At 41.7% G+C, this 144,179-nt stretch overlaps 1 protein-coding gene across 6 annotated transcripts; it reads left to right on the top strand.

The window, feature by feature from the left end:
- Positions 1-38,532: 38,532 nt before the first annotated feature.
- Positions 38,533-40,588, top strand: LOC147420031 (uncharacterized). 6 transcript variants are annotated; one of them, XM_086503973.1, is made up of 2 exons: positions 38,533-39,292; positions 40,308-40,588. In XM_086503973.1, exon 1 carries the CDS (start codon positions 38,662-38,664, stop codon positions 39,289-39,291), a length of 630 nt encoding a protein of 209 aa, XP_086360099.1. In that variant the 5' UTR covers positions 38,533-38,661; the 3' UTR covers position 39,292; positions 40,308-40,588. The 6 variants fall into 6 exon arrangements, with proteins under 6 accessions (XP_086360099.1, XP_086360098.1, XP_086360100.1 ...); XM_086503972.1 differs by having other exon boundaries at positions 38,533-39,297; XM_086503974.1 differs by lacking the exon at positions 40,308-40,588 and adding an exon at positions 39,391-39,664.
- The last annotated feature ends 103,591 nt before the right edge of the window (positions 40,589-144,179 follow it).

Raw genomic sequence — 144,179 nt, 5'->3', positions numbered from 1 at the left:
TTTGACAAAGTTATGCTTATTTTTCATTTTATGGTCAAGTTTGCAACTTTTTGACAGTTCTCATCAATGGCTAAAACCTATTTTTAATGCTAAAATTGACCACATGATGCCTCGTAGGAAAGCACAAAGGGAGTGAAATGCTGCACCTTATGAGATAATAGATATCTCCTCAAATGAGAAGGCTCATATCACAGAACAGGTACTTGACATTGATGCTCACTAGAGCAAATCAAGCTCCAGTTTCAATGCCAAAGGGCTCTTTACAACCTGCACGGGCTGGAATTGGAAGATACTAAAAGAGACGCGTCTAAGGCAGTTGCAGATGCTCTGCAGCTAAAGCAAAGAATAGAGGCATTAGAGAAATCACAGCTCCAAGCCCAATCTGAGTTGCAAAGGGAACAAGAAAATGCAACCTACTATTACAAGGAGGTGCAACAGTTTAACGAGGCAAACTCCGCAGTGCAAGTCGAGAAGCAACACCTCAAGGAGGAACTAACCAAAGAAAGGGAACATAATGAAAAGCTGCAAGAGTCATACACTGTGGTTAGCAAGACTTAGACTCAGCTCTTAGCCATACGGAAGACTCCCACCTCCTCAATTGTGGCTACAAGATCAACCTCCTTGAATCAAGAAGTTAAAGATCTAAAAGAGGCCCTGGCTCAGGAGAAATATGATAGACAAATCATGACAGCAGGACATAGGGCCCTACAACAAGCCAAGGACGAAGAAATTGAAGAATTGAGGAAGGAGTTGGCTGAGGCACGGGGGACTTGGAGAATCTGAGGGCCAATCAGGCAAAGCATCAACAAACAGCCCCAGTAGACTTTGAGCAAGAAGGAGGTTTTGAGCAGTCCACATTTGAGGCTCACCAAACAGAGGTGTCAACTACAAGCATCGGAAAAGTAATGCAGGAATCTGCAGATCCAGCCACGACATCCACTTCGGATTCGGCCAAGGACAAAATTCAGCGCTAGATCTCAGAAGTCAAGGATCCCTCGCATAAAGCATATATGTAGTATGAATTGAAAGTGCTGGAATCGACTGCCCTCCACATGATTACTCCAGATGAGGTGGTAAAGAACCTCGGGCATGAGATGATCGCCTTGCCCACTGATGCGGTAGGAGGCTAGATTATGGCAACAAAGAATGCTACCAGAACTTGAACCAAACAGCTGAGGGCATTACAGGGACGTTCCTGTCACTACAATTCAGATTCAAATCATCATTGACAATCAATTCCTCTGGCGAAAGAAATGGTTTGAGCAAAGACCAATAGATGGAACTTATTACAGGAATGCTCCCTAGCACCTTAGGATCAACCCAACTTACTGTCCCATCAACAGAAGGCGATCCTGGGATAGATTTTACTCTTGGCAAAGCAAAAGGCCGGTGGTGCTAAACTACCCACCAGTTATCACAAATCCAATCAATAACAACCAACCGTCTGAGAAGTACATGGTTCAGACTCTCAAAGGGTGATGTCATTAACATGACGAAGGAGATCTTGATCTCGCATGCCAGATGCTTGTGAAGATTGCCAAGATGCTAATCACCTGCATAACACCTTTCAATGATATAGAAGTAGTAGAGCATCCCTGGCAAATCTTTATGGAAGGCAAAAGAGGGCTTTGTTGGAATATGGAGATAGAAATCCCCAACAAGAATGTCATCATGGGATTGTATGCAAGAGTGTGCGCTCCTTGCCGCACTGTCGAAGCAAGGGACTTGCCGATACACCATGTGCGAGCCACAAATGGCTCCAAGCACACAACAAGACTAATCTAGCAAGCTCAAAAGAGGGCAATGGTGTGTCACTCACCGCTCTATGCTCCTGCTGTGGAGGATTCCTCGCCGCGATGAAGAAGAAGCTGCAGTCGTGCCGTGCTCAACCGCTTCGCCGCCGTCGTGCCTTCGTAATGCTCGATCGCACACACACTCTCCCTCCCTCTCTCTCTCTCTCTCTCACATGCACACGCACACGAGGAGGTGAAGAAGAAGAAGATGGAGATGGAGATGGAGCAAGAGCACTCTTCTATTGCACAAATGAGAGAATGAGTGAATTTTAGGTTTAGTTGGATTTTATACGAGCTCACCCCATTCACACTTGGGCGCTCATGCTTAGCCAACTAATCCCTTGAATGTCCCAGTTAGAGTGCGCCTCTCATCGGCGATCACTCTTACCCTTTTCCTATTGGTCCGACAAGCCTGGTACCTGACTCTACCAAATACATAACACACGTCCGTCGTAGGTGATGGGGTGTCCGTGAGACGTGAGGGTTAACATGCCCCCCTTCCTGATGTAGATTCTGTCCTCGGAAGCTATTGAGTTGAAGCTCGTTCGTCAAGGTGGAAGAGCATTTGAGATGAATGTCCTTAGCCTTCTTCAGTCACTGCAAAATCAAACAACATTGGCACAATAATTGCATTCTCATAAGTGATTAAAAAGCATATGCAGTTTTAGGTAGACAAATTGATTGGTAAAAGAATTTCAAACAATTTGTCAGCAATGAACATTAAATTGCAATGTAATCAAATGCATAAACAGATGTAAAGGTAAAAAAATTAAACAAGTCTGGGGTCGCTAATTTGACGGTCGAAAGGCACTAGAGATCGAATATTAATACCATGGGTAAGCTTCTTAATTTTCTGTGGTCAATTAAGTTGTTTAATCGCGAGAGCCAAGTATTCATGTTCGAGGGCTGACTAGAGGCTATATCTAGAAGACCTTGTAGTTAAGCTACCATAAAAGGAATTTCTCATGAAATCATCGCCTGACTGATTAATTTTTCTTTAAACCCCCAAAGTCTTTTCACAGTGATTCATTTTTGATGTGTGTGCTTATTTTGTATGCCTTGGGTTTTTTGCTTTTCAAGTAAAAGCGCCCATACTGGGAACCTCTAGGGCTCTAGTACCATAGGCAATACATGTGAGTGAAGTACCAAATCAAGCTGAGATTTCTCTTCCAGCTTAAGATTTTACAGTGTGGCACTTTAATTTTTTGTTTGTTCATTTTCAGCATTTTAATTTTGTAACTTTGGGGGGTCATATAACATTGATACACCTCCCCAGGCTCATCACACTAGTAAACTCCCTTTATAATACTTAAGCTAAAGGTCAATAGGGTCAAGCCCACTAGAAAGCCCTAGTACATTTCACACAATGCTGCCTAAATCGGATTAAGAACCTAAGTAACCATTAATTATTAGGAAGGCATTCCCCATGGTATTAAGAGAAGATTTCTAACACCTAACTTGGTCAAACTAGTTTGTCGGACTGCTTGATTTTTAAACCTAAACAAGTGATTATGACAAAAAATTACATTGAATTAAATGTTTGATACTAAGCAAATGCGGTGAATATTAGGCTACCAATCACAATTAAAGCTGACAATCATAGATGCAAAAAAGATAAGGGGCAATGCTAATGGACAAGAAACACCTGTTTGTGTCGATGGTCGCGCTTTATTTGAAGAGTGAGTTGAGATAAAGATTCCATGTAGGTCCAAATCCTACCAATAGCAACACGCTCCTGTACACACTAGGAAACAAAAGGAATACCTCCAGGAGGCACATTAGTGGAAAAAGGTACCAACACTTATTGAACACAACAAAAAACATAAGGAACCCTAACCTAATTATTTGTACTCCCCCTAGAGAGTCAAGGGAATAGGATATTGTAGAGGTTGGGGGGAAACCCTAAGGCTAAACCCCTATCCTCGTCGTCGAGATAAACAAAGTCATCATCCATGAGACCATATGTGCCATCCGTGTAGTCGTGTAAATTTTCTTCTTCATCATAGGTGCCCATGTTTACTAAGAAGGTCACTAGACATCTATAGTCATCTTGGTCAAAAGGGTAGGCTTGTGCAATGGGAGAAACGCTCTCTACTAAGTATGGATCAGACGTGATCAAGAGACGTATCAGCCATTCTAACTCCTCAAAATTCCTCTCACATGCTAGCGTACCTATCAAATCCCATTCACATGCAAGCACTGGAAGGACCATGTGAAATATTTGTGAAAAGTAACGAGGGTACCTCTCACCCAAGGCAGGAGTGGATGACTCTAGCGTACTAGCCATATCTGTACACGCAAATAGATGATGGTTAGAGTGCAAATATTACAAGGTTCGTGTTCTTGAGCATAATTTGTTTCTATGATTTGTGTTATGGCTCTTGCTCTTTTACTTTTTTATCTTGTTTTTGTGAGTATAAGGCTTTATATATACATTCCCTAAGATCGGAGATTAAGAGGTCAGGGAGAAAGGTTGAGAGGGAAGCAAGTGAATGATGGATGTCCACAAACACTCCCCCCTTCCTTGGGTAGATCATACCCTTTGAAATGATATCGTCACCCTTTGAAACCAATTGTTCCAGTTGGTAATAGGTGAGGATTTTTGCCAGTAGTTTTCTATTACCCTAGGTGCCTCGTCAAGTTGCAAGGGTGGTAAGGTACTCTCCCAGGATCGAACTTGAAGTGGTTCATCAGGTGATTCTTGAACACTGGGAGGTGTGGATTCTTTTGTAGCTTCATGGAGGTCCATTACTATAGATGGAGGCTGTGTAGAAGCTTTTACCTCTATGGATGTATTACATGAGGAGCTAGAAGCTTCATGGAACTCCCCCCTTCCTGAGCTAGGTGGAATAAATTGGTTTTGCCTTGGAGCCCAAACTAGCTCTGGACTAGGTGTGTAGCATTATGTGATCTTTCCCTTCCCACGGTCTGCCATTGGCTTTAGCGTTACAGTGTTTGACTCATATGGGTTTGTTGTCGATAGGGAAGGACACATTTTACGTTTAGGTACCCAAATTTGCTCATTTCCATCATAGTAGCCTTGGGCTTCTAATAGTTGTTTTGGAATCCATCGTGATTTGGTCTTGACTCTCCTAGGGCGCGCTCTTGGTTTTCCCAGGAAATTTTTTCTTGGAATGGATGGGAGGGTTGAGGTAGTTGGAAGTAAGGCCTTGGGGACCCATATATATGTACTCTTAGGTCGTGCAGGTTGAGTACTTGCAATATTATTGCTTGCTGCAACTACAAGTGTTGAAGTGCTAGGTTCATGGATAGCTGGCAAAGACGAGTTAACCACCTTGGCTTGTGAATGTTGGCTATCCTTCAACTTTGCTAGAGTTTGCAATGTAGGTGACTTTGCTTGAATGATAGGGGTAAGAGTCGGTGGTCGCGTCGTGACACTACCAGTTTCCCAATCAATAGTGCATTTGGTTGCCAACATCCACGTGCGTCTTAGGTTTACGTTGCCTTCCATAGCTCCCGCGGGCATGACTAGAAACCTCTGCACTATGCTTCCATTGTCATAGACAACAAGGGTCTGAAGGACTCCAAGAATAGCAGTTTTCTTTTTATTAATGTCCTTGACTTGCATCGTACTCGGGGATAGGGTCGGTTTCCCTAATTCACACCAAACTCCATAGGATAACAAATTGTGTTTAGCTCCCGTATCTAATAAGGCATTGTATAGTACTTTCCCATAGGGGCTATTTAGCTCAATTGGGTATCGTAGGGGTGGCTCAGATTCTAATGAGTCGTCATCTGTGTCCTTGAAAAATGCTTGCGTGATTCCCAGATTAGCCTCTCGTTGGTGTCTAAGACGTTGTTGTCGTTCTCGAGCCTCAACTCTTGCTTGGATTTTTTAAAGCTCTGCTTGTTCCTTGGCAGCCTTCTTTTGATGGATGGCTTGCAACTCTTCCTGGCATAGAGGATCATAATATCTTTTGAATTTACACCCATTAAGGAATCCAATGGTTTCAACTCCATCTAGAGTCTCCACACGAATGGTACCTTGCGGAGTAATTTCACACACTCGATATGGTCCCTTACTAGTGTATTTCAATTTCTTCTTTTCATTACGTACCCCGTACATAAGAACTTTATCACCAACCTTGATGTCTTTATCCTTTAAATGGCTATCAAACCACTTCTTTCTCCTATCCTTCTCCACTAGAGCATTCCGCACAGCTAATTGTCTCTCTTCATCTAGCCTTTCCAGGATATATAATCGCTCCACTAAGGGGTTACCATCCCAACCTTCTTGAGAAGATACTCGAAGACTAGGAATGACAAACTCCCATGGCATAACTGCTTCTTGGCCATACACCATCTTAAACGGTGTGCAATTAATAGCATCTTTATACGCAGTACGATAAGCCCATAAAGCTGATGTAAGCTTTAGGTCCCAATCAGTGCGATGAGCCTCAACTGTCTTTGTCAAAATGGAGATGAGAGTTTTGTTGGTACTCTCAACTTGGCCATTTGCTTGGGGATAATAGGGTGTAGACTTGTGGTGAGATATCATGAAGTTTGATGTGAGTTCTTTTATTACTCCATTTATAAAATGAGTTCCATTGTCACTCACAAGTTCAAAGGGGCATCCAAAACGTGTGATAATGTTCTCAAAGAGGAACTTAGCTGTTGTTTTTGCATCCGCCTTTCGTGTTGCTTTTGCTTCAGCCCATTTGGTTACATAGTCGGTAGCCACAATGATATATCGTGATTGCGTGTTACGTGCAGCCGGACTAATCGGTCCTACAAAGTCTAAGCCCCACTTTTCAAATGGTTGGGTTACCTTGATGGGATGTAGAGGCATCCTATCCCTTCTTTGTGGCTTGTTGAAGCGTTGGCATTCATCACATCCCTTTGCAAAAAGTGATGTATCCTTAAACAGAGTGGGCCACCAATAGCCTGACTGTAAGATCTTTCGGGCAGTCAAGTTTCCTAAAAAGTGACCACCAGCTACGCCCATGTGTGCCTCTTGTAGAATATATAAATACTCATCCTCGCGGGCACAGCGTCTAAGAACATCATCTTTTCCTCTCTTATAGAGAGTTCCAGCCAGTAAGCAATAGGGTTCGCATTCCTTGATTAATTTTCGAGCTATATCTTTTCACAGTTCTTTGGGTGGAAAACCATTAACTAAGAAGTTAACAATCTTTTCACTCCATTCAGGCATTGTCTCAACAATGAACAAAGGAGTATCAGGCAATTCATCGTCAACCCCCGTAGGAGCTTCGCCATTAGGGATACGAGATAAATGATCCTCCATGACATGTTTCCTCCCAGGCCTCACAACAACGGTGAAGTCAAACTCAAGAAGAATTAACAACCATCGTGTAATTCGACCTGTGGAACACGGCTTGTTTACCAAATATAGCAATGCTTGATGATCAACATAAAACACAAATTTGGTAGCAAGAAGGTAATAGCGAAATTTCTTTACTGCGTAAATCATAGCTAGACCTTCGCGCATTGTAGTAGTGTAGTTCATCTCGGCATCATTTAATTGGCGACTTGCAAAGCTAATAGGGTAGTCCAATTTATGTTCTCCTAGTTGAGTTAGAACACACCCAATAGCAAAATTTGATGCATCAATATGCACATGAAAAGGTACATTCCAATCAGGTGTTCGCAGGATTGGAGCACTTGTTAGGGCCTTCTTTAATAACACATAAGATTGATGACATTCTTCCGTCCAGTGAAACTCGATAAGAAGCTTGTACAATGGACGCGCTATCTCGGCAAAGTTTAAAATAAATCTTCGATAATAACCAACATGGCCCATAAATCTTTGAACTCCTTTATAGTTCGTAGGTGGTGGAAAATCGGCAATGGATTTAATCTTACTCTCATCTGTGGATATCCCGTTCTTGGACACTATATGCCCTAGAATGACTCCATGCTTAACCCAAAATTGGCATTTGAAAGGGTTCAATGAGATGCGATAAAATCTGCACCTTTCAAATATTTTTCGTAGATATAACAAATGCTTCCCCCAAGAAGAATAAACACAAAGGTCGTCCAGGAAAGCTTCACAAAACTCCCTTAGAAATTCTTTAAACACAGTGTTTATTAATCGTTGGAATGTAGCAGGGGCATTCGTTAAGCCAAAAGCCATAACACGAAATGCAAACACTCCAAACTCTGTGATAAAAGCAGTTTTAGCTTGGTCCTCTAATGCAATTGTGATTTGATTGTAACCAGAGTACCCATCTAAAAACCTATAAGCTTCCTTGCCCGCAACTCTTTCAAGCACATGTTCTGAATATGGCAAGGGATAATGATCTCTCCTAGTAGCTGCATTAACTTTCTTGAGGTCCACGCATACTCTTAGTTTCCCATTCTTTTTTGGCACAATGACTATTGGAGAAACCCATTCTGAGTGCTCAATAGGGTATATGAATCCACATTAGATAAGTTTTTCAATCTCCTCTTGTACAATTTTGGCGTACTTAGGATTCATTGGATAGGGTCGTTGCTGGGCGGGTTTAGCAGTGTTGATCATGGGAATTGTATGTTGCACCACAGAAGGTGGAACGCCCTTCATGTCATGATATGTCCAAGCAAAGATATCCTTGTATTCCTTGAGGAGCTCCTTAAGTACAGCCTCTTCAGTTTCGGTAAGGTCTTGAGCAATAAAGACTGGTTTAGACTCCTCACCTGGTTCTGCTAATTCTATCTCTTTAACTACCGCTGGACCATCATAGACTCCACTGCTTTCATTGGTAGGTATTCGTTGGGCCTTGGCATACACAACCTTTCGCTCCCCCCTGGTATAAGATTTAAAATGTTCACGAGCCGTATGTAAGTCAGCAGGCTCTTGTCCTGACGGAGACCTTTCTTTTAGTTCTGCCTCCTTTTGTTGTTGTGCTAACTCTCGGTTTTGACGTCTTCTTATAGTTCGACTCAATTTCGGCTCTGTAACCTCCAATTGAGCGAGGTCAATGGGTCGCGGGCTGCACCACATGACACTCTGGAGATGTTCACCCCAATTGTCTACTAGCTTTCGATGAGCATCACATGCCCCTAGATAGCTAACCCATTCTGCAGTAGATCTTTCCTTGTTTATCCTAGCTCTCACATTTGCTCGATATCGTCGTCTCTTATATGACCTTTGTTTCTTGTTAAGGTTTTGATTTTGGTAAATGTTTGAACTCGACTCGCTTGATAGGTCTTCGCTTGTATCTTCTTCACTCTCATATAAATTACCATAGATGGTCATACTAGACCTTGAGTGTTCAGTTTTTATACTTGGCTCACTCGATGTTTCCTCAGGTTCTGAATCCATTTCTCCCTGAGATTCCATTTCTGATGTGTATTGGCTTGAAGCCTTTGAGGAATCATCGGTTTCACTCTCAAGTAGGTGTGCCTCTTTCTTATCATCGTTTGTTACATGCGCTACACCTAACATGTCTACTGGTGCAATGTGTGGTATCTCTTCCCCATCTGGTGTTACCCAGGTTGTTCCTCTAGCTCCCCATGTATCTATAGTTGCCACTAGGTGTACCCAATCGACATTGTCTGACTCAGCCATTCCGGGTAGGATATCCATATAAGGAGAGTTCTCCCCAATATCGTGTCTTCGTTACACGTGTAACAATACTGTAATGGAGCTGAGTGAATTGTTGTGTCTGATCGATTATCAATGATGAATTTATTTCCTAGAGGATGCGTTCGACCACTTAAAAGATCAACTCGAATGACAGAGTCTTGGAACTGTAAGTAGACGAGGTTTTTGGACCAGTCATGCATAATTTTTGCTTCCCTCATGAATGGACGCCCTAAGATCATCTCAAATGACATAGGATGCTTGGAAAAATCCATAACAATGAAAGTCTGCCTTACCTTGTGTCCCAAGACCTTGATCCTGAGATCCTTAAGCATTCCAATAGGCGTAACAATAGATCCATTAGCCATTTTTACCACTACGCTTGTGGCTTCAAGGTGAGGTCGCCCCATAGACTCCCAACAACTCTTTGTCACCATGCTGACTCCCGCACCACTGTCAAGGACTCGCTTTACAGTTAATCCTTTAGTAGTGATTGGCAGAGTAGCATTAGATTCATCACCTTCAAAGTATTGCCCCAACTTGTTATCAATTACAGATTCATGTCCCGCTAGGTCACATGGTGGTGCTAAATGTTCCTCATCGTTCATTACCGAGTCAGGTTTGTTCATATGTGCAAACTGTGGTAATCCGGCTTGTAATTCTCCATTGAGGAAGGCTCGAAGAGCTGAGACTAGCTCGGGGTCTTTATATAGTTTGGACATGATGGTGGTTCTAACTTCTGAAGACATGAAATCCATCAATTTGGCAACATTTAATGGCATCTTGTGGGACGTAGGACCCTGACAAGAGAATGGTGAAGATGGAATCTCCACTTCCTCAAGGGGGTCGGGTATTCCCTCACCAAACATTCTCTCTAGTAGGAAAGGTGTGTGTCCACTTTCAGATGTCCTACCCTCACTCTCTTCCCGAATGATACTGGGTATAGCTAACGGCCTGTAGTTCTTGTGAGGTTGAACTTGTGTGGGAAACACTGTGTCCGACATCTGGATATGTTTGGGTTCAAGTTCTAATGTTCGTTGAGTTTCTTCCACCAAACCCCTCAGTTGTTGGACTCGTTCAATTTCCACTGTTGGGTTTGGATAGGTTCCAATCTTTCTCTTGCAATCCTCATTTTTCGTCTCTCGTGGCTTATCTTGGGGGTTCGCAACTGGGTGGTTTAACTTTGAATACTCTTTTGGTGCTCGTCGTAATTCCCTCTCGTGATCCTCCTCACTGGCTTTTTCCTTTGTAGTAATAGTTTTGGTCTCCGTGGTCTCTATCGAATCTGAGTCATCCTCAGGGTCATTCATATACACGGATCCTCTCCTGTCCCTATGTTAGTCTTTGAACTAGGTTTTGAGCTAGAAGCATTAAGGGATTTCTTTCTTCGTGTTTTCTTCTTTCTCGCTCGGCCAATGGATGCAGCATATCTCTCTTCGAGGATGTAATTTTGCTTTTGGAGCATCGACCGTGTGAGTGCATTCACTGGTGCTATGTTTATAGTTGGTGGTGTCCCATCAACAATCTCTATTATGTTCAATGGTGTGATTTTCGGTGCGTTTGGATTGTTAGGACACTGTGCGATCAAATGATCTTTGCCACAACGATTACAAGTGAGTATTGGCATTGCCAATGCACTCCCTTGACTTGTTTGCATTAGTGCGGCATTCTTTTGCATTCTAATGGGGCACTCAGCTACTCGATGTGGTCCACCACATTCGTAGCACTGAAGAGGTGGTCTCTTGGTAAAACTATTAATGTTTTGGCCTCTTGCTGCTAGCGCAGTAGCTTGATATACCAGTTTGATTTGTCCCCAATGGTCTTCCATATAGTACATGGGACACTCCTCAAGCATGTCGACTCCATAGGTGATACTAGAGTCTATGTCCTCTTCGCAATCTACATAAGTATTAGATGACTCGCAACCTATTTGGTTCATAGGTGTAACTCTTGGATGAGGGGGTTGCGGTCCTAGCACTGGAGGTGGCAACGGTGTGGTTTGGACCACATTTTGGGTTCTAGGGACCATGTGTTGTAATGGCAACTGTTGCTCCATGGGTGGGGTAGGCATCAATGCAGGAACTCGAGGTGAGTCTGCCCAAGCTATAGGCGGTCTATTTTCCATGATGCATTTAAGCATTAGGCAATCCTTCGCTTGATGGCCATACCTACCACACGCGTTACAAGTCCCGTTAAACTTTACTCTGAAAGTAGGGCATTCACTCGTAGTATGTGGGCCCAAGCAAATTGAGCACCATTGTTGCTCCCTTCTTGGATACATATGAGTGTTTTGTGGAGCACGATTACCCCTAAGGCTTTCTTGGATGGCCTTGGTGAGATCTGCCAAAGTCATCTCAGATATCGTTTGCTCTTTCACGATTGGCTTTATCTTCATTGGCTCATGCCCTGATGCTTGCGAGCTACTTGACTTCGGCTCGACAGACACTCTTTCTCCTGCTGATAGCCGTTTTTCGGCTCTTTGTAATTGACACAGTGAGTTACCTCACCCTACCAAAATCACCCAAACACTGTGGCTATCCCTACCATTTCACTGTACATAGGCGTGCGTGAGTTAGGGGGCTTTTCCCATATCTTCTTAAAAACCCTCAGCTAGCTAGTCACTGGGCTAGTTGAGCCAAAAAAAATAAAAAAATAAAAAAATAAAAGTATATTATGGCCTCTTTGTGTGTAAATATTTCATTGTATATATGGCTTAAATATAGGGATTTTTTCATAATTATTTTGGTATTTATTAAAATATTTCTACCTAGGTGTGTGTTACTTATGCTCTGTACATTGCCTCACCATTACCACAATTTTTCTTACCATTTTTCATACTCTTTATTCCATATAGAAATATTTTCATGTAAGCTTCTCTTATATTTGGTGTAACTCCACCCCAACAAAAATCCAAAAAAAACTAGTTTTATTTATGTGTATATTTTTTCACTATTGTGATTTTTCCCTTCCTACATCTATTTTGTTTTTTTTCTAAAAAATTAGAACACCAAAAATATTTATCTTTTTATGGTAGCCTCATAATGAGAGAGATTTCTTTTGACCGCTTTATATTTTTTCCACTTATATTATTTATATTTGACATGTACATATTTTTTAGACCCCTCAATATTTGATTTTCTTAGTTGTACTATTCACTTATATCATGATCTCAACAATATCTTCAATTATAGACCTACCAAATAAGGTCAAGGGTAGGTGGCATGCATACATGCACTATGGAGGGCTCACTCTTGGAGGTATTCAAAAGAATCATCCAAAGAAGGACCCCACAAGGACCTTGTGCAGTGGAAAAAAACGATCGGTTTTGCTGAATTTTTAAAGTTCACTTGCTCTCCGAATTTGAAAAGGTGATACAAACAAAAGTTGTAGCTCGTGGGATGAACTTTTGCCTCAAATTTTTTCATATTTTTTTGAGCTACGAGCTATGAGCTATGATTTTAATAGTGGACCCCAGTTTTCCCATGCTATGCAGCCACACTCTCTCTTCCACTTTATCATTTTCCTCTTTCACACACACTTCTCCACTCATCATCCCCACCTCTCTCACCACTCCTCTCTGCACCCTACTCACCTTCTCCTCAACCTTCAAGAATAAGAGAAACCATGGTGAACTCATACCTCCCACACACAATTCCATTCCAAAATTGACCACCTAGTCTCATTTTTCCTCCTCCAAATTACCCATATCTATCAAAAAAACCACAAAATTCAGCCTCTTCTCTTAAAAGACAGCATCATGGTGGTTGATTACTCAGCTTCAATTACCTTGTCTCTCAAGGAAGGTCAAGAGTGGAGAAAAAATGTACCGTCAAAGCTAGTGGACCGTCAACAAGCGTCAAAATTGGCCCTACTCAAGACACTTGGAGCATCAACCTTGTAAGAAATCCACCTTTTCTTACCTCTTAAGAGTTTTTCTTCCTTATTTGTATCCTACATGGATACTCCCATTGTAAATATCCAATTCCATTTGTAAATTAATACTAACTCTACTAACACTAACCCACTATGAAAAGTCCTATCACCTCCATTTCTCTCCTCTCTCTTTCCCCACCAACTTCTTGATAATTCCAAGCAAAAGAAATTAGATAAATTGCTGAAAATCTAACCCAACCATGGTTAGAGGAGTAACCCTAGCCTTCAAAATTGCTATAAAAGGAGGGTGTAGCTAGCACAAAAAGGAGGAGCCATAAGCAAGAGCACTATGCTATAGCTTGAGAAGCCAAGCTCAACCTCTCTAGAAGGAGCTCTTGAGTGGAAGCTCATTGTCTTATGCATGTGCATGTGTTGTAATAGGGGATTAGCAAGGGAACTCTATGCCATTGTAAGAGAGAGAGTGATCATTCAATTGAGAGTAGGAAATCTATCATTTCTCCTACTAGTGTAAGCCCAACATTTGCTGAATCAAGGAGGGTGGATTTGGACTTAGCTTGGATACTTTGTCTCCCTTCCAACGTGAAGTAATGGACAACAATGATGCGTAAGTGTCCTGGTGTTATTTGTTAAGTTCTTGATAGCTTGTCTCTGGTGTTGTCATGAATCTAGCCATAAATCCCACATACTGTAAGAGGGCGACAGGGTGGAGAGGACTCCCCTGGCCTTAAGACAGTGATTGGGGTGGCTTTTCTTGTGATGTGTTGTGGTGAAATTTACGCAAGCTATGTTGAACAAATACTAATCTCACTTTGATTTGTCATGACAGATTTGTAAGAAGGTATTAATGCAACAAGCACCCCCTCCCCCTTTCTCTCTCTTTCTTACATATATATATTTATGTTTGCTTGATCATTAACGATACACTTCAAAGCAGCCCGAGCACCATCTCTCTCTCTCTCTCTCTCTCTCTCTCTCTCTCTCTCTCTCTCTCTCTCTCTCTCTCTCTCTCTCTCTCTCTCTCTCTCTCTCTCTCGTGTTTTAGTGTGTGAGAGTGTTCCATTGGTGTTAGGGTTAGTGTAAATTCCTTGCTTGTTTGTGGGTTGCTCTAACGATTCTCCTCTTTTGCGTCCTAGTTCGCTCTTAAACTAGGTGGTGCCCCTTGTGTAGTTGGGATTTGGTTGGGGGTTTGTTGTTTGGTTTGTGTTGTGTTGTGCCCCAGCCCCATTGAGCAGCACGGGAGCCTTGAAGGGTGTCTAGAGGTTGCTCTTCTTGTTGCCCGCCCCGGACCGCCTCACTGCAATCATTAAATTATCCTCCAATTGGATTGCATTCATGGTGACTGCTTCCCAAGTAGTGATACCTCTAATGACTAGGCGATTATAGATACTTTCATGTCGTAGTCCCCTAATGAATCTATCGAGCAATTGGTTGTTGTTGAATCGCTCGTTTGGATTGCATCGAGAATTCAAATTCTTTAGGCGACTAATGAAGTCTCTCACGGATTCACCTTCTTCTCGTTGGGCTTTCTGGAGCTGAGAGGCTACACCCCAAAGTACTCCCTCTCGTATGTATTCTTTTAAGAACAGTCTCCTAAGAGTAGAGTAGATCGTTTTCTCTTCTACTCTTAAGGTTCTATACCAATCTCCAGCCTTTCCGCTTAGGGTCAAACTCAAAGCCTTACACTTATGTAGCTCATTGTGCTCTTCCAAGGAATCGCACACATGTTCAAAGACTTCCATATGCTTTCTAGCATCTCCGTCTCCACTGAATTTCTGTGTGAGCTTAGCTACTTGAACTGCCTTGCTCCTAGGCTCTCTATCAGGTGCACTACGCATGTTTTCCGCAATAGAGCGACCGATAGTTTGAGCAAATGCTGCCAAATCTCCTATTTGAGCAGGTATAATGGGTGTATGTGCTCCTGGAACCACATGTGAGATGGGAGTTGGCCTTGGCCTTGGCATACGCGCAGCTCTTGGGTCCCAAATTTTGTATGGTGGTGTACCAGACAGTAGTCCAAAGTTTACAGGCGTGGCCCTAGGCATAGGGGGTACCTGATATGGCATGTTATTATTAAATGGCATGGCTCCACTTGTATAAGAGCTTGGATAATTCCATTGTGGATTGTAAGCTCTTGGAATAATCGGAGGTGTAGGAGCTACATGAGGCTAAGGTACGACATGTGCACATGATTGATACATACATGTAGGTATAGTTGGGGGCACTGTGCTACTAAGCATCGGCGCAGTATTAACAAATGAACTCCATGGTGTACTTCTTGTCATGCTCACCACTAGGATATGCATGGTAGCCATAGTGTCATTAAGAGAAAGATGAGCTAGATCTGGGAAGGTAAAGCTGCCACTTGTGGGCTCAGATTGTACTGAGGCTCCTGGCGAAACAACATATGGAGGATCAATGGGGCTCACTGAGGGAGTCTCCATTTGTGATAGGGTTGGTTGGTTGGCCTTTCCCGTATCCAAGAATCTCATTAGGCCTGTTGAAGGCATGTTGATCCCTGTGTTCTGTCTTTCTAACTCGACAATCCTATGGAGGATATCACAGACTTTCTGTTGTTGCTCATCTATGCTAGTAGCACCCAATGTGGATTGTAGAACATCTAACCAACCCACATGATAGGTGTGTCCTGTGTACCGATCAGTTAAAGCTTCTGCTTGTAGGTCATACTCCCAATTTTCGTTTAGGAATATCCCATCTAGGCCCAGCGTGCTGGAGGTTTCCCTTGAAGTGGAAGCATTATTGCTCCCCATAGCTTGCCCCTCCGTGACTGCTACCTTGGGAGCACTCGGTTGCTCGGCTGGCATGATTGTTGTCATAGGAGCCTTTGCTTTCAGGGCTCGACTTTGTTCTAGCCTTCGTAGGTTCTCAATTTCCCTCTCCCTTGTTGCTTGCATATAGCGTTCAATCTCTTGTACTTCGGCAAGACTCCTACCATCGGGTAGTAAAACCTCAGAGGGAGATAGTCCTAAAGGATCAGGAGATGTAGTGGATGGAACATTCACATGCACACTCTCAAGAAGCATAGGGTCCATTTTAGGCATGAATGACGAATTTACTTCCCCACTCCCTTCATTTATTTCATTAACCGCATGTTCGGAGCGAGTAGCTCTACTAAGGGTCTCTTTTAAGCGGCTAAACACGCTGGACCCGGGCCATGGGCCCATGGCATGCATGTCTTGACTTAAACTATCAAGGTTTGGTGTAGGATACCCCTCCATGACTTCGTAGTCAGAGGAAGAATCACTAGACGTGATATGAGGATCTTGGGTCGCGCTACCTTGAGTCCCGGCCGAAGGTCCAGAACCTAGGGTGGAGGAATAATGGGTGCCCGCATAAATGGAGGCACTACCAATATGCTCGTGCTCTAACACTCGTCCAGAGCATAGGTTCATATGACTTAGATCCCCTAGAAGTGTCAGTGAGGGCCCGTGAAGGCTGCTCACCTAGTAATTTTGGGTGTTTTGCAACCCAAGTCTTTTCTTATTTTTTGATTTTTTGGTCCTTTTTTTCTGACCCAGCTATAGAATAGAACGTATGATAGCTCAAAACGAGCGTCTCGGTCAGAGGGACGTGCCGTGCTTTATAGCCCTCCGTTTGGTCACTTTATGCCCTCGGAATCCCTAAAACCGTCAATTTCTAGTAGGAAACTAGGCCCGAATTTGAAAGTCTAAGGGTGCAAGTGGGAAGAGAAGGGAGGAGAGTGGAGGACTTGCCCCACATGCTCTTATTCCCTCTTGAGGGGGTAGGGTATATATATAAGAGTGAGTCTAGTATATATCATAAGACTGAGGATTGAGGCCTGGGCTTGGGCTTGGGCTTGGGCTTGGGCTTGGGGAAACGATCCCGATCAAAATTTTAGTGTAGCCCCCCAGTCACTCAAGCTTAAATATTTTTGGTTTTTTTTTTTTTGGCGACGACCGCACGCGGTTTTGGTGACCCTTTCTTGGCCACACACACTGTCACCTACCTAACCTCCCAGTCAACAGCTCACTACCTTATCTACTTACTAACAGTGCTGCTAACCACTAACTAATCTGTTAACTGCTTGCTGACAGTGAGCTAACTGTCCACCTACTTCCTCTCTCACTACCTTACTATGCAAAGACTGTGTGCAGGCAAACCTTGACAGACACTATGTGCAGACTGTGTGCAAGCAGAAATTGCTAACTGCTTTCCTACTTATTCATTCACTGCAAACAAGCTAACGACTACTAATTGTGCAAAGACTGTGTGCAAACAGAAAACACAACATTATGCAGAAATCACAAAACTTGCAGACAACATAGAAATTAACAACTTACAGAAAAACAATTCATTCCTCTTCCTCTTGCTCTTGCTCTTCTTTCCTACTACAAACAACTCATAGGAGAAGCACAAAGTGCCTCTTGGGCTTAGTGCAGGGCGATTCCCCGACAGCGGCGCCAAAAATGTGCGCTCCTTGCCGCACTGTCGAAGCAAGGGACTTGCCGATACACCGTGTGCGAGCCACAAATGGCTCCAAGCACACAACAAGACTAATCTAGCAAGCTCAAAAGAGGGCAATGGTGTGTCACTCACCGCTCTATGCTCCTGTCGTGGAGGATTCCTCACCGCGATGAAGAAGAAGCTGCAGTCGTGCCGCGCTCAACCGCTTCGTCGCCGTCGTGCCTTCGTAATGCTCGATCGCACACACACTCTCCCTCCCTCTCTCTCTCTCACATGCACACACACACGAGGAGGTGAAGAAGAAGAAGATGGAGATGGAGATGGAGAAAGAGCACTCTTCTATTGCACAAATGAGAGAATGAGTGAATTTTAGGTTTAGTTGGCCTTTATACGAGCTCACCCCATTCACACTTGGGCGCCCATGCTTAGCCAACTAATCTCTTGAATGTCCTAGTTAGAGTGCGCCTCTCATCGGCGATCACTCTTACCCTTTTCCTATTGGTCCGACAAGCCCGGTACCTGACTCTACCAAATACATAATACACGTCTGTCGTAGGTGATGGGGTGTCCGTGAGCCGTGAGGGTTAACAAAGAGTCATGTTCTTGCCCTCTCACTACATGTAGACTTTTGAGGAGGCATTCATGACCGGCTTCTTCAAAGTGGAGTCCTCCATATTCAATCCCATGATGAAAGATCTGCCAGCCCGCCATTAGCGTATCAACGTACTCTTAGCAACAACACTTTCAGAGAGCTAGCCACAAAAGTAGATATTGAGGCAAGGGTGCAGAAGTTCAGGCACCTCACTACAATGCTCAAGACAAGACAGTAGACTACACTCAGAGACAGATTGCACAAGGACGTGCAATGAATAGGAAGGGGGGAATGTTTAGTGGATTCGGCGATTTTACACATGACAGGCGGATGCACACCAAACCCTGTAACACTCGCACAATTTTTTGAAAGAAGCGGTGTAATTTAGCTAATGATGATTTGTAATTGTAATATATTTTGACATATCCTCTCAGTCTCTCTGAGTCTACACCCTTGTAAGTGGCCAAATGGCCGTGGAAAAGCTCTCTTAGCCTTTAGGTCAAAACCCTTAGTTTTAGAAAAATGAGATATCATTAGCTAAAGGGAGTTTTGAACATGCACTGTGAGAGCTTTTTGCTGCTACAAATTGTAATCCTCTTTTCTCCTAGACTGGTAATCAAAATTCATTTCCGAATAGCACATTGTGTTCCTTATCTCCTGCTCTATAATCTAAGTATAACCATTCTCAATTCTGTTGTGGTTCGCAACGCGTTGCTTATGAGCTAAATGCATTGATTTGAAGGTTAAAATGGTTGTTTTTTTATGTTTTGACCATGGATAAGTGTTTCTATGCTTAAGGGGGACCTTTCCGAGTAGTTCTGTTTCAGTTTTTTGCACATTTTTTGTGATGGATCTTGATTTATGTACCTTCCCATATGGCTGCAGAACTTGGTAGGATTGTGCCCTTAGGTGTTGTAATACTTCTCCTTAAGTTTCGTTGCATTCCAAATTCGTTTGGATGCCGAAAAGGCGTGATGACCTAGAGCGGTGAGATTGGACGCATACTCATTTTTTGATTAGGAAGTGGTTGATTTGCTTTTGTCGTAGAATGAGTAGCCCTTTGAGTTCACTTTGGTGAAATTGACACTCTCATTAAGTCTCCGTGCCCCATCCCGAGTCGCTTCCTTGCATATTGACATTATCTTAGTACAAAAAGCTATGCTGTAGACATCCATCACGGCGACCCGCTAACAATGTGTAGGTGATCGTCGATGAGAGGCACACCACTTATCTTAATTTTACAGTAGTTTTACAATGACCGGTCACTGTGGACGCCCATGTGTGAATGGGCCAAACTCTTATAAAAGGTCCATTTGACCTAAAAATCCTCATTCTGTGAGGTGTAAGCTATGAAGTGCTCTTGCTCCATCTCTGTCTCCTTCTCCTTCCTATGCTCACAGGTGTGTGTGTGTGTGTGTGTGCTTGAGAGAGAGAGAGAGAGAGAGAGAGAGAGAGAGAGAGTGTGTGATCGAGCATTGCGACGGCATCGTCGGTGGCAAGGCGGTTGAGTGCAGCATCGATGGCAGCTCCTTCTTCTTCGCAGCACAGGATCCTTCACGATGGAAGCATTGAGTGGTGAGTGACACACCCCTGCCCCTTTGAACTTGCTAAGCTCTTTTAGTTGTGTGTTTGCAGCCTTTCGAGGCTCGCACATAGTGCACAGGCAAGTTCCCAGCTTCGACACGTATGGCAAAGCGTATAGTCTGCACAAGGGAACTGTCAGAAATGACTTTGCTTGTAAAAATAAGTTGCCCATTCATATCCTTGACACCAGCAAGGAAAGTGTCCATCTCATCTTCCTCATGAATATTCTTCGACTCCAGCTCTCTACGCATCGATGCAATTTTAGCCTCATTGTGACTTGCATAAAGACCAGCCAAAATATCCCAAGCCTGTTTTGCAGATTTTGCTGAACGAATTTGAGGAGTGATAGTGCACTTCATAGACAATTCAATCAATGCGTGATCTTGCACATATTTTACATCCCAATGAACTTGCTCAGTCGTAGGCAAAACATCTCTGACAGCAGTAATCCTGCCACCAAAACCTGCAACATCCTCAACATCGCCTACATCCTCAAAACCAAGACGTACATCAATGTCCTTCACAATATTCCAAACGCCCTTTGACACAAGGACATGTTGCATCATATAAGCCCACATAGGGTAATTGTCCCCATCCAATTTGTCCTCAGCAACCTAGTGAGAGGGAAAATGCCCCAACGGTCCTAAGTGTGGTCACACACATCACTACCACATGTATATAGTAACAATTTTTGGGTCTCTTTTAAAATTTAAAAAAAAAGATTTCTAATATATATTACTTTAATTTTTGGCTTTGAATACTTAATGTGCACTTGGTTCAGTTTTGGAAAATTTTCCGTTCTCTTGCTTTTTGTGCTTTTTTGTGAAAGCAAGGCAGGATCCTTATTCTACGAGTTCCAAAGAAGTTAGGGTTCAATTTTATAAAAATATGCTTTTTGAGTGCTTCTCGTGCTTTTTGGCGCTTTTTGTGGAAAGCGGGTTCATTTTTGTAGGGACACGGCATGCTATGGAGGATTCCAATGTAGCAAACCCGTGAGAGACAATAAAAGAACAAGAACAGAGAGATAATCGATGAGAAAAAGCACAAATTCACACGCTATATTGATAATTGAACCCCTTACATATATATAGAAATTGGAATAACTAGGCTATCCACCCCTTTCCATGCATGTACAAAAAAAGGGTGGTGTCTATTAGTTTAGCACAAAGGTACGAAAGAGTTCATAGACTACCTCAAACAATGACGAGAAGACCCTCCTAAAGACAACAACATCAGGGTGTGTGTACTTCCCTTGGACAATTATAAAAGTGAGGACAATAAGAAACTCAACAACAAGACAATTATCAAAGTGGGGACAACAAGAACTCAACCAAACTAACAAATGGGAGGTCTTACCCCTTTGTTTGTGTGACAATATTGATACCCATACAATTCTGACACAACAACAAAATTGACACTTGAAAATTTTAAAAAAAGCTATGGCAGCATAAAGAAACTAGAATGAAGAGAGCGGACATCAAGGTAAAGATCAAGTACTTTTCTGAGTTCTTAGAGCTCGGTTTTGGTGGCCATCTATTGTGTGAGGTGTGCACTATTGGTGCAAGCCATGCCATGAGTGCCAAACCATGTGTGAAAGACATATGGTAGCAGATTCGTAGGGGGTTATCATAGCCCATTTGTCCACACCCTAAGTCCTCAAGCAGTAAGAAGTACATCTTGGTGGCCATTAAGTATCTTACCAGGTGGCCAATGCCAAGGCCGTAAAAGAGTTGAATGCTCATATAGTGGCTCCATTTGTTTTTGAATGTATCTGTTGTCATTTTGTAGTACCTTGGGTGTCGATTTCTGATAGAGGCCAAGGGTTTTGAAGCAAACTGGTACATGCATTGGTCGAGAAGTTGGGCATTCAGCACCGGGTTTCATCACCTTATTATCCCCAATGCAATGGTCTAGTGGAGAGTGCCAATCGGCAGATCATTAAAATGCTTACAAAGTATGTGTACAAGTAGGTGATGGAAAGCTAACTTGGAGAAGTGTTTGTGGGCATACAAGACATTCTACAAGGTAGCCACAAACTTTACCCCATTCGATATGGTTCATGGTAAAGAGGTGGTGTTGCTGATACATTCCTCACAGAAGAGAAAGAAGCCATGTAAGGGGTCCTGCCCATGGTGCTAGCCATTGACCGCAGAGAAGATAACCAAGCCATTCAAAAATTCCACACCCTCATGCATCCCCTCTATCCTCCATGTCCAAGTTGTAGCCACTCACCCTTATTTCTTTCCTCCTTCCTCAAGGCAAGAGAGTGAGAGAGAGGGGGGGGGGGGGGGGGGGGGGGGAGATCCCTAAGTTCTGATAACAATGAAAGACTAGAGTTTACTACATGCTCATCTCCACCCATTTGTACTCCTTTATAGGCCACCTGACCCCTTTTTAGAAGACCTCTTGACAATGCATGCATAGTTGGAACCTTGTGAGGGCCATGCCCTCTTGGTCCTACCCTTGTTTTGACATATTAGCTGGATTCTAGCCACATATGGGCTTAGAGATCATTTACTTTTTACCTAAAACCTTTTTTCTAAGGTATAAAAGCTAGTTTTTGTAAAAATTTGTTTTGGATATGAATTATATGTCATTGTCTCTAGGCACTATGTACTCCTCCTCTACGTTATGATGCTTGTATCTCCCTCATGGATTGTCCGCTTTGAGTGTTGTCTACTTCTACGCATTCACAAGTGAAAACTCTACGCAACAACGTAAGTCTCTTGTGATGGTTTTGTGAGTTTCCAGATCCAAATACAATGGATTTGTGGATCCATATGACCACTTAGCGAGATTCAGACAAGTGCTATGAGTTGAAAGAATATTTTATTTCCATACTCAATTTGAGGGATTTTGGAATGACCTTAGAGGATAAGTATTTGACTTGGTTTCAAACCATATCTCCCAGAATAATTTCATATTTAACAACATTGGCTAAGAGATTTGTTGCTCCTTGTTCAAAACTGGAAATCAAGCATAGCACGGTACCACAATCTATAGCTTTAAACAAAAACAAGGAGGATATATAGATAGATGGGTAGCAATATCGCCTTTCATGTATGATCCACAGTACATTTGTATCTCGGGGGGTTCACCTCTTAAACATGTAAGTTACCACGTGAGTTCAAATGAATAGGTTTTTTAATTGCCAAAATTTCACAATTTTAACAGGATTATATTAACAAAAAGGGGTTTTTAATTTGATTTTAGAGGAAAACCCTTAAGTTTTTGAAGAAAAAAGGGGTCATTTTATTATCTTCAGTATGTAAGTAAAGGGTTTCTTTTAATACCTTTTGAACGCACATTATATGAATAGTTTCTTAAAGGTGCACCCCCAAAGATTTGTATATGATTGTGAATATAAAGATTTGTCTTAAGCAATGTAAAAATGATTATGCGCATGCAAACATTGCAAGTTATCACAATTTGTGAATCAAAAGAAGAGGATGAAGATTCTCAAGTCTTGTTTTGGAGGAGTCTCAATGCTCCCATGAAACAGTGTGGACAAGAGCTATCTAACTTTACAAGGTTCATGTCAGATGAGCCACAAGAAAATTGGCTAGAAATAAAGACAGTGTACAATGGAGGCCCACCAAATGTAATGGAAGTGTTGGAAGATTCCAACCGTATAGATGCTTGCTTCAGAAAGAAGATGCTTGAGAGGTCTTTTGAGCCCTTGTAATAAAAAGTAATTGTAATTTTCCTGCCAAAAAAAAAAAATAGATCTTTGTTCACTTTGTATTTATGCGAAATCTGGGACTAGAAGATGCTTGAGAGGTTTTTTGAGCCCTAGAAAGTAAGTGTAATTTTCCCGCCAAAAATAAACATCAGCTTTGTATTTATGCTTGCGGAATCTGGGGCTACGAGCTTCCAAGTTGTATCATAAATTAGACAAATTTTCTAGATAAGTCACTTATTTTTGCAGTAGTTTTAGACTTTGTACATATAAGACCCTTAGCCAGGGTATAAAAGGAAACTTTTTAAGGTTTTGAAGAGGACAATTCTATTATCGCTAATAATAGATAAGGTTTCTTCGTACGTCATGAGAACTCTCTTGCTATGAAGATTTCATCTCTTTGCACCACACCACATGGTAATCGTATCGACAAGCCAAGAGCATCAATGTGTTTTTCTCAAGGAGATCTTCACATGGATATCTACACATTGCAAGCATCTTGCGAGATTCGAGCGTCGACACCCACGACCTTCCAGGTGACATATCTCACTATCTGAGCGTCGTTTTGAGATTTTGTCAGTTGCATTAGAATCCCAACGCTTAGGAGCACCTAGTTGGTGTATTCAGCATCAAATTCAGTGACCTAAAATTTTGTTGTTGGAGAAAATTGCGATCCGAGGGAGCAAGTAACTAATTACATTTTAGTTACCTTAGATGGACTAGTTAGATAGAGTAGGATGGGAGTAGAGATCGAGACATCCTTGGTCTTTGCATTTTCCGTGGTGAGTTTCTTGCCATAAGAGTAGGATAGAGTAAAGTGTTGAGAATAGGTTTAGAGCTTGGTGTGTGGCTTTGTGGGCTATTAGAGCAATGAATTTTGCATTAGGTTGAAAAACACAAGAAAAACGAAGATTACAGAGTTTTTGTAGTGAGTTGTTATTTTTTAGTGTTCTTTGCATATCCTTTAGCACAAGATTACATGTGTAATCTACCTATCTTCTTTGGATAAATGACAGTACTGAGGTGTGTTTCATCATCGGTTGCAAATAGTCTTCCCAAATGACTAGTAAATAGGGATCACAGTGTCTTACAACATTGATGAGGAATCAACAATGTTATAAATAACCATCTTGGTTAACTTGAAAGATCCACAAGCATCCAAACCAAGACATGATCTCTATTGGTGATTATTATGTATATGTCATGAATGTGCATACCGCTCTAAATCAGCGTTTGCTAAACACTAGGGTCCATAGCATGTAGTGTGCATGCATTGAGCAAAAACACATCCAAACTTGCATATCCATGACCATACTTGCCAATACTTATGGTGAATATGATACTCATAGCACACATGAAAGAGGAGTCTAAATAGTTCTAAAAAGAAACTAAATACGTTCTATTGCAGTCATTTACAAGCCTTGTTGAAACGTTTGAACCATAATAGAAGGTGAAACATAAGTCATTTCTAGATACAAACAATGAAACATTTTCATGAACAATACATAGCCTTGCTATATGCATAAACAACCATCCGTTAATGTTGTTTAGCAGCACGTGTAACCTTAACAAGTCGTTTTAAATATCTAACAATTTTTTGCCATTTAAATTGTTCCTGATACAATGTGCTCAAAATGGTCTAGCAAACGGATTTGACCAGCACATAAGGATCCAAAGACTCATATTCTTCACATGTGGAATATGTCTCAAAAAAGGATATCTGGAAAAAGAACATCCTTCAAGTATGAGATGTACATGTGTGTGGAGGTAATACAAACAATTAGCAATATGAGTGAGAGGGACCGGTATTAACCTTGCTCCACAGTGGCTAAACCAAACTCCTTGAGTTCCTAGACCATGTTTTATCACATGTGACAACATGTGCCAAAGAAAATCCTACATATAGGTCCTTAACTGCATCATGCAAAAATGTATTTGGGACATTGCGGCCCAAAATTCTTTGCTCTTACGTGACCTTGTCATGTTTCTGAGGAGCAAAATTGATGAAAGCATTCAATCTTATTCATTGAACTTGAAAAATTCAAGCAAAGCATATACAAAAAGGGAATAAAACCAAATCATATGCATATCTAGAGGTTGAACATAACGTTCACGTACTCATAGTCACGTGCATGTTGCAAACCTAAAAGATACAATTGGAAAGATGCCTTACCATAAAACCAGTATATTGGTGACATGTTGAACACTAAATGAAATGTAAGTGGGGAAAAAAATAGTAAAAACCAGTAACCCTGATGTTGCCTTTGCAATCCAAACACCTTGGTTAGCTTTGTTACACTAAATGAAATGTAAGTGGGGAAAAAAACAGTAAAAACCGGTAACCCTAGATGTTGCCTTTGCAATGTCAAACCGCTTTGTTGGACTTTGCATGAAAACTCAGCCTAGTAGCCAACGATGACAAACACAGTCTATCATGTTCAAAAGTGTTTGGATTCAACTGAGAAAGTTGAATTTTTTTACTACCCCCTGGTAGATTGCAGACGTCTTTCCTTGAAAATACAATTGTGCTTAGCTCAAATCATGACTCTCATCACCTATGGAGTGACTGTGTATTAGATGGGTCATACCTCTAAAAATACCACTCCTAGACATAATCAATGCTACAACTAAGCAACATATCCTCTGCAGTTGGAATCTTATTCACAACTAAGTCATGCAAGAATCTTCTTCTTCCATGAACATAGGAGAAAGATGTCAAATACCCCCAAAGAAAATAGTCATACTAGATTTTCTCAGGTGTTTACACAAGAGATTACTTGCATGGAGGCTCTCTTAATTTATTCATGTCTTCCCATGAATCAATTGCTTGATAGCTAGGCCATGCCTACTTGCTACCCATAGAAACTGCCCTTGGGATTGGATGCACTTTGTGCATAGAGCCAGTGATGTAAAGTGCTCACCATTGTATACATATACAATGATCAAAAGCCCATATACCAACCTCAATTCTTCTTGGACAAAGTAGCTGATGTTATTGCATAAGTGTATACAATGATGTGGTGGCTCACTTCCATCTTACAAGTACGCCATGCATACATATCAAAAAATAGAATAATAAGCCCTTAGCTTCAATGATAGCCTCAATCGTGTAAGCCCCTGATATACGTGCCTTGCACGATTACATTGGCATGGATACATCATATATAGGCATTGTTGTCAAACTCAAATTGTGTGCTTATATCCACTTAGTGCCAAATATGTGTGCCATTATCCTTGATTTGAAGTCAATTGATAGTACCTTGGCACATAAGAGAAGCCTTGCTTCACATAAGCTCATAAAAAAGGACACAGTATGAGTGCTCATAGCTAACAGGTACTCCTGGTGTCACACATATGTCAAAGCAAAAAAGAGCTGACCTTGTACTTAAGCTTTCATAAAGAAAATTGGCCTTGCCGAAGCGTGCATCTTATGGAGAATCCTTAGATTTATCAATCTTGAGATAGATAGCTCAGGAAGCTTAGCTATCAAATTTCATCTTACTGCCAATCTCTACCCTATCGAAGCAATGTTTGCTTGTCAAGTTGGCATTGTATAAAATCTTGCAAAATCGAATAAGTTCAAAATTGAAACTTAAAGGTAACATACTTACCAATTTCTGTAACAATTGTCCTTGGCATCAGAAGTCAGAACATCTGGTGACTTGATTGTGCTTTGAATGTACTTCACGTACCTATTTGCCTGCACACTGGCAAGCTACAATGGCTTTGAAGTGATTATGCATACAATGCATGGAGCCATGCTCCTAGAAGCCTTACTTTCCCCCTCCTCTAGGTAGCACAAGGAGGCGATATCAAAAATATAATAGCCAACATAATCTCGACGTAATACACGAGCCAATTGTTAAGAATCCCTGTATGGAGCCTTGCTCCCTAGTTAAGCTGACGTACCATGGTGCATCTTATGGCATTATCTTACTAAACATAGTTAAAAAGAAATTAACCTTGCCAATTGGAGACCTTGTCGAGTAATTTATCGAACTAAAAACTTAAAAACATCTACAGTAATTGTAGAAACAAAGCGTACCTGGGTTTGCCCAATACTACTGGCATGTATCCTTGAAGTCTCGTTGGGTTTTTCTTTGCCCAATACTACCTGGGTTTGCCCAATACTACTGGCATGTATCCTTGAAATCTCGTTGGATTTGTGTTGCCGATACTAGGTTGATTGTGACTGCTTTGGGTTTGGAAACCTTTCCTGGGATCCATTCCCCTGCAAACCCAAACTCCAACTATAGAGAAAAGTGTGTGCTAGCTTTTTTAATAGCAATAAATAGTCGACCTTGCCGATACTAGGTTGATTGTGACTGCATTGGGTTTGGAAACTTTTCCTGGGAGCCATGCCCCTCCAAACCCAAACTCCAACTATAGAAAAAAGTGTATGCCATCTTTTTTAATAGCAATAAATAGTCAGCCTTGCCAAGTGCCTCTATCTTATAAGCCATAGGGTTACTTTACAAGCCGTAAGCCTTGCTTGTACTTGCAGTTCTGCAATTGGATAACTTACCAATTGTTACTTTTGCCTCTTTATCACTTTGGAGAAAGAGCCTTTGCTTGATTGTGGTCTTTAACCTCATATTTGTTCTTTGCTGACACTATTTTTGTCATAAATTTGTGGTTCACAGTCACTTTCACAAGCCTTGCTTGTACTATGATGTCTTAAATTGCACAAGTATGTTAAAAAATTCACGGTAGCACACATACCCATTGCATATCATAGCCGTTGAGCATATTCTTGAAAAATGTGTCAACAAAATCAAAATCTATTGTGTACCTTATGCTCCATTGGTAGCAGGCTTTCATGTTTACATCGGGCTTAATGAAGCCTTGCTTCTTCTTGTACTTCTGATTGGATCCATCTGGAATCCATTGCCAAGACGAATCCTATAGATCAACAAATCTTTGTATAGCAATGGTTGTCCACGACCGCACCATGTCATGCATGGATTCTATAGGAGTTTGTATCTTCCCGCTGTTGATAAGTTTGTGGTCTTGTCAGGAAAGCACCGGCCTCTTGTTGTGATAATTTGTGAGGTACCTCCAAAAACTATATGAAGGAGTTATGCCATAGATGCCATGAAGTCTAGAGTTTGGTAGGGAGTGCAATCAAAGAAGCCCCACTCTCTCTCTCTCTCTCTCTCTCTCTCTCTCTCTCTCTCTCTCTCTCTCTCTCTCTCTCTCTCTCTCTCTCTCTCGCACTCACACGAACAAAGAAAGAACACAAAAGAGAAATCAAAACAACACAATGTCAAGGCTTTGGTCATATCTTATCATGGGTAGAACGAATGGCATTCAACCTTTGCCGACTAAACAAGCTACAATTGTTCTTTGGAATTGTAATTTTGTGCTTACTATGATGTATATGTTTTGTCTAGTGATTGGGATTAATTGTGTGTACAAATCCTCTTAGTTCATAGCAAAATAACTACACTTATATCAAAAGAAAATTTATTGTCTAGAAGGTGTAGTGTGATGCGATCTAGTGAAAGAAGTATTTCATTGAGCCTTTCTGGGCCAAATAGAAACACTATACGTTTTTGGAAGTGTATTTTACGGCTAATCCATACGTTAATTGTAATAGATTGCACAGAGTGGAAGCAATAGAAAATCACATCGTGTGGATTATTCATCTAGGAGATTTCTAGTATGTGAAAAATGTAGATGTGAAAGAAATGAAGAGAAGAGAATGTTCCCTCCCAAGCCCTATTCTCGTATGCAATAAGGATACTACGGGGAGAGATGTACCTATAGGAGAACCTAGAGTTCGTAGAGAGAATGAGCTTCTAATAGTGAGAGAGATTTGTGAGAGTGTAAAGGTATGGGTTGAGACTTGTTCTGAAAAATGGTCATTGTTGAGGTTGATCATGGTCCAATCTGTTGTGCCTTTGGAGGGTCGTGGTGAGGTTTTATTGAGCTGGGGGTTTCTCGAGTGTTGAGTTCCCTTTGATGATATAGTTTTGCTAGAGCACCCCTTTTTTGAGGCCTCGCCATAGGTTATGTATAGAGAGGACTAGATGATTTGGATGTCCCATCGGTGATCTATTTGGGTATGTTCAGTTCAGTTTATGCACACAGCTAGTCGGTCATACTCTTTATGCATTAGTCTTTGATTTTGAGATCATTCTTTCTGGATTGATGTTCTTGTCTAATGAGACTCTACTCTCAGTCTCTCTCTCTCTGACCTAGCCTTCGAGTTACGAAGGTACCAAGTCTTAAAAGCATGAAAGCAAAAACAAATTGAGTGTTTGCACAAACCCAACATGTCATGTTTACGCTTTCTCCAAAAATTTCAAAAATGATTTTCAACTTGTCCAAGAATAGTTGAACTCCTTTGAATCTTGTGTTCTTGTCTAGAACCTGTGTGAAATCTATGTATACTTTTAAAAAATAAAAAATGCTAAGCCAATTTGCAAAATCATCTCTTCTTTTAAGTTGCAGTTGTCAGCTCTTGAATGGTATATTTTCAGGTAGTTGTTGTGATTCGAAACCCCCTACTTTTCTTGGTTCCTAAGGTCTTATCTCAGGTATCCCAAGTGATCAGGATAAAAAAATTTCAAAACTATGTCCAAAACTTTGACCGAACTGCCAAAAATCTAGTTTCAGACACCCCTGAATGAAAGTGGATTTTTGAGGCCTTAAACGATGGTTTTCACACCCTTGAACGAAAGGCTTGTCCTAGGCATGCCTTTAAGTAAAGTGTTTTTGTAAGATCTGTAGAGCCGCTTCCAAGCTACATTTTGATTAAAAGAGTTTTCAAATCGGAGTCCGTATGTAAAAGTTATGGCCTTTTTAATGAAAATTAGTTTTCACTTACAGCACAAAACTACTTGTAACTTGAGCTCCTCCTTATAGAGTTTCTCAAGCTCAACAAGAGGAGATTATGAGGCAAGTGCATGAGGTGGTCTACAAGGGGATGGTGAGGCCTAGCTCCTCTCCCTTTTGTTCTCCATTCCTTTTAGTACAAAAGAAAGATGGCAAATACGGCATGTGTGTGGTCTATCGAGCACTAAATTGTATCACTATCAAAAACAGATTTCCCATACGGTGGGTAGAAGACCTGTTTGACAAGCTACAAGGTTTGATCTACTTCAGTAGGATTGACCTTAAAAGTGGCTATCATCAAATAAGGATAGTGAATGAAGATATCGTAAAGACCACCTTCCGTACAATGTTTGGTCTTTATGAATATCTTGTCATGCCTTTTGGTTTGACAAATGCTCCAGCCACTTTCAACCGCCTAATGAAGAGAATCTTTAGACCTCGCAAGTTCACTGGAGTGTTCTTCGATGACATTATCATCTACTCCAAATCCTTGGAGGAGCATAAGCTGTGTTGCATTTATATGCCCGTACCAAAAAATTATACGTATTATACGTTGAAATCCTTTATAATCACCATATAATCGCGTATAGGATGTTCGGGCCATAGGATGTACATATACCCGCCGTGAAACACCAATAGCTAGCACCCTATGGCCCCAAGGCCATAGGGTGCACATATCCCCGCCATGAAACACCTATATAGCTAGCATCCTATGGCCCCAAGGCCATGGGATGTATATATACCCGCTGTGAAACACCTATAGCTAGCACCCTGTGGCCCCAAGTCCATAGGATGTACATATACCCATCGTGAATCACCTACAGCTAGCATCCTATGGCCACAAGAACATAGGATGTACATATACCCGCCATGAAATAGCACCCTATGTCCCAAGTCCATATGATGTACATATCCCTACGATGAAACAGGTATAGCTAGCACCCCATGGCCCAAAGGCCATAGCATGTACATATACCTCCCACGAAACACCTATTGCTAGCACCTTCTAGCCCCAAGGCCATAGGATGTACTCAGTACAAATATCTACATACGGCATCCTATGGCCATAGGTTGTATGCATACTCATCATGAAACATCCACATCTAGTACCCTAAGGCCATAAGTCCATAGGATATAAACATACTCATCATCATGAAACATCGACATATAGCATCCTATGGCCCTGAGGCATAGGATGTATACATATTCATCACAAAATACCTACATAGCATCATGTGGCCCTAAGGCCATAGGATGTATCATGAAACACCTACATATAGTACCCTAAGGCCATAGGATATATCATGGAACACCTACATATAGTACCCTATGGCCCTAAGGCCATAGGATGTATACATATTCATCACAAAATACCTACATAGCATCATGTGGCCCTAAGGCCATAGTATGTATCATGAAACACCTACATATAATACCCTAAGGCCATAGGATGTATCATAAAACACCTACATATAGTACCCTATGGCCCAAAGGCCATAGGTTGTGTCATGAAACACCTACATATAGTACCCTATGTCCCTAAGGTCATAGGATGTGTCATGAAACACCTACATATAGTACCCTACGGACCCAAGGCCATAGGTTGTATATATACTCATCATGAAAACCATACATGTGTACTCATCATGAGGTGACCTTGAATTCTATAATGTACTCTGAATGAAACACCTACAAAAATCAATCTATGACCCTTAGGCCATAAGCTGTTTTTTTGTGATGCTTCTTGGTCTTTAAGGTATCCTTCCATGCATTGAAATAGACCTATTTGGCTACGTGGGGCTCTTCTCACACCTAGATATAGAACCCTTTGCCCTTAGGGCCATAGAATGCACACAAGTTTCTTTGAGTTTCTTCTTTAGTGACATAAACAACAAAGCAACCTATGGCCATAAATAAGATGGTCAATGTAAAATTACATGTAAATTCCCATATACTTGTGCTGGTTTGTTTAACAAATATTTGTGTGAACCTTCTTGCAAGTATGGTTTATAAAAACGGTGATAGAGTGTGCATGTTTGTAGCCACACAAAAGGTTGTCATTAGTGTATGTGAAGTAGACCCAAGTGCATATTTTTCTAGCTTGCTTATTGGGGAAGACAATGTATCAGTGTCAGTTGATTTTTGTTTTGAAAAGAAAGAACTCATTCCATTTCCAACAATGAATGCATTGACAATGGGAGATGCTTTTCACAGTATTGTGAAATAGAGTATAGAGTTGTTGCAGCATATGAATGAAATGCAGTACCAAGGGGTTCCTATGCATGATGTTGACAAACCAATGGGAGCATTGGAGGCACAATATGATGGAATGAGCTATATGGAGGTTTGGAAGGATAAGAGGGTTCAACTGTGGGATGAAAGCAAAACACATGTAGTAGCCGAAGGGGTTGTCATGTATGTCTATCCATTTCACTCTATAAACTTTGGCGACCTAGGTGAAGATAACATCGGTATTGGTATTGAAACATCCTATGCTGGTGAGGCTACTATTTTTGCTAAATCTGATGTATGTAGCATCGATCTAGTCTGTTGGCCTATCAATAGAGTGACAACTATGGATGGAAAAGAATTGTTACGATGTAAGGATTTACATGTTATGGATGAGTTGGAAGATACATGCATTGAAGCAGCTCGTTTGGTAGATCCTATTTCAAAAAAGCAAAAGTATTGCTTTATAAATAGGAAGCCAAAAATATATGTGAAACCTTCTAAGAAATCCAACCAAGCATCCTTACCATTTGTCCAGCTCGTTTCAACCATAGATTGTTGCTCTAGAAGGTGTTTTCAATATGCCAACCGAGATAAGGTCATGTCTATGCACAATGAATTTTGGGGACAGAGTTTGCAAAATAGAACCAACTATGTGTATGATACAGTGTTGACTGCTTCTCGTGAGAACAAAACAACTACAAAGAGCTACTATGTATTTTCTTTTAATGGAAATAAGGCTCTCAATATATCTTGGTACGAAATTCATGGCATTCCAAAAACTTCTTTTTATTGTTATCGTGAACAATTCGAGAATGGGGTTTGACGCTCAGTGCATGGTAATGATGATGTCGTAAGAAAAGGAAGAGACCATACAGAAATGGGAAGGGCATTGATACACTCTTTTGTTGAGGAAAACTCAGAGAGAATACCACATAACAGTAGAGCTATGGAAGATGGTATTAGGGAAACCTTGCTTGCAATACCGAACACGTACAAGCAAATAGACAGTTTACATGATTTCAGTAAAACATGAGTCTCAAGCCAATGTGTAGCACTACATTCAATAGGGTTTAGAATACAGACTTTGCTAATGTGACCTTGTAAAAAACAAGTGAGTTCTCCAAATGTGTTGTGTGTAGTCGGATAAAGTCTCAACTAGAGTCAACAAAGGATGATGAGCTGATTGCACGTTTGAAGGATGAACGTAGAATTCACATGATGCAACAACAAAGTTGTAGGAATGTGTATTACACATGGCGTAAGTTGTCGCAATTGCAAAAGGATAAGTATTTATGCATTATACATGATAAAAGGGCACATGGACATGGTCATGGGATGTATGATCATTTCTCGCTTAATGGCCTATGGTCTTCAGATCCCAATGCTAAAATTAGGTCCCTTGATTTATGCTTACAAAATTTGGAAAGAACAGATAACCATGGACTAGGAGATTTATGCCATGACGGTATGCCACACAACAATGTAACATTATTCAATGCATTGAACTCAAGGACGGCTCTAGACCACCAAAACAGGATCAGGCAAGAGCGGGAGAGGAATGCATCAACAATAACACCATCGTTGACCATTGAAGGATGTAATGAAGAGATTGCTAACTTGAAATCATCCTCCTCTCAATTTGTTATGGATACCATTGTTGGGTTCAAGCCCTTTTCGGTACCCGTGGGAATCGCCTCATAAGGCATGCAGTTAGGAAAACAGTTTGCATGGAAAGTTTTTAGCTTTATATGTATCAAGGATTTTTTAACTCAAATATAGCGTTATTTTTTGCAAGCCGTGTCGACTCTCCTCTCTCGCTCGTTCTCTGCTTCTGTCTGCTTCCTCGCCATGGCTGCACGCCATCACCCCCCATAGCCTCGCCACCTAACACCTGATATAAGAGCTGCAAGCGAGGAGATCCGACAACATCTCAAGATGCTCAGTGGCTGTAGTGGCTTCCCTAGGCAAGGTGGACCTCATCCTCGCAGGCAGACAGAGCCACAACCAAGCTAGCATCTCACAACGCTGCGGTTTTAGGCGTTGTTGAGCTTGGTGCTCTTGGCGCTGGGTAACTATGGTGCTCTTGGCACTGGGTAACTATAAGCAACATCTCTAGGTAATTTTTCAAGCTATGAGGGAGAATAAACTTTTCATTAACCAAAAGAAGAGTGAATTTTTCCTCCAAGGGATTCAATACTTAGGTCATATTATCTCTTAAGATGGTATCCGTATGGATCTAGCCAAGTAATAAAAGGATGGCCTAATCCAAGGAATCTACATGAGCTATGAAGCTTTGTTGGTATGTGTGCATACTATAGACGCTTCATAGCTAAATTCTCCCAAATAGCAGGACCACTACATGACTTGACCAAGCAAAATAATAAATACATATGGACTGCTAAAGAGCAAAGTGCTTTTGAAAAACTTAAAGAAAAGCTTACTTCTCAACTCGTGCTTACACTTTCGGATCTCTCAAAACCATTTGAGGTCAAATATGATGCTTGTGGAGATTGCCTTGGAGCAGTTTTGCTTCAAGAAGGGCATTCCATAGCATATGAGAGTCATAGACTCAATTCTGACAAGGGGTAGCGACTACCTGCTAATTTGGGACTGACCAAATTAAACTGTCTTAGGTAGGCTCCTTATACCCTAGACCACATACTTAGTCTTTACCAAGCATGTTGACAAATTCAAAAGCGCTTCCTATATTTTAGGAGAATTTCCTATAATTTAGGAAATGTTAAATTATAGCTCACGATGTTCCCTGACTTCTTATCTAATGGTCCTAGCCTTAAGGACTTGAAACGCTTACCTTTGGAGGCTTTAATGCAGCAACTCGTCAGGTCCTTGAGCTCCATTACATGAGCATTGCTCTTTGGTCGACAGTCTCCAATTGGACCTTCAGAGAGATTCTTACATATTTCTCTTCTTGATCCCGTGCTGAGATAAGACTAGCACAGTCTAATATTCCAACCCTTGTTCCCTTTATCCTCCCCGTATTAAATGATCATTTTAATAAGAGAGAATCATTTGGAATTGTTAGATATTAGTTTTTATGACAATACTACCACGGGGAAGGCACCTTTTGAAATCATTGAAGGAAAACCTAAAAGTCCCTTGCTACTTAAGGTACATTGGAAGATCTTCGCTGTCGATGAGTATAGCCGAGACCTACAAGAATCTTTTCAAAAGATTAAGGAGGCTATATCCATCTCGCAACAAAGGCAAAAGGTTGTTGCTAACAAACACAGAAGGGCCTTAGCTTTCAAGGAAAATCATTGGGTCCTACTCAAATTTCCCAAGGCTCGATTGAGGCAGACTACAGGCAAAAATCCTACCGGCCACCAAAAGTATTATGCTAAATTAGCAAAAAGATACTATGGTCCTTTCCAAATTCTAAAACCAATCAATCAGATGGCTTATCAACTCAAGTTGCCCAACCATTGGCTCATTCACAATGCTTTCCATGTGAGCCTACTTAAGCCTTACAAAGGAGAGCCACCACAAGAACCAATCATTGAGGACCCGCCCGAGATCGAAGATCAAGAAGAGGTGCTTCAACCCGAATTGATTCTTCGACATGAAGACAAGGTACTAAGGCATGGTAAGATTATCTGATGGTATCTTATTAAGTTAAAAATTATCCTTTTGAAGATGCTAAATGGATGCAAGGAACACATCTTAAGGATAGTATGAACCTTTTCAATACTTACAATGCTACATTAGAGTAAGCAAATGTAAACGTTTCTTTTAAATTATCAATGTTTTTGTCTTATAAGACTAGTTCTCTATTTATTGTGCACAAATTTAAGTAGTATGCATGCTTAGAATCATGTTTGTGATGATGACGTCTCTCAAAAACCAAGTAGAATTTGTCACTCTACTTTGGGAGAATGAAATGGACTTAAGAGCAGACATGCTTGCGGCAACCAAGTCTCCCAAGCCCCAAATGGATTAGTCATCCATCTTGGAATGATGTCGTAGGGTAAAATGGGATCCTCTACTTGCTAAGAAACATAGACTAATGACTAAGGCTTTATCTCCACTATCTCATAGTCAAGGACGACCATGATTTCAAGATAGAGGTAATGTCATAAAATCTAATATCTTACTAACCCAAATGATTTTCTCATATTAAACTGATCATTTAATGTGGGAGAATAAATAGGAACAAGAGTTAGAATATAGACATGTGCTTATGGATCTATCTCAACACGGGACCAAAGTCAATGGATCCAATGAGAGACGATATGTCAAAGAGCAATGCTAGCCAATGGAGCTTGACAGACCTTAGGGTTAGCCTCATTAAAGACCTCCAAAGGTTAGTGTGCTAAAAGTCCTTAGACCTAGGACCTTAGGCAAGTTAGGACTGAGCTTGAGGTGGGAACCCGGCCCAAGCTTGAGGTGCTTGTCGTGCTTGCTAACTAAGGTGCTTGTCATGCTTTATGACTAAGGTGCTTGTCATGCTTGATGATTAAGGTGCTTGAAATGCTTAAGGTACTTGGGGGCCAAGATGCTTGAGGTACTTGAAGTCAAAGCAAGGCCTACAAAGGAGGGGTGAGCCCCAAGAGTAGGGGGTGGGGTTGAATGATCTTTCCCTCACTCAAGGGACACCCCTTGCTCAAAGAGGCAAATATGACACATATCAAGGCCCTATTTAGGTTTCCCCCATAGTGTGCCTAAAGCCTACTGGATGCCTTTGAGAGAGGTCCAATAAGAATTTAGTTGAATTACTTAATTGTTTAAGCTTTATTCAATTCCTCTCTCCCAAATGGGTAAGGAGAACACTCGTCCTAATGCTACCCTTGTTGCTTGTTATACACAAAGCTTGTGATTGACCAGGCTTGAGGAGGTCTATTCGTCTCCAAGCTAGAGCTAGAAGAGGGGGTCAACCCAAGCAAGGAGGGGGTGTGCTTAACCATATACCCTCTCTCATTCACTCACACACACTCTCATTCTCATAATGTGTTGTGCAAGAACACCATCTCCTTCTCCAAGCTTGAGAAGTTGAGAGCCTACACCAACAACTCTTGGCTATGGAATGCAAATCCAACCAAGAGCCATGATTCAATGCTATACTTACCATCTTCTTCATCTCCATTACTATACTACTATGGCTATGCTAAGCTCTATAAGTAATGGTATGAGAGGACACTACTTCTTTCTCATAAGAATACTTCTTCTTCCTCTTTCCTTCCCTCATTCCTTGCTAGCTCTCTCCACCTTCAAAGGTGTTTGAGGTCTTGGGACTGAGGCCGGGGACAAGTTAATGCTTTCATTTAGATAAGTTACAGACATAATCGTGGTGCATGAAGCTCTCTATCTTCATTGCACCATCAAGGTCTCAAGGAACACAAAGCTTGTATTGTACCAAGTCTCTCTTTATGGGAGAAACTATAATACAAAAGCCTTTTGGAGGGGGGACCAGTTCCACATAAATTCGGTCCTCAATTGTTGTCAAGTTCTCTAATCCTCTCTCTTCCAAAGTATTGTTCATGCCAAGTTAATTAAAGAAGTATAATGGTTATGTTGCTACCTCTTATCAAGTTCACCTTCTATTTTCTCAAAGTATTCTCATAAAAATGCTCACTACAGTTTCCTTAATTCCGCTATTGTCAATGTTCATAGTCCATTTCCATTACACTTCCTAGGTGCTCTCTCATCCAAGTGTGGCTTGGCAGTTCGTGTCGCAAGTCTTGTGTTCAAGGCACATCGGAGGTCTCTTGGGCTTTCTCCTATGATGTCATTAAAAATCCTTTTCTTCTTCGTCCGCGTGGATCCCATTGTCTCAAACGTAGTTATGAGGTTGATTCCATATGTTTGCACACATTTTCTCCTCTTGCCATGGCTCAAGATGTCCCTTCGATTTTTAGTGTCAAGGAGAGAGTAGCGGGTAGAGTTCCACACATTTCCATATTGCCATGGACCCTTCGTCCTTTCGTGTGCACAGCCCCTTGAACACCCTCTTCTGGGGTTTTATGGAGAACCCTAACTAGGTATATTCTGTGTGAAAGAACATCTGTCCAGCTCCTGCTCGCTTGTTGCTCTCTCGTAGACTATGGCCATAGCGGCATCGAAGGCAAGCTCTGCCTTGAAGGGCACTAGGTTCCTGAGATCCTCACTGCGACAAATCTGTTGCAGGGAATGGAGTGCCTCACCTTTAATGGCGAAGACAAAGGAAGCGGGGGAAGGCATCTCCTCTATGACACCTTCCTCTCACTCGCTAAAGTCTCCCGCTATCGCTAACTTCTACAGAAGCTATCGTCGGGAGCCTATCCCCAATATTTCAGAGCTGGATTTGGAGGAGGAAGTCAGTCGAATTGACATGGACCCTAAGAAGATGATGCAGGAAGGGGATCCATTGGCCATTAAAGCTGTTATCAAGGATGTTATGCCTGTAGGGTACTTCGTCAGCTTGCCCTCAGGCAGAGATGGCTACCTTCCCGCAGATGACCTTGGATTTACAGGGGGGCTTGCAATTCTACAGCGGTTGTTCAAAGAAGGTCAAGAGATATATGTGCGAATTGTGTGTCGTGGAGGGGCGGGCCGTGAGATTGTCTCCATCAAAAAGCCCGAGTTTGCTCCTCCTAGTGAACAGAAGACTATTGAGAGCTTGCGCCTTCATTTTGAACAGGAGAAGAAGAACCGGATGAATCCCCGCAATCGCAGGCACCAGAACTACTACTGAGGTCTAGTAAGGCTGCATTCTCTTCTCTAAAGTAGTCTAGCTTACCATGGTATAGGTATGTCTATGTAGGGTACTCAATATGTGTGTGATGTGGATTAGGGTATGCCGTATTGAGCTCAATGTGGCGATACTGGAGGGTGGCCTAGACAGGAGGTAGATTGTGTTTGAGATTTGAGGACTTTGGCATGCCTTGTTGGTCTTCCACTCTTGCAGACATAACTCTCATTATGGGTACATGGGGTCGTGCATCATTTTGGATTGAAAGCAGGAACTTGTAAAGGAGGCAGGACTGCTACTGTATGTGTGATCTTGAATGGTTGCGATTAGGACCTTTTGTCCCTTTTCAATATGCGTGACTACGGGCTTTCATTCATTTTTTTTCTATTGTTTCTTTGGGTTGATGGTATTGTTGAACTTGTGCTCTGTTAGTTTCATAAGAGTGCTTCTTTCATGGCAGTTATGTCTACCATGTTTCTACTTGCTCGGAACACTACTTTGTTTCAATGCGTTTGCATTGTGTGGTACTAAATTACGTACACAGGTTTCTGTATGTTTTTCTGATGTAGAATATTATAAGAGTGCTTCTTTCATGGCAGTTATGTCTACCATGTTTCTACTTGCTCAGAACATTATTTTGTTTTAATGCGTTTGCATTGTGTGGCACTAAATTACGTACACAGGTTTTTCTATGTTTTTCTGATGTAGAATACTATAGAAGTGCTTCACTTAAGAGGTTCTCTGTTAGTTTCATAAGAGTTATGTCTACCATGTTTCTACTTGCTGAGAACATTACTTTGTTTCAATGCGTTTGCATTGTGTGGCACTAAATTACGTACACAGGTTTTTCTATGTTTTTCTGATGTAGAATATTATAGACACTGAAGAGGTTTTGGCCATTTGAATCGTGAATGAAATTCTCAAATTGTGAATGCAATTCTCTTTGGGTTTTCGGTTTTTCTTGCAATTTGCCATCATGGCTGTAGCTCTTGACAGATGTAGTTTTCTTGTGTAGGAAGTTCATCCAGGTTCTGTGAAGAGGCAATTGATTTCGTTACCTTCGCAACTCTGTGTGCTCAGATTAGTGCCTTCACATGTGAAAAGCTTTGTCTGACTTGGACTCCATCCAGGCATACATGAGAGTTGATACTGAGTAGAGGAAGAGCTGCTGTGGCAAGTCTTTTATAGTCTAAAGTCATTAAGTCTTTTCAATCTTTCTCAGAGCTTCTGTAGGCTGTATTGAAAAAACTGTTTGTCTAATTTGACTTTGACCTTTAGTAAATAAATTGTATTTGCTTTACTCGCTACTGCATTCGTTGGTGATCTTTCCCTGCATTTGAAATCAAACAGTAATGTTCGGTATGTTGGTTAAATCTAACAAGGCAAGTACAAGGATTATTCGGGTTCTTGGAACTTACAAGGGTTTCTTATCTGTTGCAAAACTACCAGGTTTATGTGAAGAGGCTACACTCAGAAAACCTGAGGGTTGTTGGTCTTTGAATTTTGCAATAGCATTCACATTATGCCCTTGATTGCTGTATGAAGCAAAATGGTGTGGTTGGTCTATGATTGCAAAAGTTTGTGATCTAGAGGAAAATATTTTACTGCTGGTCTGGTGGATCTACACTGGAGATGTGGCAGTTACATCCGCTGGGCCCTGTACTACCCGAAATGCGATCACTCTGCAGATTGTTGGCAAGGTGATTATCCCTTGCAGGCAATTCCTGCTATGCGTATCGTAAGTGAGTTGTGTCACGCCTGAGCTTCTGCTAGTGCTTGGCAGCTCCATCATGGCCGTCGATTTTCCCATTTCTGGTGCCATAGTGCGAGTATCTGCTTGAGAGTTGTGACTTGGGGCAAAAATATCTTACTGCTCGTCGGCTGGACAACGCTGAATTGGACCTCCTCCCCTTGCGAAGTTGGTGACTCTGCCCCTGAATTTGACCTTGGGGGTGCTCTTCCATCATGGAATGCACCACTGTTAGCTTGGCATTTAGTGCTCACCATACCCACCTGTTGTTGGTTTGGAAGTTAGTGTTAGCACCTTGGTAAGTTCGTCAAGCATTTCTGAAAAATTTCGTTAGAGTTGGGTATGAAAACCGTCTTGAGGAATATTTACAGAAGGTGGTGAGGACACTGGTGCAAGACTATAGCCTCAAACCCCTAGGCAACAAAACATGCATCACATGCTGTTTTTGATTGCAGTGATGTCAGCCTCATTAAGTAGCTCTGCAAGTACTACTTGAATCATAATAACCTCACAAATTGTTTGTAAGGTGGTCACTCTAAGCAGACATTTCCTGATTTACGTATCCTAGCTGTATTGTGTCATGCCTGTGCTTGTGCCCAGCAGCCTATTGCGAGCTTCTGCCTGCCACTACATGCATCTCATGTATGCTATATGGCCCTGCTGATGCTTGCTTGAAAGTACAAGAAAGATTGTTGATTTTGGTAACTCGTCACTTAATTCATCATGCGTAAATAACTTCTATCTCTGTTCCTGGTGAAGCTTGCATCTGGCGAATTTTCTCCTTGCGGGAAAGTTTTGACCCTGTCAATTGTAAATAAAATTGTATTGTTTGCTGGTTTTTTATTCTGGGTTTGTTCATCTAAGCCCAATGGGCGTAATCCTTGCTAGTGTCTACTCGGTGGGTGGTATCTCTTACTTGGTGCAAGTCTGGTGCTGTTTGGTTGGTGCAAATTGCCCAGCTTCATGTGAGGCTGATGTCTGCCAGGAGTCCATGCTAGGGGCTGGGGTGTGAGTTGAGATAGGTGTTAGAACTTGCACTCTGTGGGACATAATTGCAAAAGGGAATTAATCTTCTCTGAAAATTTGAATGTATTCCCTATTATGAGAGTATGGTAAGAGGCTATCTTTTGATCTACTTGCTCTTCTTGAGAGTTTTCTTCTTGATGGTTTCCGTAGGGCCTGTTTTTCGCACTCTTTTCCATTTCGTTCTAAGCAGGAATACCTAAAAACCGTGCGCTGAGACATGCTAAAGTGTCCATACCTAATATGCCTTACTCACATGATAGTGAAGGCGGCGAGTGGGAGGCCTGGAGCCATAGGGGAGCAGGCATTGCAGGGAATGGTCACCGCGGGACCATTCCTGGCCGCCAAGGTCAGGGGAGAGGGGGTGGGGCCATGCATGGAAGCACCTGCAGCACATGTCAGTAGTGGGAATCTTGCCAGGCTGAGGTTGCAGCAGTGTCCTCTGACATTGAAGGACATCCGTTAGAGATTCCAGATTCCGGGAGCTGAGGTGGCAGGTTGTGAGCATCTCAGGCTGCAGAATTCTGCCAGCTGAGGTGTCAGCAGTTCTTTCTTTGTGCTGACATGCTGGCTCCTCATTGGATGCATCGTACATCTAACGGTGCAAGCATGGATTCTGCTGTAGGACATGTAGCAGATTGATGGCTGGGAGGGGCTGCCCATCGACGGCGTAGATGCATATGCTATCATTGTTCCAACCAACTTGAAGAGCTATCATTTTCCCAGATTTTTTCAATCTTCAATGAGGTGTTGTTGAAGCCTTTATCTGTTATTGGTAGATTTGCTCAAAGAGAGCATCTTCTCTTCTCTTTTGGGCTCCATTGTCTTCAATTTTGGCTGGAGTAATGCTGTCAATAGAGTGGAAACGTAGATGCGAGAAAGTCCTCTACCTCTACTGCCATCAGCATAGCTGGCAGTTTATTTCTAATGAGCTTGCTTCTTTCTAGGATCTTGCTCATGGTGTCAATATTTCAAAGAGCAGGTGGCAAGATTCTTAACAATGCTCGTATTGAATGGAAGCAGGATAGCTCTTGCCTATGCAGCTTCCTCTATCTTCAGAGGAATGATCTCTTCTTCCATAATTGAAGTTGTCAGCTTCATGAGTGTAATAACCATCACTGCGATTGGGATAATATTTATCCTACCTAATTCTTCTTGAGAAGGGAATTATATGCTTTACTCTCAAGCTTGTCTCCATCCTGAATGTCTTAACTTTTATTGATTGCATTGACAAAGGACCTCGAAGTTATGAAGTCTTGGCCCAGCCTTTCTTAACCACCATGTTGATGGTGAAGACTGTAGACATGTTATTGGGTGCAAAATTTCACAATGATCTCTCCTCGATTTCCTCATAATTAGATCTTAAGAAAGTTTTAACACTAATGTGCTCATGCAATGTCAGTTGGACTCTACAAACGTTTTTAGTGATGATGCTATCGCCCATGTCCAAATGCATCTAATGAACAGCGTGCACTCAATTGACTATTTACATTGTCATGGAGTAGTCATAATATCCTTGTTAAAATCCTTGTTTTGACAGAACTTTTGCAGTAATAGTCAATTGGACTCTTAAAGAGCTTTAGGTAGTATAAGCATTGCAATTTGTGAGGCATAGGTGATCATAGGTGTGATGAAGGTACTCAATAGCTTTTGGATGTCTGGACATCGTACGGGAAACCGTGAGAATACTGGATACCTTGTAAATCTGTAAACACACTTAAGATTATGCATTATATATTTAAAGCAAAAGTGTGGCTATATAGTGCTTGAGCTTCTTTATATTCATGTGCCTAATTTGTCAGAAACTATGCCACTTTTAGTACTCTAATAGAGTACTTTCCTAATCACTAATGCTTGTGTGAGTATGTTGCCTATATCGTTGTGTTCTGAGTATATAAATTTGTGCGTGCTTGCATGATTGTATTTTAGTATATTAGTTTGCTTGCTATGCATGATTACACCACTCCCTCTCCAAGCATGTAAGCTTGAGTAGAGTAGACTAATGGTGTGTACAAGTTTTAGTGCATGCCATCGTCTTCTATTCCATGTTTAATCATTGAAGAGGATTGGCTACAATGAGTAGATTATACAATGCATATATTGCTATGAGTGTGTCAACTCTAGGAATAGGAAATCTATTCTTGATGGTGATCTTACTTAAAGCTCTGTAGTCAATATACATACAAAAGGTTCTATTTTTCTTCTTAACAAGAAGTAGTGGAACTTTGTATGGTGTACTAAAAGGGGCTATATAGGTCCTCGATTAAGTAAGTCAGTGATTAGGTTTTGTATTTTCTTGTGTGCAGTTGGGTTTACACGATAAGGTACTTTGTAGGGAGGTCACTACTCTGAGATAATATCAATTTTATGGTCCTCAAGGTGTGAAGGTGGAATTCCAAGAGTCAAATCATGCATGAAATAATCCTTAAATTGTGAGAGGAAGTCATCATGTGAAGAGTGATGTGGAGTTTCAGTTTTAGTAGAGAGTTGATTTACAAGCACTAGGTATGTTTTCCTCCCTCGCTTTCTAATGGCTCGTTTGGCTTGAGTGTGAGAAAGAAGTCAACTTTTTTTATGTTTGAGTGTTGCTTGGATGGAGTAGGTTTTGTTTTCATGGGAGAGAATCAATATGCATGTTTTGTAGTTGATTGGGGAGTCAAATTCTTGTCACAAAAGCATTACCAAAATCATATCAATACCATGCAGTGGTGCGACTAACAATGTAGGTGTATGTAAAAATTCACCAGTGCAAACTTTCACGGTGACTTGAGTCTTACAATTGAGAGAGAGAGACACACAGAGAGAGAGAGAGAGAGAGAGAGAGAGCTATTGTGTCAATTGTGCAAGAATGAAATCATGACTACTGTCATTGCCTAAGAGAATTGTGACAATTTCACCCTTAACTCTGTCCTTCACATTAAGTAAAGTGTGTGGAGATATAAGAATACTTGGAGAAGGGTTGTCATTGCCATCATATTTGGGATTGTAGCCCTCATTGTAATTGGCTTCAACTTCATTGTCATCAGGGACGTCATCTTTGATGAGGTTCACTATTACACCATTTGGTCGGTTGTTGAAGGGTCTTTAGTTGGGGTTATGTGTGACTCCGTTGGGTTTGGCCATTGAAATAACTATTGTTCTTAGTAGTGTGACTCCATGGGTTGGCCATTGAAATGACCATTGTTCGTAGTAGTGTTTGTTTTGACACTTATCTGCATAGTGATCAAACTAAAAATATTTAAAGCATTTCATCATTTTGTTATCATTGAAAGGTTGAGTAGGACATTGATTAATTGAAGGATTTTGATTACCTTGTGTTACATATTGCTGTTGTTGCCATGTGATTGAGAAGGTGTTGCAGAGGGGTCAAATCTGCATCTCTTGAAGGAAGTACGGCTTTCTGTTCTTGTAAAAGTTAGGAGAGAAAGGATTAGTAGGTTGATTAGTGTGGAATTGATGTCCACCTTTCTTGTTCTCCGCATTATGAGCCAAGTTTGTCATAAAATCTAATATCTAACTAACCCAAATGATTTTCTCATATTAAGCTAATCATTTAATGTGGGAGAATAAACAAGAACCAGGGGTTAGAATAGAGACGTGAACTTACAGATCTATCTCACCATGGGGCCAATGGTAAAGGGGTCCAAATGAGAGAGTCTGTCAAAGAGCAAGGCTAACCAATGGAGCTTAAAAGACCTTAGGGTTAACTTCCTTAAAGACCTCCAAAGGTTAGTGTTAAAAAGTCCTTCGACCTTAGGTATGCTAGGACCGAGCTTGAGGTGGGAACATGGTCCAAGCTTGAGGTGCTTGTCGTGCTTGATGACTAAGATGCTTGAGGTGCTTATCGTGCTTGCCGACTAGGGAGCCTGAGGTATTTGTGGAAATACTACCCACGCTTGAGGTGCTTTTTCATGCTTGCTGGCTAAGATGCTTGGAGGTAAGGTGTCCAAAAAGTCAAATCCCATCCCTACTACAAGAGAGGGGGCGAACCCTAAAGCTAGGGGGATGAGAGAGAACACACACCCTCACACAAGGCAAGCTTGGTACAAAGAAACTAAAAGGGACACTTGTCAAGCTTCTCCTCATGTTGTGCTTAAAGCCTATTGGTTGGCCTCCCAAGGGGTTCAATAACAAATTAGTTAATTTAATTAATTGTTTTTATATTTATCAAGTCCTCTCTCTCAAAGGGGAAAGGGGGACACTTGTGCCCAAGACTAGCATGCTTACTTGATATGCCTCTTGCTTGTGATTGGCTAGGCTTGGAGGGGTCCAATGATCTTCAAACATGAGCTACAAGGGGGGGTCGACCAAAGCAAGCTAGGGGATTGCTTGAGGGGTATACTCTTGCACACACACACACGCACACACTCTCATTGTGTGAAGTGCAAAGTGCAAGAGCTCCATCTTCTTTTCCAAGCCAGTAGAGAAGTAGAGAGCCTACACCAACACTCTTGGCTATGGAGTGCAAATCCAACCAAGGGCTATGCTTCAATGCTTAAGCTTGCAATCTTCTCCATCTCCATTACTATGCTATTATGTATGCTAGGAAGAAGAGTGATGATAAGTGAGGAACTAATTTTTCATCCTATGAAATGTTTCTTCTTCCTCTTCCCTACCCTCATTCCCTGCTAGCTCTTTCCACCTTCGAAGGTGTTTGAGGCCTTGGGACTGAGGCTTGGGATAGTTAATGCTTTCCACAAAGTTTATGTCATGCTCGTGATGCACGAAGCTTTTTATCTTCATTGCATCATCTAGGTCACAAGGAACACAAAGATTGTATTGTACCAAGTCTCTCTTGATGGGAGAAACTATAATACAAATGCCAATTGGAGAGGGGACCGGCTCCACATAAATCCGGTCCTCAATTGTTGTCATGTTCTCTAAAACTCTCTCTCTTGCAAAAGGATTGTTCATGCCAAGTTAACTAAATGCTATGTTATGTTGCTACCATCAATTAAGTTCACCCTCTATGCTCACAAAGTAATTCCACAAAAGTGCTTCTTCTACTTTTCGCTACTCTCAAAGTTCATAGGCCATTTCCATTACATTAGTATCAGAGCATTTGGTTTCTCTTTTCTTGCTTAAGAAGAGGTCTCCTTAAGTAGCCTATAAATAATTGATTTTGTTAATTATATTAGGATAAGTGAGACTAGGATCTATTATCGGTTTTTTTGAGTCCACTATGTAGTATATGGTGTACATCTCGGGAGCTTAATGGGGTATTTTAAGACTTGCCTACGGCTTTACTATTATTGATCCGTAAGAAGTCGGAAAGCAGCTAGCCCTTGGCAATTCTGCAATATTAGACCCACTCCACTACTCTCCATAATTAACCACTTCGAGCCGTGGGTAGAGATACTTAAGTGCCGATTTTCAAAGGCTAAGAGGAGTGACAACTAAGGTTTTGAATTGCCAAAGCATACACTAAGTAAATACACAAATTTTGTTAATGCGGCTGACAATAACCAAGAAAGTAGAATGAACATTGATAACTTTGATTTCGCACATGACGGTGCTAATGATGATGCCCCCATGTTTGCCAATTATCTTGTTAGTAGGTTGCAGCAAGCTATGAGCAATCCTGCTTTTTACAAGCCAAAGTTACTCAACAACTTCGCGCTTATGGGATTTCCCTTCCAAGAGGAGAGAGAGCTTAGGAGGCCTCTTGAAGAGACCCCTAAAAGAAGACTCTCTTCCATACGAGAGGAGGAATCCAAAGAGCAAGAAAGTAATGAAACCTTAAGTTCCTCTAAAGATGTGGCTCCACAAAGACAGCGCGTTCAACCCATAGTCCTTCTTCTCATCACTCCGAAAGGGAAGAGAGGAAACAAAGGAAGAAAAGGGCTAGAAAGAGGTCACCCTCTTCTCCTTCTTCTTCACCTTCCTCCTCTTCCGACGAAAGCTATGGTTATTCTCCTAGAGAATACAAGAGGAGAGGACACCACAAATCATACCCTGCATGGCGAATGTCACAAAAGTTGAAGAAGTTCAAAGGGGGAGGAAAGAGTATCTCTTTTCTCACCTATGATGGCAACTTTGGTGCCACCGACAAAGTATTGGCCTTCATTTAGTAATTTGATGCGGCCTTTGGAGATGAGGGCTTCAGGGAGTTCTCCAAGCTACGCCATGTAGCTATGTACTTCCAAAAATCTGTTCGTCAATGGTGGGATAGCCTTCGTGGCAAGGCCGAAGCCCCAAAGACATGGAAAACTCTACGAGTTTCCATCACGAAGCAATTCCTTGCAAGCGATGCAAAGGACAAAGTGCTCACCGAATGACGCAGTTTGAAGCTTCTCTCCCATGAGTCTATTCACAAATATATGGACAAGTTTTGGGACTTACATCTCAAAGCTACTGCCTTCCAAAAGATAGACTTTGTCGAGTAAAAGCAACAGTTTTGTGCGGGATTACCTGAAGAGATGGCCGAGTATGTCAATTCCCAATGGCCTGGTTCTATTACCGAAGTAATCCACCACACCATGGATTCTTCGTGCATCAATTTCCAACAAGGGGCTAGACGAAATGTCAAGCCCATGGAAAACAAAGACAAAAATGATGCAAAGGGAAAAAACAATGTCCAAAATTCTTTTCAAGGCAATTCCAACAATAACAACAACAATCGGTCCAAGGAGAAGGGAGTTTACAAAGGTAAAGACAAACTCTTTCCTGAAGAGCTTGAAGCTTTTCGCAAGGACCATAAATGTTTTAAGTGTGGAGAGCAAGGACATGGCTATAGGTCTTGCCCCAAGAAAAATGCTCACAATGAGACTCCTAGAGCTTCCACTAGCGAAGCTCCAAAAGAGGATGCTCGTTGTAAAGGTGCACCTCTCTCCTATGCTTGGGAAAAGGTAAGGGAGCATGATGCCTTCATCTTGTTTGACCCTGGCTCTACTCACAACTTCCTATCAATGGAGTTGGACACCAAGTTGGGCATTCAAGCCTTCGAGATAGGAGACGTTGTAACGGCCGACATTGCTTTCAAGGGACAACAAGCCTCCGTTACTCCCTTGATTGGGAAGTTGAGGCTCCATGTCCAAAGCTATGTCGACAAAGAAGACTTTTTCATCTCTCCTTTCCAACATGAGGATGCTATCCTAGGGGCACCATGGTTCAACCGCATGGTTGCCAACATGAAGTTCCCTGAAAGGAGAATCTACTTCACCTATAGGGGAAAGAACATGTATATAGATGCTAGTGAGTTTGGTTGTACTATACCACTTGTAAATACTCCTGCTTTTGATAAATCAATGAGAGCTCAGTTTCTGCATACATGATTTTTGTCAAAGAGTCCCTAAAAGATCCTAATGTTTCATCAAATGTAAATGGTAGGAATCAAGAAGAGTTAGACTTGTCTAATTTTCGAAAAGGATTCCAAGATGTGTTCATTAATGATATCCCTATGGACTTACCTCCAAAACGAGGCGATGATGACCATCGCATTGAGCTCCTTTCAGGAAGCTCACCGCGCCTAACAAGCCTCCTTATCGAGTTTCTCAAGCTCAACAAGAGGAGATCATGAGGCAACTACAAGGATTGGTTGACAAAGGGATGATGAGGCCTAGCTCCTCTCCCTTTTGTTCTCCAGTCCTTTTAGTGCAAAAGAAAGATGGTACATACCGTATGTGTGTGGACTATCGAGCACTAACTCATATCACTATCAAAAACAGATTTTGCGTGTCTTGGGTAGAAGATTTGTTTCATAACCTACAAGGCTCTACCTACTTCAGTAGGATTGACCTTAAAAGTCGCTATCATTAGATAAGGATAGTGGATGAAGATATTCTAAAGACCGCGTTTCGTACAACGTTTGGCCTTTATGAATATCTAGTCATGCTGTTTGGCTTGACTAATGCACTAGCCACGTTCAATCGTCTAATGGAAAAAATATTTAGACCCAACTAGCCCCTTCGTGTCGAAGGTTCCGGTTGCTGTTCCTCCGCCTGTTCTGGTGAGGAAGAAATATCGATGTAGCCAAAGTCCTGAAAATCTTGCCGATGAGCCCGATATACCTCCGCCAACAGCTGTGGATCTATCTGAGGTTGCTCCAGAATATGAGTATCCGTGATCCTATTTGTCGGCAAAGGGACTGACTCGTCCCGCTCACCCTCAGCTACCGCAATATCAACTTCCATCTTAGTCATTACTTTGGACTTTTGACTTAGCAAAGCATTATGAAAATTCAGGACGAATTTCAGTAAATGAACCCAAAGATACTTGTAATGGCGAATCGAGAACCTCTTTCCAAACTGAATCCCAATTATCCTCTTCCATAGTATCCACCTTATTTCTGACTTTCCCCTCTTGAGTTGCCCAATCCGGCACCTTATCATCAGCTGTTGGAACCACATTTTTACCAAAACGCATAATTAGCGAAACCACCGGGTCTGATTCCTCCAGCCCCTCAATCCGAACCATAGCCACACTCGGGTGCTTTCCAACAGCAGGTTCCTGTTTCTTCCGATCATATTCCATAGCTTCTGAACACTCAGACCGCCAATGCCCATCCCCTAAACTAGAAGAGACAGGTCTTCGGTTGATTAGGATATCGGCCACCTCTTCCTCGACCGCGACCCCCTCCTTGATCTGATCCACCTGCTTGTCCTTGAAAGGGCACCTCTGATGTATGAGCGTGAACCATCGCCACCAGGCTCTTGTCCCTGCCCTGACTGTGGTGGGTGCCATGTAGAAGAATCCCGACTCCTACGACCCCAACCATTGTAATAACATTCCACTGTATATGAGTATTGTCTGTGCAAATCGCACACCATTTTTGATTCATTGCACACTCTTGAGCGGCATGTCCCGGATTTCAGCATTGAGTACAGCATAGTTCCTTCAGATTTTTAGCCACTGCAAAAGGTTCTGACGATCCGGATGGAACACCTTTTCCTTGACGCTGGGATTTTCTCCGAGGTTCTTCCTCCGATTCTTTCACCGAGCCACTGCTACCTGAATGTGAGGAATCTGAGTCTGCAGTCTCTGACTCCGAACTATCACTGCCACTTCCCTGAGACTTACGATGAGATTTCTTGCGATCCTTTTTCTTTGATTTCTTTGGGGATTCCGTATCCTCTAAAGCTTCTCATGCTACAACATCAATTACATTATCCAATGGAATGGTTACCTTATTGCCATAGCAGTTCTGAGATCCTTATTGAGTCCTTTCAGAAAATAATCATTTAACACCTCGACTGCTAGCCATCGTGCTTGCAAAAGCATCTGAAATTTTGCACCATAATCCTCCACTGGCAATGACTTTTGGTGTAGCGTCCGAAGCTTTTCCAAATGTTGAGGGACCGTCTTTTCCATTCTAAATCATCGCAAGAACGCTCTAGACCCTTCGACATATGTCTGAAAGTGATCGTCAGGATACTATGACAGCCATTTGGCAGCTTCCCCTGAAAGTGTAGATTCAAACACTGATTGTTGATTAAGAGGAATCACCACTCCAGGATGATTCAATCCATACACTTTATTAAATTGTTGCAAATGTGCATTAGGGTCTTCCTTTGAAAGACCTCGAAAGCGGCTATACTAAATCTGATCACCCCACTGGCTGTGCCATAGTCCCTTGACCAACTGTACCCCCTCCTCGAAAAAGTTGTCGAACACTAGGAGGTGGGGACAATGGCGGTGAAACCCCAGGACTGCTTACCGGAGACGGTGGTGGAGCAACATGAGTGGGTGAGGGTGAGCGCACGGCAGGAGGATATGACTGATTACGTGGAGTACGCCGCGCACGCCGAATACGCCTACCATGTACCATGCACCGGACTTGGCGATGGAGACACATGCTCCTCAGCCTATGGTGTAGAAAAAACGAATTCATCCGAACCACCTCTCCTCCGTCGTCTCCCCACAATTGGAACCATAGGGTCAGGAGGACCCTGCGACCTAGTGCGCATGCATGTTCACAGCACGTCGCCCATCGCGCATCGTGGTCGCCAGATGTAATGTCTATTGCCCGCAATGGAGCAATAAGCATTACGGGAATGAGTACCCTCACACTACCTTACATTATATCAACATCAAAGCACACGAAGGCAGAATAGAAGACACTACACAGGACCAAAACACCATCTTCTTCATTGATATGTAACAAAACACAGAGTTACAAGAGAGAAATATATTGATGGCATGAGATAGAGATATCCACAAAGACTGGTATGCCCCCAATATACACCCGCTGCTCCAGCGCAGATTGGGAACGGTGCAAAACCCCGTCCTATCCCATGATATCCCATGAAGAACTGCCCCAAAACCGCATGACTCCTAGTCTGCAGTGTCCAGACATCCGCAAGACCGCATTGTGCGGCTTATGCCTTAACACTAAGAAAGATACCAGTAAGATGCACATTGAGCTTAATTGAAGCTTACCTGATTAATGAACAATGTTCAAGGCTTGCTAACAAGCTAGTTTTATGGTTAATATATGCCAGATGCGGCTTTAAAGGGCCAACAGATACCTTAATGATGCTAAAAAGAAGTATGCTTGAAGTGATTACAGATGGGAGATTATGGTCTTGAATTGTAGTGCTTGAAGTGCTCTACTAGCCTCTCTTTACGGGGAAGAAGTTATGTCGGTTTGAAGTTTAAGTTGATGTAAATCCATAACGGATTGGGCAACTCCAACTAAGAGGTTTGAGATGAAGTGAATGCATGGGCTTGAAGTGCTCACTTTGCGGTCTTTTCGGATCAACAATCGGAGATCTGGTCGCTAGATTAAATTTCCTCGGGGTTCAATTCCTTGCCAGGTCGGTCGCCTCAGTCAGTGTGCCATCGGGGAATTTTATAGGCTCAGCAGGGTTTGTATGCGTTCTATGCATCTTGAGAAGTCTATAGGAATTTACAGCTTGCCAATCGAGGTCCGAGAGCTGTACGGTATTAATGCTTGAAGTTGGTGACAACGACCAATGATGAGGTACTAGATGACTTTTGGCAGGTTTAGAAACCTCAGTTAGTGGGGCCACAAAGTTTGGGAAATGGCTTCCAAAAGAAGATGATGGCTCAGTCATCAAATTGGTGGGCCACAGATGGTAGTGGCAAGAAGAATTTAAAACGGTGTCTCTTGGAGCACATTGGTTGCAGGAAATTCAAGATGATATTGTCAAATCAAGGGTAACGAAAAATGAACATGCCTTGGTCGATGAGCATGCCAAGTGTGGTGCCGATTGGGTGGTTAATTGGTCACCAAGAGCCATTGAGGGCATGGCCGCCCATTGGGGCTAGTGGCCGCCCACCCATGACCTCAAAGGGTGTGACCACCCAAGAGAAAGGCCACCCAATGTAAGTTGGCGGGGGGGGGGGGGGGGGGGGGGGATTTTTAATGTGAAAAGGAAGGGAAAAAGAAAGAAAAGCATGACAATGGCATGAGGCAGCGAGCAGCAAGAGCTGGGAAGGGAGAAGGGTTCGTAGCGCGCTATAGGCAGCTCGGATGAGCTCCGCCATAAGGCAAAATTTGCTCAGGAGGCTGGGGCGAAAAAGATTGGTGCCATTGCCAGCCGGTTTCATGCTGCTCGCCTTACCCACTGCCACATCATCAAGGGATGTTTTCTATGCTCCCTAGCAACAACGGCACTGTCGTTGCTAAGGGAGAAGGGGAAGCTATTAATAAATGAGGGAAGTACATGCAAAAGGGGATTATTGAGGAGGAGAAGGATAGAGCAAGCCGTGCTGAATTGGTTTAGCTCAAAGAGCGCTTCACAAGCCTAACATCGCGAGCTCTCTCATGCTTGAGCAAGGAAGGGAACTCTCTCTCTCTTTATCTCTTTCTCGTGCTTGAGCAAGGAAGGGAACTCTCTCTCTCTCTCTCTCTCTCTCTCTCTCTCTCTCGGACAAGCAAAGGGACTCGTTCTCGGACAAGCAAGGAGAGGAGCAAGAAGACACGCTCTCTCTCGCTCTCGGACATAAGCAAGGAGTCGGAGAAGAGGGGGCAAAGGGGATACTCTTTCTGTCGTTTTTAAAATTAAGCAAGGAATTCTCTCTCTCTCTCTCTCTCTCTCTCTCTCTCTCTCTCTCTCTCGATCTTGCTTTCGGATCTACGCAAGGAAAGAGTTAAAGAAGCAAATTGAAGGGAGCTGGGTAAGCCACGGCTCAAGAAGATCGGACGAAATTAAGCGGGCTGAACCTGGAAGCCCAACATAGAAGAAATTTTGATCATCGACATCAACTTAGGTTTAATTAATCCATTTTGATGAATCACGGAGCCTTTAACGGCTCGGGGGAAATTGTAAGGGGAGTTTAAACTCCTAAACCGTCATTTGAATTAAGTAATATGTGTCGTTAACATCACTGCCTCAATAATTGTGCATCAGTTTTGTCAGTGTTATCAGTTTTCAAGCGGTTTTTGTGCGTCGTTAGCGTTACCAAGTAAGTTATGACTACCATATTGTGAGGTGCGGCAATTCTTGGCTCTCAATTTTCCCATAGCTAGCAGCCCAACACTGACCTGGATCACGTTTCGAACCCATATCCCCCGAAAACCTGGTGAACCTACCGCGAAACTGAGCCAGGATGGGAAATAGTCAAAGACTATGTTAGACCGTAAGAGGCAGCCATGCAGCAAATGATGTAGCATTTTGTAGCGTACATGAAGCAGCAACAAGCTGCCCAACAACAACATAATCTGCAAGAGTGGATTTGTAAAGCTCAACAAACTGTCACAGATAAGTTACAGCGGTTTGAAGGCCTATATATTTTCAAAATTTTGCAATCTTTATGAGCAGTCTATGGAAGATAATGGAATTGAAGACTAGAACTCAGTGGAAGGGTTTCATATGATTGCAGTGCCGGAACTTAGGACCCGGATTAAAGAAATTCAGGCGGCTCAAGGAACAAATTGGCAGGACTTTAAGAAGATGCTACAAGAGGATATTTCCTTGAAGATTCTCAGAGGGTGACCAGACAGAGTTTTATGAAGTGGGTGCAGAAGAAAGGTAAAAATTTATCTGCATGAGAATTTGAAAAAAAGTTTGATCAATTGTCATCAACAAAACAACGTTCCTTGAAGGATCAGAAGGTGGAATTGTTTATTCAAGCTGCTGATCCATGACTTCCGAAGAATTTGGTGCAATTATTGGAGGACCCGACAGGAGAACTAGGATTGACATCTGATTGAAAAATAGTTGCTGAAGCGGTGAATATGATTGTAAAATGACAGAAGCGAGTTGACAAGCAGATCATGGTCGAGGCATTAGATGACACTGAAGATGAGATTAAAGAGAAATCACCCTTCAAGGTGGAGGGGCCTGTTCTCGACGATCTGGTAAAAGGTATTCAAGAGCTAAATTTAAATTTCCAAACTGTTAAATTTCAAGGGTTAGCTACAAAGGTGTCTGCTTCCGTACCTAAGCAACAACAACCACCACATAAAAATTGGGATAATTGATGCATGTGGTGCGATAGTGAAGATCGTAGGTATGTGAAAGAGTGTGATGAGTTTGATGAAAGCTTACAAGAAGAATGTGGTTTTCTAGAAAGGTAGGAAGATTCATCTCAAGGCAACATGAGTGATGCTCCGTTTAAACTTTGGCAGGGGCGGCATAAAGAAGCTAGTGGAAGAAATACATCATAATGTTGCTCTTGTGGAAGCAGCTACATATGGGCTACAGGTTTGTGGTAAGGAGATGATGAAGGTACAGGTGCAAGGGGCCAATTGTGGCTGTATAATTTAAAGACAACAGAAGCAGGTAAGGTAATGTATGGGAAGTTACGATAGGTAGAGAATTCAATTTGAGAAACTACTGGGTGGACCGATCTAGTAGATTCTCTCTCAGTATATGAATTTATTGCTAAGGCTCAAGCCAATGAAGCTATAGTGGAAGAGAAGCAGAAAAGAGATGAAGACGTTCCTGGGACATCAAAAAGGCCAACGATATCCAACAGCAAGAAAGAGGAAGGGCCTACTCCTAAGCCGGCTCCCAAAGTGGTTATGGCGGAGGCACCAAAGGACAAAAAGCAAGGCAAGCCTAAGGGACCCTCGTATTAGCTTAAATCTGATATTGAATTGGCTACAAATCTAAGAAGGTTTTTGAAGAGCATATCCTGAATAGTAAAGTGGAGCTCACATTGGGGGATATTCTCGGAATTGCCAAGTGCAAGTTGCATGAGGAGATCATCGATATTATAAAAAGGAAGCGTCAGAGATCGAGTGAGCAAGAGCCAAAATCAGTTAAGAGCCAAGTGGTTTGACACATTGAAGCAATTTTGGATGATTAAGAAGAATATTTGGCAGATCTTGAAGAACAAGAGTCGAAGTTTGTGGTGGTTTCAAACTCGATTGTACCTAATATAAGAAACGTGCATTTTAATGACGGGGAAGATGAAGAAACTATACCCAAGAGTCACTTTTCAAGGACTCATTGGGCAAGAGTAACGACTGAAACTGTGGTAAAGCTTTGCGACATTGAGGAGCCGGTCTTTTAGTGGCCTATTGATGTGGACCACCGGTGGCAGATTTGAGCTGCCAACCAAACATTAAGATAAATATTGGGGATGTCTGTGATTAGAAAAACTTCTTATATATAGGAGCATTCCTCCTACCCATTGATTTTGGGACAGCCCTACATTACGGTTGTGCAAATAGAAACCAAGGTGCTAGATGATGGCGGACCCGAGATGGTAAGAAAGCGGTTCGATTTTTAAATGTATGTGTTGACCATGCCAGGAACAAAGACAATTTACGTGATCGTCCAATGCCAAAGATACGCAGGGAGTTCAAAGAGCACATATTTGCTGAGGATTTTCTTGGGATGCCACTATAAAGTGGGACTATGGTGGCACAAGTGAGGAGAAGTTATCGCAAAGAGAAACCTTCTCTTCAAGATTTTTGGGATTGACATCTGAGGATACAATATCTTACAGAAAATTTAATGATTTACCTAAGTGGGAGAAACAATACGTGTCAAGTATTCAAAGTACAAGACTGTTGCAAAGAAAGTGAGACCAATGGCTACACCTCTACCAGAAGGAAGTGATGGGGTGATCAAATAAAATTCTTGATAGCCTATGCTCAAGAATCCAAAGAACATTGGGCATAAATTTACCAAGGAGACATTGCAATAGCTGAAGGTTGGAGAAGATGGTTTTCTCAACAAAGAAGAAATCAAGTACTTTCAAGGCATGCTCAAAAAACACGGTAAAGATTTTGCTTTTGAGCCAAATGAGATTGGGTGTGTGGATCCAAGTGTTGTTTCACCTATGGTTATATTCACTGTTCCTCACATGCCATGGAGCTTACATCCCATTCCCGTTCCTAAAGCTCACTTTCCAAAGCTTATCAATTTGCGTAATGAGAAGATACAAATGGAAATTTTGGAGCCATCATGTGCGCCATACTCCAATCAATGGTTCACTGTTCCAAATAAAAATGGTACTTTAAGGTTCATACAGGACATGTAGCCGATTAACAAGGTAATAATCCGCAATGTCAGTACTGGCCCAATTGTGAATGAATTTTCTGAGGCCTTTGCAGGTAGTTCAATTTACTCTATGGGTGATCTTTACGCTGGATATGATCAATTTGAGTTAGCTTTGGAGAGTAGGGATCTTACTACAATGCATACACCTCTTGGGTTGGTAAGGATCTGCACTCTGCCACAGGGTGCTACTAATTCTCTGTAGCTCATATGATGAACAACACGAATCAGATATTAAGGGACTTTATCCCTCATGTTACTATGCATCTTATTGATGATCTACCAATTAAAGGATGTGAGAAAGGCTCAAAAGATGAGGTAAAAGATGAGAGGGGCTGCTGCCAGTTTGTTGCTCAACATATTGCTGACCGTGACACTATTTTGTCTAGGCTTGAAGAAGTTAACTTAACACTTTCAAGGCAAAAATCAACTTTTGGTGCTAAAGAGGTTCTAATTGTGGGGCATATGTGCACTCCAAAAGGTAGAAAACAAGTCTAGCTAAAGTTGAAGCTATCCAAAAGATAAAGGAAACGTGCTCTTCAGCAAATTGAAGTTCGTCGGTTTCTGGGTGCATGTGTATTATATCTTATTTGGTTGCCATATTTTGCTCATGTTGTAGAAGTACTTTATCAACTGCTGTGAAAAGGTGAAAGATTTTTTTGGGAAGAAGTTACAACATGAGCTATTAGGAAATTAAAGAAGATGCTTCTCAAGGCCCCTATCTTGAGAAAAGTCGACTACAAATGAGGAAGGTCAATAATTTTAATAGTTGACACTAACCCGATAGGTATTGGGTGGAATGTGGGTCAAGATGATGATGAAGGACATAGGTATGCAGTTTGATTTGGAGCAAAGGTGCTCAATGCTCGTCATCAATGAGGTTAGCCACAGGTTAAGAGAGAACTTTGGGGTGTTGCTACTGCTTTAAGGTCTCATAAAGAATATTCTATTGGAGCTTCAATCGTGGTAGAGACAGATTGCTTGCCATCGATAGGGATGATTGCAAACTACTCTACTCTAAATATTGCCATGCTATGATGGATATCCTATATTAAGTCTCTTAACCCTCAATTTTGTCATATTGTAGGTAGAGATAATCGTGTTGCAGATATGTTATCAAGAGCTAGGTTTGAAGATGAAGAAGAGATGCTGGCCACAAGTGATGATGTTAGCTTGAAGTTCTACACGTCTTCTTATCTACATGCAAATTGTGGTAATATTGCTCATATTTTTGAGGTATTTTTTGAGGAGTTCTATGATGGAGAGTGGCTTTTGATCGGTCGCTACCTTAGTACTCTTACTAAGCATGAAGGGTGGGTGGATCAAGAGTATAAAAGGAACAGAAAGAAGGCTTACGGCTATTTCCTGAAGGATGGACATTTATGGAAGCAACCAAAGCGCCCTGGAGAGATACCGCAATGGGTTGTTTGCGATAAAGAGACGCAACAACAGGTTATCAAATAATTTCATGAAAGTTTATGGGCTAGACACAGAGGAGTCTGGGCAACTTTTGGCAAGATTAAGAATCGTTACTGGTGGAAAGGTATGTATAAAGATGTGGCTTAGTTTGTGGAGACATGCTTAGTATGCCAACAATATTCTAATGTGCGTCATCGAGATGGATTGCATCCCACCTATTCACTGGCTATGCACTACAAGTGGGTGGTGGACCTGATTACCATGCCGATAGGTGTTTGGCAGATGCGGTACATTGTTCTTGCCAGAGAAGATCTTACTAATCAGGTGGAAGGCAAAGCTTTGTGTACCAAAACTACCAATTCTATATGCAAGTTCTTGCTTGAGGATGTTATTTCTAGGTATGGATGTGATGGTAGAATTACTGCTGAAGGAGGAGGGCTGGATGCAGATGAAGCTCGAGATTTCTTTGCTCGCTTGGGCATTAAATTGGCTCTCACTATAGCATACAATCCAGAGGGTAATGGTAAAAGTGAAAGAGGGCATTCGCCTATTATAAAAGCTTTAGCAAAGGCATGCTAGGGACATATTGGTGATTAGCCTAAACTCCTACCATTTGCATAGTTCTGTTACAGGTTTTATGCCATTTGAGCTAATGTATGGGAAAAAACCCATTATGCCTACCGAGGAAGCAGTTATTTCTTGGACCATAATGCCATGGGAAGAAGGTATGTCTACATAAGATTTGGTTGCTTTGAGCATTCACCAACTTGAAAGGCGTCAAGAAGATATTGAACAGGCTAAAGTGAAGCTTAAGGAAGAAAGGTTAAAGAATAAAACAACATTTGATGGTAAGCACAAACTACGACCTCATGCTATTAAAGATGGGGATTGGGTCCTTGTATATTATAGTAGCCTGGAGAACTAGTACAATGCTATGTGAAAGATGGTTAAATGATGGTTTGGACCATATGTAGTACTTCATGTTTATGATAATGCGACATATAAGCTATGTGAGCTGGATGGCATTGAGCTCAAGGTGCCTATATTGCAGGAAAAAGAGTTAAGTTGTTTAAGCAACAAGAAGGTGAGATTAATATTGAAGATTTCAACACAAATCAACCTCCTGAAGATAATGCTATGTATGCAACAAACGATGAGTCTGATGATGCTTCTTAAGTGCAGTTGGCACAGACTGGAGGCTGTGCAGGTTCAGAGGGGGTGGATGTTGTGCAGCTCCGCTCCCATACTAAGAAAGATACTAGGAAGATGCACATTGAGCTTAATTGAAGCTTACCTGATTACTAACAAGCTAGTTTTACGGTTAATCTATACCAAATGTGGCTTTAAAGGGCCAACAAATGCCTTAATGATGCTAAAAAGGAGTATTCTTGAAGTGATTACATATCAAAAATTATGTTCTTGAACTGTAGTGCTTAAAGTGCTCTACCGGCATGTCTTTATGGCTTCTCGATTGGAGCTACGGTGAGGAAGTTTAAGTTGATGTCAGTTTGAAGTTTAAGTTGATGCAGATCCGTACCGGATTGGGCAACTGCAGCTGAGAGGTTTGAGATGAAGTGAATGTATGGGCCTAAAGTTCTCACTTTGTGGAGCACGTTGGTCTTTTTAGATCAGCCAATCAAAGATCTGGTTGCCAAGTTATCGCCATATTAAATTTCCCTGGGGGCCAGTTTCATGCCAGGTTGGTCGCCTCAATCGGTGTGCCATCTGGGAGTTTTACAGCCTCAGTAGGGTTTGTATGCGTTCTATGCAGCTTGAAAATTCTATAGGAATTTATAGCTTGCGAATTGAAGTCCAGAGCTGTAAGATATTAATGCTTGAAGTTGGTGACAATGACAAACGATGAGGTACCAAATGACTTTTGGTAGGTTTGGCAACCTTAGTTAGTGGGCCCATAAAGTTCGGGACGGTGGCTTCATGATGGCTCAATCATCAAATTGGTGGGCCACAGATGGTAATGGCAAGAAGAATTTAAAACGGTGTCTCTTGGAGCACATTGATTGCGGGAAATTCACGATGATATTGTCAAATCAAGGGTTACGAAAAAATGAACATGCCTTGGTCGATGAGCATGTCAAGTGTGGTGCCCAATTGGGTGGTTAATTGGCCACCAAGAGCCATTGAGGGCATGGCCACCCATTGGGGTGTGGCTGCCCAATGTCAGTAAGTTGGGGGGGGGGGGGGGGATGATTTTTAATGTGAAAAGGAAGGGAAAAAGAAAGAAAAGCATGGCGATGGGGTGAGGCGGCAAGCAATGAGAGCAGGGAAGGGAGAAGGGCTTGTAGCGTGTTGTAGGCAGCCTCTAGGCAGCTCGGATGAGCTCCGCCATGAAGTGAAATTTTCTCAGGAGGCTGGGGCAAAAAAGTTTGGTGCCATTGCCGACAGATTTCATGCTCCTCGCCTTACCCGCTGCCACATCAACAAGGGATTTTTTCTATGCTCCCTAGCAACGATGGCGCCGTCGTTGCTAAGGGAGAAGGGGAAGCTATTAATAGAGGAGGGAAGTACATGCAAAAGGGGATTATTGAGGAGGAGAAGGACGGAGCAGGCCGTGCTGAATTGGTTTAGCTCAAAGAGCACTTCACAAGCCTAACATTGCAAGCTCTCTCATGCTTGAGCAAGGAAGGGAACTCTCTCTCTCTCTCTCTCTCTCTCTCTCTCACATGCTTCAGGAAGAAAGGTATCTCTCTCTCTCTCTCTCTCTCTCTCTCTCTCTCTCTCTCTCTCTCTCTCTCTCTCTCTCTCTCACGTTCTCATGCGGACAAGAAAAGGGACTTGTTAACGGACAAACAAGGAGAGGAGCAAGAAGCCTCTCTCTCTCTCTCTCTCTCTCTCTCTCTCTCTCTCTCTCTCTCTCTCTCTCTCTCTCTCTCTCTCTGTGTGTGACATAAGGAAGGAGTCGGAGAAGAGGGGGCAAAGGGGAGACTCTTTCTCTCGTTCTCAAAATTAAGAAGGAAATTCTCTCTCTCTCTCTCTCTCTCTCTCTCTCTCTCTCTCTCTCTCTCTCTCTCTCTCTCTCTCTCTCTCTCTCTCTCTCTCTCTCTCTCTCTCTCTCTCTCTCTCTCTCTCTCTCTCGGATCTAAGCAAGGAAAGAGTTAAAGAAGCAAATTGAAGGGAGCTCGCTAAGCCAGGGCTCAAGAAGACCGGATGAAGTTAAGCGGACTGAATCTGAAAGCCCAACATAGAAGAAATTTTGATCATCGACGTCAACTTAGGTTTAACTAATTCCTTTTGATGAATCACGGAGCTGTTAACGGCCCCGAGGAAAATTGTAAGGGGAGTTTAAACTCATAAATCATCATTTGAATTAAGTAACAGGTGTTGTTAACGGCACTGCCTCAATAATTGTGCATCAATTTGGTCAATGTTATCAATTTTTAAGCGGTTTTTGTGTGTCGTTAGCATTACCAAGTAAGCTATAACTACCATATTGTGCAGTGCGGCAATTCTTGGCTCTCAATTTTTCCTCAGCCACCAGCAGCCCGACGCTGGCTCATGTTTCGAACCCATATCCCGCCACAATGTATGGATCCATCGAAGTTAGAGGTAATAAAGGCATGGCCTAATCCACGGAATCTACATGAGCTAAGAAACTTTATTAGTATGTGTGCATACTATAGACGCTTCATAGCTAAATTTTCTCAAATAGCAGGACCATTACATGACTTAACAAAGAAGAACGTTAAGTATTCACAGACTGCTAACGAGAAAAATGCTTTTGACAATCTCAAAGAGAAGCTTACCTCCCAACCAGTCCTCATGCTTCCGGATCTCTCAAAGCCATTTGAGGTCCAATGTGATGCTTGTGGTGATTGTGTTGGAGCGGTCTTGCTTCAAGAAGGGCATGCCATATCATACGAGAGCTGAAGGCTCAACACAGATGAGCGTGTCTTAAGCATTTATGAGAAAGAGGTTTTAGCTGTTCTACATACCCTAGATACATGGAAGCACCAAAGTCTCAAGTACTTCATGATGCAAACCAAGCTTTTCGACAAACAAATGAGGTGGGAAAATTTTCTTTTGCAATTTATTTTCATATTGCTCACATTGTGGATAAGCACAATCAAGTGGTCGATGCACTTTCATGACACCCAAAAGTTAATGCGGTGTCTATAGCTACTCACAATGATCTATCTTCTGTGATAGATGAGTATGCTACTGACCCTGACTATAGAGATCTAATGTCAGCCCTTGCTTTGGGGAAGAGAGAGGAACCCTTCACCTTGCAGGATGGTTATCTTCTTCATGGAAATAGGATATGTGCTACCCACTCCCTTCATGAGAAAGTCATGTATGAATCCCATAGAGGCATTCAACCTACTCTCCGAGAGTAGAGTGTGCACTTTGCCGCACATGTCAGAGGCTGGGAACTTGCTTGTGCACTATGTGCAAGCCTTGAAAGGCTGCAAGCACACAACTAGAAGATCCTAGCAAGCTCAAAGAGGTAGGGGTGTGTCACTCACCGCTCAAATGAGTCCGTCGTGAAGGATCCTGTGCCGCCAAGAAGTAGGAGTTGTAGCCGCTGCCGCGCTCAACTGCCTCGCCCCGCCACCAATGCCGCCACAATGGTCGATCACACACACACACACATTCTCTCTCTCTCTCTCTCTCTCTCTCTCTCTCTCTCTCTCTTTCAAGCACGCACACGCGCGCGCACACACACACACACACACACACACACACACACACACACACACACACACACACACACACACACACACACACACACACACACACATGAGCACACGAAGGAGAAGTAGACAGAGATGGAGCAAGAGCACTTCTTATCTTGCAACTCAAAGAATAAGGATTTTTAGGTCAAATGGACCTTTTATAAGAGTTTGACCCATTTACACATGGCACCTATAGTGGCTGGTCATTGCAAAACTACTGTAAAAATAAGATAAGTGGTGCACCTCTCATCGGCAATCACCTACACACCTATTGGACCAACAAGCCCGGTCCATGACTCAATCAAATAAATAATAAGGCGTCCATCAAAGGTGATAGGGTGTCCGTGAGGGTTATCATGTCCCCCTTCCCGATGTAGATTCCGTCCTCGAAAGCTATTAAGATGAACCCCGTTTGTCGAGGTGGAAGAGCATCCGAGATTGAATGTCCTTAGCCTTCTTCAATCACTACAAATCAACCAAAATTGGCACAGTAATTTCATTCTGATATATAATTAAAAAGCATATGCATTTGTAGGCACACAAATTGATTGGTAACAGAATATTAAAACATTTGTCAGCAGAAGTAAACATTAAACTCTAATATAATCAAATGCATAAGCAATTGTAAAGGTAAAAACTAAACAAGTATGGGATCACTAATTTAACGATTGAAAGGCACTAGAGGTCAATTATTAATACCATGGGCAAGCTGCTCAATTCTCTCTGGTCAATTAAGCTGTTTAATCGTGAGAGCAAAGTATTTCATGTTTGAGGGTTGAATAGAGGGTATACCTAGAAGACCTTGTAGTTAAGCTACGATAAAAGGAATTGCTCATGAAATCATCACCAATTTTGATGTGTGTGCTTGTTTTGTATGCCTTGGGATTTTTGCTTTTCAAGGAAAAGCGCCCACACTAGGAACCTCTACGGCTCTAGTACCATAGGCAATACATGTGAGTGAAGTACCAAATCAAGCTGGGATTTCTCTTCCAGCTTAAGATTTTACATTGTGGCACTTTTGATTATTTTTGTTTGTGATTGCATTTCAATTTTGACCTTTGGGGGGTCAGATGACAGCGTTTCCCTCCCCAGGCTCATCACACTACTAAACTCCCTTTATAATACTTAAGCTAAAGGTCAATAGGCACTAAGTCCACTAGAAAGCCCTAGTACATTGCACACAATGCTGCCTAAATCGGATTAAGAACCTAAAGTAACCATTGATGATTAAGAAGGCATTCCCCATGGTATTAAGAGAAGATCTCTAACGCCTTTCTTGGTCAAACTAGCTTAGTCCGACTGCTTGATTCTTAAACCTAGACAAGGGATTATGACAAAAAATTATATAGAATCTAATGTTTAACCTTAAGCAAATGTGATGAATATTGTGCTACCAATCATAGTTAAAGCAGACAAACATAGATGCTAAAACAAACAAGAGGCAATGCTAATGGATAAGAAACATCTGTTTGTGTTGATGATCGCGCTTGATTCGAAGAGTGAACTAGACAAAGACTCAAAATCCCAACAACTACAATGTATTCCTACACACACTAGAAAACACAAGGAATACCTCTAGGAGGCACATCAATGGGAAGAGGCGGCAACCTTTATTGAACACAATCAAGAAACATAAGAAACCCTAACCTAAGTATTGGCACCTCCCTAGAGGGTCAAGGGAGCATGATATTGAATAGATGGGCGGATACCCCTATGTCTAAACCCCTATCCTTGTTATCACAAAGAAAAACAAAGTCATCATCTGTGAGACCATATGTGCCATCCGTGTAATCATGTAAATCTTCTTCATCAGTAGTGGCACAAATGTTCACTAAGAAGGTCACTAGACATCTATAGTCATCTTGGTCAAAAGGGTAGGCTTGTGCAATGGGAGAGATGCTCTCTACTAAGTAGGGATCAGTCGTGGTCAAGAGACATATCATCCATTCTATTTCCTCAAAATTCTTCTCACCCACTAGCGTATCTACCAAATCCCATCACAGGCAAGCATCAGGTAGACTATGTAAAACACTCTATGAAAAGTAAAGAGGGTACCTCTCACCCAAGGTAGGAGTGGATGACTCTAGCGTACTAGCCATATCTGTACACACAGATAGATGATGGTTAGAGTGAAAATATTATAAGGGTCATGCTAAAGGGTCGTGTCCTTGTGCATAATGTGTTTTTATGATTTTGGGTCATGTACTAGAACTTGTAGGTTTCCAACTTTTTGTTTGGTGGCTCTTGCTCTTTTACTTTTTTACTTTTTGTTTCCTTGAGTATGGCTATATATATACACTCTCTAAGATTGGAAGGTTGAGAGGTCAAGAAGGAAGATTAAGAGGGGAGCAAGTGAATGATGGATGTCAGCAAACACTCCCCCCTTCCTTGGGTATATCATACCTTTTGGAACGATGTCATCACCTTTTGAAACCAATTGTTCCAAGTTGTTATGGGTGAAACTTTGACCAATAGTTTTCATCCACTCTAGGCATTTCATCTAGTTGCAAGGGTGGTAAGGTACTCTCCTATGAATTTATTTGCAACATTGTTGTAGGCGGTGAACTTACAATGGGAGGTGCAAATTATTTCTTGTTTGTATGGATATGTACAATGGTAGGTGAAGGTTGTGTCGAAGCTTTTATTTTTGTATATGAACTACATGAAGAGAAAAAAGCTTCATTTGTTTTTTCTATGTTTGAGCTAAGCGAAACAAGCCTTTCTCCCTTGGGTACCCAAACTAGCTCCAGATGAGGTGTATAGTGTTCTGTGATCTTTCCCTTCCCACGATCTTCAATCGACTTTATTGTTACAGGATTTGACTCACATGGGTGAGGTGACAGGTAAGAACACAATTTACGTTTTGGCACCCAAATTTGATCATTTCCTTCACAGTAGCCTTGGCTTCCAATAATCGTTTAGGAATCCAACGCAATGTTTTCTTACCTTTTTGGGAGCAAGTGGGGCGTCTCTTACCAGGATCCTGTTTTTAGCATCATCAATGATCGCTAAAGAAGCTTTAGGGACCCACTTGTATGTTTTCTTTGTTATATTAGGATGGGTCTTGTGTGTCTCAAGCTTTGTTTTAGCTACAAAAGTTGAAGCTCTAGAGAGTTGGACTATAGGGACATATGGTTCAACCTCCTGGACATGCACTGTTTTGGATTGTATTTTCTCAAGAGGTGATATTTCAGGGACTTTTGCTTGAGTGGAAGGGCTAAGAGTTGGTTTCTGTGTTGTAACACTCCCAGTCCCCCAATCAATAGTGCATTTGGTCTCTATCATCCACGTGCGTCCTAGGTTTATACCACCTTAAAAAGTTCCAGCAGGCATGACCAAAACATTTTGAGCTATAACCCTGTTGTCAAAACTAACAGAAGTGCGCCAGATTCCAAAAACCATAATTTTTTTCTTATTGACACCCTTGACTTGGAAAGTACTTTCAGATAGAGATGGCTTTCCTAATTGACACCACACCCCATATGATAGCAGATTATATTTAGCACCCGTGTCCAATAAGGCATTATATAACACTTTCCCATAGGCTCTATTTAACTCAATAGGGTCTCGTAGAGGTGTGTCAGAGTCCAACCAATCATCCTCTGTTTCAACGTGATATGCATGTGTAACTCGAAGGTTGGCCTCTCGTTGGCGTCTTATACATTGTTGTTGCTCCTTAGCCTCAGCTTGAGCTTGTATCTTTTTCAATTCTTCTTGTGCCTCAATTTCCTTTTTGTGATAAATGGCACAAAGCTCCTCTTGGCTTAAAGGATCATAATTGACACCACACCCCATATGATAGCAGATTATATTTAGCACCCGTGTCCAATAAGGCATTATATAACACTTTCCCATAGGCTCTATTTAACTCAATAGGGTCTCGTAGAGGTGTGTCAGAGTCCAACCAATCATCCTCTGTTTCAACGTGATATGCATGTGTAACTCGAAGGTTGGCCTCTCGTTGGCGTCTTATACGTTGTTGTTGCTCCTTAGCCTCAGCTTGAGCTTGTATCTTTTTCAATTCTTCTTGTGCCTCAATTTCCTTTTTGTGATAAATGGCACAAAGCTCCTCTTGGCTTAAAGGATCATAGTATCTTTAAATTTACTCCCATTGAAGAATCCAATGGTTTCAACTCCATCAAGAGTTTCCACACAAATGGTACCTTGTGGAGTGATATTGCATACTCTATATGGTCCTTTTTCCGCATATTTCAACTTTTCCTTCTTGTTTTACACTCCATACATAAGGAATTTATCCCCAACCTTGATATCTTTGTTCTTTAGATGATGGTCAAACCATTTCTTTCTCCACAAGTGCATTTTGCATAGAAAATTTCCTTTCTTCATCTAAACTCTCAAGGATATATAAACACTTAACTAAAGGGTTACCATCCCAATCTTCTTGAGAAGCTACCCGCAGATTAGGAATTACAAACTCCCATGGCATAACTACTTCTTGGACATATACCATCTTGAATGGTGTACAATTAATAGCCACTTTGTAAGAAATACGATAAGCCTATAGAGCTGATGTCAGCTTCAAATCCCAATCTGTGTGATGAGCTTCCACTGTTTTGGTCAAGATAGAAATTAAGGTTTTGTTAGTGCTCTGAGCTTGGCCATTTGCTTGTGGATAATAAGGCATGAACTTATGGTGGGCTATCATGAAGTTTGTCATGAGTTCCTTTATCACTCCATTTATAAAATGAGTACCATTGTCACTCACAATCTCAAAGGGACAACCAAATTGCATAATAATGTTCTCAAAGAGAAACTTGGCCGTTGACCTTGCATCAGCCTTGCGTGTCACCCTTGCTTCTGCTCACTTTGTCACATAGTCAGTGGCAACAATAATATATCGAGATTGAGTGTTACGGGCTGTCGAACTAATTGAGCCTACAAAGTCTAAACCCCATTTTTCAAATGGTTGAGTCACCTTGATAGGATGTAAGGGCATCTTATCCTTTCATTATGTGATCTTGTAATGTTGGCATTCATCACACCCTTTGGCAAAAGTGATGCATATTTGAATAAGGTAGGCCACCAATAGCCCGATTGGAACACCTTTCTAGTAGTTAGTTCCCCTGCAAAATGTCCTCCGGTTATACCCATGTGGGCTTCTTCCAGTACATATAAATACTCATCCTCACACAGGCACACCGTCTAATAATATCGTCCTTTCCTAGCTTGTAGAGAGCTCCTGCAATTAGAGAATAAAGTTCACATTCTTTTAACAGTCTTCGAGCTATATCCTTACAAATATTTTTGGGTGGAAAACCAATAACTAGAAAGTTCACATTCTTCTCACTCCATTCAGGCATGGTCTCAACTAGGAACAGGGAAGTATCAGGCAATTCATCATCAATTATAGTAGGGGATTCACCATTGGGTATGCGAGATAAATGATCCGCCATGACATGTCTTTTACTGAGTCTCACCACAACAATAAAATCAAACTCAAGAAGAATTAACAACCTTCGTTTTTTCTCGTTGCCATGCAGCTCTGCTTCCATGATGGGAAAAAGAGCAAAGAAATGCAAGCTAAGCTACTTTGAATCCTACTTATTTATTGAGCAGTGATCAGGGCTTGTTAACATGCCAAGTTTAATGAATAATGTATGCCAGATGCGACTTTAAAGGTCCAACACATGCCTTCATGATGATAAAAAAGAGTATGCTAGAAGTGATCACAAATGGGAGTTTATGATCTAAAACTGTAGTGCTTGAAGTGCTTTACCAGCTTGTCTTTACGGCTCATCGATTGGAGCTACGGTGAGGAAGTTATGGTAGGTTGAAGTTTGAGTCAATTGCAGACCCGTACCGGATTGGGCAACTGCAGCTGAGGGGACAAAAATGAAGTGAATCCATCAGCCTGAAGTGCTCACTTTGTGGAGCACATTGGTCTTTTCAGATCAGAATCGGAGATTTGGTCACCATGTTATCGCCAGTTTAAGTTTCCCTGGGGACCAGTTTCGTGCCAGGTTGATAACCTCAACCGGTGTGCCATCTGGTGTTTTTGGAGCTTGACACGATTTGAGAGAGTAGTACTTAGTATATGGGGTTAGCAAGAAGTAATCGTGTATCAATTGGAACCCAGGTCAAAAAGATATAAGTTTAAGTGTGTGCCAGTTGTCGACTGCGTGCTAGCATATGATTTTGTGTCAATCGGTTGCTCGTCGTTCCAGTCCATGCTGGGCCATTCCTCAAATGCAATCACTTATACTTGCATCATGAAGGCAAGTGGCACCGTATCTGAGAAATTGAATGGGCAACAAAATTTACGATGATATTGCTGCAAGTAAATGATGTGTGAGTCAATGCTTTGTCAGTGTGTATGCCACGTGGGGCAATGCCTGAGCCGATATGCATGTAAGATGAAGTGCCTTTATGAAAGCACAAAAATCACAAAAGGTTCTTGATGAGCTCTTTGTCCAAAATGTCGTATCCTAGAGCGTGTTGATTGCATGATTTACCCAACATAACTGTGGGTGAGAGATTTCATGATGAGGTTGCTCAATAGGGGCAGCTGGAGAAAGATGTTGTGTTTGGCAATGCTTTGGTAGAGATGCATGCCAAATGTGGTGCCCTTATGAATCAAATACCAAATGGCCACCCGCCCAATGACCAAATGGCCACCCAAGGAAGCTATTTAAGCCAATGGCCGCCCATTTGGAATAAAAAAGAGGGCGCCCATTGTGGCCTTAAGTGGGGAAACTAAAGAAAATGAAAAAAGGGGGGGATGGCATGGACAAGCAATGAGTAGAGAACTGTGCAGGGAAAGAATGGTTCGTAGTGGCTAGGGGAAAGCTCGTATGAGCGCACAAAAGAAGAGAAATTTGCTCAGCTTACTAAGGCGACCATGTTCGGTTCCAAGCTCGCAGGATTTCTTGCTGCTCAACCCCGCCGATTGCCTTGCAGATTCTTGCCGAGCAAGGAAGGTGGGACATGTGACCCGAGTGGATGTCAGTGTATAGATGTGTACTGCTCAATTTACGGAGCCTACCCATCTTTTCAGATTGCAAATCAGAGCTATGGATTGTAGTTCATGGCCATTTGAAATTTTACTGGGGCCTAGGTTGGTTCCCACCTAACCGCATGGGGTGTCGTGCCATATGGAATTTTTGGGCCTCGACCAGGTTCAAGAAGGTAGAATGCGAATATATGTGGAGCCGGCAAGAAGTGACTGTGCATTAACAGTAATCCGGAGCATAAAGTTATGTCCAATCAAAGTCGGCAATTGGCAATGAGAGTGGGGTGTCTGATGATTTTTTTGGCTTTTTGCACGCATTGTTCGAAGGCACACCAAGGCGGAGATGTGATGAGGTTCATGTGGTACACACCCTTGCTCTCGTGAGCTTGCTAGATTAATCTGGTTGTGTGCTTGTATCCATTTGTGGCTCGCACACAGTGTACATGCTCCACAACCACAACACCCAAGCTCTTATACCCATGGGACCATACTAGCTAGCATTAGCATGTTACATCCGATGCCTGCTATGCCTAGGGCCACACATATGAACTTTGGGCCACCACATGTCACAACATCATACCAAACTTGGAACCCAAGGGCTTCCTATATGCCAAGCCCAATGCCAATACCTACTCCACATGTAGTTCCAGGAGTGCCTGCACCTACGGCCACTATACTTGCTCACTTGGGTGACTTGGCAACATTTGCTCAAGCTATTGGTTGATCTATTGCTGAGAATATGCGTAACACGCCTGATAGAGAGTCTAGAAGTAAGGAAGTACTAATAGCCAAGCTCACACAAAAATTTAGTGGAGACGGGGATGTGAGAAAGCATATCGAAGTGTTTGAACAAATATGTGATTCTCTAGGAGAACACAATGACCTACATAAGAGTAATGATTTAAGCCTAACCTTAACTGAGAAGGCTGGGGATTGGTATAGAACCCTAAGGGTGGAAGAAAAAAAGATTTACCCTACTCTTAGGAGACTGTTCTTAAAAGAATACATACGAGAGGGAGTGCTTTGGGGTGTAGCCTCTCAACTCCAGACGAGAGGAAGGAGAGTCGGTGAGAGACTTTATTAGTCCCTTGAAGCATTTGAATTCTTGTTGTAACCTAAATGAGTACTTCAATAATAATCAATTGCTTGATAGATTCATTAGGGCAATACGACATGAGGATATCTACAATGGCCTAGTCATTAGAGGTATCACCACTTGGGAAGTATTCACCACCAATGCGATCCAATTGGAGGATAATTTAATGATTCAAGGAGAAAGAGTGTCTGTTGAGCCTAAATCTACTAGGTAGCAAGCATCGGAGCATCGGCCATTGACCCTAAAGCCTATTGCTAAGGAGACAAAGATATCTGAGATGACTTTAGTAATCTCACCAAGGCCATTCAAGAGAGACTTAGAGACAATCGTGCTCCACAAAAAAATCATATGTATCCAAGAAGGGAGCAACAATGATGCTCAGTATGCTATGGTCCGCATAGTACTAGTGAATGCCCTACTTTTAGGGTAAAACTCAATGGGAATTGCAATGCTTGTGGGAGGTGTGGTCATCAAGCTAAGGATTGCAAAGTATTTAAGCGTGCACTGGCCAATAGACCAACCTTAGCATGGACAGAAACACCGCGAGTACCTGCATTGATGCCAGCCCCACCTCTTGAACAAACGTCACAACACATGGTCCCTAGGGCCCAAAATGTTGTTCAAAAAACACCCTTACTACCTCCAGTGCTAGGACCCTAATCACCACATCCAAGAATCACTTCTGTGAATCAAGCGGGTTGTGAGTCATCTATTGCTTGTTTGGAAGGTTGTGAGGAAGATATAGACCCTAATATTGACTATGGGATTGATGCTCTTGAAGAAAGTCCACAATACTACATAGAGGAATATTGGGGAAGTCAAACCTATCTATCAAGTAGCTGCTCTTGTTGCAAGAGGCCAAAATATCAATTACACTGCCAAGAGACCACCTCTTCAATGCTATGAGTGTGGAGGTCCACATCATGTGGCCGAGTGTCCTATTAGGCTACAAGAGAATGCCACACTAATGCAAACCAATCAAGCAAGCACGTCTACAATGCCGATACTCATGTGTAATCGATGTGGCATAGATCATTTGATTGCCCAATGTCCGAATAATCTAAATGCGCCAAAGATCATGCCATTAAATGTAATTGAGGTTATCGAGGAGCCATCACAAAGTAAACCTGTGGTACCAAAAAATGTACTCACACGATCGATGCTCCAAAAAAAAAAAATATTCTTGAAGAAAGAGACATGGCATCAATTGCCCAATCTCAGAAGAAGAAGAAAACATGAAGGAAGAGATCGCAAAAAAGCAGCGAAGTCAAACCTAGTTCAAAGACCAACATAGGGACTGGTGATGAACCTGTATATATGAACGACGCTGAAGAGGATTCTGATTCAGGTGAAACCATGGGGACCAAAACAACCACTAAGAAAGAAACCGACAAGGAAGATCATCATGAGCCACAATGGCCAAGATCCAAGAAGAAGATAGGAACTTATCCAAACCCTACAGAGGAGATCAAGCAAGTCAAGCAATTAAGGAGTTTGGTAGAAGATACCCAAAGGGATCTAGAGCCAGCACCTAGGCAAATCCAGATTACAGACACAGTGTTCCCTATGCAACAACAACCTCACAAAGTCCATAGACCCCTATCCATATCTAGTGTCATCCAAGAAGAAAGTGACTTAAAGTCATGGGAAAGTGGGCGTACTCACTTCTGAAAGAATGTCTACAGAGGGACTACCTGACCTTATCAAAGAATTGGAGATCCCATCTTCCCCACGTCAAGGGACTGAAGCCCAAAAGGTGTCGTTAAATATTTCCAAATTGATGGATTTCATGGCTTCAGAAGTTAGAACCAACATCACGTCCAAACTATATGGAGACCCTGAGCTATTCTTAGCTCTTCAAGCTTTCCTCAATGGAGAACTGAAAGTCGGGCTACGACAATTTGCACAAATGGATGGAGCTAGGGAGATGCCAATAGAGGAAGAACACTTAGATCCACAACCCAACCTAGATGAGAACCTTGTTGTAGAAATACCTGTTAACAAGTTGGGACAATACTTTTAGGGCGATGAATCCAATGCAACCATAACAATCCCTACCAAGGGATTAACTATGAAGGGAATCCTTGATGGTGGCATTGGGGTTAGCATTGTGATTAAAAATTACTGGGAAACTATGGGAAGACCTCACCTTAGGACCACAACCATAGTAGTAAAGATGGCCAGCGGGTCTATTGTTAAACCTATTGGGATGCTAGAAGATCTCAAGAGCAAGGTCTTTAGACATAAAATAAGAAATACCTTCATTCTTATGGATTTTCCAAGCACACTATGGCATCTGAGATGATCTTAGGAGGTCCCTTCATGAGGGAAGCAAAAATGGTGCATGGCTGGTCTAAAAACCATGTCTACTTGTAGTTCCAAGATTCTATCATTCGAGTGGATCTTGTAACTAGTCAAGCACATCCTCTAGGAAACAAGTTTATAATTGATCATAGATCTGACACCACAGTTCACTTGGCCCCATTGCAGTATTGTTACACATGTAAAGTGGACATTGATGTTGGGAAAGATTCTGCTTATATGGATGTACTACCTGGGATGACTGAGTCGGACAATGTGGATTGGGTCCACTTAGCAGCAGCCATAGACACTTGGGGAAATAGGGGGACGACTTGGGTAACACTTGAGGGGGATGAAATGTCACCTCTCGTACCTTTAAATATTCTAGAAGCAATGCATATAGCTTTTGATGACCTTCAAGATGAAGGTTTGACTAGCATTGGAACCAGTAGCGTCTCACAAGACTATAGCCCACACGATTTGGGGTCAAAATCATCAATTGGAATTGACTCTGAGGACAAAAAATCTGAGTTAAATTTGAGTGCAAATGTGGGGACAAACCATTTAGGGCCCAGTGATACCCTAGATGACAATCTATCCAAGGGAGCAGAAGACACATGTAGCGATTCATCTAGTGACTCTTCACTAGAGATCGGCCGTAATAAAAAATTAGACAAGAAGAGTAAGAGATATAAGAGGCGACTATATCGAGCAAATCTGCGTGCTAGAATAAATGAAAAGAAATCTACCACAAAATGGCTTAATTAAATAGGGAAAGAACTTAAAAAGATCCAAGCAAGAGTTGCGGCTCAAGAAAGACAACAACGTCTTAGACGCCAACAAGAGGCTAATTTGGGAATCACAAAAGCTTTTTTTGAAGACATTGATGATGATTCATTGGAATGTGAGCCACCTCTACGATATCCAAGTGAACTAAATAGCCTCTATGGTCAAGTACTATATAATGAATTATTGGATACAGGAGCTCAACATAATTTGTTATCTTATGGAGTTTGGTGTTAGCTAGGAAAACCACCCCTATCCACAAGCACCATCCAAGTGAAGGGTGTCAATAAGAGGAAGACCACTGTTTTGGAATCCTACACACTCATATTATTTTTGACAATGGAACCGTGGTTCAAAGCTTTTTGGTCATGCCTATTGGTACTATGGAGGGTAATATAAACCCGAGGCGCAAATGGATGTCTGCAGTCAAATGTAATATCAATTGGGAGACCGGGAGTATCATGATGCAGAAACCAACTCATGGCCCTACGGCTCAAGGAATAACACCTGAACTCTCACCTCTTCATAACACAAAAAACAACAAAATCTTGCCAATCCAAAAAGTCACAACAACCTTGCTAGTAGCACAACCCCTCTAAAGATTCAACTTCCATGGCTACGATAGACAATGCTACATCAAAGGCTCCATGTGATCTGACCAAGGGTACATATCAATGAGTCCCCAAGGTATCGTTATCAACCCCCCTATGGTTCAAGTTAATTCACAAATGAAAACTCAAAGGAAGGCGTCCACTCAGGTTAAGATGGTGAAAACCAAATCACGTTGGATTCCCAAACAACTATTAGAACCCAAGGCTACTATGATGAAAATGATCAAATTTGGGTACCTAAACATAAATTGTGTCCTTCCCTATCCACTACAAAACCATGTGAGTCAAACTTTGTGATTCCAAAGTCTATGGGAGACCGTGAGAAGGGAAAGATCACAGAATGCTACACACCTATTCCAGAGCTAGTTTGGGTTCCAAGGCAAAACCAATCTATTCGGCTTAGCTCAGAAAAGGGGGAGTTCCATGAAGCTTCTAGCTCCTCATGTAATGCATCCATAGATGTAAAAGATTCTACACAACCTCCACCTACCACCATAGGAAGCCTCCATGAAGCTATAAAAGATTCGACACCTCCCATTGTTCAATTATTACCTGATGCACTACCTCAAGTTCGTTCATGGGAGAGTACCTTACCACCCTTGCAACTTGATGAGGCACCCAAGGTAATAGAAAACTATTCGATAAAATCCTCACCTATTACCAATTGGAATAACGGGTTCCAAAAGGTGATGGAATCCTTTGAAAGTAGGATCTACCCAAGGAAGGGGGGAGGCTTCATTCACGTCAGCCTATTGAATTATTGCCTCTTACCCTTCTTTCCTTGACCCTTGAGCTTTCCGATTTCAGGGATTCTATCTATATAGATATATAGTAACTAACCACCCTAGTTTAAAACAAAACACAAAAAAATAAAAATAAACAAAATAATAAAGAGCAAGAGTTTAGTGATTAACAAAGTTCTTTTTTCCCATTGATCTGCCTCTGGAAGGTGGATGTTTGGTGGTGGCTATTGTGTAGTTTGTGACTACATAAGGATGCTTTTGAAGGACAACGACAATGGATGTTTACATGTTACAATGGATGTTCTCCATTATATCAGGTGTACTACTTCTTTTTATCTATGCTTTCCATAGTTACATGTTTGCATCTTGTCATTTAAGTTTCTAACAATGCATAAAATTTATGAAGTTGTGACATTGCCAATTTAGATGCTATAATTTTTTCAAACTTCTAGTACCTTGTTCTTCTCTTTGAGTTTGGTCTATTAGTTGGCTTTAAGTAGGTATCAGGACCTTCGGCTAAACTAAGCCACTTAATTGCTGACTTTAATTCCTAATAGTCTATTAATTGTAGTAACTTTAGTAATGTTTTAGGCTATGAGGATATAGTTCTCTCTAGCTTATTGCACCTAAGTGTGACTTGTGTTGTGGAAGTCCATGTGTTAAGCTGGTATTTGAGACCTTGAGTCTCTCGGCTAGTTTATGCTCAAGCTGGTATTTGAGACCTTGAGTTCCCCAGCTACTTGTAGCAACTATGACAACAAACAAAAAAAGAAAAAAGAAAAAAAATAAAGAAAATAGCACAAACTTCCTTGTATTTTATGTTGATCACACTTAAGTGATCACACTTAAGTGGTATAAGTGACAAGATCACTAGTCTTTAAACCCCGACGAGCATTCCTAGGGTTAACTACTCTTTAATCGACATTTTTTAATTAACATTGGTCAATCTAGTACTTGCTTTAGCCCTAGCTCCTATGTACTTCTCTTAGAGTCAACCTAATAGACCTTAACTCAATTGCATTTTATTTAGGTACTACGCTTGTTCTAGTTGGCAATGTTACAATTCATGATTTTTTTTTTTTGCATTTCCTAGAATATAATGTATGCATCTCAATTATTGCATGCCTGCACATGCTGCCTTTGAGCTTTCACAATGTTATTTTTATTTTGCTATAGGTACTCCTATCGTGGATCCCGATGCTGCACTGTTATATTCTGAGGGTGGAATCTACATCAGGAAGGGGTGCATGTTAACCACCGGCATCCACTTCTAGTAGTCATGGGCCGGGCTTGTCGGTCCAATAGGAAAAGGGTAAGAGTGATCACCAATGAGAGGTGCACTCTAACTGGAACATTCAAAGGTTAGTTGGCTAAGCAATGGCGTCCAAGCGTGAATGGGCGATCTCATATAAAAGTCACCTAAACCTAAAAATCACTCGTTCTCTCATTTGTGCAATTGAAGAGTGCTCTTTCTCCATCTCCATCTTCTTCTTTATCTCCTTGTGTGTGTGTATGCGTGAGAGAGAGAGAGAGAGAGAGAGAGAGAGAGAGAGAGAGAGTGATCGAGCATTGTGACGGCACGACGACGGAAAGGAAGTTGAGCACAGCACGATGGTAGCTCTCTCTTCTTCGCGGCGAGGAATTCTCCACGAAGGCGAGCATAGGGCGGTGAGTAACACACCCTTGCTCTCTTGAGCTTGCTAGATTAATCTGGTTGTGTGGTTGCAGCCATTTGTGGCTCGTACATAGTGTACGGAAAGTCCCTTACTTTGACATGTGCGACAAACGTGCACAAAAGGGGAGAGAGAACTCCCATAGTGCTTAGCAATAGAGGGCCTGGTGTGGCACTGCTGTGGTGATGCACTCGGTTTTGGCGGTGGCAGAGCTGGTAGCGGTGGCCTGTGGCGCCCCTGTGTTGTCTGACAGCTCAGGACAGTGCTGATGTGGCAGGGCCAGTGCAGTGGCCATTCCCGCAACCCCTTTGGAGCCTTTATTTTGAAGACCAAGGGTGAGTGCACTAGCGATATCGCTAGTCCCTCTCGATGTGAGAGTGAGGGATGGGTCCCGCGGCATTAGGCAGGGCAAGATACAGGGGAGGTGTCCTGTGGAGCAAGACAAGGTGTGAGAAGGAGGGCCCAAGAACAGTCAAATGGGAGAGAGAGAGTCTCAAAGGGACGTATCCCACGCCAGTGGAGAGAGGGAGGAGTTCAAAGGTGTTCAAGGGCGTGCTATGTGTAAAGAAGGTTCAAAGGACAAATGGGTGGTCGAGTCAGGCGAAGAAAGCAATGTGTGAACCATGCAATAGTTGCCAAGAATGAAGTGAACCAAATGCTAGCAATGCAAGGAAATTTCTAAAAAAGTCTCTAGATTGAAGTGCACGAGCTAAAGAGCTCTCATTTTTTTCTTTTTTGGGGTTTAGCTCCCCCTATAAAAGGATGTAAACATGATTTTTTTGGGGCTTTTGCCATTATGCTTTGGCCAATGTAAGCTTTTTTCCATTTGAGTTTTTGGGCCAGAGGGCTTTTGGGCCATTTTTTTTTTTTGCCGAAGGTTGTGCCGGCTTAGGGAATCAATTGTACAAGGTGTTGTATATGCAAGAAGTCCATTTATTGCTATCTCTTGGTGTCATTCCCCCTTCTCTTCTCTGCTTGTGTGCATGTGTTTTTGGGTATGTGTTGGTGTGTGTGCCCCCCCCCCGTTTGTCGTTCAAAAGGAAATAGAGAGAGGTTGTGTCCGTGTGGAAGTCTCTGAAGTGAGCAGAGCAAAGTGATCGGGTTTTCTTGGTGCATTGCAGAGCGTGTGTGCATATGTTCATGTATAGGCCGTGGTTTGCTTGCGAGTAGTGTCGAGTTTTGAAGGTGAACTCTACTGGATTGGGGCGATGTGTATACCTTGGGCTATAGTGAGGAATTATGTTGTGTGCTTGGTGTGTTCCCCTTTCCCCCTCTCCAACGTTTACCGATGTGACCAACTCAGCACCAACCTGGCCCCCGTCTCATCTTTGACTGCTAATAACTTGACATCCGGGACTCAAATTGCCGATCTAAAAAGACCAACAGGCTCTACAAATAAATCTCTACATACCCACAACTTCAAATTGGCTTGGACCACCTAGCTCCACCTACCCTATGCAGCTCGCAACTGCAATGCACTACACCTTCAAAGTTCAATATCTTGTGCCCTGTATAGCTTTGTTTGACGAGCCATCTGGACCCGCTCCTTCAACAACTCAAGCTCTACATTTCTAGGCCCAAATACTGCACCTTGAACCTCCTTCACCTGCTACCCAAATTAGCCCCTTCTAGAGCCTTTCTTGGCTTGTAAAGCGCTCAACCATACATATCTGCTGTAACCTATCTGTCCAAGATCTTTATAGCTGCTCTAGCCTTTTGCCATACTTCTGCTATCCTGCACATATCTACCCATGCCATCTTCTATGTCGACCAACTTTGGCTGCATCATCATTGCCCATCCCCTAGTTGAGCATTCACGCTCAACAAAAAAAAAGCCTTATTCCACTACAAACTGCAAACACTGACACACACTATGAGAGAACCAAAACCATATATACATAGTCTTATTCTGCCTACTGCCAAACCTTCAAGTGGGTCGCCCCACCCCTTGCATCACACACCTTCCACTTGGATCAAACACCTGCCCATTGGTGTCTTCCACCCATCTGTAACTGTTCACCATAGTGGTGTACCCCATCACATAGCCCATCAAGTATATAAGCTACCCACAGTCTGGCTTCAACTCTCCATGCATCCCTTGACAAATACGCATCCACTCCATACCAAGCAGCATCAAACATATCACCATCCAAAAAACATGTACCTGACACAAAGCTCCAACATATGTCTGACCCTCTCTCCCAACCAAGTAAAGTGGAGGCCTCAACCGTAGACCCCTGCACCTACTGAACCATCCACCGCATAGATATATCTACCATCATATTCATCAACCATAGCTCACATACCTTCAATGGAAGCAAAGCCACTGCCTGGGATTCTCCTTTATCCACTAGTGGGATATGTCTGCTGCATGGGAATATCCACCAACTTTGGAAACACAACCTCCTCTTTGGCTACACACTCGATTCCAAGATCATAGAGCCCTTCCTCGTCAACCAGCCCTTCAAGGTTGATCAACACCACTTGCTTGTCGGCTTCAGCTGCTTGTGCTTCAATCACATCTTCTCTCACTGCATCATGCTCCACCAAGAAAGAGAGAAACTCATTCTCTATTGCATCCTCATCGTCTTCCTCCTTAGGCACGGCTGCTCTATCTCTCCTGGAAAAACTCTACACCTGTTGCATCACCATGGCACACTCCACTGCCACTTTCACCAACATGGCCATTAGCATGGCACCCCACACACCAGTTTTACCTGCATACCATCATGTGTAGGCCTAGACCACTCCACTTGGTCTTCATCAAGCACATTGGCTCACTTTGTTATCTTCTCTTCATGCACATGGGATACTACCATATCATCAAGCACATAATAAGGCAGTTTTACCTTTACCAACTTAGGTTCGTTAGACTTAGTCTCCTTGCCATCGGATGTGGACTCATCCACTCTATCCTCCTCACTTGTCTCCCAGCAACTCGAGCTTGTATCTTCATCATCATCGGCATCATATACCGACTCCGTATCTGCATCTTTGTTTGCCTGCTGCTCCACAAATGCTTGATCATCTCCATGGTTTCACTCACTTTCTCCACCTGCTTCTGAACCCTCAGTATTTGCAACCTGATTGCATTATTCTACCTTTTCATGCAAACTTTCCACAAGAACAAGCTTTACCTCTTTAATCCGCATAGGAAACTCAACATCTGGTATCGCTTTTGCCTCCTGTTCCGCTTCAACACGGAGCTTCTCCTTGTTGAAAAGCTCGTCCACCCTTGGCAAATGCACATCACAAACTGGAAATCTCCAAGGAACATAACCAACCATAGGCCTTACCTCAATAGGCTCTGCAATTCGAACAATTGGAACCACCTTCAGTCGTACTAAAGAACACTATGCTACCACCACAACAGGCACATAATCTGCTGGCTTCAACATGCCCAGCTCCAAATTTTGCTTTACGTTTTTTCTCTTCATCTTGGCCAGATAGACCACGTCTATATGTATCCGCACCGTCTTCCATCTTTTCTCTAATCCTCGGATGCAAGCACTCTAGCAACTTCGACAACTTCAAATATTGATTTTTTAACCCCAGTAGAAACCTCTAACCGCTTTCAACAGGCTTCAAACTGCTCAAGAAAAATGAAAAATCCCTTACTCACATCCTGGTGTACCACCTTCAGCTTTGCACCAGCTTCCTCTGCAGTAATCACCTCTCAAAATCACTCCAAAAACTGACTTTGCAGCCATGATCCTTGATCACTGCCCTTTAAACCATCGAGCCAAATCTTGGCTCATCCTCGCATCAACAGCGGCACCGTCTGCAACTTTTCTGCATCCCTCAACATATGCCTCGACAATAGCCATAACTCAAAATCTGCTAACCAATCCTCGGGATCCTCAACGCTCAAAAATATGGGGCCAAAATCTGATTCCACCATCTCTTCCAGCTTCCAATTTGACCATCGAACACTTCAACCATCAACCAACCTCTTTGTCGGCTACCAAAACTTGCTCTCAACCTCAGATCGGAGCATTAGACAGCTCCTCAGTGGGGGCACCAGAAGATGGAGAGGGGGAATGAGGAACACACCCAACACACAACACAATGCCTCCCTATAGCTCAAGGTATCCACAACACCCCTAACCTCTCAAATAACAGCTTCAAATTGGCTAACTTGCACTAACAGACCCACCTTTGCACACGAACAACAACCTCCTACCCTATAGAAACACCACTTAGCACAAATGCACCTATACAGCTCAACTCACCATTCCCGACTCACACAACACCCCGATTTTGCCCTTTTTGCAACACACTTTACACTGCAGGCACACACGTGTGCAAGCATTGACATGCACACAAAGAGCGAGAGAAGGATGGGAAGAAGCGACACAAGGAAGTGGGGAAAAGGCTTAGTAGTATTGAGCAAGGAGATAGTACAATCAATTTTGCAGCTCCAATGGCAAGCTTCCAATACATAGGCTTGTAGACCTTTAAGAAATCCTCCTGGCAAAAAAGCCCCTAAAAATTCGCATTCATCCCCTTTTCTAGGGGTTGGCTAAGAGACCCAAAAAAAAGAAAAAAAGAGAGCTTCTCTAGATCCTACACTTCAACTTGAGCTCACATTAGAATTATCCTTGCATTGTAGAGACTTGGTTCACTTATTTTTTTGGAAACACTTGCATGGGAAACCTTGGTTTGTCCGGCTGCTTGGAATGCCCACTTTAGATTGCCTTCTAGGCCCTTGGAACTCTGTCATTTCCCCTTTGCATGGCGGCCCTCCTGGTCTCTCTCGAACTGTATCTCTCTCCCTCACACTTTCTAATGGCATGGGACTGCCCGCTTTCTCCATCTTTCTCTCTGCTGGTGCTTAGCACCTCTCTCTACCTCTCTGCCGATGCGAGACCCCCCCATGACACTAGCGATATCGCTAGTGGGGGGTACCCTTCCCCTAAAAACAAATTTCCCCTCAGCGGGCGTGTGAACTGGCCCCAGCGAGGCGCCCCCAACTCCCTGTCATCACTCTGTACCGCCTACCCAAATCCACCGAACACCGCCAGGTGCTAGCGTGCCATCGGTGCGAGCCAAAAACCACCAAGCTAGTCCCTAGCGCCACTGTGCAGAGCCTCCACCTCTCGACGCTATAGCCACCACGAGCAAGAGCTCCTACTCGCCTTCATACAACAAATGGGGTGCCCCACAGTGGGTCTTATACCTCAAATACCGGCCACTTGCCATCACATATAGGACTATCTGGCCCACCACGTGGCGGCCTCTAGAGCATTCACTCCCAAGCTTCAAAACCTTCCAGATGGAAACTCTTTCAGTGAGTCCAATGGACCCCTCATATATTGTGTCGCCTGGAGTTTCGGTACAGTCTAAACCCACAAGTAGTAGTTTTACTTTTTCAAATCTAGCTCATGTGTCTCTCAGAGACACTATGGCTATGATACCTACTCTGGTGATGAGTACAAAAAGTACACCGTGGACCTCGTTTGTTAGCACTGCCCCGCTACCTAGTAGCACAATGCCCCCAACAATACCTACAGGTGTGCATGCCAAGGGCTTACACTCCACAATGGAATTATCCGAGCTCTTATTCAAGTGGGGCCATACCATTTAGCAATAACATGTTGTTTCTGGCACCGGCTATTCCTAGGGCCACACCTATGAACTCTGGACCACCACGTGGTACACCACACCACCATATGAGGTATGGGACCCGAGGGCCGCATGTATGCCAAGGCCAAGGCCAACTCCCATCCCACATGTAGTTCCAGGAGTGCCTGCACTTGCGTCCACTATACTTGCTTATTTAGGATATTTGGCAGCATTTTCTCAAACCATCAATCGATCTATTGAAGAGAATATGCGTAACACGCTTGATAGAGAGCCTAGAAGTAAGGCAGTACAAATAGCCAACCTCACACAAAAATTTAGTGGAGACGGGGATGTGAGAAATCATATCAAAGTGTTTGAACAAATATGCGATTCTCTAGGAGGACACAATGACCTGCATAAGAGTAATGCGTTAAGCCTAACCTTAAGTGGGAAGGCTGGGGATTGGTATAAAATTGTAAGGGTGGAAGAAAAAAAGATTTACACTACTCTTAGGAGTCCGTTCTTGAAAGAATACATACGAGAGGGAGTGCTTTGGGGTGTAGCCTCTCAGATCTAGAAAGCCCAACAAAAGGAAGAAGAGTCGGTGAAAGACTTTATTAGTCGCTTGAAGCATTTGAATTCTCATTGTAATCCAAATGAGCACTTCAATAATAGTCAATTTCTTGATAGATTCATTAGGGGATTATGACATGAGGATATCTACAATGGCCTAGTCATTAGAGGTATCACCACTTGGGAAGTTGTCAACACCAATGCAATCCAATTGGAGGATAATTTAATGATTCAAGGAGAAAAAGCGTCTGTTGAGCCTAAATCTACTAGTTCGCAAGCATCAGGGAATCAACCAATGACCCTAAAGACTATTGCTAAGGAGCCAAAGATATCTGAGATGACTTTAGCAGATCTCACCAAGGCCATTCAAGAGAGTCTTAGAGACAATCAAGCTCCGCAAAACAATCATATGTATCGAAGAAGGGAGAAACAATGGTGCTCAGTATGCTATGGTCCGCATAGTACCAACAGTGAATGCCCTACTTTTAGAGTAAAATTCAATGGGAATTGCAATGCCTGTGGGAGGTATGGTCATCAAGCTAAGGATTGCATAGTATTTAAGCGTACGATGGCCAATAGACCAACTTTAGCATGGACAGACACACCTCGAGTGCTTGCATTGATTCCGGCCCCACCTCTTGAACAAACGTCACAACACATGGTCCCTAGGGCCCAAAATGTTGTTCAAACAACACCCTTACCACCTCTAGTGCTAGGACCGCAACCACCACATCCGAGAATCACTTCTGTGAATCATGTGGGTTGTGAGTCATCTATTGCTTCTTTGGAAGGCTGTGAGGAAGATATAGAACATAATATTGCCTATGAAATTGATGCACTTGAAGAAATTCCACAATATTACATGGAGGACTATTGGGGACAAGTCAAACCTGTCTATCAAGTAGCTGCTCTTGTTGCAAGAGGCCAAGATATCAATTACACTGCCAAGAGACCACCTCTTCAATACTATGAGTGTGGAGGTCCACATCGTGTGGTTGAGTGTCCTATTAGGCTATTGAAGAACGCCACACTAATGCAAACCAATCAAGTGAGCATGTCTACAATGCTGATACTCAGGTGTAATCAATGTGGCATATATAATTTGATTGCCCAATGTACGAATAATCTAAATGCGCCAAAGATCATGCCATTAAATGTAATTGAGGTTATCGAGGAGCCATCACAAAGTACACCTGTGGTACCAAAAAATGTACTCACACGATCGATGCTCCAAAACAAAATTATATTCTTGAAGAAAGAGACATGGCATCAATTGCCCAATCTCAGAAGAAGAAGAAAACATGAAGGAAGAGATCGCAAAAAAGCAGCGAAGTCAAACCTAGTTCAAAGACCAACATAGGGACTGGTGATGAACCCGTATATATGAACGACGCTGAAGAGGATTCTGATTCAGGTGAAACCATGGGGACCAAAACAACCACTAAGAAAGAAACCAACAAGGAAGATCATCATGAGCCACAATGGCCAAGATCCAAGAAGAAGATAGGAACTTATCCAAACCCTACAGAGGAGAACCCTACAGAGGAGATCGAGCAAGTCAAGCAATTAAGGAGTTTGGTAGAAGATACCCAAAGGGATCTAGAACCAACACCTAGGCAGATCCAGATTACAGACACATTGTGCCCTATGCAACAACAACCTCACAAAGTCAGACCCCTAGCCGTACCTAGTGTCATCCAAGAAGAAAGTGACTTAAAGTCATGGGAAATTGGGCGTACTCACTTCTTGTTGGAAAGAATGTTTACAGAGGGATTACCTAACCCTATTGAAGAAATGGATATCCCATCTTCCCCACGTCAGGGGATTGAAGCCCAAAAGGTGTCGTTAAATATTGTCAAATTGATGGATTTCATGGCTTCAAAAGTTAGACCCACCATCATGTCCAAACTATATGGAGACCCTGAGCTATTCTTAGCTTTTCAAGCTTTCCTCAATGGAGAATTGAAAGTCGGGCTACCACAATTTGCACAGATGGATAGAGCTAGGGAGATGCCAATAGAGGAGGAACCCTTAGATCCACAACCCAACCTAGATGCGAACCCTGTTGTAGGAATACCTTTTAACAAGTTGGGACAATATTTTGAGGGTGATGAATCCAATGAAACCATACCAATCACTACCAAGGGATTAACTGTGAAGGTAATCCTTGATGGTGGTGCTAGGGTTAGCATTGTGACTATAAATTACTGGGAAACTATGGGAAGACCTCACCTTGGGACCTCAACCATAGTAGTAAAGATGGCCAATGAGTCTATTGTTAAACCTATTGGGATGCTAGATGATCTCAAGATCAAGGTCTTTGGACATAAAATAAGAGATACCTTCATTGTTATGTATTTTCCAAGCACACTATGGCATCTAAGATGATCTTAGGACATCCTTTCATGAGGGAAGCAAAAATTGTGCATGACTGGTCTAAAAACCATGTCTACTTGCAGTTCCAAGATTCTGTCATTCGAGTGGATCTTGTAACTGGTCGAGCACATCCTCTAGGAAACAAGTTTATAATCGATCATAGATCTATCATCACAATTCACCTGGCCCCATTGCAATATTGTTACACATGTAGAGTGGACACTGATGTTGGGAAAGATTCTTCTTATATGGATGTGCTACCTGGGACGACTGAGTTGGAAAATGTGTATTGGGTCCACTTAGCAACAACCATAGACACTTGGGGAACGACTTGGGTAACACCTAAGGGAGATGAAATGCCACTGATAGCTGTTTTTCGGCTCTCTATAATTGCTATAGTAAGTTACTCCACCCTACCAAATTCACCCAAACGCTATGGCTATCCCTACCATTTCACTGTAAATAGGCGTGTGTGAGTTAGGGGGCTTTTCCCATATCTTCTTAAAATCCTCAGCTAGCTAGTCACTGGGCTAGTTGAGTCAAAAAAATAAATAAAATCAAAAAAATAAAATATATTATGGCCCATTTGTGTGTAAATATTGCATTATATATATGGCCTAAATATAGGGATTTGTATAATTATTTTGGTATTTTATTTAAATATTTATACTTAGGTGTGTGTTTTATTAAACCTGTGTATGCCTTCTTTCATCCTCTTACACCATAGGTATATTTTGCCAATGTGTACATACTCTAACCTCATATTTTTCTTTTATACGAATCACCCCCACATTTTCACCCTCACCCTCGTGAAAACAAAAAAATTGATTTCTACTCATTGGTCACGTTTATTATATTATTTACTTGCATACCTTTTCCTCTTTCACCCAAAATAATACAAAGAGGGACCATATCATATGACTCCAATATCTTTCCATATCCATAATTCCTCCATATTTTTATTATTATTTTTACTCATTATTCTAACACCATGTGCTCATTGAGCTAAAGTCCATGAATAGTCCATACACTACTCCCACCATGTATATATTTATTTATTCACCAATAATCCTCCTCCATGCATGGGTCAAGGGCAACTTGGATGCTTTGTATTATGATATGACAAAGGAGGGGCTCACTCTTGGATGCATTGTACAAATTCAACAAAGGAGGGGGCCACTAAAAGACTTCTGCAGGCATAAAAACAGGCTTTTTGGTGAGAATTTTGGCACCTATCTCCACTCCAAATTTGGAGTGGTGGTCAAAATAGAAAATGTAGCCCACGCTTTGAATAATCACCTCAAGTTGTTTCATGATTTTTGGAGCTACCAGCGGTGAGCTATGATTTTTTGAGTGGACCCCAATCTGCCCACTTTTCTCACAAGTAGCCCATAGTCTTCTCTCACCTCTTTCCACACTTCTACACACACACACATTCCTCTCAATCCCTCACTCAAACCTGCACCTTCAATGGTTTCTCTCACCTTCTTCACCATTAACCTCCCCACTTACTCCCATAGCTCTCATATGAGCTCTCCATGTACATACACCATCTCTATGCCTCTCTCTATTATCTCCAAAGTACAATTCCATCTTACCCCTTATATATATACATAAATTCAACATGTGTACCATGCTTAACCTTTGCAAATCAAGAGATCTCATCAATGGAATTACCATTTTCATCGTGATAATCAACCTTGGCGGCGGTGGTGTAAAGAAGGGAAGACGAAGAAGAAGATCGATAGTCATTTTGAGAATCTACACAAGTAAGTCCAAAACTTCTTCAAGCTTCACCATCACAAGGATTTTCTCACTTCATTCAACCATCTTACTTCAACCATCCACCCCATTCTACCCATTGTAAATATATCATTAACTTTCTAGTGATTACTAACACTAACCACTAACCACTAACATACTAACACAAAATAGTATTGACCTAACCATAAAAGACACCTCACCTCAAGACATGTACAAAGTAACTCTCTCTCTCTCTCTCCTTACTTAAAACTTTACTTTCACCTTATCTACCATCAATAATGCTCTCTTTTGAGACCACATTCATGACTCAAGCAGACAAAGAAGGCCCGCAATGTTTTGATATTAAAAAAAATCATAATCCTGATTTGTTATCTTGTAAATTAGGATTTCTAATAATCTTAATGAGGGGTATCCAACCTATAAATAGGCCCCTCTCCTTCTTGTAAAACAACCTCCAACATCTCACATAGCACCCCAACACTCTATGCGTGAGGAGAGACTTAGGTGTAGCAACCACTTGTGAGCTTCACTCTTGGTGTGAGAGAAGCCTTCAAGCTACACATTGCAAGTGAGAGAGTGTGAGTTCCTCAAATCTAAAAACCACTATTGTATATACTCCTTCATCATCAATAAATTGAGGTTTGGTGCATCAAAGGCGTGATTCGACGTTCAAATCTTCGTCCTTCCATTTGTGCAATACGGTTTGGTGAATTCAAGGTGACTTGTGTATTTTGAGTTTCTATCGGTTGATCTTGATTTTAGAAAGTGTTTTAGTGTGTTTTTCATTGCCAATTTTGTGTCCATTGTAAGAGGGTATTGTGGTGAGAGGTCTCCCACACCCTAAGACAATGTGTGTGTGTTTTGGCAATGATTAGCAATCACTAAGCATTGAGTGAGTTTTTGTACAAGCTCTACGATAGCATCATAACAAACCATCTCCATTTGCAAGTTACAAATAAGGTATTACGCAAGATCCTTTGCTCTCTCTCTTCCCTTTTCTCCAGCTCTCTCTGGTCCATTTTGTGTGTGTCTTGGTGTGAGGTTGCTTGTGTGTGTTGTGTGGTGCATCTTCTTGGTTGTACCAAAATCTCTCTTGCGTCCTAGCTCACATACCATAACTAGGTGGTGCCCCTATCTTGTTTGGGTTTGGCTGTGGGTTTGCTGTTTTGTTGTGCTTGTGTTGAGCAACACGGGAGCCTTGAGGGGTGTTTAGAGGTCGCCTCTCTTGTTGCCCGCCCCGGACCGCCTCAATTTTGGTGCCCACACTGAGGACGGTTTGTATATTTTTGTGTAGGATCAACCTTTAGAATAGTCAAGTAGTTTGCATGAATCACGAGAATTTGTATGATCCTTTCATTCCCATTACAAGACAAAAGGTACACATAATTGTTAGTACTAAGTTACAATTTCAACGTGTAATTCGTAGAATTCTAGGTCCTCTTAGGTTGGCCGAGATAAACGCTTCAGTAAATCCTTTTATTTTGCCTCTCATTAGGTACGACCTTCGTTTGGACGTCTATATTTTTGTTTTGTTTTAAGCATTAGGTCATGCATAGACAATGGATAATGGCCCTGGAATAGAGGTTTTCCCCTTCCATTTCACTCCACATATTAGAATAAACATTGCAATTAGTAGAAAAATCCATTTTCAACAACGTATGGTGTTCATGTTTGGTGCCCAAAGAGTAGGAGAAATTCTCGCATCACCAAACCCTGTCATCCTGCCTCTTATTGATTATCATAGGTCGTTTGATGTGAATATCTTTATTTTGTTGTAGAATAGATTCCAAGCTAGAAAACATTATTGTGTAAATCTTTTTAAGAAAGAAAAACAAAAACGTGTGTTACTTTGAAATCAATTCAATGGAAAGCCAACGCCAAATGTCCGGGTATCCTCTTTTCTTTGGAGAGCCTGGAGAGGATGCATAATTATTTTTAGCGAATCTCAAGATGTCTTGTCGTATCAAGAGGATAGTAACTGATCAAGAACGTGTAGAAATGTTTGAGGTAGTCCTTAGGAAAGATGCGAGTACTTGGTTTGACTCTTTGCCTGAGAAAGTTAAAGGGAATTATAGTGAAGTTTTGAACCATTTCAAGAGATACTTCTTTGATCCTCAAAACACTCAAAAGCTATGGCAAGACATTGTTTCTCACAAACAAAAAGACTTAGATGACTACTACATGTATAAACAAGAGTTTCTACGTCTTTGGGCTGTATGGGTAAGAAATGTCGCTAACCCTGGTGATGGTGCAGAGTTCCTAAAGAAGGAGAGGTTCATAGCTGGTCTCTTTCCCACACTCAAGATAAAAGTTGAGGCGGGTGCACCTGCTACCTTTGATGTAGCTGAAACCAGAACTATTGAGAAGTATAGGAAACTCAAGTGCCTAAGAGGAGAGGTTCCAATAGAGGGTCCTAGACCTAAGGGAAAATTACAAGCATCAACATCCAGAGAGATTCCGGAGGTAACAACAGAGGTAATTGAAAAGTTAAATGAATCCTTAAGTAACTTGTCAATTCACCTTGCACAAGCTGTAGGTCCTAAGGGACAAGCAAAGAAGTCAGAAGAGCAAGATCCACCACAACCTAGGAGAGTCTTGCAATGTTGGAATTGTGGAGAGTCTGGACATGGGATGTATAATTGTCCTTGCCCCGTGGGGAGCCAGGGAGACCTAACTTGAATTACCCAGTGATGAATGCAGGTGATGGAACTAGTCAACAACCATGGCTTCTACAAAGGCCAAATGGAGCAAGACCACCTCCACAAGGAGTAGAAGGAGTTCCACCTTTGCCAGATCCAAATGTGCGTGTGGTAGAGGTGACAAACTCAAATGAGGTTGACATGGAAGCAAATGGCATTAAGCGTGGCCGAGGGAAAGGTAAGGAGAAAGAAGGGGTTACATCACAAAGTGACCATGGACGAGAAAAGAAGGCAAAGGAGACCAAGGAAACCAAGAGGATGCGGCGTCGTATTAACCTCCAAGACTTTCCTCTTGGACATGGTATGGCTCCATACAACTTGTTGGAAGACATGAGAGGTAAGGGTCCTGATATCTCATGGCCTCAGTTTCTTGCATTATGCCCACAAGTTAGGAGGGATTTAACGAAGGCAGTTAGCACTAGGAGAAAGATAAAAGAGAGTGTTCCTATTGTAAACTTGCACATGCTGAAATTAATGAGGATATTACACCTGTGCTAGATTGTTACATCAAAGGAAGATTGGTTAGGAAAGGCCTAGTGGATGGGGGTGCACAAATTTGCATCATGATAGAGGGACTCATGCAAAGACTAGGCATGCACATCCATGAGACACCTGAAATCAAAGTGAAGATGGCAAACAATAGCAAAGCTAGGTGCGTAGGCATTTGTAAAAATGTCTTTGTGGAGGCCTTTGGCATTAAGAAGGCGGTGGATTTTTATGTTATGTCTACCAAAGGAAATGGTTACCCATTTATCCTAGGAAGACCATGGCTAATGAAAATGCGAGCTTTGCAGGATTGGGAGAGTGGAAAATTAATTTGCAGGAATGACAATCATACGAAGGTTGTCTTTGACATGAAGGAGCAATGCCAAGAGGAGCTCCATGAAGAATCATCTCAAAGTGAGACGGAGAAAGGTTGGACCGATAGCACTTCAGAAGGAGAAAGTAGCGGCAGCATTACTGAAGAGGAGTCTTCCATCGAAGTCATGGGGGTAAGGTTTAAGCTAAACAACCAAGAGACCTCTTGCCCAGGTTTGGAAGAGGTAGGTTCCCAAGAGAACAAAAATGTGCAAGATGAAAGAATGCTAGAAGGTATGTTATCTACAACACTTACAAAGGATGAAAGAGAGCAGCTCAAAGGTGTGTTAAGGAAATTTCCTAGGCTTTTTGCTAAAGACTACACCGATGTGTGTGGAGTAGATGCTGTTCAACACAAAATTGAGTTGAAGCCAGAGGCCACACCTAAGGCTCAGAAGCTAGGAAGGCTAGGAGTCATCAAGGAGCAGGCTTTACTCAAGGAGGTAAGAAAGCTTCTAGCAGTAGGTTTCATTTATCCAGTGGAGAATTCAGAGTGGGTCTCTCCCGTTGTTGTCACTCCTAAGAAAAACGGCAAGTGGAGGGTGTTGGTGGAATTATCGTCCACTCAATGAGGCAACAAAAAGAGATCACTTTCCCCTCCCATTTCATGATGAGATACTAAATGAGGTAGCTGGTCATGAAAAGTACACTGTGTGTGATGGCTACTTGGGTTACTTTCAAATAGGTATCGCATTGGAAGATCAGTTAAAAACAACCTTCATAACTCCTTGGGGTTGTTATGCTTTTAGAGTCATGCCATTTGGTCTGACAAATGCTCTTGCAACATTCCAACGTTTCATGAACATGGTGTTTCAAGCATTCTTTGGAAAGTCAATTAGGGTGCTCATTGATGATTTCTGCATTTATAGCTTAAAATCATTGCATCTACAAAGGGTAGAAGAAGGTTTAAAGAAGCTCTACGACATGGGAGGTCAACTTAACCCCGACAAGTGCCACATAGCTGAGGATGAAGTGATCTTGCTTGGTCACAAGGTTTCCTATAAAGGCATTGAGGTGGATCCTTCAAAGGCAAAAGCTCTTATTGAGCTCCCATCACCCAAGAATCTCAAAGAGGTCATCTCATTCATTCAAAAGGTGAAGTATATGTCACGCTTTATTCACTTAGCTTCGGAGTTGCTTCATCCTTTGCAAAAGTTGACACAAAAAGTAGAATTTGCATGGTCTGATGAGCTTGAAGAGTACTTTTGTAACATTAAAGTCATTTTGTCAGAGCTACCAACACTCATGCCTCCTTGTTGGGAGTACACATTCTTTGTTAGCTCTAGTGTTGGGAAGGAAAAAATTGGTGCAGTTTTATTACAACAAGATCCGCACAGTACCAGGATGCGACCCATCTACTTTGCTAGTAGGGTCATGAATGCTTTGGAGAGAGGCTACACAGAAGCAGAACTTATGATGCTTTCTCTCATGTTTGCGGTGAGAAAGTTTAGATCCTACCTGCTACCAAAACCTTTTGTAATTCTCACAGTAGAAAATTTGTTCCCTTGGGTGTCATCTCAAATGAATCTTAGTACTAGGATCTCAAAGTGGATTATGGAGTTGCAAGAGTTCCAATACTCTTTCAAGGTAGAAGATAGTGTGCGTGCACAATTGGCAGGGATCCTTACTTATAGGGTACATGAGAAGGAGATTAAGGTGCCTGAAGTAAAGACCCTACCATTGCCACCACCTAAAAGTATTCCTAATGCTTTTACCTTGTTCTTTGATGGAGCTTTTTGACGAGTCACAGGAAAAGCAGGGGGAGGGCTAGTGTTGCTCAACCCAAGTGGAGAGGTGGTCATGAAAGAGAAGATCAATCTACCAGGTTCAACTAGCAACAATGAAGCAGAATACGACACACTACTTCATGGTTTGAAGATGTGCATTGGCCAAGGTATACAATGTCTCATGGTAAAGGGAGATGCACTTCTCATTGTTAAACAAATTTTAGGCATTTGGGCATGTAAGAATGAAAGTTTAAGGACAAAAGTTCATGCCATTCGTAGGATGTTTAATCAGTTTAAAGAAGTGCAACTATATCATATTCCGAAGAAACAAAATGAAGATGCCGATTTACTTGCACAACAAGCAGTTACATGTGTTGAGAAAGAAGTGCAGGTCATCATGGTGGCAGCAGTTGTCAAGCAACCGAGATACCAAGGGTTGGAGTCATTGGCCCCCGTTATTGGCTACATTTTGGAGGGCGAGTTTCCACAAGACTTCACTAAAGCTCAGAAAAGGAGACTCATGAAGAAGGCAAGTTTCTATCTCTTCCTAGAAGGCTCCCTCTATCAAAGAGGGAAGGATCAAGTGTGCAGAAGAGTACAAACTATCGAGGAAATTCCAGCCATTCTAAAAGGTTTGCATGAAGAGGCATGTGGTGGTCATTTTGCCCAAGAATTAACTGTGAAGAAGATTTTTCTTGCGGGGTATGTTTGGCCAAGTTTGCATGTGGATGTTCAACATTGGTGTAAAAGCTGTCACAATTGTCAGATAAATGGAAATAAAAGGTTGGTGCATGGCCCGAGGCAAATAGTGCTTGCAAATGGACCCTTTGAAAAATGGGGCATTGATGCTATGGGTCCTCTGCCTAGAAAAAAGAATGGTAAACTCTACATTCTAGTGGCTGTGGACTACATGACTAGGTGGGTAGAGGCTCAAAGTGTGGCAAGGGTAAATGGGAAAACAATGAGCAGGTTTGTCTACACTAATATTTGTTGTAGATTTGGCACACCTTTAGAGATTGTTTCGGATAATGGTCCGGGGTTCAAGAAGGGTTTACTCATAGAAGTTTGTGAAGAGCTTCACATTCTACATCGTCATAGCACTCTATACAACCCACAATCAAATGGTTTGGTGGAGAAGGCTAATGGTGTCATTACAGGAGTCATTAGAAAGATGGTGCAAAACAAGACAAAGTTGTGGGATGACTTCTTGGATGGTGCCTTGTGGGCATATCGAACCACATATAGGGAAGCCATGGAGTTCACACCATTTCACTTGGTCTATGGTCAAGAGGCTTTGCAGCCTATCGAGCTCAACATTCCAACAATGCGGCTTCATGGCAAAGGTGCACAAGATGATCAAGAGGTATGGATGGATCGACTTCTTACGTTAGTGGAGCTTGAGTGGAAAAGAGAAGCAGCTTACGAGTGTTACAAGAGGAAAGCTACGCAAGTGAAAGAAAAGCTTGACAAGAAACTGAAGGACAAAGGTATCAAGGAAGGAGAGCTTGTGCTAAGGTATGACAATCGACTTGACAATCGTTTTGATGCCAAGTTTGAAACTAGATGGCAAGGGCCATACATAGTCAAAAAGGCATTCAATTCAAGTTACTATCAGCTTATGGACTTGAATGGTAAAGAGAACTCCAGGAAGGTAAACGGGTATCACTTGAAGCCCTATTTGAGTCGCCTTCTACCAAAGAATCTACCAAAGATCTGTCAAGAGGCCGCTGTCTCATGTGAGTATTGTTACATGAAGCATGAGTGTAACTCCAGTCAAAATGGCGAGGGGCCAAACAATGAAGATCTTGTCAAGGACTCTGAAGTACTCTCTTTGGAATAGATGCTTTATGATGGTACATGAATATACCATCATCCTGGGGGAGGGCTAATGATAGCCGTTTTTCAGCTCTCCATAATTGCCATAGTAAGTTACTCCATCCTACCAAATTCACCCAAACGCTATGGCTATCCCTACCATTTCACTGTAAATAGGCGTGTGTGAGTTACGGGGCTTTTCCCATATCTTCTTAAAATCCTCAGCTAGCTAGTCACTGGGCTAGTTGAGTCAAAAAAATAAATAAAATCAAAAAAATAAAATATATTATGGCTCATTTGTGTGTAAATATTGCATTATATATATGGCCTAAATATAGGGATTTGTATAATTATTCTGGTATTTTATTTAAATATTTATACTTAGGTGTGTGTTTTATTAAACCTGTGTATGCCTTCTTTCATCCTCTTACACCATAAGTATATTTTGCCAATGTGTACATACTCTAACCTCATATTTTTCTTTTATACGAATCACCCCCACATTTTCACCCTCACCCTCGTGAAAACAAAAAAATTGATTTCTACTCATTGGTCACGTTTATTATATTATTTACTTGCATACCTTTTCCTCTTTCACCCAAAATAATACAAAGAGGGACCATATCATATGATTCCAATATCTTTCCATATCCATAATTCCTCCATATTTTTATTATTATTTTTACTCATTATTCTAACACCATGTGCTCATTGAGCTAAAGTCCATGAATAGTCCATACACTAGTCCCACCATGTATATATTTCTTTATTCACCAATATTCCTCCTCCATGCATGGATCAAGGGCAACTTGGATGCTTTGTATTATGATATGACAAAGGAGGGGCTCACTCTTGGATGCATTGTACAAATTCAACAAAGGAGGGGGCCACTAAAAGACTTTTGCAGGCATAAAAACAGGCTTTTTGGTGAGAATTTTGGCACCTATCTCCACTCCGAATTTGGAGTGGTGGTCAAAATAGAAAATGTAGCCCACGCTTTGAATAATCACCTCAAGTTGTTTCATGATTTTTGGAGCTACCAGCGGTGAGCTATGATTTTTTGAGTGGACCCCAATCTGCCCACATTTCTCACAAGTAGTCCATAGTCTTCTCTCACCTCTTTCCACACTTCTACACACACACATTCCTCTCAATCCCTCACTCAAACCTGCACCTTCAATGGTTTCTCTCACCTTCTTCACCATTAACCTCCCCACTTACTCCCATAGCTCTCATATGAGCTCTCCATGTACATACACCATCTCTATGCCTCTCTCTATTATCTCCAAAGTACAATTCCATCTTACCCCTTATATATATACATAAATTCAACATGTGTACCATGCTTAACCTCTGCAAATCAAGAGATCTCATCAATGGAATTACCAGTTTCATCGTGATAATCAATCTTGGCGGCGGTGGTGTAAAGAAGGGAAGACGAAGAAGAAGATCGATAGTCATTTTGAGAACCTACACAAGTAAGTCCAAAACTTCTTCAAGCTTCACCATCACAAGGATTTGTTCACTTCATTCAACCATCTTACTTCAACCATCCACCCCATTCTGCCGATTGTAAATATATCATTAACTTTCTAGTGATTACTAACACTAACCACTAACATACTAACACAAAATAGTATTGACCTAACCATAAAAGACACCTCACCTCAAGACATGTATAAAGTAACTCTCTCTCTCTCTCTCCCCTTACTTAAAACTTTACTTTCACCTTATCTACCATCAATAATGCTCTCTTTTGAGACCACATCCATGACTCAAGCAGACAAAGAAGGCCCGCAATGTTTTGATATTAAAAAAAATCATAATCCTGATTTGTTAGCTTGTAAATTAGGATTTCTAATAATCCTAATGAGGGGTATCCAACCTATAAATAGGCCCCTCTCCTTCTTGTAAAACAACCTCCAACATCTCACATAGCACCCCAACACTCTATGCGTGAGGAGAGACTTAGGTGTAGCAACCACTTGTGAGCTTCACTCTTGGTGTGAGAGAAGCCTTCAAGCTACACATTGCAAGTGAGAGAGTGTGAGTTCCTCAAATCTCAAAACCACAATTGTATATACTCCTTCATCATCAATAAATTGAGGTTTGGTGCATCAAAGGCGTGATTCGATGTTCAAATCTTCGTCCTTCCATTTGTGCAATACGGTTTGGTGAATTCAAGGTGACTTGTGTATTTTGAGTTTCTATCGGTTGATCTTGATTTTAGAAAGTGTTTTAGTGTGTTTTTCATTGCCAATTTTGTGCCCATTGTAAGAGGGTATTGTGGTGAGAGGTCTCCCACACCCTAAGACAGTGTGTGTGTGTTTTGGCAATGATTAGCAATCACTAAGCATTGAGTGAGTTTTTGTACAAGCTCTACGATAGCATCATAACAAACCATCTCCATTTGCAAGTCACAAATAAGGTATTACGCAAGATCCTTTGCTCTCTCTCTTCCCTTTGCTCTAGCTCTCTCTGGTCCATTTTGTGTGTGTCTTGGTGTGAGGTTGCTTGTGTGTGTTGTGTGGTGCATCTTCTTGGTTGTACCAAAATCTCTCTTGCGTCCTAGTTCGCATACCATAACTAGGTGGTGCCCCTATCTTGTTTGGGTTTGGCTGTGGGTTCGCTGTTTTGTTGCGCTTGTGGTTGCCCCAGCCCCAATTGAGCAGCATGGGAGCCTTGAGGGGTGTTTAGAGGTCGCCTCTCTTGTTGCCCGCCCCGGACCGCCTCACCACCACTCGTACCCTTAAATATGCTAGAAGCAATGCATATAGATTTTGATGCAGGTTTGACTGGCATTGGAACCAGTAGCGTCTCACAAGACTATTGCCCACATGATTTGGGGTCAGAATCATCAATTGAAATTGACTTTAAGGACAAAGAATAAGAGGCAACAATATCGAGCAAATATGAGAGCCAAGATAAACAAAGAAAGATCTACTGCAGAATGGCTAAGTTATGTAGGGGCATGTGATGCTTATCGAAAGTTGGTAGATAATTGGGGTGAACACCTCCAAAATCTCATGTGGTGTAGTTCACAACCCCTTGACCTTGCCCAACTAGAGATTGCAAAAAAGCCAAAACTAAAATGCACTGCTCAAAGACGACAAAACAGAGAGTTAGCGCAATATCAAAAGAAAGTAGCCAAAGAACAAACAGAGCTTAAAAAGATCCAAGAAAGTTGAGGCTTAAGAAAGACAACAATGTCTTAGACGCCAATGAGAGGCTAATCTGGGAATCACGAAAGCGTTTTTTGAAGACACTGATGATGATTCATTGGAATCTGAGCCACCTCTATGATATCCATTTGAACTAAATAGCCTCTATGGGAGAGTACTATTTAATGGATTATTGGATACAGGAGCTCAACATAATTTGTTATCCTATGGAGTTTGGTGTCAGAGCAAGGAAAACCACCCCTATTCACAAGCAACATCCAAGTCAAGGGTGTCAATAAGAAGAAGACCTTTGTTTTTGAAATCCTACACACTCATGTTATTTATGAAAATGGAACCGTGGTTCAAAGCTTTTTGGTCATGCCTGTTGGTACTATGGAGGGTAATATAAACTTGGGGTGCAAATGGATGTTTGCAGTCAAATGTAATCTAGATTGGGAAACCGGGAGTATCACGATGCATGAACCAACTCATGGCCCTACGGCTCAAGGAATAACGCCTAAAATCTCACCTCTTCATAACACAAAAAACAACAAAATATTGCCAATCCAAAAAGTCACAACATCCTTGCCAGTAACACAACCCTCTAAAGATTCAACTTCGAGGGCTACGACATATAGTGCTACATTAAATGCTCCATGTGATCTGATCAAGGGTACATATCAATGGGTCCCCAAGGCATCATTATTGGACCCCCCTATGGTTCAAATTAATTCACAAAGGAAACCTCGAAGAAAGGTGTCCACTCAGGTTAAGAAGGCGAAAACCAAATCATGTTGGATTCCCAAACAACTATTAGAAGCCCAAGGCTACTATGATGGAAATGGTCGAATTTGGGTACCTAAACGTAAATCGTGTCCTTCCCTATCCATTATGAAACCATGTGAGTCAAACCTTGTGATTCTAAAGTCGATGGAAGCCCGTGGGAAGGGAAAGATCACAGAACGCTACACACCTATTCTAGAGCTAGTTTGGGTTCCAAGACAAAACCAATCTATTTGGCTTAGCTCAAAAAAGGGGGAGGTCCATGAAGCTTCTTGCTCCTCATGTAATGCATCCATAGAGGTAAAAGCTTCTAAACAACCTCCACCTACCATAGGCAGCCTCCATGAAGCTACAAAAGATTCGATACCTCCCATTGTTCAAGTATTACCTAATGCACTACTTCAAGTTTGTTCATGGGAGAGTACCTTACCACCCTTGCAACTCGATGAGGCACCCAAGGTAATAGAGAACTATTGGCTAAAATCCTCACCTATTACCAATTGGAATAAGTGGTTCCAAAAGGTGATGCCATGCTTTTAAAGTATGATCTACCAAAGGAAGGGGGGAGTCTTTATTCATGTCAGCCTATTGAATTAGTTTCCTCTTACCCTGCTTTCCCTGACCCTTGAGCTTTCTAATTTTAGGGATTGTATATATGTAGATATATAGTAACTAACCACCCTAGTTAAAAAAAAAAAGAAAAAAAAAGTAAAGAGCAAGAGCAATTAGCAAACGAGTGTGCACAATACTAGTCAAAATCATTGACCCAGACCTACACATGTCACATTAGGTACACTGTAATGTCAGACCAACTGATTTTTAGAAATAGGTCCAAAAATACAGTGGATCAGGGGATCTATACGACCACTTAGCAAGTTTTAAGCAAGTGCTAAGAGCAGAACGTATATTCAATTTCCATACTCAATTCGAGGGGTTTGGAATGACATTAGAAGGAAAAGCATTGACATGGTTCCAAAACATTCCACCAAGTTCAATCATGGACTTGAACACATTAACTCAAGGATTTGTAGCTGATTGTTCCAAAACAGGGATCAAACATAATACGGTAGCTCAAGTCTACAGCTTTAAACAGAAACATGGGGATTCTGTTAGGGATTGTGCAACTCGAATGAAACATTACATTGCCATATGCCCAAGGCTAGAGATACCTGTAGAAGAATGACTCGTATCTTTGTTTCTAGAGGGACTGCTAAACAAAGAACTTCATGCTATACTCTATAGCAAGAAGGATACAACCCTAGAAGAGTGTGTGTCAGATGCTATTGACTTAGGAGACCATTGTGATATTTTCAACGAGGAAGATGTCCCTAAGGATAACCAAAGTGAGAAAACAACATCCACTAAACCAGCACAAGTGGGAACGGCAGCTGCAACACCACTTTCATCCATAGAAGATATGCTCAAAACGATGAACGGCATGATGAAAAACATGCAAAAAGAACCAATGAGGGGACTAGGACAAGGGATATCTCCAACAGGGACAACGAATTAGGCCACAAAAATGGTGTGCAATCGAGGGTAAATGGAACAACCATGAGATCCACAAGTGCTACTTCCGACCAAAGTATGATGGGAATGTTCAATACGTGCCTATGAGGCCACAAGGACAACCCATGTACATGTATCAGCCTAACATGGCCCAAGCTCAAAGACCACCGATGGGTATGGAAAGACCTCAACCTATGTTGGGTCAACAACCTTCGCATGTAATAAACAGGTAAAAAATTAATAATAAATAGCAAAGGAGCTCAGATGGAAAAATGGAAGACACTATGGTGATCAGAAAGACAAGACGGAAAAGCACAAAAATTTTCAATGAAATCGGAAGATGGAAGCGGGAAGCCTAAATTAGGCGGCCAGACCTACTTTTGCAAAATTCTTGCAAAATGAGCTATAGGAATCCGATCGGGAACATTTTTGAGACTAACATAGATTTCATCGCTTAGTAGTACTAACGGGGGAATCTGGGGAAAAATGGTTCGGGAAGTCCGGGTATGGATATCCTAGGTAGGCTAAAACAACCTCATTTCCACTTGTCACCTTTGCAGAGAGAGCTTTTCGACCTCTTTCGCGCATACTTTTCGGAGTCTATAGTTGCTCGTTTTCAGCATCGTCTCATAGAGACATGAGGGGTAAGTTCTTTACTCATCAATGATCCATTTTGTACGGCCGGTAGCTAGTCTAAACCCCTAGAATCAGAGTAGTGCACGAAGACCTACACCAAAAACTGACCATAGCGGTCTGTCAGGTCGACCAAATCAGATGGGATTTGAATTGTAGCAAGCCCTAACATAATAGAACCTTTCTATATCATCAGTTGACCATTCAGCAGAGGTTGAGGGGGTCCCCAATAGAAAAGCTAGGTTTTTGACAGATATCAAAATCTGGTTCCGACTCCATAGACAGCTTGCTACAAGGTTTATATACAATGTATATGATTGGTTTTATGAAATCAATCAAGCAAAGCCCTCAAAAAGCAGAAAATGGCTCGAAGGCTACAAAGCGTCAAATTCGACATACGAGGTCAAACTGACTCCAAATGAGCCAGAATTGGATGAGTTGCTTCACAACTATATTGCGGACAAGTCCAAAGCCTCATAAGTGACAAACCAACTCAATAGGCAGTGTAGTCACATAAATCGGTGATTTTAGAGTTGACAAAGCACAAAGTGATGTGGACAAGGCCAAACTTGACCAAATTCAATTTAGGACTTGTTTTAGGTGTATAGAATGTGTTTAGGTCAAAATTTTTAAGTTTTGCAAGAAAATTGTGACTGTTGTAAATAATCAGGATTATTTGCTTTTGCACTATTTTTGCTTGGAAATTGTATCATCACCTCTCCTATCATGTGTACACACCTATTACATGCCAAAAATCAAGTATGAGCCAAAATGAACACCTATAACTTGGAAAATTGCCCAAAAACGCAAAGAAGTCTTTGCAAGCCAAATTCTGAGTTATGGACCAGTTTTTTTGATCCAAATCACCTCATACCACATACACGGAGTCTATACAGTGCCTAGAATCAATTTACGAAAAAATGTTGATTTTGGTAGAAAAGTTAATAATCGCGATTATTTACTTTCTAGCCAAAATGGGGGAAATTTGATATTTTGCCATCATACATCCAAAGTACATGATGTGTTAAGCCCACCAGCCAAGTTTGAACCAATTTGGAGCTCAAAATCTCAAATTTCCATTATATCTACTATTTCAGATACCTAAAGCCAAAATCTGGCACCATTTTCACCCTATGTATCCAAATGAGCCCATATTTCACTCAGAGCATGTAATTGGTATATACTTCAAGCCTGTGATGCCAAGTTTGCAAAAATTTAGAGAAATTACTCAGCTGTAAATAATCGCGATTATTTACTTTGGTTGCAAATTTTTGTTTGAACTTTACAATTTTGTTACTTGCATGTTTTTATGCATCTATGCTTGTTCAAAAATTGATTTGAAGCAAATTGGACCAAAATTGTTAGCATTTCAGACTAAAGGACATTTTAGAGAAAAATCTGTCAACTCTGCTAACTTTGACACTCTATTCATTGAACAAGAGCCATGCAAGCAGCAGAGAGGGCCAAGAAGAAGCTCAACCAGAAAGAAAAGTTTCAATAACTACCAGCATACCAACTGGACCTCGATTGAGTCAAAACCGCCAAGGCAACCTATCTCTCCAAGGAACAGCTTGAGGAGCATCACACCACAGTGTTCACTGGCAAATTCAAGAGCAAGGAGGGGCATCGGGTAGAGTTGCAACTCCTACCAAAAGAAGTATATGATGTCGTTGCAAAACCCAAAACCAAAGATGCCAACCGACGGCTAGGACTCATAGATTTTTACGAACAAGAGCCGTGAGGAGTCGACTTTCAAAAGCTTACGAGCTTTTGTCCACGATCAAGGAAGATGGAACTGTGCAAATTTTTTACCCACAAGGGAACAAAGTTGAAGTGGTGATCACCAAGGAAATAGTGGTAGAGGCACTCAAATTGCCCATAGAAGGAATGACAATGAGGGCAAGGGATAGGAAGACTGCCGGAACTTTCACAAAAGAAACCGCCGGGGGCCACCTTTGCAGACCTTATTCACAAAATAGGTTGAAGAGCTAGCTACGTTATACCACCAGCATTTCCACTTCCTGGCTAAGAAGCCACCAAGGTATACCACGCCCAATCATGCAGTTGCCACCACCTTCACACAAGTCCTCAAGTCAACAACCAGGCAACTGGTGGACCATGCTCAATATGTCTTGACCACTTTGAAAGGAATAAAGAAAGAAGGAAAGGTCACATACCTGGGTGCACCAGAGGTGTTGACAAGGATTGCATACCATGCCATCGGCATGGCCGACAACCTACCACCTGCCCTAGATCAAAACACTTGGATAGTGTCAGCTCTCAACCATCTCCTCAAGCTACAAGATGTGCCAAGAGATTCTATAAGTCTGATGAAGAATCGGCTGAGAGCTCGCCAAAACGGCACAACAGTGATAGCTCGAACAATGAAGAAAAAAGAGCACGATGGGAGAAAATGAAGAGAAAAGCCGTGGTAGCACACCAAGAAGAGCCTTTTCAAAAGCAAACGCAATTTGAAAGAGAGAAACATGCATACCAACGTAGTCGTCAAGCACAAGGAAAGGACCCAGAAAAGTGGGTGCCTAGTGGGCTTAAGGGACCATGAACCAAGCATCACACCAGGAAGCAGGCTGAAGAACCCACTGAAGTATTGGAATGGATGTACGAAGAAGCAGAAGCTTTAAAGCTAAAAGAAGCCGAAGAAGCGGCAAGAAAAGAAAAAGAGACGGAAGAATAGAAAAAGAGAGCAGAGGAAACTACTGTACAAGGAGAAGCACAACATGCCCAAGGTGATGTATCTCCCCGCATCCCTTCTCCTGGCTCTGAACACCAAGATCAACCAATGCCGAGCCCACCACCATCATCGGCAGATAGAACCACAACAAAAGAGTCAACAAAAGAAGCAGAGCCTGAACAGGAAAAAACAACTGAATCTACACAAGAATCTTAACAACAAGAAGCAGCAGAAACAACACAACAAGTAGATGTCTCTACTCAAGAGAAGCAAATAGAGAGAGAGCCAGAGACAGAAAAGGTAGCCAATCCTGCACCAGAAGAGGACTCTGCAAAAGTTGAGCACACAAGAGAACAAGAGGCCGAGGAAACACCCTCTACCTCAACACAGCAAGATAAGGCTGTTATACCACACTCTACCTCAACACAGAAAGATCAGCCGCCGACACATGGGCAACAACAGCAACCAACAACCATGACGCAGCCAGAGGTAAAAGAATCTGCAAAAACATCAAGAAAAATAACACAAAGCAAAGATTGGAAATCGAATGATGAACTCATCGTGCAAGTGAACGAATATGCTAAGCAAATGTAGGAGATGACAGAAAGACTCCGCTCAACAGCACTTGGCCGTAGCACATGGGCCAAAGAGTTAGAGATGGTGATTGATGCACTCCAAAGGGAGTTAGATAACAAACTTAATTTCATCACCGATCTCTAGAGGCAAGTGCAGGAGTTAAGAGCGGAAGCTGAACAACATCAGCTTGCAAGAGATAAGCAGCAGAAAGAAATGGAAGAACTGGGTGAGTTGCTTATCAAACTGTCAGATGCATGCAAGGCCAATGATGATTAAATGAAGAAAGTTACAAATGAAATTCTAACTACAATCCTATCAGCTCAAAAGATCCAGGTACAGTTAAACGTGGCCAATGCTTTCCTACAGTACTCAGAACAAAGAATCAATGATCAGGTGATATTTTTGTGGCAAATACGAGAAAATCCAGCCATCCCCTCGATCAAGGGAACAAACGAGGTCTACAAAGTGTTAGAAAAGAAAAATAGAGACCTTGAGATGGAGTTGAAATTAGAGGAGTGTCAGCGCAGAGACCTAGCCTTGATGCGGGTCCAAAGAGAAGTTGAGCTGCTAAAGGAGATAGCTGAACTCAAACGAGTCAACCAGCTATTGAGAGAGGGAAGGACAGAAACGCAAGAAGAGGCAGGCACTTCGGAGCAACCTCAGATAGAAATCCGCTTAGTATCATTTTCTGACATGGAGACACAGGCCGCAGTAGAGCTGAGCGGCGAAGAAGAATTTCAGGTACCCGTTACAAAAGAAGACACAGTGCCCATGGTCCAGCTCTCAAAGGCTGAAGAAGATGCACTAAAGGAAAAAGTTACACAAGAGGTAGATGAGAAGTGGAAGGAAGCAATGGATTAAGAGCTGAGAGTACTTCATTCCGTCAATGTCACACAACTCACTCCCAATCAAATAAATGCACAATGGCACCAACAATCCCTGCCCTACCCTCTGATTAAAGTTGAGTTGCTACAAGTAAAAGAAAGACTTTAACAGACATGCAAGTTGAGGGCGTAGATAAAGACCACCCAAAGTGGAGGTTGAGCTGGTTGAACAAGAATCCCACGTACTTCAAACTTGTTCACAAGAGCACCTGCAGCCCTGCAAAAGGATCCTACCTTCTGTCTTGTACCATGAGTAAGGACCTAGATAGCACATGAGGCACTACAATAGAAGCGGCCAACTTGGCTGAATTACCTTAGATTGCCTGCTCCAAAAAAGGGACAACCGACTGAAGAATACATGGTGAAAACCCTAAACAGCACCATGTCATTCTTTAAAAGTCTGCTAGATTTGTCATGTGCTATGCTATACAAAATCTACCGAATGCTGTTCACCTGCATCGAAGTGTTCAATGAGACAGAGCAAGCAGGCGGCCCTTGGATGTCATTCCTCGAGGGTAACAAATGTTTGTGCTATGATCTCAGTGGCCAACCTTCCGAAGAAGTCCTCTATGGCTTCTACGCCAGATGCATGTTTCTACCTTCTCACAATATACTGGCGTTTGAGGAAGCGTTCTACACGGGATTCTTCACTTGGCGAATGAAGATATTTGTGCCAGTGATTAGCAATCTGACCTCAAGGTTTGTAGGCTACTCAATAGTGGAGCTGAAAAACAGAGTAACTATGCAGTTCTTGCAAGTGCCAGATAAGGAACGAAAAATCACACATCAAAAGGCTCTAATAGCGCTTAAAGACCGCCTCGCCAGCCGCCAACCCAAAGACTACTTCAGCCCATAAAGCTGTGTTAAGGGACGACACAGGCGAGGAGGGGGGGAATGTTAGCAGCAAGCTAACACAGACACCACAGATATCATTTTTCGGAGTTCTCAGTGTAAAAACACTTATTATTTTGATAAATCGAGAATATTGTATCTCTTAATTTTTTTGGATAAACCTTGTAATTGATGAGACGAGGCTACAAGCTTCTAGATTGTATCAACTTGTCATTACCCATCTTTGGTAGAACTCCCAGATTATTAGTTTTGACTACCAAAAACCTTGGCTAAGGTATAAAAGCCAATTTTTGTAAGTTATTATTAAGTTTTGGATAATAAAATACACAGTATGAGCTAATGGCGCTCACTCCTCTCCTTCTCGCGTTTCCTACTCCCTCCCCAATTATCACATTACAGTCATGTTTGTTGCATTACAATCGGAGGTAAGAGCTCTATGCATTGACGTAAGCACATCACAGTAATTCGTAGCTTTTGGCATCACCGACCCGCGCCCTAATTTCAGATAACTAGAAATTTACACTTTCAAATAGAAAACTAAGCATAGGCGGGTATTGGGGCATCATTGCTAAGCATTTAGATGCATTTCGGGTCAAAAATGTCTAGGTCAAAAATCCACTGTTGTTAATAATCACGATTTTGGCACTTGACCTAAATTGGGATTTGAGACCATAAGCATGTGTGCTTAGGTCTTATAAACATTTCCTAGAAGTTTCGTTACGTTTGGATGTCATTTGATGCTGTAACGAATGTGATTTGTTTGCCGATGAGCGATTGGCTTTTATTAATTTCTGTCACTTGAGTGTAGCATGAGGTAGATGCGAGTTGTTAGTTGTTTTCCGAGAGGTTTACACCCTCTTGTAGCATCTATGCACTAGTCAAGTCAGCTTCATCCCATGGATTGACAATTTAATCGTGGTTCTCGCTAATACTGCAATAAGATAGGATAGTGAGATTAGACACGCGTCCCACACAAACTGAGCACCATTGTTGCTCCCTTCTTGGATACATCTGATTGTTTTGTGGAGCACAATTGTCTCTAAGAATGTCTTGAATGGCCTTGGTGAGATCTGCTAAAGTCATCTCATATATCTTTGGCTCTTTAGCAATAGGCTTTAGGGTCATTGGCTAATGCCCCGATGCTTGTGAGCTAGTAGATTTAGGCTCAACAGACACTCTTTCTCCTTGATTCATTAAATTATCCTCTAACTGGATCGCATTGGTGGTGACTGCTTCCCAAGTGGTGATTCCTCTAATGACTAAGCCATTGTAGATATCCTCATGTTGTAATCCCCTAATGAATCTATCGAGAAATTGGTTATTATTGAAGCGCTCATTTGGATTACAATGAGAATTCAAATGCTTCAAGCGACTAATAAAGTCTCTCATGGACTCTCCTTCCTCCCTGTTGGGCTTTTTGAACTGAGATGCTACACCCCAAAGTACTCCCTCTCGTATGTACTCTTTCAAGGACAGTCTCCTAAGAGTAGGGTAAATCATTTTTTCTTCGACCCTTAGGGTTCTATACCAATCCCCAGCCTTTCCACTCAAGGTCAGACTTAAAGCATTACTCTTATGTAGGTCATTATGTTCTCCTAGGGAATTGTTTATTTGTTCAAATACTTCGATATTTTTTCTCACATCTATGTTTTCACTAAATTTTTGTGTGAGCTTGGCTATTTGTACATACTGCCTTAATTCTAGGCTCTCTATCAGGTGTGTTACACATATTTTCAGCAATGGATCGACCAATAGCTTGACCAAAGGTTTCCAAGTCACCTAAATAAGCAGGTATAGTAGGGACAAGTGCTCTTGGGATTGCATGTGGAATGGGGGTTGACATTGGGCTTGGCGTATATGCCGCCCTTGGGTTCCAAGTTTGGTACGGTGTTGTGTCATGTGGTGGCCCAAAGTTCATATGTGTGGCCCTAGGCATAGCAAACATGGGATGTGACATGATAATGCAAGCCGGTATGGTCCCATTGAAATAAGTGCTTGGATGTTGTGGTTGTGGAGCATAACTTGTTGAAACAATGGGAGGGGTAGGAGCTACATGAGCATGAGGACCCATAGGTACATATGATTGATACACACTTGTAGGTACTGTTGCAGGCATTGGGCTACCATGTAGTGGTGCTTTACTAACAAATGAGGTCCATGGCATGTTTTTTGTCATGCTTATCACTGGGGTAGGCATGTTTTCCATGGTGTCATCAAGAGAGAGATGAGCTAAACTTAGAAAGATAAAGCTATCACTTGTGGGCTTAGATTGTACAGAGACCCCTAGAGAAACAACATATGGAGGATCCATCGGACTTACTGAGGGAGTCTCCATTTGTGATAAGGTTGGTTGCTTAGCCTTCCCTGTATCCAAGAATCTCATGAGACCCGTTGAAGGCATGTGGATCCCTTTGTTTTGCCTCTCTAGCTCAATAACCCTATGGATGACATCACAAACTCTTTGTTGTTGATCCTCTACACTAGTAGCATCCATTGTGGATTGTAGGACATCTAACCAGCCCACGTGATAGGTGTGACGTGTTATAGGTCAGGTAAAGTCTCCGTTTGTAGTTCATACTCCCAGTTTGTGTTTAGAAATGCTTCATCTAGGATTGAGGTGGTAGGAGTGTCCTTTGAACTAGATGCAATGTGGCTCTCTATGGGTTGACCCTTAATGGTCGCTAATTTAGGAGCACTTGATTGATCGACTAGCATGGATGTTGACATAGGGGCCTTTTCCTTAAGCTCTCTCCATTGCTCCGCCTTGTGTAAGCTCTCGATTTCCTTTTCCCTCACTGCAAGGATATATTTCTCAACCTCTTGCAGTTCGGCAAGGCTTCTACCATCAGGTAATATAACCTCGGAGGGGAATAGCTCTGAAGAGTCAGGTGGTGCAGTGAATGAGTATTCACATGCACACTCTTCAGGAGCATGGGGTCTATGTTGGTCATGAATGGCAAATTTACTTTCCCACCCCCTTCATTCACATCGCTAACTCCATGTTCAAAGTGAGTGGCTTTACTAAAAGTCTCCTTCAAGCGGCTAAGTAAGTTTGTCCTGGACCGTGTCCCATGGCATGCATGTCTTGGCTTGACCTATTGGGATTGAGCATCAGATAACCTTCCATGACATCTTAGTTAGAGGAAGAGTCACTAGATGCACTATGTGGATCCTGAGCGGTACTACCTTGGGTTCTCGCTGAGGGCCTAGAGCCCAAGGTGGTGGAATAATGAGTGCCCGCGTAAATGGAGACACTCTCTATGTGATTGTCTTCTAGCACACGACCAAAGCATAGGTGCATGTGACCTTAACACTCTAAAAGTGTTGGTGAGTGCTCGTGAAGGCCGCTCACCTAGTTTTTGCACCCCAAATTTATCCTCAAATTTTTTGTTTTTATGGTTCTTTTTTCTAACCAAGCCACTGAATATGGCATGTAATAGCTCAAAATGAGCGTCTTGGCTAGAAGGACGCCGTGCTTTACAACCCTCAATTTGGTTATGTAAAGCCCTCAAAATCCTAAAAATAGTCTTTTCATAGGTGGGAAGAGGGCTAGAATTAGTAAGTCCAAAGGGTGAGTGTGAAGGGGATGGTGGAGGACTTGAGGAACTTGTCCCACATGCCCTCCCTTCACTTGAGGTCCTAGTCTTTATATATAAAGTATTGTGTATAATATATCGTAAGACTGAGGACTAAGACTTGGGCTTGGGGGAATATCCCGATCTCCATCCCTTCCTTTTAAAGTGAGATTTTTAAAATTTTCTTTTTGGCCTCAAATTTTTTGAGCATTTTTTTTGGTGGATAATGTTTTCATGTGGGTGCCAAGCTCACGCGCGCACATAGCAGCTCCTACCATAGTAAGCTACACACTATCCGCACTAACTAGTGCACACTGCCTACATTTCTTGACACATCAAACTGCACATTACAGACTTACACTATCTGCACTAACTACTGCTACACTGTATACTGCACATTACAGATCTAACAAATCTAATGAAAACAAGTACACTGCAGCACTTAACAAAGCTTGAAACCTGCTAAAATTGCACCTTACAGCCACTAACAGAAGCTAACAAAACTTGCTAAAACTGCACATTACAGTCACTTAACAGTTCTCACACAACTTAGCAAAAAAAAAAAAATTGCAGAAGTGAAGGCTTCCTGAGGTAGCACCGAGTGCTCCTCAAGCTTAGGGAAAGGTAGTCCCCAACAACAACGCCAAAAATGTGTGCTTTGTCCAATGTGTTGGAGGCTGGAAACTTGCTTGTGCACAGTGTGCAAGCTTCAAAAGGCCGCAAGCACACAACTAGAAAATCCAAGCAAGCTCAAAGGGACAGGGGTGTGTCACTCACCGCTCGATGCGTCTGTCATGAAGGATCCTGTGCCGTGAAGAAGTAGGAGCTACCACCGACACCTAGCTCAACTGCCTTGCCATCGTCAATACCTCCGCAATGCTTGATCACACACACACACACACACACACACACACACACACTCTCTCTCTCTCTCTCTCTCAAGCATACACACATACACAGACACATATGATCATACAAAGGAGAAGGAGATAGAGATGGAGTAAGAGCACTTCTTAGCTTGCACCTCAAAGAATGAGTATTTTTAGGTCAAATGAACCTTTTATAAGAATTTGACCCACTCACACATGGGCGCCTACAGTGGCCGGTCGTTGCAAAACTACTTTAAAAATAAGATAATTGGTGCGCCTCTCATCGGAGATTACCTACACACCTATTGGATCAACAAGCCCGGTCTATGACTCAATCAAATAAATAATAAGGCCTCCGTCGAAGGTGATAGGGTGTTCGTGAGGGTTAACATAGAGACGTATTTCTATTGGCCTACCATGAAAGTGGACATACAAGAGTATGTTTCAAAATGTGTGGTATGCCAAAAGACCAAGTATGATAGAGGGAAGCAACTTGACTCCAGCCCCATTGCCTATCCCAAATTCACAATATCCATGGATTTTATCGTTGGATTATCCAAGTCTATCCATGGGAATACGTGAATATGGACAGGTTTAGCAAGCAAGCACACTTTATTCCTGTCAAAAGACTATTAAAGCACACTAAATGGCAACTCTCTTCATATCACAGATTTTCAAACACCATGGATTGCCAACATCCATCGTGTCAGATAGAGAACCTAGAATGACCAGTACTTTTTGGCTTTGAAAATCTAGGAACAAGATTAAATTTCTCTTCAACCTATCACCCACAAACGGATGGCCAAAGTGAGACAGCCAATCTTACGACTTATGTTACTAAAGTAGATCAACGATCACAATAGGAAAAATACTTACCTCTTGTTGAGTATGCGTACAATAATATTGTCCATACTCCTATGGGGAAAGAACCTTTTGAAATAATTGAGGGAAGATCTAAAAGTCCCTTGCTACTTAAAGTACATGGGAAGATCTTGGCTGCACATGAGTATAGCCGTGACGACCTACAAGAATCTTTTCAAAAGATTAAGGAGGCTATATCCATCTCTCAACAAAGACAAAAAGCTGCTGCTGACAAGCACAGAAGGGCCTTAATTGGGTCTTACTTAATTTTCCTAAGGATCCATTGAGGCAAACAACGGGCAAAAATCCTACGGGCCATCAAAAGTATTATGCTAAGCTAGCAAAAAGATACTATGGTCATTTTCAAATTTTGAAGCCCATCAATGAGATGGCTTATCAACTCAAGTTGCCCAACCATTGGCTCATACACAATGCTTTTCATGTGAGCCTACTTAAGCCCTACAAAGGAGAGCCACCAAGTGAACCAATTATTGAAGACCCTCCTAAAATCGAAGACCAAGAAGAGGTGCTACAACCCGAAGCTATCCTTTGGCATGAAGACAAGGTACTACGACATGGTAAGATTATTTGACAGTATTTTGATTAAGTTAAAAAATCATCCTTTTGAAGATGCTAGATGGATGCAAGGAATATAGCTTAAGGATAGTATGAACATTGTCAATGCTTACAATGCTACATTAGAGTAAGAAAATGTATAAATTGCTTTTAAATGACCAATTGTTTTCATCTTATAAGACTAATTCTCTTTTTTATTGTGAAAAACTTTAAATGGTATGCATGCTTAGAATCATGTTTGTGATGACGACGTCTCTCAAAAACCAAGTAGAATTTGTCACTCTACTTGGGAGAATGAAATGATGCTTGCGGCAGCTATGTATCTCAAGCACCAAATAGATTAGTCATGCATCTTGGAACGATATCGTAGGGTAAAAAGGGATGCTCTACCCGCTTAGCAAGATTGACTAATGACTAAGGCTTTATATCTTCTACCTCATAGTTGAGGGATGACTATGATTTCAAGAGAGAGGTAATGTCATAAAATCTAATATCTAACCAACCCAAATGATTTTCTCATATTAAATTGATCATTTAATGTGGGAGAATAAACGAGAACCAGGGGTTAGAATATAGACATGTGCTCACATATCTATCTCACCATGGGGCCAATGGTAAAGGGGTCCAAATGAGAGATGGTCTGTCAAAGAGCAAGGCATACCAATGGAGCTTAAAAGACCTTAGGGTTACTTCATTGAAGACCTCCAGGGTTAGTGTTAAAAAGTCCTTTCACCTTAGGAAAGCTAGGGCTGAGCTTGAAGTGGGAACCCGGCCCAAGCTTGAGGTGCTTGTTGTGCTTGATGACTAAGATGCTTGAGGTGCTCATTGTGCTTGATGACTAAGGTGGTTGAGGTGCTTGTCATGCTTGATGGCTAGGGTACTTGTGAAAGGACAAAGGGTAGACTAGCATGTGGTTCTCCTCCCAACCTCCCTACTTATAGCCCTTGGCCCTTGCAAGTAGGTCCCCTTAATGCATGACTAGCCCTCGGCTCCTAGACGTACTGAGCCATTCAGTCCCGGGCCCTTGGCGTGCTGCCCGGTCCTACCATTGTCCTGACATTACTCCCCCCTTGGAGAAGCATTTTCGTCCGCAAAAACACAAGTGATGGTATCTTCATAAGAATAGTAATGCTTTCCACCGTGACATCCCTCATGGATCCAATGGTTCATTTCAGCGGAACCCGGTTCAGTAGGAGGTTCAATGAAACCAAGAGTAATATCTTGATTTTCTACATTGTTGTCCATTTGCAATCATCTGATGGTACCAGTTTCTATCCAAACCTAGTGTGTAGACTCTATTTAGAACGCTCATGAGCATGGTAAACGAGTTTATCACAACAAAGATGTACCAAAAAGAGTACCTCTTGTCACTTTCCATGAAAGTAACTTGCTGAAAACTCATCAGCCAAGTTTAAGTCCTTGACTTGTTCCCAAATTTCATCATCAGTAAACAACCCCACCCTAATGAGTGTTCAAGGTTGAGAACCTGACTTATACATGAAGAGACTAAACCTAGTCACAAACATGCGTTAACTGATAGTAAGTAAACTCCAAGAAGAGCATTAAATGCTTATTAATTGGAGTGCTTGGTGCTAATGTACGCACTTTGCATATCCTTTAGCCCGAGATTACATTTTGTAATCTGCTTATCCCCTTGGATAATTGATAGTACTGAGGTTTTTTCCCCATGATTTACAGACAGCCCTCCCAGATGGCTTGTAAACGGGGATCACAATATCATACAACATTGCTGAACAAACAACAATGCCTTGAGGAATAACCATCTTGGTAACGTGAAAAATCCACAAGCACCCAAACCGAGCCATGACCTCTATTGGTGATTGGTAGATCCAAAAGGAAGCTCAGAGAGATACTGCACATAGAGTGCAAAATCCTTCATAAGCAACAACTTGATGAATATGCATGCCGTTCCAAATCAGTCTTTGCTAAACACGAGGGCCCATAACACCTAGTGTGCATGCATTTAGCAAAAAACAGATCCGAACCTGTATGATCATCCTTGCCAATACTTATGGTGAATGTGATGTGCCTAGCACACATTAAAGAGGAATGTAAATAGTTCTGAAAAGAAACTAAATACTTTTAGTTGAAATCTTTTACAAGCCTTGCTGAAACGTCTGAACCATAATAGAAGGTGAAACAATGATCATTTCTAGGTACAAACAATGAAACTTTTTCGTTAACAACTTAGAGCCTTGCTATATGTATAAACAACCATTTGTAATGTTGTTTAGCAGTACTTGTACCTGAACAAGTCATTCTAAGTATCCGAAAATTTTTGGCCACCGAAATTGGTCCTGATATGTCGTGCTGAAAATGGTCTAGAAAATAGATTTGACCAGCACCTAGGGACTTTGCCATGACACATACTTGAAGTAATGGGAGCCAGTGTTAGTCCAGAGACTCATATTCTCCGCATGTGGAATATGTCTCATGTAAGGATGTTTAAAAAAGAGCATCCCTCAAGTACAAGATGTACTTGTGTGTGGAGGTAACTTTAAACACTCCGCGACAAGAGTCACAAGGACCCTCATTCATTGCTCCACACTGGCTAAACCGAACTCCTTGAGTCCCTAGACCATGTTGTATCCCACGTGAAAACATGTGCCAAATTGAATTCTACAAGTGGATTCATAACAGCATAATGTACATTGGACACTACGGCCCAAAATACTCGTTTCGACATGCTTTTGGCATGGCCCTGGGGATTGAATTGAAAGTTCAGTTACCCATATTCAAATGCACAGGAGTACGTCTCCCACCTGTGAAAAACCAAGCAACATTGCACTCGAAACCCTGGGTGTTGCCTTCACAATCCAAACCCGTTGGGTAGAATCTACGTAGTCCACCCCTTGGTAAGACCCTTTGTAGAAATTGCTCAACTAGCAGGTAATGGTAACCAACATAGTCAACCATGTACAAAATGATGAGAATCAACTTGAAAGGTTGAAGTTGTCCACTATCTCTTGGTAGATTGCAGACTTCTTTCCTTGTATCCCTTGGTAGATTGCAGACTTCTCTCCTTGAAAGTACAATTGGGATAGATCAAGCTGTGATCCTTAATGCCTATGGGGCGATTTAGTAAATACCCGCTGGGTCTTATCCCGAAACTGTGGTACCATAGACACTCATAGTGCTATAAAGAGAGTAAGAGATCCACACAAGTGAGATGTCTAGCTCATATGAATAGCCATGCTATTTGCTGCCTCTAGACTCCATGGTATAGATCAGCTGATGTGAGTTTAAGATGATCAAAAACTCAACTTGAGCGTCGCACTAAAAACATGTAGTGAAAAAATGACACCCTAAACATCCGTAATGACAAGACTCTTGCTTTTCTATTAATGTCGAGGTGTTTGATGTGTATTCCACTGGGCAGATTTGTTCGATCTGAAGACCAATCACCCAAGGAATGTCAACAGTTGGGTCATACCCAAGGTCTGACAATGACTCATAGCCACGTGTGTGGCTCATAGCCCTGATGAAAATTAGTGTTCAATCAACGAACCGCTGAAGACTAATTTAGATGGATTCTTGCCCTATGTCTAGCTGAGAGTTAGAGCACCTTGACTCAGGTTGACTTCCAAACAAACATGCTCAAAAGCGTCGTAGAAAGTTTTCATTATTCTATGAGAGAAATAAGAAAGAGAGAGGAAGAGAGCATGCGGGGCTGAGGAACTTTCCTTAAATTATTACCTTGTATATACTGTGCTCATGCTCGTGTGCATCTCATGCGTAGCGTGCATCTTATCCTATAAGCATTCAACATTCTGGTTGTATAACGCTCTCTTCAAGAGAGGTAACAGAAAATACAAGTCACATCTTGACCCATCGATCCTGCACGCGGTCGGCCTCAATCTTCCCTCCTCCTTGCAAGCAGGCGTTCCTGCAGCCTTCTCCTTTCGGCTTTGCAGGGGACAGTGCCCACGACCATGCCTCATCCTTGCTCCTCCGCATGTAAGACATGCAAAAAGCTCACCAAACGTGAGAGCCACGCCCTCCATAGCTCGCGTGAGAGAGAGAGAGAGAGAGAGAGAGAGAGAGAGAGAGAGAGAGAGAGAGAGAGAGAAAAGACAGATCATGCAATTGATCTTCTCACAATCGATCTCCTTCCCCCCTCCTCCATGGCTCCTCCTCCTTGAGATCTGATACCAGTGAAAGGACAAAGGGTAGAATGGCATGTGGTTCTCCTCCAACCTCCCTACTTATAGCCCTTGGCCCTTGCAAGTAGGTCTCCTTAACGCATGACTGGGGGCCCTCGGCTCCTAGCCGTACTGAGCCATTCAGTCCCTGTCCCTTGGCCTACTGCCCGGTCCTACCATTGTCCTGACAGCTTGAGGTGCTTGTCGTTCTTGATGACTAAGATGCTTGAGGTGCTTGTGGTGCTTGCCGATTAGGGAGCCTGAGGTGCTTGTGGGAACACTACCCAGGCTTGAGGTGCTTTGTCATGCTTGCTGACTAAGGTTCTTGGGGGAAAGGTGTCCAAAAAGTCAAATCCCATCCCTACAAGAGAGAGGGTGAGCCCTAAAGCTAGGGGGATGAGAGAGAACACACACACCCTCACATAAGGCAATCTTGGTACGAAGAAAGAAAAAGGGACACTTGTTAAGCTCCTCCTCATGTTTCCCTCATGGCATGCCTAAAGCCCCTATTGATTGGCCTCCCAAGGAGTCCAATAACAAATTAGTTAATTTAATTAATTGTTTTTACATTTATCAAGTCCTCTCTCTCAAAGGGGAAAGGGAGACACTTGTCCCAAGACTAGCATGCTTGCTTGATATGGCTCTTGATTGTGATTGGCTAGGCCTGGAGGGGTCCAATGATCTTCAATCATGAGCTACAAGGGGGGGTTGACCTAAGAAAGCTAGGGGGTTGCTTGAGGGGTATACTCTCCCACACACACTCACACACACTCTCATTGTGTGAAGTGCAAAGTGCAAGAGCTCCATCTCCTTCTCAAGCTAGTAGAGAGTAGAGAGCCTACACCAACACTCTTGGCTATGGAGTGCAAATCCAACCAAGGGCTATGCTTCAATGCTTAATCTTGCCATCTTCTCCATATCCGTTACTATGCTATTATGTATGATAGCAAGAAGAGTGATGATAAGTGAGGAACTAATTCTTTCTCCTATGAAATGTTTATTCTTCCTTTTCCCTACCCTCATTCCCCGCTATCTCTCTCCACCTTCAAAGGTGTTTGAGGCCTTGGTACTGAGGCTTGGGATAATTAATGCTTTCCACAAAGTTTATGTTATGCTCATGATGCATGAAGCTTTCCATCTTCATTGCATCACCTAGGTCACAAGGAACAAAAATATTGTATTGTACCAAGTCTCTCTTGATGGGAGAAACTATAATACAAATTCCTATTGGAGGGGCGACCGGCTCCACATAAATCCAGTCCTCAATTGTTGTCATGTTCTTTAAACTCTCTTTCTTGCAAAAGTATTGTTCATGCCAAGTTAACTAAATGCTATGTTATGTTGCTACCATCAATTAAGTTCACCCTCTATGCTCACAAAGTAATTCCACAAAAGTGCTTCTTCTAATTTCCGCTACTCTCAAAGTTCATAGGTCATTTCCATTACAAAGTTAATACCTTTTGACAATGAATCTGGCTCAAACATATCTATCTTAACACCAATTTGCAATGACAATCATGATGTATCCTTATGCTTTAGTTTCCTACAATTGACATGCTCAATGGCTTGTAGCTGAATGATATAGTTTCAAAAATGATTAGTATAGACCTACACATCTTCATTTCTACCTTGACGAATTAAAATCTACTAGTAGCATGAATCAACTTTATATTATGTGGGTAAGAAATGGGGTATAGACAATTTTTTAAATGCATGCTAGGTACATGGTCGTCTACTGTGCTGTTTGGTGGCATTCCACCATAGTGCAACACTATTGGTGAGGTGATTTGATGCACATTTGACCACGTTACATTCAATATTAAGTAATCATCTAATTGGGTAGCCCATGTCAGAACAGTGCTAGCATCTTTGGTGCTGTTAAAATATTTGAAAGAAAAATTCTTTTTGCTAATTTTGTTTTGCTTTGGAGCAATTGCTGTTTCAATGAGTGTAGTGTACAACTGGATGTCTTCTAGTTCTTGTCTTTGCATACACTCATATGCAAGTGATTGTTGCAATTTTGTGAGCTCTTTCACAATTGTTGGTGGCTGTGGAAGGTGATCCATGAGGAGGCATAAATTTTTGAACACACAGCTTAGCAAATGAGATGAGAGAGGAAAATCTTGTATAAGAATGGCCTAAATTTTAGCCCCCAAACTCTATAGCACTTCTTGTCACGTCGAGTATTTAATTGTATTATTGACTTATTTAGGTGCCAAAAATTTGAGGCCCCTCTTTACACTTTAGTTCTTGTGTGGTAGCTATCACTTATTGCATGACCCTTTATAGAGTGGGTTCTCACTAAATATGTACAATGGAGTCATATTGGCTTATTCACAAAATAGCTACACCACTATGCAAAGGTAAATGGCTGAGAAGTATTATTTTATTACTAGTGCCTTCTCCTCAATTCCCAAAGTTCCAATCAGGTTGTACTGGGATATCTCGATGTAATTATCACTTACTATTATACAAAATTAAAAGACAACATAGTAAATAACCATTACACGCTACTTATCCCAATTGTAATGCTAACCGCAAACAATAGGAGCGTGCCCAATCTCGTAACATCCTCCAAGCTATGTATAGGATCCTTTTTCATAAGGGCTGTCGCTCTTTTCTCAAAGGTACTATCGAGCACAAATTTAAGAAGTATGGCGAGTTTACCTTCATCGTCAATAGGGCATTGTGTAAGTTGAGTACAAATACTTTTCATCCTATTGATGAAGGAAGCTATGTCTTCTTCATGCTCCATTGTGAGTGCATACAATTTCATTTGTGAACTTTTAGCCTATACATTTGTGTTTCTGAGGTGATTCAAGCTTCATAAGAGGTTTTGCATTCATCCAGGTAATGGATGCAGTTATCCTTGAGAGAAGTAAGGAGAATGCAATAGGATTACTCATCTCTTTCTTGATACCTAGCAGTGACCACCCTTGTTTTCACCCTCAACTAGTAGCTTCACTACTCCCCTTTTACTTTGGCACAATAGGAACGTAGGGAAAATTTGGCATACGAGGGATAGTGAATGATGCTCCCCCTTGAGTAATAGCCAAAGAAAAAATACAGTGAGAAGAATTTGATTCTCTACAAACTTTTAATGAGAATTGGAAAGTTAAAATTTGAAAGGCTTCTTTGTGTCAAAAGAATTAGCTTGAAGAATCAACTTGGCTTTGTCAAATTTGTCTACAAAGAGGGAATCGAAGAAGATGGCGAGTTGAAGTCAAACCTTGTAATCCTTGCAAGCTCTTGGGCTTTTCCTCCTTTGATAGGATGACCTCAGGAAAGGGGTTGTGCAACAAAAGTAGCTCGTTGAAGGACTGATTGCAAGAGTTAGAGGGTGTGGTGCAAGTGGCGAAGGCTTGTGCAAGGCCATGAGCAACTGATGGTGTTCAAGGAGCTTTAGCTTGGAAGGCTTCTAGTGCTTTCCTTGGGTTTGTAGGTGGTAGAGAGTAGGCTTACTTGCCGAATGTGGCCGGGTACGGCACACAATGGTGATGGGAGCTTAGATATGTAGAGCTTGATTTGAGGCAAACTCAAATGATAACTTGAAGCTGTAGTGGCCTTGATTGCCAATCCAAGCGCAAAGAGGTGACGGTGACATTGACTTTCAACGCAGAAGGATCATGTGTGATGGTATGGGTAGTGAGGTCATGCGTGGAATTTAGGAGTTGACACCTATGCTACCTTACCAAAACAACCACCTTTGACTATGCACCTTCAAAATAAGCTCTTAACTTTGGATGCTCTAGACATGATTAGATTTGGCTCGGTGTTCACATGTTCAAAGACCCTATCTTCAAAATCCCGACGAAGGATCACCAAGAGGAGCGCTTGAAGCAGCTGGCTAATGAAGTAGAGCTATTGACCTCCACAAAAAACAAAGGGTCGGCCTCTCGAAAGCTGAGAATAAAAGGTGGCTACTAGGAACAAATGAATTGTGATGAGTGGAACAGGGCTATCAGCGTTGCATGGACTAACTTGCATGGTTAAGTGTATGGATCCTTGCTTTGGCCGAGGGGTACTCCTGGTTCAACCAATGTTTTCTTTGATGTCCATTCCATTATTGTGGGGTAGTTCACCTATTATAGTTGATGTATCGCCAATCTATGGGTCTTGGGAGAAGGTATGGCTCGATACAAGCATGACTTGGATTTGTAATTGTTTGGTTTGCTAATATAATCTACTCACCGTGTGAGTTCCATAATAGAACTCACGGTGTGAGTTCTATAATAAAAACAAAAATCAAGTTACTCTTTTTGGCATTCTCTAATATGCCTTGAATAATATGGTATGTTCCTTGAATAATATGGAGAAAGGTATACATTCAATTTTCTAGTTTGTAAATGGGTGCCTTCATTGAAGAGTCTCACGACTTACTTTTTGAAGATAATTTTTTGTATCTAGACTTTTCAGGTTTTTATAAATGGCTCTTCATTTAGGACCTAATTTTTTTATAGCTTGGTGAGCCTAAGGTGGTTTTCACTTATTTTGAGCATGGAATGAGCCACTTGGCACAACCACAACCATTAATCCTTGGTTATAATCGGACGCCTTCAAATCAGCGGTGCATGCCTTCTTTTATTTTTTATTTTTTTTATACTATCTATCGTCATCGCACCTAGATATGCTTTTTGACACGGAGAAGGTTGCAAGGAAGCCGACGTCGCTCTAGCAGAGGGTGACCGCTACAGGAAGAACAACGCCAAGTGGTGTCGGTGGAGGTGGCCACTAGTAGGCAAGAAACGCGCAATTGGAGGAGCCGCCATGAACTGGAAGTACCAAGGTCACTACTCAACAAGAGGAATGCAACGTAACGATGGCTATAGGGTTGAAGGGGGGAATATTGTGTAGAGACGGGACTTATTCCAGAGAGGATTGCACACACTGTCACATTGATTTTGGTGGGTTTAATACTCCCTCGAGGTCATCTTGCCACATCATTAAGTATCAATTCCCATGCCTAGGCCTCGACTCTATTGAGGGAAGCCTCGAAAGGCTGTAAATGAAAGAATCATGTAGTTTTATGGGGACATGCTATTTTTTGAAAGTTTTCTAAAAACGTGCACCCGTACCGAGAAGGAAAAGGGGCATAACACATTGTAGCAAGGGGTAACCAAGGAGATAACGAGCTCTAGCAAGGAGCAAGCAAGGAGATAACCAACAAGCAGAGGAAAAGTACGAGTTTTTTTTTACTTGGTGAGCCAAAGGTCCTTTTGCAGCTCTTTAAGCCCACAAATGGCCACATTGCATCAATTATATATATAAAAAAACAAGCAACAATGCAATGAAAAGTAGGCCAACTCCTACATGTGTTATAAATACAATCTGCAGCTGATGGGATGGAACAAAGGAAAGGCAACGGTAAGGGATCAGAGGCAAACAGAGAGTTAATGGACATAGGCCAAGCAGACGATGTGCACTAGGCTAGCAAAGAAAAGCTATTGAAATTGAAACTTATCCAACAAGGTTTTTTCTACAATCTTCTTGGTACTAGCCGCAAGAGAAAAAGGGGCTATAGCAAAAGCAGTGTAGTAGAGAGAGAGAGAGAGAGAGAGAGAGAGAGAGAGAGAGAGAGAGAGAGAGAGAGAGAGAGAGAGAGAGAGAGAGAGAGAGAGAGAGAGAGAGAGAGAGAGATGGATCTTTGAAGAAGTTATAGGTCTTGTAGCGGAAGTTACAACTGGTGAGATGCATCTGATCGCCCAATGCTCAGCTGAATGAGTATAAAAGTATAAAGGATATATGCTATGCAGGCAAAAGGATCTCAAGATTTTGAAGATATATGTTTATCGGCAGCTTTACAGTGCCAAGGGGGATGGGTTCATTCTAGTCAAAACATGCAGAGAGATGCCATTGCAACCAGGTTGCAACAGAAGAGAAAGATATTAGGTTGTCCCACAAAGAAACTCAGCTTTGCTGACTCCTGAATTGTGAAGGATGAATGAACCAGCTGCAAGTTGAAGGCCAAAGGCTGTCAACATTGGACATGGTGGCAGTCCAGATGAGGCAAGGAGAGGAGAGGCGTTCGGGTGGGAAGCAGCTTGTCAGATCATGCATTAGTTGAAAGAAGTAAGCGTGGAGCCAAGACCTTCACGATGAGATTGCTAGTCAGGGACTATTGTAGCAAGGAAAAAGCAACGTGTTGTTTTAACGAAGGGAAGGCCTTTTGGTAGTTGCAAATGCCTACACTTGAACCTTGAAGACATGTGGTCTTATGCGATTTCTTCACATATCAGTGAGAAAATTCACACAAATGGGTGAGCTCAAGGACTATTGGAAAAACCTGTTATGGTTGAGAATATATGTGTCAACTGTGGGGCCTTTACAAAAGCACCTAATTGTTTTTGTAGAGGGTGAGCTTTTTAGGTTTAGCGAGCCTACAATTGGCTACTTGGCATGCTCTAAACCATTGGACCCCGACCAATATTGAACGACCAAGAATGACAGTAAACAATGTGAAAAGTCTCAAGTAATCTTAATATTATTGGACAACCAAGAGAATCAAATATCGTGAAAAGTCTCACATAATCTTAATATTATCACATACGCAATTGTGATAAAGCACGTAGAACTTTTGATCACCTACGCTGACTTATATACAAAGGTCAAGGGATGGGAACTCAAAATAGTGAGAAATAGGAAAGGTTTGTTGGAAGCATGGAAATGATCATGAGCACAAAGATCGAAGCGAGAGCGATCGAGATGCAACCACGACTCCAACTTGACAATATTGCAAGCTCCGTTATCTGCATCCAATTCCCCATAGCTATACATTTGCTTGGAGCAACACATAGATGCTACAGAGTAGGGTACGGCTTATGTTTCTTATAATTTTGGAGAGACCACAATGCCAACGCTCCACCATACTTTTGTATGGCACTTCTGCATGACATGCACTGTATAATTAGCATTTTCACTTTGTAACGCTTCATTGCAAGGAGAAATGTTTAACTATTCTCCGGAATTGGGCAAGAATTGTTCTCCGGATTGGGCAATTGGACGACACCCGTACACGATTATCAGGTCGATAGTACAAGTTAATTTTTTATAGTCTATTGATGCTTTTTGCATTTTTTGAGTTTCTCAATGCTTCCTTAAATTTAGTTTAGCTACATATTTTTATCACTAGTATATGCTCAATCTCGATCATCATATCTATATATCAAAAAGATACACTCTTCTTTTCTCATAGTTTGTTTACTTTATTCCTAGGTGGTTGATATCAATCTACATATGCCCTTGTTTGCAATGCATTTTAGCCCAAGATTCTCCTCTACAGAACCATTCCTTAGCACAAGGATAAAACTTTATCCTAGCATTTTCCTCATGAGCTATGTTTTGCATGATTGACATCCAAGACAATACTTGTGTGTGTGTGTGCGCACGCACGCGTGCACAAGAAATAAGAAAAAATTGAGTATGCTTGATTTATAGTATGAAAGGTCCCCAATCTAGAGACTAAATGGCCAATATTACTAGATTGAATGGCAATCTGCAAACAACTACCAAAATAGATTAAGAAGTAGGGTTTAAGCAAAATGATTAATCCGTAACTCTTTGCTCGATTCAATCACCCCCTTTAGTAGCCCTTTGTTGTATAGTCAGCTCTATGGGATGCAACTTGCTTCTTCCCAATGCTCATCAGCTCAAGCTGAGCTATTGTTGTTGCCTATCAATCAGTTCAACTCATCCGCTCGTGTTCGACAACAAAAATTGAGGCGATAACAATTACAACCAATTAAGTATGTAATCAATTGCGCTCCAAAATTTCTGAGAACACACATGTCAAAGAGTAGTGCCTTGGTATTATTGCTCAAACAGTTGTAGAGAAAACCATGAAATTAGACCATTTTATAGACAACCGTAGAGGTAACCAATCATCATATATGCAATTTAAAAAAAATAAATTTCAATGCACTTTGTACTTATTTACTTCAGTGATAGATGCTTGATATCAATCTGCGTTTGTCTTGTTATGTTATATAGCAACGCCCACCAAGGAAGACTAGTTCCAACATTTTGTTGGCTCTTTAAAACCTTGCTATGGTGCTAGCAGCGTTGTAGGTTTTAGCTTCGAACGGAGCTTAAAGAGCAGACAATGCTTATTAAGTTCGGGGGCTATCGTGCTGCAGGTCCGACGTCTCTCTATGCCAGCTTGTGTGGTTCCTTTGGAAGGTTGGGCCCGTCAAATCTTGAAGAAGAGCTTTCAAAGGCATCAACATCAGTAGTGGGTGTTTGTTGGTTGAGCTCGTGAGTGGGGGTTTTTGGTTCTGTTGTGGTGGTTGCATTGGTTCAAACTTATATGTTCTCTTGGGGTTGGTTCGCCTCTGTCCGAATGCATGGCTTTGGTTGGGGTTTGAAGAACCTTTTTGCTTGAAGATATGCGAAGGAGGTTGTTGCGATGCTATCAGCGATCGGTTCGATGGTCGGTCCATGCAGGGTGGTAGTCTGCTCGGCTTGGTGGAAACCCCAATTGGACTTTCTCTTATTCTCCCTCGGATGGGTGGCTGGCTCCCTTGTCAGCCGTTTGTCCTTAAGGTCGGGCGGATCCCGGATCAGCCAATGTATTTGTTTGTGGGGTTTGTGTCTTCGGATGTCTTATTGTGTACTAGTGATGCCCTCGCTCAATTTGAGCAGCGCTATTTATAATTTATAAACTTTTTGAGGATATCTATTTTACCACTCACTCTTGTGAGTTTTGAGAATTAAAAAAAAAACCTTAGTGAAGGAGGAAGTTAAGTATACATTTGATGTGAAGTATTGGTTGATTTAATTTTTTGATATTTAATTTCAGTTAAGAAATTGTTTTATTATTTCCTATACTGATTGGGCCTTTTTTTTAATAACAAAAGCTTTGAAATCTTACCTTTTTTTAGTTTGTCAACGGGGCTCTTCCTTTAATAGCCTTACATTACTTTACTTCTTTTTTATTGTATTTGAATGCCAATGTGAGCATTCCAACTTGTTTTAAAATACAAACATCCGTGGGAGAAGGGTGTGGTGGTGGCAGCGCGATGCACTTCTATGTGGCAACTGTGAAACCCCCTCTACTTCGGAGCTTGTTGCTGCTAGGCTCATCCAAAAAAGCCTGGTCGTGTGGTGCTATGGATCTTTGACTTTATGCTTCTACTCGAGATGGTGGACTATGGAGTTCCTGCAAGGTGATGGAGTGTACTGACTTCCCCCTATTTGCTATAATGTTCATATGTTGTGTAGCTCCCAGGTATATCGTATCTTTTGATGCATCTGTGTAAAGGTAAATGTACTGGACGGGCAGGATTTGACTTGGTGACAGGGGGTGTGCCCTGGTGGCAACCATGCAGTGTATTGTGTCCTAATGTGGTTTTCTTTTTGCTCTGGGTTTGCCTCTCATGTTCAGGCAGATGTATGGACTAATATGGTTTGTGTTTGGTATGCTGCTGGCCTCTATGGCTCAGTTAGAGCATGGAGTTGTAGTCATCTTTTGGTGAATTTTAATATAATTACACTCACTCTTGTCGGAGTGAGTTTTGTAAAAAAAAAAACCCACGAGTCTTCACTTTGTTGGCGTGCAAAAAAAAAGAAGGGTTTAGTATGGAGTTGATCCTACAATCTTTTTTTTTTTGGCAAACCTCAAAATTGTGAGTAATTGTATCATAATGTCACTAAGAAATATACAAATCAGCCTCAAAATCATGCTGAGTCTTGAGGGACAGAGGGTTATAACTGAACTTAACTAAAACTACCTAGTAGCGTGCTATTACAAAAAGCCCCATCCTTTACAAAACAAGGCTTGACCGGATGGCAAGGGTTGCCCAAAACCAATCATCCGAGTTATGTCTTTTACCTACCACATATATTATCTCCTTACTTTCTTGTACAATCTCTGAGAAGATAGCCACAAAGAGGTCGCTATCAAAGACATGATAGTTCTTGGCCTTCCAGATATTATTGAAGAAACAATATTTGACAATTTGAGTACAGATTAAAAGTGCAGAACTTCAAAACTGTTTGCCACCAAGGCACATATACTTCTTGAAAAACCCTATCTTCCACGTTCTTGTATCCATTTGCACATATTTCTTGCAAGGCCTCTTATAGTAGCTGGGCATTCCATGAAAAGATGGGCGAGGTCTTCACTAGCCAATCTGCACCTTGAACATCTATCAGGGTCCCGATACCACATACTTGAATCTTGAGTCATGTCGGCAAGGCCCCTTATAGTACCTTCCACATAAATATCTTCATAAACGCAGGTCACTGTGGATTCCAAATGTTCTTTGTAACCTCTACCCATTGAGCCTCTGACCATTGCTTTTGCCATTGCTTGTTTAAAGGGGCAAACCAATTAGCATCGTGTATTAACACTTGGTAAATTCCCTTGGTATGGGGTTTAGAGAATCGGCTACTCATGGGTCATTTTCAAGATTTCCACTCAAAAGTAGATTCACATTCAGCATCAGAACATTGTCCAGGCCTTCTACAACCCTGTTGACAAGTAGCTTCTCAATGCCATTGTAATAATAACTAATATCTAATTCTCCTAAATGATTTTCTCATGTTAAATTGATCATTTAATATGGGGAAGTACCAAGGGAGAAAAAACTAGAATATTGGCTAAGCTGGCAGACTTGCCACCACAGTAGGGATCCAAAGAAGGAAATATAGGGATCCAAAGGGGGGGCCATCTGCCAAAAAGCAATGTGCATCAATGGGATTCAAAGATCCTAAGGTTCAGCCCATTAAGACTTCCAAAATGCTAAGGTTCCAAAATTCAATAAAAAGTCCAATGGTCAAACCTTAGGGAAATTGGATGCCTTTGGAAGACCTAAAAGTCTTTGCAAATCCCTAGATGGGAGGGGGTGAGCCCTTTTGGTAGGGGATGAGAGAGAAACACACACACACACACACACACACACACTCTCACAGGCTCCCTTTACACAAGTATAGGGCACACATGTCAGCTCCCTAGCCCATTTGCCCCCAAGGTGCATTCAAATCCTATTGGATGGCCATAGAGGTGGACCAATAAGAATTAGGCTAGAGTACATTTAGTTTAATTCATTTTAAAACACTTAATAAAAGAACCAGTAGGAATTAAGCTCTCTAGAAGACTATTGGACAGTCTCCCAAGGGGTCCAATGAGCATTCAACAGCCTAATGGCTTGCCTGATTTCTATTGGCCAGAAGACAAAGGGTCCAATGAGAGTTTAATTGTATTGATTAAATACCTAAATCTCTCACAAAAGGGGAAAGGGGGACATGTGTCAAAAGGCTATCACTTATGCTTCTCAATTATCATTGGCTAACCTTTGTAGGGTCCAATGGGGTGCCAGCATGAGTAAAATCCAAGAGGGGTCGACCAAGAGAGAGAGGGGGACTGATTTTGGCAAGGCAATATCACAGACACACTCACACAATCTCAGGTGTAAAGCAAAGAAGACTCTCTCTCCTTCTCAAGCTTTAATAAAAGCTCATCATCTACTCCAAGCTTGTGAGAAGGGAGGCCTACACCAACAACTCTTGGCTTTGTGATAAAAATCCAACCAAGAGACAAGATTCAATGCATGCTGATCTCCTCTACCATGCTAATTACTAAGCTATGCTAAGATTCTATGAGTGATTATGTGTGGAGATTTACTTCTTTCTCGTAAGTATACCCCTTCTTCCTCTCAATCTACTCTCATACCCCCCGCTAGCTCTCACCATCTTCGAAGGTGTGTGAGGTCTTGGGTCTGAGACAGTGAGGGAATTGATGTTGTCTTTTATAAGTGTGTACAGGGTGCTTGAAGCTTCCATTTTCATTGCACCAGCAAGTTATTGAAGGAACACAAAGTATTGTATTGTAAAATGTCTCCTTTGATGGGGGAAACCTATAATACAAAGCCTTTTGGAGGGGGGACCGACTCCATGTAAATTCGGTCCTCAACTGTTGTCAATAGATTAATTTTTCTCTCTTTTGAAGTATTGTTCATGCCTATCTAACTAGGTGTTATGCTTTTTGTTGCTCTCTCCATCCAAGCACTCTTCCTAGGCTCATTAGGAATCTACTCTAATGAAATGCTCACTATGTTTATACTATTTTCTGCTACACACAAGTTAGTAGGCTATTAAATGTTACATTGGTATCAAAGCACAAGGTTTCTCTTTTCTTGCTCAAGAAGGGAGGTCCTCAATCTAGCTGTAAATGATTGGTAATATTTATTGCAATTGAGTAAGTAGAATATGGAAATTTCAGCCTTGCAGTGCGCCTGCTTCGTGCAGATAACCAGGCATCACGATCGAGAGCTATGGTCTTAATAGTGGAGTCCTATGGGGCTTGCCTACGGCTTAACCACTATTGAGCTATTAGAAGCTCGGTACTGTTTTGGTGTTGAACAACCCTCTCTTCTATTCCTTGCAATTAATGATATTCGACCCACGGGTATAGGAGCTTGAGTGCTTTTATAAAGGGGTAAAGAAAAGTAGCAACTAGGGCTTGAGTGCCAAAGTACATCTTAAAACTTTACACCTAAAAATTGTTAAAATGGCTGACAATAGTAAAGAGAGTGAAATTAATGTTGATAGCTTTGATTTTGCTAACGAGCGGGCTACTAATGATGCCCCTATGCTTGTTAACTACCTTGTTTCTAAGCTTCAATGAGCCATGGGCAATCCATCCCTCCAAAGTGAAGTGCAATGGCAGCTTCGTGCAATGGGATTCTCCAAACCCCCCACCAAGAAGAGAGAGTACCTAGGAAGCCTCCTTGTGAGACTTCCAAACGAGGACTCTCTCCAATTTGGGAAGAAGAAGAGGATCCATACAAAGGGCTCAAAAATTTACTTCTTGATGATGCATCTCCTTCCCAAAGGAGAATTCAAGAGCCCCCACCAAAAGAATGAGAAAGAAGTGAGTCTCCTACCACCTCGACGGAGATGGCTCCACGAAGACAGCGGTAAAAACGCTCTCCATCACCTCCTAAACCAAGAAGACCATTGCACACTTCTCCACACCATAATTCAAAGAGATTTGACAGAAAACAAGAGAAGAAAAAGGCAAGAAATAGGTCACCCTCTTCTCCACCTTCTTCATCTTCTTCCTCTTATGAAGAAAGTGATGGTGCAGACAAGGAAGACCAAGGCAAGAAAAAGGTGAGAAAGAGGTCAACCTCTTCTCCATCTTCCTCAAATTATTCCTCCTCTGAAGAAAGTGAAGGTGAAACTTTTGAACCACCAAAAAGAAGAGGCCATAGGAAATCCTATGCCGTGCGAAAGAGGTCGTCCAAGGTCAAGAAGTTCAAAGAGGGAGGAAATAACATCTCTTTCCTTACCTACGATGGCATTTTGGTGCTACGGACAAAGTCTTGGCTTTTATCCAACAATTTGATGCGACGTTTGGAGATGAGGGCTTCACGGAGTCCTCTAAGGTACACCATGTAGCTATGCATTTTCAAAAGTCCGCCAGGCAATGGTGGTCGAGCATACAGGCAAATGGTGAAGCTCCACGAACATGGAAAGCTTTAAGAGCTTCCATCATGAAGCAATTTTTGGCTACCGATATGCCAAAGACAAAGTACTCACCGAATGGTGAAGCTTGAAGATCTCTCCTCCGAATCTATTCATAAATATGTAGACAAGTTTTGGGACTTACATCTCAAAGCCACTGTCTTCAAAAAGATGGATTTTGGAGAGCAAAAATAACAATTTTTGTGCGGGCTTAACTGAAGATATGGCAGAGTATGTCAACTCCCAAAGGCCACTCACCATATCTGTGGTCATACACCATACCATGGTGGCTTCACGAATCAATTTCCAAATAGGGGCTAAGAGAAATCTTAAGCCCATGGAGAACAAGGACCGTAACAATGAGCTTAAGGGGGACAATGTCCAAAAGTCTCCTAAAGGCAACACCAACAACAACAAAGCTAAGGAGAAGGGAGTTTATAAATGCAAAAATAAACTCACCCCTGAAAAGCATGAGCGTTATCGTAAAGATAACCGCCGCTGTTTCAAATGCGGGGAGCAAGGGCATGCTTACTGTGCTTGCCCCCACAAGAATACATGAAACGAGCCTCCTAGAGCTACTTTGGTCAAAATCCAAGAAGAGGAAATCCACCACAAAGGTCTCCTCTATGCCATGCTTGGGAAAAGGTAAGAGAACATGATGCTTTTATTCTCTTTGACCCTAGTTCTACTCGCAATTTCATATCCACAGAGTTGGCCACCAAGCTAGGCATCCAAGCCTATGAGATGGGAGATGTCCTACCTGCCCGATGGTGCTTTCAAGGGGTAAGAAGCTTCAGCCACTCCCTTAATTGGGAAATTGAGGCTCCATGTCCAAAGCTATGTGGACAAAGAAGACATTTTTATCCCTCATCTCAAGCATGAGGATGTAATCCTAGGGGCACCATGGTTTGATCACATGGCTGCCAATGTTAAATTCCCTAAAAGGAAAAGCTACTTTACGTTCAGGGAAAAAGATATGTACATAGATGCCAAAGATTTGGGTAACACCATACCCATTGTACATACACAAGCTTTCAATAAGTCAATAGAGAGCTCTATTTACGTGTACATGAGTTTTGTTAAAGATTCTCAAAATGAACCTAATGCTTTAGCAAAAGAAAATATAAATAATCACAAAAGGAATTAGAGTTATCCAATTTCTCAAGGGATTTCAAGATGTTCTTATTGATGACATCCCTTGTGAACTACCTCCTAAATGAGGCAATGATGACCATGCAATTCAACTTCTTCCAGGAAGTTCATCGCCTAATAAGCCTCCTTCTAGAGTTTCTCAAGCCCAACAAGAGGAGATTATGCAGCAAGTGCATGAGTTAGTTGACAAGGGCATGGTTAGCTCATCTCCATTTTTCTCATCCGTATTATTAGTGCAAAAAAAAGACGACACATATCGTATGTGTGTCGACTATAGAGCACTAAATAGGATCACTATCAAGAATAGGTTTCCCATTCCACGGGTAGAAGACCTATTTGATAAGCTGCAAGGGTCGACCTACTTCAGTAGGATTGACCTAAAAAGTGGCTACCATCAAATAAGGATAGTTGATCAAGACATTTTAAAGACCGCATCTCGCACTACGTTTGGTCTCTACAAATACATTGTCATGCCTTTTGGTTTGATCAATGCACCAGCCACATTTAACCGCTTGATGGAGAAGCTATTCATGCCTCACCGAACCTTTACTGGAGTGTTCTTTGATGATATTATCATCTACTCTAATTCATTAGAAGAACACAAGCAACATCTCTAGGTAATATTTCAAGTTTTAGGAGAGAATAAGCTTTATACTAATGGAAAGAAAAGTTACTTTTTCTTACAAGAGATTCAGTATTTAGGTCATATTTTCTCTCAAGATGGCATCCAGATGGATCCATCAAAGCTAGAGGTAATAAAAGGATGGCCTAATCCAAGGAATCGTCATGAACTAAGAAGCTTTATAGGTATGTGTGCATACTATAGACGCTTCATAGAAAAGTTCTCACAAATTGTGGGACCATTACATGACCTAACAAAGAAAAACGTTAGGTATACATGGTCTGCCAAGGAGAACAATGCTTTCAAAAAGCTTATCTCTCAACCTATGCTTACACTACTGGATCTCTCAAAGCCATTTGAGGTCCAATGTGATGCTTGTGGTGATTGCCTTGGAGCTATTTTGCTCCAAGAAGGGCATGCCGTAGCCTCCGAAAGTCAAAGGCTCGACCCTATTGAGCAAGCTCTACGCATATATGAAAAGGAACTCCTTGCAGTTCTACATGTCTTAGACTCCTGGAAGCACTATTTATTGGGGACTCCTTTCATTCTGCGCACCGATCACCAAAGCCTTAAGTACTTCATGACGCAGACCAAGCTCTCCAACAAACAAATGAGGTGGGAAAATTTCCTTTTGCAATTTCATTTTCATATTGCTCACATTGCTAACAAGCATAATCAAGTAGCTGATGCACCATCAAGACGGCCGAGAGTGAATGTGGTTTCGATAGAAACTCACAATGATCTGTCTTCTATGATAGATGAGTACGCTATTGATCCCGATTTTAGAGGTGATTTCAATCCTTACACTAGGGAAGAAAGAGGAACCATTTACTTTACAAGATGGTTATCTTCTCTATGGCAATAGACTATGCGTTACTAAGTCACTACGTGAGAAAGTCATGTATGAATCTCATGCTCCTCCTTATGCGGGGCATAGAGGGATTTAGTGTACCCTAAAAGGGATTGAAACATATTTCTATAGGCTTGTCATGAAAGAAAACATACAAGAGTATGTTTCTAAATGTGTGGTATGCCAAAAGACGAAGTTTGATAGAGGGAAGCAACCTGGATTGCTTCAACCTTTGCCAATCCTTAATTCACCATGGGAGAGTATATCCATGGATTTTATCTTTGGATTGCCTAACTCTATCCATGTGAATACAAGAATATGGACGATAGTAGACAGGTTCAGCAAACAAGCTCATTTTATACCTGTCACAAATACTATCAAAGCCCATCAAATGGCAACCCTCTTCATATCACAAATCTTCAAGTACCATGGCTTGCCGATGTCCATAGTGTCGAATAGAGATCCTAGAATGAACAGTAATTTCTGGAAGGGTCTGCTTCAGAATTTAGGGACAAGGCTAAACTTCTCTTTGGCGTATCACCCGCAAACGGATGGCCAAAGTGAAATAGCTAACCTAAAAATTCTTGATATACTAAAAGCCTATGTAATGGAAGTAGATCAAAGGTCCCAATGGGAGAAGTACTTACCCTTAGTGGAGTATGCCTACAATAATACTGTACATACCTCCACGAGAAAAGCACCTTTTGAGGTAATTGAGGGAAGATCTAAAAGTCCCCTTCTACTTAAGGTACACAGGAAGATCTTTGCTGCATATGAGTATAAAGGAGACCTACAAGAATCTTTTCAAAAGATTAAGGATGCTATCTCTATCTCAGAGCAAAGGCAAAAGGCTGCTACTGATAAGCACAAGAGCGCCCAAGTCTTTAAAGAAAATGATTGGGTCTTGCTTAAATTTCCCAAGGCTCGATTAAGGCACACGACGGGAAATAATCCTACGGGACACCAAAAGTACTATGCTAAGTTAGCAAAAAGGTACTATGGTCCCTTCCAGATTCTTAGACCAATCAATGACATGGACTATTAACTCAAGTTGCCCAGTCATTGGCTCATACACAATGCTTTTCATGTGAGCCTACTAAAGCCTTACAAAGGAGAGCCACCTCAAGAACCAACTATTGAAGACCCACTGGAGATCGAGGACCAAGAAGAGGAACTACAACCCAAGTCCATTCTCTGACATGAAGACAAGGTATTGAGAGGTGCTAAGATTATCCGATGGTATCTTATTAAGTTTAATAATTATCCTTTTGAAGATGCTAGATAGATGCAAGGCATACAATTAAAGGATAACCTAAACCTTGTCAATGCTTACAATGCTTCCCTAGAGTAATCAAATGTACAAATGTTTAAAATAAACAAAGTTTTTTGTCTTATAAGACTCTCTTTTTCTTTACTGTGCACAAATGTTAAGTAATATGCAAGCTTAGAATCAAGTTTGTGGAGATGACGTCTTCCAAACACCAAGTAGAGCTTGTCACTCTACTATGGAAGATTGATAGGACTAATGTGCAGACATGCTTGCGGCAGCTTAGGCTCTCAAGCACCAAATGGATTAGTCATCCTGTTTTCAAGTCGCCATGATAGACGTCCATAGCATAGCCTTCAAGCATCAACATAAATATCAATACCAGGGAAGCGACTCGGATGAGGCATGGAAACTCACTAGGGTGTCAATCCTAATGAAGTGAACTTGAAGAGATGTAACTACTAACTCTACAAGAAAATCAAACGCACTAAAGCCAAGTAATCTGCCTATTTCCTTCTACACAACTCTACAGTAATCACACCTGTTTACCATGCAAATCATATCGGATTCGCATGAAACTTGAAGGGAAGCTACAGGGGACTATTAGGAGCATCATTCCTATCACTATCACAGCATTCTGGATGGGTACACGGATCGCGATCGTTCATCTCAAAGTATGCAAAAATAGTAAACGGATGATCCTAAAGGGTCCTTTTTGGGTCCTTAAAGCCTCTCCTAGGGTCAAAACAACATAAAATACGCATATAAACACTCAAAACAACGATTTAAGGCCAAAACGGTTGAGTTTGATACCTACACCTAATCTTGAATGCTTACACTTGAATGAAAGAGCAGAGTAAGAAGAACACAATGCAATAAACAAAACTGAATTTGGATTACTGTAGCCACAATAGCGATGATTACAAGTTGGAGCCAAGAGGTCGCTCATTGTGCGTATAGCAATAGTCACTTATCTTCAAAAATAATCTCGCTTTCCCACTAACCTTAGTGTATTATATACCTAGGGCTTTCTAAAGTGGCCGGCGGCCAACTGCTCATGGACCTTTACATACATCATTGGAAAAATTACATCTTTGACTTAGACTTGACATAGACAATTGTCATTAGGCTTTTACAGTGTTTGATGTATTAAACATCGAAAAAATAATGTGACCACATCAAAACTTTGGCCGGCTGACCCAACGGGCGCCTTGGCTAGGTAGGCACTTGTATGTTGTTATCACCTCCAAACCCAATGGAAAAAAAATGCCTTTGGTATACGCTCTTATTGGGGTTGAACACTTGGAAGTTGAGTACCTGTTCATGCAAGGTGAGTGCTTGGAAGAAATAAAGTAAGAGTGCATAATGCAAGTGCCAATTATGGGACACTCTATATGCACACAAGATTTCTTTCAAGAAAATCATGCGGTATGAAAAATGAGTTGTTGGGTGCTTCAAGGAACAAATGTAGCACATGTGATATCCAAGGACATCTCAATAGCTTCCACATTTCCAAGAAGGGTTTTTGATGTTGAAGCTTCTCCACTCATTATTCACTATGCATAGTGCGTGAATGTCTTTTGGACTCTCTTCTTCACTTTACCAAACTTAAAATATATAGACTTGGACTCTTATGCTCACCTATACTAGCATGAGCGACACAACATAAATATGCTCAACTCCTCCACCTTGAGCAGTACCTAGAATAGCTAAGACTCTTAGACCACAGAGAATATTACTTGAAGCTTTGGGACTAATGCCTTGCTCATTTAGTGGCTCAGCTATCCGACTCTTGACTTTTATGCCATGTATTTTTAATGGCGACATGGATACGAGTTGCTCCCTTGACTTGATGGACACTAGGCTTTTGTATCCATACTTGGATATTACCATTGTAAAAGCCTTGCTTTTGTAGTAGAAGACAAGGGATACATTTTGAGGTTGTTTCTCCCTTGGTTGTGCTTAGTCTCCCTTGGTTGTGATTAGTCTCCATTGGCTCTTTGTTGTTGTTGATTGTCTTTGTGTGGGGTCCTTTGCTACTTAGTTGGTCTTAGTGGCTCTAGGTTGAGAAACTACTTTGGGTAACCATATTTGGGTGTTACCTACATAGAATCCTTGTGCTTCAAGTAGCTTGACGGGAACCATTCTATTATTTGTCTTCATTTGGCCTTGTTGGGTAGCTTGATAAATCTCCGACTTTGGTACCCATATTTGTTGTATTGTTTGCTTCTTTGAAGCTCTTTTCTTTTGCTTCTTCTTTCTCCTAGTTGAGTCGGTTGTCTTGCGTTGAATGCTCGGCTTGTTCTTTGTGGGGTTTCTTTGTAAGGGTGAGAAGTTCCATGCCATTACCTTGGGCTTTTTGGCCCAAACATCATTTGGGGCCACCCATCCTGTCGCCTTTTGTTGTTGAGATTGTTCTGGAGAGTGTATCCAAATTGGATCTTTGACTTTAATGTGTTCCTTGGATACCAACACCTGTGAGACATTCTTTGCTTCTTTTGGAGACTTTGCTGCGATGGAGATTTAGGTTGCAAAAACTTTTGTTTAGGGATCCATTGCATTGTTGAAGATTTCATTCTTGACGTAGAGGCTTTGCTTGAGCTTTGATGTGGGCTTGTCGAAGGTAAAACTGACTTGCAAGGATGACCTTTTCAATGTTTAGTTTGGCCTTAGCTTTTTCTACTGCAGATGGTTGTGTCTTTTTTGTCGATGTCTCTTGGACCGTCTTTGTCATTGTTGTTGATGCTTTTTGTTGTTGCCCGAAGAAGATATTCTTCCAACTCTTTGTTAGGACTAGACTTTCTTTGATGTGATGTTGATGCTTTTTGTTGTTGCCCGAAGAAGATATTCTTCCAACTCTTTGTTAGAACTAGACTTTCTTTGATGTGCTTGACATTCTTTGCTTCTTTTGGAGACTTTGCTGCGATGGAGATTTAGGTTGCAAAAACTTTTGTTTAGGGATCCATTGCATTGTTGAAGATTTCATTCTTGACGTAGAGGCTTTGCTTGAGCTTTGATGTGGGCTTGTCGAAGGTAAAACTGACTTGCAAGGATGACCTTTTCAATGTTTAGTTTGGCCTTAGCTTTTTCTACTGCAGATGGTTGTGTCTTTTTTGTCGATGTCTCTTGGACCGTCTTTGTCATTGTTGTTGATGCTTTTTGTTGTTGCCCGAAGAAGATATTCTTCCAACTCTTTGTTAGGACTAGACTTTCTTTGATGTGATGTGAGTCAACTATGTTGAAGTTGTCTTTGAACTCCCCATGAATCAACTTGAGTATTGCCTCTGCTATGCCAAAACTTGGGATTGGTGTTTTGGCACTGGTGTATACTCTTTCCTCCACTTCTTTAATTGTCGGCTTTCCCATCATTATCCAAGTTCCATATGACATTATATTCTTAGTAGCATAAGGATCAATTGCGGTCAAACATGTAAACTTGAGCCCTGTTTTTCCGCATAAATTGAATTTGATCAATGTGGGATATTTTTCATCTTTGGCTTCTTCCTCATTCTTCCTTTGATCTTGAGTTTGTAGAACATCTGTTGATGTGGAGCTTTGCACATCTGATTCTTCCTGTACTTTCAACTCTGCATCATTTGAAGTTAGTTTCTTTGGAGTAGATGTTGTTGACTCTTCAAGTATGTCAATGATGACATCTCCACATGGTTGTATTGCTCTCCTAGTTTGTGTTTTTGCAGCATCCTCCGTGACATAGCTATTTGTCCCTCTATTTTCTCACAAATCTCATTAGCATTTCTCAGCACTTTCAACATAAAGCATGAAACTAGGTCGTAGCCTTCTTCATCACAAAACTTGGTTGGAGTTAGCTCATTTACACACACATCCAAGGTTGCCAATATTTGAGTCCATCCAAATGGCTCAAATAATTGCTCTGTAAAGGGTTCCGATATGTAAGCTTCATCATCCATTGATCTTTCTAGGATGCAATCCTCCTTCACTGAGCTTCCACACTTCGAAGCACCACACATCCAAAGTTCTTGTTTGGTTTGTAGCCACGCAAGTATCTCTTTCCCATTGACTATAGTAGAGTCAATTTATTCTAAAGGAGTTCTATTCACATCTCTATAGCTATGGTCTTTTATGCTTATTTTTGTGGTGATCTTTTTATGTCTCAAGTAGATATAGTCATAGCCCCAATCTTGAACCATCTTAAGTTGGCGCATGAAAGGTCTTCCTAAAATGATATCAAAATTGTTCCCTTTTCCAAAGTCTACTATTGCAAATGTATGTTCATATTCAATTCCACAAGAAGTCACAATAATTTGCTCTAGGATACCCATAGGTTTTTCCGTGCATCCATCTGCAAGTTGCAGCTTCATTCTAGTTTTCCTAAGCGCTGGTCTACCCCATTTTTCCCAAATGTCTTTTGTGGCTATGGCTACACCAGCCCCATTATCAAGTATAGCCAATGTTTTAACTCCTTTGTATTCCACAGGTAAGGTGGTGTTTCCTTCTTCTCCTTCGCAACATTCCCCCACCTTGTTTATTGGCACAGGTTTAGCATTTGCACTTTCTTGTTGAGTTTTGTTTGATTGTTCATTTGAGGGTAGATCTTGAAGAGGTATCTTTAATCCCATCTTCCCCAAATTGTTGCCTACTTCATCCCATACATGTGGTCTAATCTTAAGCAGTTCAGATAGAGTAATGGTGCACTATATTGGAGCTGACATCAACTCTTGCATACTCTTTGTATCCTTCATCTTGCATATGGATTTCCTCTGAGATGGCACCACTCTAGTCTCTGAGTCTGCCTCATGTTCTCCTATGTATGAGGGTAAGGTCTTCAAGGACTCTGGTTTGCTTTCAATTGAAACTTCCGTCCCTGCATCTCCATTTAGAGATTGAATGTCTCCCTGATAGACTTCATGCCCTGTATTGACCTCAGTTATGGGTGCAGATTGGAAAGTCTCACTTCCATCTTTTGCACTTCTAATTGCTTCCCACAATTCATTTGGCCATGGCTCATCTATCTCTGGGACAGGTGCCATAAATTGTGATCTTGACCTTGCATCATTAGTGGTGTTGGCCACTACTTGATCATCTAGTTGAATTTCTAGGTTGTTGGTTTCTTGTGTTGCAGTCTTTGCTTGCACATCCTTTTGTGATTCTAGCTCAATGTTTCTTTGAGTTAATGTTTCAACAACCTTTGCCTTAGGCATTTCAAACCCAACACTTTTTGGTTTTGTTTCTGGAGGTGGAATTGGTGCTTTAGGCTCCATCATTGCCTATGCAGTTTTTACCAATTCCTTACATATTTTCAACCTCTCAGTCTCTACCTCAGCATGAGGATATTTCACCCCTCGTTGCTCTAGGGTTTTGTTGGGTTTCAAAATAGCCTCATATGCTTCCAGTGCAACATCTAATGGCTCTAGGACTTTGTCTACCAACACGGATCCTCCGAAAGACACCTTCCTTGGTTTCTGATCACTCACCACCATTTTGTTTTCCCGTTCGTGTTTTAATTGCTCCTTTGTCTCTTGTAATTCTATTTGTAGTGCAGTTTGATTTGTAATTGTTTTTGCTTTAATTCTGTCTCTTTTGGCTTTCCATGATTTTCTCCCAGTCCTCACTGACACACTAGTTGTTTCCCCTTGTTTGGGTTGTTGATCTTTCTTCTCATTAGCTTGGTCCTCAGCATTTTCTTTTGCTTGGGCTCTAGTCACTACCTTCACAGGAATTTTGGGTTCTGCCTCTGATCCACTTGGAGAAGGTAACACTCCCACAACATTCATTGTTGTTTTCCGCTGTTTGTTTGGGTGTTTTGGACAATTAGGAACAACGTGTGTAATGGCACACTCCAAACAATATCCAATTATCTCTACACGAGAACAATTCTTGGCCCAATGATTACTTCCACACTTGTAGCATGGTCCATCTTGTTGAGTCACTGGTTGCACAATTGATGGTTGTTCTTGCTTAGCCAGAATGGTCTCTGGTCTACGCTCTTGATTGGCTATGAACATTAGAGTGTCCTCATTCAATGAATAGAGTTTTCTCATAAGTTCTTGCCCTAGCCTAGGTTGTGATACCTCAGCTCTTTGTAAAGCCCTTGATACAACCCTATTTTGAAATAATGAATGATTTGGTAATGGAATTTGTTTTTCTATTTGATGTCCAAATAGTATCCCCCTCGTGTAGGTTTGATTATAGTAGCACTCACTCATCTCATGATTGGTTCATTTTTGCTCAATGGCATGCCATTTTATTCGTTGTGCTACTTGTGCTGCTAGCTCATCTAGGTTGGTCATTAATTGAGACATAACCACTTGCCTTGTGTTGGTTTCACTAGATGCTAAAGGAGCATTATCCAGAGTGATCTTTGTATCACCAATTTCCTCGCCATAGGCCTTACAATTGTCAACTAGGTATAACGCTTCTCTCGTGACTTGTTCAAAGGAAGTACATCCTTTTAAGTGAAAATATTTCTTGAGACTTTCATTTTTCAAACCCTCTATGAAGAGAATTGATAATCTTTCATCCTGTGGTAACTCGCGTTCCGGACATCTCTCTATATATTGTTTGAAGTGTAGCGATGCTTCCTTCACTCTCTCATCTTATCTTTGCTTGAATGCATACATTTGGGACATTGTGTTATTCTTGATTCCCCTTTTAGAGAACTCCAAACAAATTCTTGCAATAGTTGTTCAATGTTTAAGAAGGCATTTTTGTCCAACAGTTGGAACCAATTCAATGCTATCCCTTCCAAGGTTAAGCAAAATCCCTCATACTGTGTATGAAAATAAAATACTTGTTCGGCTCTTAACACTTGTTTGAACAAGGATGCATGTACGTATGGATCCCTTAATCCATCATACTTCTTCTTGACACATTTGGCCAATTGATATGGTCTCATTGGTTCTGATTCAACCATGTATCTTAGCGTGTTGGGGTCTCTCACAAAGACATCCCTCGTTCCTTCTTCTCGTCTTGGAGCGAATCCTGGTGGAATCCCCTTTGAGACATGTTTTGGAAATGTCGATGGATTTGTAAGTCTAATTGGTGGTCTCTTGGTTTCACTCAATGAGGTAGGAGCTTCACTCCCGTGAATAGCTATTTTGGATGTTTGAGGTCCATTTGATTCCATAGTTTCAATGTTAGCTTCTTGCAAATCAGTCTCAAAAAATCCTGGTACACTTACACTCGGTTGAAAGTAGTAAGCAGAGATTGGAGTACCCATGTATGTATATCTTTCTAGCTCAATTGGGCTAATAAGTTTGTACTCTTGTCCATACTTATCTACCATTAGAACTTGCACTCCCTGGTCATTTGTGTATGTGAAGGCATAGAGGTTCTTGTAGTCTATCAACTCTTCAATGATGGAATTTAAACATCTATAGAAGTTTTTTTGATCCCCAATAGGTAACCTATAAAGGCCATCATAAGTGTAATCCATTAGAACTCTTGTGGCTTCATTGGTTTTGACGAACCTCACGTTGGGTTTGTTGATTAGAGGATGCTTCTCCTCTAAGTCTCCAACAATTTCCACTTTTGCTCTTCCAAACTCCCGCATTTTAGTTGATTGGTTTGGCTTCCAGTGAGCTACATGATCACTTGACAAATATACATGAGCCATGCCTTGAGGTTTGGATTGATATGATTGATAAGCCTCATGGTCTTGTCTCAACCCTCTTGTTATAGGTGTTGCACTATTTCTGGCTGTTTGTGTAGGTGGCATAGCTCTGAGTTGAGTGGGAAACCCTAATGATGGATGAGTTGTCATGTTTAAGCCTCACTCAATACTCTCAAGATGGTCCTTGATAAGAACACCTTGGCTTAGTGCACACAATCCCTTTTTGCCCCTGGTCAAGTCTCTAAAAGGTCAGGCTTTGGTGCCTCACAGACCTTTGGATACTGGTTTTGGGTACCCTAAAAGTTTGTAAATGGGAATCCTAGCAAATTTCACTCTAAATTTCACTCCTTATCTCACAAGCTTTCTTCCTAGCTATAGGAGACTCAATTTGGAGTTGTGTGTCAAAAGTTAGAGCAGTTTTGGTAAACTGCACTTGAAACAACACTCAAAACAGTTTCAGGATCAGGACACAAAGAGATTTCGTGCTTGTATCTTGGCTTCCAAAGGGTATTTTTCACTCAAACTTGAGATTTAGGATGTACTCAAGTAGATCTACAAACTTATGAAGTTATAGCTCCTTTTCAAGTGAAACTTGTGGATATGGTAGACAATGATGTGTACAGTCTACTCCTCAAATATTTTTGAATTTGGACAAAAAAAAGTCAAGTTTTTACCAGATCTTGGTCTACTGCTGCAGTGGTTTTCTGATTGTCTGCTGTTTTTGGCTATTTTGGTGATTTTTTTAAATAATTTTGACATCTCCTGGTATCTTATATAACCTAGGTGTATGTGTGGGTCAAATCTGGGACTAAGGTACACTGATCGTGGTCGTAGTTTGGAGCCCAAATTGGATGAAACTTCACCAGCTTGTTCACTAGGCTATTTTAAGACTACCTACCAGACACTTTGTATTTGGACTCAAAAAAGTCAAGAATTTACAATTTCTTGGTCTGAAGTGCCTGATTTTCCAATTTTATCAGGTTTGATTGATTTTGATGTTTGCCTTGGGATTTGAGAGATACCTAGGCTTGTCCTATGCACAGGCTATCCCTCTGCATGGTTTCTTCCCAGTTTTGATGTGTTTTGGTCTACTGAAAGTCAATTTCTATGCCAGTTTAGCAGTCTTTGACTTGGATCTGTATTCAGTGGTTTTGACCAGTTTTTTGTGGTTTTTGACCCTAGGTCCTTTAGATTTTTATGTTTGTATACCCTTGAAGAGTCTACTCATCAAATCTGGTACAAATCTGAGCTCTAGGTACACCGATTGAAATCGTAGTTCTGAGCCCAAATTCAACCAAATTTGGCATGCTTGTAGACACTGATGTTTTAAGGCTATTCCCTAAGTCTGTTTGCATTTGGATCACCAAAAGTCAAGATTTTACAGTTTCTGGGTCTGTCAGGCTAGTTTTACCCAAGTGGCCTGATTTCCTTGATTTTTGATGTTTTTTGGGTGTGGTTGCTTTAGACAAACTTGTTTAGAATCTTATCAGGAATGCACATGTCAAATCTTGTACAATTCTGACACTGAGGTACACCTATTGCAATCGTAGTACCAGAGCCAAATCTAATGAAATTTTACAGGCTCTCTCTGACAAGTATTTCCCAGTGTTTGGTGCTACCACTTTGTGATTTGAATCAATTTCAGCTCTATTTGGTCAGATTTTCTAATTTCAGAGTCTTATGGCCCTTTTGCCAAAGTTATGGTTTTCTGGTGTTTTTGAATCTATCTTTTGCCCTAAATTTGAATGGAATGTGATTTACTTATCCTACTCCTAAGTATAGAAATGAAAGAACATAAGAAAATGAATCAAACAAAACAAACAGGATAAAAAACGGATGATGGATCAGTACTCAATCAATACAAAGAAATTTGAAGAGAAAAAATGCTTAAAGCAACCTCACTCACAACTCCCTATATCTCTCAAAAGTAGATCTAGCTAGTCCACCGACCCTAGACTCCACTAAGCACTAAACCCCTGTCTAGATGCTTCACTAAAATGTAAATGGAATGGAAATTATCTTTTGGAACAATAGGAAAACTTTGAATATGCACTCGGTCACTCATCACCTAAGATTCATTCCCCGGCAACGGCGCCAATGTTTGCGGGTTGTCGCGACGGACGTCCATAGCATAGCCTTCAGGCATCAACATAAATATCAATACCAGGGAAGCGACTCGGATGAAGCATGGAAACTCACTAGGGTGTCAATCCTAATGAAGTGAACTCGAAGAGATGCAACTACTAACTCTACAAGCAAATCAAACGCACTAAAGCCAAGTAATCTGCCTATGTCCTTCTACACAGCTCTACAGCCATCACACATGTTTACCATGCAAATCATATCGGATTCGCATGAAACTTGAAGGGAAGCTACAGGGGACTATCAGGAGCCTATCCTATCACTTTCACAGCATTCTGGATGGGTACACAGATCGCGATCGTTCATCCCAAAGTACGAAAAACAGTAAACGGATGATCCTAAAGAGTCGTTTTTGGGTCCCTAAAGCCTCTCCTAGGGTCAAAACAACATAAAATACGCATATAAACACTCAAAACAACGATTTAAGGCCACAACGGTTGCGTTTGATACCTACACCTAATCTTGAATGCTTACACTTGAATGAAAGAGCAAAGTAAGAAGAACACAATGCAATAAACAAAACTGAATTTAGATTACCGTAGCCACAATAACGATGATTACAAGTTGCAGCCAAGAAGTCACTCCCTCTGCGTACAGCAATAGTCACTTATCTTCAAAAATAATTTCCCTTTCCCACTAACCTTAGTGTATTATATACCTAGGGCTTTCTAAAGTGGCTGGCGGCGACCAACTTCTCATGGACCTTTACATACATCATTGGAAAAATTACATCTTTGACTTAGACTTGACATAGACAATTGTCATTAGGATTTTACAGTGTTTGATGTATTAAACATCGGAAAATAATGTGAC

This window comes from Adiantum capillus-veneris, chromosome 28 (assembly GCF_014529385.1).
Source record: "Adiantum capillus-veneris isolate H3 chromosome 28, ASM1452938v2, whole genome shotgun sequence".
Taxonomy (NCBI): Eukaryota; Viridiplantae; Streptophyta; class Polypodiopsida; order Polypodiales; family Pteridaceae; genus Adiantum; species Adiantum capillus-veneris.
Note: the sequence above shows the minus strand (reverse complement) of the source record. Positions and strands in the feature narration are given on the sequence as shown.

Bases quoted from the DNA above. Each gene is read 5' to 3' on its own strand.
- LOC147420031 (XM_086503973.1), top strand. From the start codon at position 38,662: ATGGCCATAGCGGCATCGAAGGCAAGCTCTGCCTTGAAGGGCACTAGG.